At 32.8% G+C, this 144179-nt stretch overlaps 6 protein-coding genes and 2 long non-coding RNA genes across 12 annotated transcripts; 2 read left to right on the forward strand and 6 right to left on the reverse strand.

Moving 5' to 3' along the window:
* Positions 1-22349: 22349 nt before the first annotated feature.
* Positions 22350-24484, forward strand: LOC120087580. 2 transcript variants are annotated; one of them, XM_039044397.1, is made up of 3 exons: positions 22350-22539; positions 22975-23618; positions 23930-24069. In XM_039044397.1, exons 2-3 carry the CDS (start codon positions 23009-23011, stop codon positions 23998-24000), a joined length of 681 nt encoding a protein of 226 aa, XP_038900325.1. In that variant the 5' UTR covers positions 22350-22539; positions 22975-23008; the 3' UTR covers positions 24001-24069. The 2 variants fall into 2 exon arrangements, with proteins under 2 accessions (XP_038900325.1, XP_038900324.1); XM_039044396.1 differs by having other exon boundaries at positions 22352-22539; positions 23902-24484.
* Positions 24485-29191: 4707 nt separating this feature from the next.
* On the reverse strand, positions 29192-33093 carry LOC120087585 (hydroxyproline O-arabinosyltransferase PLENTY-like). 2 transcript variants are annotated; one of them, XM_039044401.1, is made up of 9 exons: positions 32865-33093; positions 31847-32297; positions 31549-31616; positions 31255-31456; positions 30951-31048; positions 30774-30843; positions 30609-30680; positions 30270-30383; positions 29192-29494 (listed from the first exon to the last, which is right to left on the reverse strand). In XM_039044401.1, exons 2-9 carry the CDS (start codon positions 32246-32248, stop codon positions 29432-29434), a joined length of 1089 nt encoding a protein of 362 aa, XP_038900329.1. In that variant the 5' UTR covers positions 32249-32297; positions 32865-33093; the 3' UTR covers positions 29192-29431. The 2 variants fall into 2 exon arrangements, with proteins under 2 accessions (XP_038900329.1, XP_038900330.1); XM_039044402.1 differs by lacking the exon at positions 32865-33093 and adding an exon at positions 32698-32848.
* A 6676-nt stretch (positions 33094-39769) lies between these two features.
* Positions 39770-43023, reverse strand: LOC120088111 (ABC transporter G family member 23). Its single transcript, XM_039045183.1, has one exon. It carries the CDS (start codon positions 41770-41772, stop codon positions 39820-39822), a length of 1953 nt encoding a protein of 650 aa, XP_038901111.1. The 5' UTR covers positions 41773-43023; the 3' UTR covers positions 39770-39819.
* A 1987-nt stretch (positions 43024-45010) lies between these two features.
* Positions 45011-47294, reverse strand: LOC120088114. Its single transcript, XR_005484822.1, has 2 exons — positions 47044-47294; positions 45011-46109 (listed from the first exon to the last, which is right to left on the reverse strand). It is a non-coding gene; the product is annotated as an uncharacterized LOC120088114 (long non-coding RNA).
* Positions 47295-50955: 3661 nt separating this feature from the next.
* LOC120088112 (E3 ubiquitin-protein ligase RNF13) lies at positions 50956-54380 on the reverse strand. Of its 2 annotated transcripts, none has more exons than XM_039045184.1 (5): positions 54126-54380; positions 53366-53440; positions 52800-52930; positions 52081-52185; positions 50956-51969 (listed from the first exon to the last, which is right to left on the reverse strand). In XM_039045184.1, exons 1-5 carry the CDS (start codon positions 54198-54200, stop codon positions 51564-51566), a joined length of 792 nt encoding a protein of 263 aa, XP_038901112.1. In that variant the 5' UTR covers positions 54201-54380; the 3' UTR covers positions 50956-51563. The 2 variants fall into 2 exon arrangements, with proteins under 2 accessions (XP_038901112.1, XP_038901113.1); XM_039045185.1 differs by having other exon boundaries at positions 51254-51969; positions 53366-53529.
* A 4818-nt stretch (positions 54381-59198) lies between these two features.
* Positions 59199-61694, forward strand: LOC120087669 (ankyrin repeat-containing protein P16F5.05c). Of its 2 annotated transcripts, none has more exons than XM_039044520.1 (6): positions 59199-59532; positions 60037-60124; positions 60307-60371; positions 60887-60955; positions 61261-61310; positions 61415-61694. In XM_039044520.1, exons 1-6 carry the CDS (start codon positions 59467-59469, stop codon positions 61542-61544), a joined length of 468 nt encoding a protein of 155 aa, XP_038900448.1. In that variant the 5' UTR covers positions 59199-59466; the 3' UTR covers positions 61545-61694. The 2 variants fall into 2 exon arrangements, with proteins under 2 accessions (XP_038900448.1, XP_038900447.1); XM_039044519.1 differs by having other exon boundaries at positions 59201-59489.
* A 17656-nt stretch (positions 61695-79350) lies between these two features.
* Positions 79351-81710, reverse strand: LOC120088838 (protein LATERAL ROOT PRIMORDIUM 1-like). The gene is made up of 2 exons (XM_039046282.1): positions 80014-81710; positions 79351-79927 (listed from the first exon to the last, which is right to left on the reverse strand). The coding sequence occupies exons 1-2, from the start codon at positions 80771-80773 to the stop codon at positions 79569-79571; spliced, it is 1119 nt and encodes a 372-aa protein (XP_038902210.1). The 5' UTR covers positions 80774-81710; the 3' UTR covers positions 79351-79568.
* Positions 81711-117418: 35708 nt separating this feature from the next.
* Positions 117419-119591, reverse strand: LOC120088761. Its single transcript, XR_005485029.1, has 3 exons — positions 119164-119591; positions 118988-119056; positions 117419-118529 (listed from the first exon to the last, which is right to left on the reverse strand). It is a non-coding gene; the product is annotated as an uncharacterized LOC120088761 (long non-coding RNA).
* Between the last annotated feature and the right edge of the window lie 24588 nt (positions 119592-144179).

Consider the following 144179-nt stretch of genomic DNA (forward strand, 5'->3'; position numbering starts at 1 on the left):
GACAACTTACAGAAGGCTAAGCGACCTTTAAGGTAGGGACCAAGGAGGTTGTTTCAGCTAAAGCAGTATGAGATATGAAGGTATTTATAAGAGATAAGTACATTTTACTTGAAAATGTTTATTACATTCCTTCTATAAAAAGGAATTCAATATCCATCTCATGTTTGCTAGAACGAAATTACAAAGTTTCTTTTAAAAATAATGAAGTGTTCATTACTTTGAAAGATATTAATATTTGTTCCACAAAATTAGAAAATAACTTGTACATGCTAAAACTGGCTGAGGTAAAAGCCGTTTTGAACATAGAGATGTTTAAAACAATTGAGACACAAAATAATAAAAGGAAAGTTTCTCCAAATGCCTATCTTTGGCACTTGAGACTTGGTCACATAAATCTCAACAAGGTTGAGTGATTGGTTAAGAACAGTCATCTAAATCAGACCTCTGTGGTCCGATGAATGTTAAAGCTAAAGAAGGGTATGAATATTTCATCACGTTGATTATTATTCTAGATATGGGCATATTTACCTAATGCATCTTAAGTCAGAAACACTTGAAAAGTTCAAAGAATATAAGGCTGAGGTTGAGAACCAATTAGGTAAAAAGCTTAAAACACTTCGATCAGATCGATGTGGTGAGTATATGGACTTAAAATTCCAGGACTATTTGATAGAACATAGAATTCAGTCTCAACTCACAGCACCTGGCACACCTCAACAAAATGGTGTGGCAGAAATGAGACACAAAACCTTGTTAGACATGGTTCGTTCCATGATTAGTTATGCTTAATTACCAAATTCCTTTTGGGGTTATGTAGTTCAGACTGTAGTATATATTTTGAACATGGTTCCCTCGAAAAGTGTTTCTGAAACACCTTACGAGCTCTGGAGAGGATGTAAAGGTAGTTTACATCACTTCAGGATCTGGGGATGCCCAACACACGTGTTGGTGTAAAATCCTAAGAAACAGGAACGTCGTTCAAAAGTGTGCCTATTTATAGGCTACCCTAAAGAGACAAAAGTTGGTTATTTTATGATCCTCAGGAAAATAAAGTATTTGTATAAAAAAATGTGACTTTCCCGGGGAAGACCACAATTAAAATCATCAACATCATAGTAGGCTAGTAGTAGATGAAATGACGAGAGAAACCAAAGATGCATCCACAAGATTTGTTGATCGAGCAAGTTCATCAACAAGAGTTATTTATGAAACTGGTACTCCACATCCTTCTCAAGAGTTGAGAGTGCCTTAACGTAATGGGATGGTTGTGCATCAGCTTGGCCGGTACATGGGTTTAACTGAATCTCAAGTCATCAAACCCTTAAATGGCTTAGTGATCCATTAATTTTCAAACAAGTGATGGAAGATGTGGATAAAGAACAATGGGTTAAAGTCATGGATCTTGAATGGAGTCAATGTACTTCAATTCAGTTTGGGATCTTGTAGATCAACCAGAAGGGGTAAAACCCATCGGTTGTAAGTGGATTTACAAAAGAAAATGAGACCAAGCTAGAAAGGTACAGACCTACAAAGCTAAGCTTGTGGCAAAAGGGTTTACCCAAAGCAGGGGGTGGACTATGAAGAAATCTTCTCTCCGGTAGCCTTAAAGTCTATTAGAATACTCTTGTCAATTTTATGGGACTATGCGGGTCGGTTCGATTCAAACGAAAAATTTCCCTCTGGACTCGTGAACTGACCCGACCTACTCGGCACTGGGAGGCAGAGTATGTAGCGGCTTATGAAGTTGTTAAGGAAGTTCTATGACTTAGGAAGTTCGTTATCGATCTGGAAGTTGTTCCAGGCATGTCAAAGCCCATCATTCTTCATTCTAATCATAGTGATACTGTAGCGAATTCCAGGGAGCCTAGAAGCCACAAATGTGTGAAGATATAGAGCGCAAATATCATCTTATCTAGAATATTGTGCATTGAGAGCACGTAAACGTCATGAAGATCGCTTTGGAGCACATTATTGCTGATCCATTTATAAAGGCTCTCACCGCTAAAGTTTTTTAGGTTTACCTGAAAAGTATAGGTCTACGAGACAAGCTTCATTTAGTCTAGGGCAAGTGGGAGATTTCACTGCACGCATAGTGTATGCCCTAGTTTATTGTTTTGTGTATTGTACTTAGCTTATGTACTTTGTATTTGTACGCTCCACTAGCTTTAGGACAAGTGAGAGATTGTTAGGGTTGATGCCCTAAATCTCGTGGCCTTGTATTTTGTAAACTTTATTTGTACAAATCGATTATTTATTTAATAAAAGAATTATTATTTTATTTGAAATTTAGTTGCATTAACCCAAAACCAATAAACTAAAATCGAAGATTATTCAATGTAGCTTAAACATGTATGTAGTGACATAGAATTGGATCTTGTTTAAGTATTAATTTGAACGGTCTGTAGTAGGTGGATAAAGTTGGGTACCTTAACCTGGTGACACTATGGATATAACCCACTTTATAATTATTTTTATAGTTGAAAAGTGTTACAAATGATCTAATCTTGATCATTCATGTGGAGACATATGAGCGGGGGTAGTCCTATACAAAGAGTTTGTATAAGACCAGACCACGAAATGAATAGTCTCTCTTTATAACACCGTTACTAAAAGAGATTTATATTTCACTAGGATGACCGAAGGTGACTTGACCTTAATCCTGGGTGAGTTGTTAACTCCTACCGATGAGAGTGGTTCTTTGATTTACATCGGTGAGAGTGGCCAGATTCACCAACTCAATATGCCTATCATTTTGGGGATTCAATTTATAGGTCCATAAGATCCCCTTGTTAGCTCAGTAAGGATTAATGAGAATCAAATTAATTTTGGATTAATTTGAATTTTTCAAACTATTTATAGGGAATTAAATGTATAAGATAAAACTAATATAATGTATGATGATACATTATAATATATGTTGGTGTTGAAAATCAACAAGCAGAAGCAATTAGGATCATAAGCACTCTAATTCCATTAATTTTAGCAATCAAGCAAGCATGTTCATATTTAAAAAATAAGGTTCCAGAAATGTACCTTTGAATATCTCTTTAAATTTCTTCAATTCCAGCTTGAATTCCTCTCCAATGGCTTCAAGATTACCACTTAATCTTCTCTACTATTCTCTAGGACCTTAGATTGGATTTTGGGATCCAAAATGAGATTGAATTTAGGAAATTTTGAAGAGTTTTTCTAGTTTGAAGTCCAAGAGTTGAAGAACTTTCCTTCACTTAAACAAACTCAGAATTTCAAATTGTATCTCCTTTTCTTTCTCAGCAAAGTAACTTCTTTTGTTTTAACCACAGCATGCAACTCAATTTCACAAGAAATTGACACCAAGACCTTAACTTTTTAAGGTGATTGGAATTGGAATGGTGAAATGGAGGAAGTGGGTTAACCCACTTTAAGTTATGAATATGATGTAATCATATTCAGTCTATTAATTGGATGGTTAAATGGGTAATAGGACGGCGTTTCTTGTATTTTCATAACGAATGAGTAAGTTAAAAGATCACTTTGAGACGCTTAAATAGCTCACGGTGTGTTAGCTGACTAAAATCTTTAGCCACGATATCCACTATCCGTTAACTGCCAGGCATTCCACTAAAGACCGACAGTTGAACTCTTCTTACCATAGATATATTTCTATGTCCATTGGATATAACCAATCATCAGTACGATGACCCTTCACAGATGCCCATAATTACAACAGGCCAATTTGTCGTTTTTCCCCTGTAGTTACATCTTACTCCTAAAGTACCACTAACCCTTCTAATGAACAATACAACATAGTCCTACTATATGTGAACACCTCTTGGGCCATGAGAAGGTGTGTGGCGCCACATTGTTCAACCCTGGGATCAGCCCTTAAGAGAGCAATCTATATACTTGCCCCTACTTCAAGGAAGGAGAGAACTCCATCTTGTGAAGTTGAGTTCCCAGCTCCCAAATCAGACGAATCCCCAAAGCGTTAGGTTTGAGTCGGCTCTTTGGCCACTCGCACCCATGACAATCAAAAGATCGCTCTCAACGATAGGAGTTTCGAACTCACTCAGGATTACGGCCATGTTACCTATGGTCATCCTAGTGAAGTGAAGTCTTAGTCATGAACGGAGTTATATGACGAGACGTTAACATTTTGAGGTCAGGTCTTATACAAACTCTTTTTATAGGACACCCCCGCTCGCATGTCCTCTACACGAATGATCAGGATCATACCATCTGTGACAAGTCACAACACTTGTAACAATTCCACAAAGCGAGCCGCGTCCGTAATGTTATTAGGATAAGGTTTCCCTCCTATATCCATATACTACAGACCATTTTGGTTATCACTTAAGACATGATCCACTTGTATGTTACTACATACATGCTTAAGTTACATAAAGACAACCAGGGATATTAAGTTTATTGGTTTGTGGTAAAATAAAAAACATTTAAATGTGCAAAGTCAATAAGTGAAGTAAATTATATATATATATTATATATCACAAGCGTTCTTACAAAGTGCTTTACAAACTATAGGACACGAGACTTTAGGGCACAAACCCCAACAATCTACCACTAGTTCTAAAGCGAAGTGGGGAGTACAAACAAACAGGTACAAAACAATAAACTAGGGCATAAAAACCCAGTGCAATAAAATCTCCCACTTGCCTTAGTCCAGCCCCGGGCAGTCCCGTAGACCCATGCTCTGAAGGTGACCCTCAAACACTGTAGTCATGAGAGCCTTCTGAACGGATCAGCAACATTTTTCTTCGAGGCGATCTTCTGATGATCACGTCTCCTTGATGCACTATCTCATTGATCAGATGATACTTCCGCTCTATGTGTTTGTCGCGTCTATGACTCCTAGGCTCCTTAGAGTTCGCCACAGCACTACTATTGTCACAATAGAAGGTGATGGGCCTAGACATATCTGGGAAAACTTCTAGCTCTGTCAAGAACTTTCTGAGCCAGACGACCTCTTTAGCAGCTTCACAAGCCGCTACGTACTCGACCTCCATCGTGGAGTCGGCGATGCACCCCTACTTAATGCTCCGCCACACTACAGCTCCTCTGTTAAGAGTAAATACTGACCCTGAAGTGGACTTCTAAGAGTCTTTATCAATCTAAAAGTCAGAATCCGTGTATCCAGAAAGGATCAAATCCCTAGACCCATACACAAGCATGTAGTTCCTCATTCTCCAAAGATACTTGAGGATATTCTTAACTGTGGTCCAGTGACCCTGGCCTGGGTTAGACTGATACCTACTGATTATTCCCACAACATAGCAGATGTCTGACTTAGTGCAGAGCATCGCATACATTAAACTGTCAACGACAGATGCATATGGGACTCGTCTCATTTCCTCAACCTCTTGAGGCATCTTAGAACACATGTCCTTAGACAAAGTGACTCCATGCCTGAATGGTAGTAGGCCTCTTTTAGAGTTCTGCATCGAGTACTTGAGCAAGATTTTGTCAATATACGATGTCTGAGACAGCGCTAGCACTTTGTTCTTACGATCCCGAAAGATCTATATACCTAAAACAAACTGAGCCTCTCCCAAATCTTTCATTTGAAATTGGGTCGCTAGCCAGTTCTTAACTGTAGTCAGTAGACCTACATCATTCCCAATGAGTAGTATATCGTCTACATACAATACTAAGAAAGCTACTAAACTGTTGACTATCTTCTTGTAAACACAAGGCTCATCAACGTTTTGGTCAAAGCCATTCTATTTGATCGCAGCATCAAACCAAATATTCCAAGATCGAGACGCCTGCTTCAGCCCATAAATGGACTGATTCAGTTTGCAAACTTTTTGCTCTTGACTTTGGGCAATGAATCCTTTGGGTTGCACCATGTAAACGGACTCCTTAAGTTTGCCATTCAGAAAAGTTGTCTTGACGTCCATTTGCCAGATCTCATAATTATAATAAGCGGCAATGGATAGGAGGATGCGAATTGACTTTAACATGGTAACAGGTGAGAAATTCCCCTCATAATCAACTCCCTCCACCTGGGTCCTTTGCCATAAGTCGAGTCTTGAAGGTTTGCACCTTCCCATCAGCACCCCATTTGCACTTATAGATCCATTTACAACCTATAGGTCTTACCCCATAAGGCTGATCTATAAGATCCCATACCAAGTTGAAGTACATCGACTTCATCTCAAGTTTCTTTGGAAATCTCACTTAAGGCTAAAGGTCTTAACACATACAAGTTATTTTCCAGTTTTACAAATTTTAACACCATCCTTATGAATAAATGCTTTATTCAATTTAAAAGAAATAGTGTAATTGCATTGTAACAGACACTTTACAGAAATAAGGTTCCTTTATAGTACAGGAACTACAAAGACAGCTGAGACGATATGCTCGGTGCCTACTCGCAACGTCATCTCATCAGTCTTCAACTGTCGCTAGGATCTAATCCCCTGAAAAGAAGAACAAACATGATTAATGGCGCTCGAATCAATTATCCAAGTTAAATCAACATTCTCCACTAAATAAGTTTCTAACACAAGTAAATCACATTTACCTTTGTCCACCTTGGCTGCCTTCTTTTCCTTCAGATAATGAGGACAATTCCTCTTCCAGTGTTTTTCCTGGTTACAGTGAAAACATTTTCCTTTTTCAACCGATGGTGGATGCTTCTTCTGGGCGAAAGGTGGCGGGTTAGCAGGCACATTCCCTTTCCCTTTACCACTGTTCTTCTTCTTCCCCTTTCTAGAGTTAGAAGTGGAAGGTGCAGACTTTGTTCCTAAGGTCGAACCTCGATGGAACCTTTTAGAAGACGAGACAACATTTGCCTCACCTCCCTTTTTCTCCTTACTTTTCAACAAGGATTGGTAAGTCTGCAACTCATTGAGGAGACTAGTAAGGGTATAGTCCACTTTGTTAAGAATCGTATAGCTAACAAAGTGGAGGAAACTCTCTGGCAATGAATCCAGGATAATGCTAACCTAACTGCCCTCATCGATTTTAGACTCATTCATCTCTGCCACGTTAAAGTGGACCATCATATTCAGCACGTGTTCACAAACAGAGGTGTCTTCCTCCATTTTGGAGCTAAATATGTGTTTTAGAACCTCATGCTTGAGCTATCCAGACGGCTGTCCAAATGTTCCCTACAAGGACTCCATGATCTCACGTGCTGAGAAGATGGACTCATGGTTCTTGGCCAACATGTCACTAAAACTGGCCAAGATATAAGCTCGGGCCTTCTCTTTTGCCCGTGTCCAACGCATGTACTTCGTCTGAGAATTTCGAGTAGCGTTCTAAGGTGGAATAGGACGACATTCCCCCATAAGAACAAACTTCAGATCCTCGATGATGAGTATTGTCGTGAGCATATGTTTCCAACTCAAATAGTTTTGGCCATTCAGTTTTTTGGCATTAAGTAAACTAATAGTGGTTGTAGCCATTTAAAACCGTTGCTGAAAAACGAATAAACTTTTATAACACTTTGCAAAAACCACGTTTTTAACCAATTAGTTTTAGCAAAACAGATTCCAAGTACCCTAAGTTATAAGACTTCTATTTTGCAATGATGCCCTAGCGAGGTAGGACAAACGTCACCGGTAAGGTGATCAGATGTCCCTTCACTGAGATGAGACATTCTCAACTATTAGGCAGAACCAACTCTTAGAACTGAACCTAACAGCCACCATTTATTTGGTCCAGAACTGTTAACCTTTAACAATTTCGCGTAAGTGTAACCCCTCATTTTCGGTCCCAAAATCCTGCCCTAATGTGCTCACCATAGGGAAAGCAGATTAGGACAAGAGACTAAGTAGCCTTATTCTCTTACAGGAGATCAAATAAAGAAATACGCAAAACAACCATCCTATAGGGGGACACACCTAGGGTGCCTCGAGGCAATGCACAGAAACTTTATTTAATCCAATGAGAGTGACTGTGGGATATGCTGTCGCACTTCCCGCTCCCACTTACTATGAACATTCTCTCCATCCACCTTGATATTGATCTATCCAAACACCATCCTTTAGGGGGAAACTCCCAGGGTGTCACGAGGCCGAGGATAGATCTCACGGTGTGGACTATGAGGGAGAAATACGAGAGGTATAAATAAAGCATCAATTGTTCCAAGTACCTCCCACTAAATGTTCTACCTAGGGGTTTATTAACCTAGACAATCTGGCTACTGATAATAATCTAAGTCATTTATTAAGTTTGCTCAAAAAAAACTTTTTTCTTTGAAATAAAATAAGTCCAAGTAGTCACATCAAACTCTTTAATGGATGGTTCTTAACTTGCAAGTATGCATCAAATTTATCTAATTCACCTTTCCAGGTAGGTTCCCAGGTAGGGGTGTTCCATTGTCGTCACCTTAAATACCCCAGACTTGACAGAACCCACCTTAAACAAAAGATCCCTTATAGATAGATTTGATACATTTTAACCTTTTACTAATTATTTTCATTCTAATTTCATTTTACAACCATTTATAAAATAAAAAACTAAAACACACATGCCACATAACGAAGTATTTGTAATGTTTATAAATATTACGATAAATATATAGTGCATACATAAATATAGCCCTTATATTATATGATGCATGAGCATGCACTTATGTAAATTAAATCATGCTTCACTAAATCATAACACTTATAATAAAGAGAATATGCATGACCAATGCATAACCTAAGGTGGAATTTATCTATATGTGCATACCATATGACATAAAGAAAACATACATCACATGTATAAAAACCATGGATTAATGGACCGGGATGAACCAATACAAAACCGGAATGAGAAAACTATCTATTACATTATTCTGCCGAGCAAACCGGTTTACAAGCGAACCGAGACTTGAACCGTCGGGCGAAGCTCCCATCGTTTAGTAAATGCCTCTTAAACGATCGTGTAGCGCACATTAGATGATAACACAAAAGTTAAACGATCGCATAGACAACAATGAGGCCGCGAAGCCTGATTGTTTATACGATCGCTTAGCATGCGAAAGGTAAACGATTTACCATGTTATTACACCGCAATCATATAGTCAGTAATTAAGCAATGAGGCTTGCTGAGCTATACGATCGTCTAGTGTGCGCGCGCGTTAAACGACAGCCAAGCATTCGATACTTAGCGATCGTCTACCTCATTGTCTACACGACACGACCAATGCTTGATCGTCTTCTCCTTCGAAGAACAGCAACCCTTGTTTCGAACTTCATCTTGAATGACTCAAGAATAAAACTAACTTTGAAATTAAACACTCGATAGCAATTGATTGTGCCAAAAAACGCAGGGGCCTTTACAATTAATTTGAGAATTCAACAAACTGAGGTTACATCCCAAAAAACTCTATTAATCCACACATCCACAAATGAATTAACAATTAAAACAGAGAGTAGACATGTTGCATCCACCAAGAATGTAAATGCAATTCTTTTGCAACAATGAATTGGAATATCATAAACCGAATGCTCTAATACCAATTCAAGAGGGATACTATGAAACTTCCAGGGTCGCACATTTTCGATGGAATTATGGTTTTTGAACTTTGCGTTAATCCCACCGTTACAAACTTACCTGTGTTCCTTTTCTTCGTCACCATGTCCTTCAGAAACTTAGCATATTTTGGCACCTATTCAATTGCTTTAGTGAAAGAAATGTTGATATGTAACTGTTTCAGCATGTCCATGAAGCGATGGTACTGCACCTCATCATTTTTCTTCTTCTTAAGTCTCTAAGGAAATGGTGGCAGCTGTATTTTCATGGTTCCCTAGTCCATAGGCTTAGAAGTGGTCGCAACTTCTGGTTCCATCGTCTCCTGTTCTTCTGGTTCTTCTTGAGTCAACGGGGTCTGGGATTCCATCGCAACTGGAGCAGTCCTACTCGGCTCCTTCTTCTCTTCCGTCACTTGTCTTTCCGCTTCGCAAATTCATAACTTGACATTTCTCCTTTCTCGTATTCCCTAGGTTGCGCGGGAGCTCAGTTGAACATGGCAATGCCCCTTGCGGTCTATTTTTTAGTTCGCCCGCAATCTGTCTTATCTGAATTTCGAGATTGCGGATTGACGTCACTTGATTCTGGAGTACTGTTTCATTCTTATCAATTTACTGCTTTAGTAAGCTCTCCATAGATGAAGATTGCGGCACCTGCGAACTGCTAGCTTGATTTTGTGATTGACCGTTTGTTCGCGAGAAAACTCTTGGCGGCCCTTCTTTTTACGCCATCGGTTGAAAATTTTGTTGTTGATTTTTTCACGCAAAATTGGGGTGGTTTCTCCACCCAAGGTGGTAAGTATTGGAGAAAGGATTATTCTTTACGAAGTAAACTGATTGTGGATTCCTCGGACACTCTTCCATCGGATGGCCTTCTCCGCAAGTGGCACAACTTGCACTCGTTTGATCGATTGCGTTGACCTGCCCCCTATGCGTTCCTAGGCTTCTAATTGTGATTCCCTGTATCAGGTTCATCATCACATTCATTTGATTTTGTAGGGATATGATGGCCCCATTACTTGTGTCACCTTCTTTAATTCTCAGTCGTTGATCGCTTTCTCTCTAGTCTTCGTGATTCTTCGAAATGCGATCAAGTATGTTTTTCGCCTCGTCGTATGTTTTATCAAGAAGACCTTCAGTTACTNATTCTTCGAAATGCGATCAAGTATGTTTTTCGCCTCGTCGTATGTTTTATCAAGAAGACCTTCAGTTACTGTCGCATTGGCAGCCGTCTGCGATGAAGGGTTCAAACCGTGGTAGAAAATTTCTATTTGGAGATAATTAGGTAAGCCATTGTGCGGACAATCTCGCACCAATATTTTAAACCTTGCATAGGCGTCACTGAGCGATTCGTCAATATCCTATTCAAAATTAGTAATCAACTTCCTTCTTCTTGCGTTCTCTATCGGGGGGAAGTACTTCTTCATGAGCTTCTCAACTACTTGTTCCCAAGACGTGATCTCCCCTGGTTCGAGAGAATAGGCTCATTACCTTGCTTGGTCGCACAATGAAAATGGGAATAGTGTTAGTCGAACCTCCTCAGCTGAGATGTTTGGGAACACAAAAGTATTGCAGATTTCAATAAAACTTTGGAAATAGGCATGCAAATCCTCGCCACGCCTACTGCCAAACTGTCCGGCAGTCTGAATCATCTGCAACATAAACGGTTTCATCTCGAACCTCGATCCGTCCAGGGCTGGCCTCATGATTCCTGGTGAGAAATCGTAGAGGTTCACCATGATATTATTTGTGTTTGGTGCTCTGTCTTCCGGTTGCTCCGCCATGTTGGAATTTCTCTCTTGTTGTTGTCGGCGGCTATTTCTTCTTCTTCTTCGAAAAGTTCTTTCAATCTCTGGGTCATAGCTGGGCTCAAGAGCTTGTCCTTCGCTCATACGATGCCACTTCTTCCCTTACCAAAAGAGAGAAAGTGCACAGAGATGGAAAGCAGCAAAGAAAATCAAAATGTTATCATTAGCGCAATATGTACTACCGTAGTCCCCGGCAACGACGCCAAAAACTTGATGCATTGTGAATGTGATGAAATAATGGTGTATATTGCGATGGTGAATTATGCGTTGCACATGCAAATTTTTCTAATAAAATCCAAGTATAAATCCTATTAGGTTGCCTGGTAAGTCCAGGGTCGAACACAGGGACTACTGAGACAATATGGGATGGTAAGTTTTGATTCCTTTGCGGTGACAAAAACAATAAGTTAGTTGGTATGTTTGTTTAGAGTATAAATCCTATGCGGCGGAGTTGAGTAAAGAGTTAATGACAGCAAAAGTTACAATAAGTATATGGGAAACGGGTTAAGAAGGGTTTTAGCTAACAACTTCCTAAGATTGCGTTCAAGTTATGCGATCATGCTACACACATACAACAGCATGTCATCTCTCAATGCAAATGCCATAGTTTCTATTCCTAGGACGGATGCGATGTATACGATAATGTCTATAGGACTTATGTCTAAGCCTCTATTCTTGTCTATGCGATGATGATAGCAAATAGAAGGCGACCGCTTACTATCATATCCTATTTCTAGGGTACATGCGATGCATGATAGCAAACAGAACTTATTTCTAAGTCTCTATCTCTTGCTTATGCGTTTCTAATCTGGCTCTCTCAAGCCTAGGTTCTAACCTGGCTCTCTCAAGTCTAGGTTCTTTCTTTAGACTACTCTCTCAAGTATCTCTAAAGGGTAATGGATGCATACATAAGACAAGATGATCGCATAAAGTGAAGATCTTAGGTCATGCTAGTTAAATACTTGTCAGCCCATTCAGAAATTTAGTTACTCATGCGCAATGTGAAGAGATTGAACAGAAGTAGAGATGCAAATTCCATTTTATAGATAAGTTAGAATACAAAACAACAATGGAAGATAGGGATAAGAAGCTCGGTAGCATTGTCTTGCTTCCCGAGGCTTTTACACTACGTTTTACTCTACTCTGCCCAAAAGAGTGTTCTTGCTTTCGCAAGAGTCGGCCCTCTCTCCATTTGTAATGCTTCCCAATGGTCTCTCGAGCTAACCAGTAATGATCCTTCGGTGTCTTCTCTCTTCACTCGCCTTCACCTTCTAAGTATAGGAATTACAGACTACAACTATCTATGATCTATCGTCTATGTATATGGCGAACGGGAACTCCAAAATTCTGAACTTCCTTAACGAAGGTGGCCTTCGGTATTTATAGAGCTTCAGGGTGAAGGGCTTTTCTCTCAAATGATTGCAATGATGGGAAGTCATTAAATCTATGTCTGATGCGCCGATTAATGGTCATCAAAAAGTTGAATGTACTTGCTACAGTGTGTTGTTAACGGATTGTCAACTAAATTCGGATTCGACCATCATCAGCTTTCTATCCCATCAGGATTTATTAAGCTTTCACCTTGATACGCCGTCCTTATGCGGCCACCTTCTTGAGCAGATTTTCGCGGGAGCGTACGATCGCATAGCTTTGCGGTTGCAATCTTCTAATGTGCTCGAGCGCCAAATTCTTTGGATCGCAATTTGCTTTGTGCCAACACATTTTCCTGCACAAAATAAGAAAATTAGCTGCTTTAATGCGATGGGCGCATGCGATTGCAATATTCTCAATTTAATGCTTTTGGACACGATTTTGCATATTTCTATTGTCGCATTCTCACATTGTTTTATATTTTTGCGTTGTAATAACGTGCATTTCTACCCGTTATCAACACACCGTGAGCTATTTAAGCGTCTCAAAGTGATCTTTCAACTTACTCATCTGTTATGAAAACAGAAGAGACACTATCCTATTGCCCATTTAACTGTCCAATTAATAGACAATGAATATGATCATATCATATTCATAACATATGAATTAATATCATATATTAATAGAGTATTTTTCCTCCACTAGATATAAATCATATTTATATCCAATTTCCTCCAAATTAATGTATCACCTACATAAAGTTAATTATATCATATATAATTAACTAGTTCAATTATATCATATATAATCGAACTCCCTCTTGTCAATTTGAACATTTCAAACTGACTCTCAACTTGTATCCAAGTTACTAAGGGGACCTTATGGATCTATGGCTCGAAGCTCAAATGGTACGTGAATAGCTGACTAAACTCTTTAGCCACGATATCTACCATCCGTTAATTGCCAGGAATTGCACTAAAGACCGACAGTTGAACTCTTCTTACCATAGATATATTTCTATGTCTATTGGATATAACCAATCATCAGTACGATGACCCTTCACAGATGCTCGTAATTACAGTAGGCCAATTTACTGTTTTTCGCCTATAGTTACATCTCTCTCTTTAAGTACCACCGATCCCTCTAATGAACAATACAACATAGTCCTATTATGTGTGAACACCTCTCAGGCCGTCTCTTATACACATCTAGATGTGTATAAGAGACAGAATCAAAGGACCACCCTCAATGGCAAGAGTTCCCAACTCACTTAGGATTGAGGTTATGTTACCTATGGTCATCCTAGTGAAGTGAAGTCTCAGTCATGAACGGAGTTATATGACGAGACGTTAACACTTCGAGGTCAAGTCTTATACAAACTCTTTGTATAAGACACTCCCACTCGCATGTTCTCTACACAAATGATCAGGATCAGACCATATGTGACAAGTCACAACACTTGTAACAATTTCACATAGCGGGCTGCGTCCGTAGTATTACCAGAATAAAGTTTCCCTCCTATATCCATATGCTAGAGACCATTTTAGTTGTCACTTAAGACATGATTCACTTGTATGTCACTACATACATGCTTAAGTTACATAAAGAAAACCAGGGATATTAAGTTTATTGGTTTGTGGTAAAATAAAAAACATCTAAATGTACAAAGTCAAGAAGTGAAGTAAATATCATATATATTATACATCACAAGCATTCTTACAAAGTTGTTTACAAACTACAGGACACGAGACTTTAGGACACAAACGTCAACAGTTCATATCAAATTTCTTAAATTCCAGCTTGAATTCCTCTCCAATGGCTTCAAGACTACCACTTAATCTTCTCTACTATTCTCTAGGACCTTAGATTAGATTTTGGGATCTAAAATGTGATTGAATTTAGGGAATTTTGAAGAGTTTTTCTGGTTTGAAGTCCAAGAGTTGAAGAACTTTCCTTCACTTAAAAAAACTCAGAATTTCAAATTGCATCTCCTCTTCTTTCTCAGCAAAGTAACTTCTTTTGTTTTAACCACATCATACAGCTCAATTTCACAAGAAATTGACATCAAGACCTTAACTTCTTAAGGTAATTGGAATTGGAATGGTGAAGTGGAGGAAGTGGGTTAACCCACTTTCTTCCTTTTTTTAATTTATTTGAATTTTTCAAATAAAAATTCAAATTTCAATCTTATAAATATTAATTCAACAATTAATATTAAATATAATTCAAAAATCAATTTTAATTCTTAATAATTAATTAAATTAATTTAATATCAGATATTAAATTAATATAACACACCAATTCCAAAACATGAATCCCTATTCATGTATTAATATTTAATTCATATTTAAATATTATCCAATTCTTCAATTTCGTTTAATTCGATAAGTAAACATTTAATTATATCATATATAATTAATAATTTCCTTAATTAAGATTTGAATATTTCAAATTTACTCATCACGCTATTCTAAGGTTTAATCCATTTGTGAGTTAGTAGGAGAACCTAATGAACCTACAGATTATGAGCTCCAACGATCCGAGATTAATTGGCTTTAAGCCGAATTAATCAACATTCGTTAACTACCAGGTCACTCCATTAAAGCTAGTAGCTACACTCTCCTCATTGTAGATATATTTCTATCTACTTGATTTAACCATGATCAGTAAGTCCATTCTTCACAGGTCATTTGTATTAACAGCTAGGTTAAAATTATTGTTTTACCCCTGGAATACATCTTGCTTCTTAAGTCTCCACTGATCCTTTAATGAACAACTGGCTTATGTTCCTACCAATAAATCGAGTCCCTCTCAGCCATAGAGAGGGTGGGGCCCTTATTCAAAACCAGGAGTCAGTACTTAAGGAACAGCCTATCTGCTAACCCTAAAATGGGTAGAGTGAATTTCTTCTTGCAGGACTATATCTCTAACTATCTACCCAGTCTTACCCCTAAAATGAGAGGTTTATTGAGCGGCATTGTTGAGCCACTCTCACCCATGCAGGTTAAAGGATAATCCCAAATAAATAGGAGTTCATAATTACCTCAGGATTGAGATCGAGTTACCTTAGGTCATCAGATTGGAATAGTTAGTTTTAACTGTAAAAGGCTTTATAAGGAAAAAGTAGCTATTTCTTGGTCCGGTCTTATGCAAACATATTTTGCATAGGATGCCCCCACTCGCATATCTCCACATGAACGATTTCAGGATCACACCATTTGTATCAAATACATAGAGAGCCGCATCCATAGTGTCTCTAGGATAAGGTACCCAACCCTATCCTAATAATTATAGACTTTTTTTTGCTATATACCCAAAACCCGATCCTCTTTTATGTCTCCACATAAGGTTCAAGTATTCATGTTATGACCGGTCCGTTAGTTTATTGGATTTAATTTTTACAAGTGCAATTTACAATTTAATAACAGTTTTATTGAATAAACCTCAATAACATCTTTATTATAAATAAAATATGTTTAATTTTACAAACTGCAAGTTTTAAGACATATAATGTTGAAGACGAAATTATGAAACCCTATTCATTTTTTAAGTTTGTGGTTCTGAATCCCATGTTACGACCCTCCGAGGGGATAGCTGTTGAAGAGAAACTAGCTTACGTCGCCTAAAAACAAGTAGGCACATCATAGGAATATTACGGTGCAACCCAATGAAAGAGACCACAGGATAGTTGTCACACATCCTTCACTCACTTATTATGAATTATTTCCCCTATTCATCTTACTATTGACCCATGCAAACACTTTTCGAATAGAGCAGTCGCGATAAAAGATACACGAAGCCGAACATGGATCTCACAGTATGAACTCTTAGGGACGTAAGAGCTAAGAATAATATATCGTATATATTATTAATCTCCCACTGAAGTGTTCTATTTGTTTTGGATAAATATTTACTTAGGTATATTCTGGCTAATAAACAACCTGAGTCTAGGTGTTTATCCAAATATAACATTTATATTTGGATTTAACCTACGATGTCTAAGTGATAAACCATTTTATTACCTCACATCACTCACGCATGCTCATAAAATCAGGTTAACAAGCTCAAGAACCGGCTAAAATCCTCAGGTAATAAGTGTTCCTTGAACAGTCAACTTAAGTACCTCCAACCTTAGATAGGATTATAGTTCGGGTGACTTTGTAACCATAGTTTTACAAGATAACGACCTATTTTAACTACTTAAAATAAGTTGTTATTTGTTAACCCTAGGTGAGCATGCATCTTATCTTTGTTATGGATTATAAATGTCTACTTCATTTTATACACTTTATAAAATATAGACATGCTTTCAATACATAACATTCATCAAGCATTTCACAATTTAATATAACATTTTATATTAAAGCATAAAACCCTAACACATGCATACTATATATTATGACCATTTATGCTTCCGATGGTGGGATTTTAAATCTACATGGCATAGAAAATGTACATACAATATGTATTTAATTATAACATATATTCATAATGCATAAATAATTAGACAAACACTGATATGGACCAATTTTGGCATCCTAAGCAAGCAAACAATCAAATTACAATAATAATTAAAAAGTCTTGAACCACCACTGGACACTTCAAACTTACTCGAACCACTTGAAAACCCCTTGAATCGGCTCCAAAAACTCCAAAAATCGGTCAAAATCAATCAAAACTAGTCAGACCAATCGAACCGAACCGTTCCAAACCATCTGAACCGACTAACAACTTCAGCGAGTGGGCAATCGGAACGGGAGCAGCTGGCCGCACGCAAACTGATGGGTCATGAGAAAGTCGGAGCTTCACGAGATGGCTGAAGTGCAACTTCACAAGACAACTAGAACTTCACGAGATGGTTGGAGCTTCACGAGACGGTTGAAGCTTCACGGGATGGTTGAAGCGCAACTTCACGAAATGGCTGGAACTTCATGAGACAGTTGAAGCTTCACGAGACAACTGAAGCTTCATGGGACAGTTGAAGCGCAACTTCACGAAATGGTTGGAGCTCATGGGATGGCTAGAGCTTCACGGGACGACTAGAGCTTCACGAGATGATTGTCTAATGAACAACGTTGCAATGCTCCATGCTGGGAGACAAAAGCTTAAGATCTGCAATTCTGCTGTTGAACTTGCTTCCTTCAATTATAACCTAATTGCAACTCTATTGACTTCAACAAATTTATAGACTCTTAATCACATATTAAGGCTCATAAATAAAGAGCCAATTACAACAATTATCATAGAATTGAAGAGAAATCTAATGTCAAAACTGAAATTATCCATATCATCACCCACTTTCATACAACTTATGGAAAACACCTACCAAGCTAAAAGTAACATGAATTGTGTGCTTAAATCATGCTCTGATACCATTTGTTGGTGTTGAAAATCAACAAGCGGAAGCAATTAAGATCTGAAGCACTTTAATTTCATTAATTTTAGCAATCAAGCAAGCATGTTCGTATTAAAGAAATAAGGTTTTAGAAATGTACCTTTGAAGATCTCTTCAAATTTCTTCAATTCCAACCTGAATTCCTCTCCAATGGCTTCCAGACTACCACTTGATCTTCTCTATTATTCTCTAGGACCTTAGATTGATTTTGGGATCCAAAATGAGACTGAATTTTGGGAATTTTGAAGAGTTTTTCAGGTTTGAAGTCCAAGAGTTAAAGAACTTTTCTTTACTCAAAAAAAGGCAAAATTTCAAATCGCATCTCCTCTTCTTTCTGAGCAAAGTAACCTCTTTTATTTTAACCACAGCATGCAGCTCAATTTCACAAGAAATTGACACAAGACCTTAACTTCTTAAGGTAATTGGAAATGGAATGGTGAAGTAGACGAAGTGGGTTAACCCACTTCCTTCCATTTTTAATTTATTTGAACTTTTCAAATAAAAATTCAAATTTTAATCTTTTAAATCTTAATTCAACAATTAATATGAAATAAAATTCAAAAATAAATTTTAATTATTAATAATTAATTAATTTAATTTAATATCAAATATTAAATTAATATAACATACTTGTTCCAAAACATGGATCCTTATTTATATAAATTATATTTAAATATTATCCAATTCTTCAATTTCATTTAATTCGATAATTAAACATTTAATTATATCACATATAATTAATAATTCCCTTAATTCGAATTTGAACGTTTCAAATTTATCCATCACGTTATTCTAAGGTTTAATCCATTTGTGAGCTAGTAGGGGGGCCTAATGGACTTACAGATCATGAGCTCCAACGATCCGAGATCAATTGGCTAAACCCTTTAAACTGAATTAATCAACATTCATTAACTATCGGGTCACTCCACTAAAGCCCGTAGCTACACTTTCCTCACTGTAGTATATTTTTTGTCCACTCGATTTAACCATGATCAGTAAATCAATCCTTCACAGGTCGTTCGTATTAATAGTTGGGTTAAAATTATCGTTTTACCCCTGTAATACATCTTGCTACTTAAGTCTCCACTGATCCTCTAATGAACAATTGGTTTATGGTCCTACCAATAAACTGAGTCTCTCTCAGCCATAGAGAGGGCGAGGCCCTTTATTCAAGACCAGGAGTTAGTACTTAAAGGGAACAACCTATCTGCTAACCCTAAAATGGGTAGGAGGAAATTTCGTCTTGCAAGACTATGTCCCCAGCTATCTACCCGGTCTTACCCCTAAAATGGGAGGTTTATTGAGCGGCGCTGTTGAATCACTCTTACCCATGCAGATTAAAGGATAATCCCGAATAAACAGAAGTTGTCATATTGAAATAGTCAGTTTTAATAGTAAACGACATTATAAATAAAAAGTGACTATTTAATGTTCTGGTCTTATGCAAACATCTTTTGCATAGGATGCCTCCACTCCCATGTCTAACGATTTTGGGATCACATCGTTTGTATCAAATACAAAGCGAGTTGCATCCATAATGTTCCCAGGATAAGGTATCCAATCCTATCCTTATATATCCAAACTTATCCTCTTTTATGTCTCCACATAAAATTCAAGTATTTATGCTATAGCCAGGGGTTCGTTAGTTTATTGGATTTAATTTTTACAAGTGCAATTTACATATTCAATAACAGTTTTATTGAATAAATCTCAATAATATCTTTATTGTAAATAGAATATGTTTAATTTTACGAACTGCAAGTTTTAGGACATGCATCCCAATAATATAAAGTTTAATGAGAAAAATATATATTTGAATATGACTCAAATATTATTTATATGAATATGATTTATATAAAAACTATAGGTTAAAATTAATATGAATTTGATTCATATTAAAGCTATAGGTTATATGAGAGAATTTAATTTATAGGTTATATTATATGTGATATGATAAATTATAGATTATATATTATATGAGATATAATATATGGTTTAATTATATTAATTGGTTAATATAATTAAATTAAATTTGAATTTTGAAACTCAAATTAATAACTTTAAGGAGTTATTTTTTTACTAGGTGGAGAGTTATACCCTCATTTTTTTCTCATTTTTTTTTCATACATGATTTTACAAAGAAGTATTCTCTCCAAAAATAATCTTGATCTTTTTCCTCTATGTTTATTCCCTCTGCAAAAAAAAACTCTCTCAATCACCCATCTCTCTTCACCAAAATTAAAACCAGAAGCCCACAACTCCTTGTGATTCTCACCTTGAGAATAACACGATTTCCATTGTGATGGTGACCAAGAGGAGGCTGTTGTGTTTGTGGTTGTTCTGTTCGTGAGGAGATTTTGTGTTGTTGTGAATAGGAGAGATTCATGATCTTGTTGCGAAGTGGAAACGTGAAGAATTAGTTCTTCAAGGGTTAGTTTCCATTTCCCTTTTTCTTTTATGTACATTTAGTAAAAAAAAACATGCTTGATAGTTGTTAGTTTATCCCTGTTTCCGTCCTCTGTTTTCTTAAGTTTTGTAAAACGAAAAACTAAGACATGAGTGTGTTCATATGCTTCTGCTCTATAAATTCCAATCAATTCAGAGGAAACTTGAATCACATACCCCTTAGTTGCTAATACATACTATAAATATTTTTATGTTCTTTTTTCGGTATAATTATAATTGTGTATATCGTGTCATTATAATACACCATGTAACAAAAGGTTAAAAAAAAAAAACTACATAACACATATTTTGACTTTAAAAATTAATTGAGTTTATAATATTATATGTTTTATTCATTAATATTTCTATTTTTTTAATATAATTTTACATCTTAAAATTTTAAATTCAAAATCTAGAATCATCCAAATATTATTTTTAGAATTTTTACAATTTGAATCATAAAATTTAAAAACAACTTTAAAAGACATTAGTTAGACTTCATACGAAACACATTAACTAAATTCAATTTGATTAAATTACAAAATTGATTCTTAGTTTCTATAATTTTAAAGTTAAAAAGGGGAAAAATTTCAATTAACACCCGTAAGCAATGGGTCCTAACTATATAATTAATATCCTCTTTTAGACTAGTTAAAAAAAAATATAGTGGAATACATATAATTGTTTCAAATTAAACAAAGATACAAGCAATTAACAACTACTCAAGAAAGTTAGACAACCACAAATAAATTGTTTTATCTGATCCATGACAAGTCAAGCAAAATTAAACCTACGATAAATATAGGCAAAAGAGACATGTTGAAACCTTGTGCAAAAGGCATTGATATCGAATGACCAAGTAAAATGTCGTTCATTCATTCCATTCTTATATATGTATAGACTTCTTCAAATGTTGGAGACAATTAGAATTGATGCATGGAAATTTTTTGAAGAAAATCTTAATTGAGAGCCTCATTGATTCACTTATGAAAGCTTAAATAGGCATTTGGGACAATGAGTTTGTTATTACAGTCCACGTTTATTATAGTTAGGTTACAATAGTTTGTGTTTGGGGTGTAGATTATTTTAGTTTGGATTATAATAGTATGTGTTTGAGGTGTAAATTATTTTGATTTGAGAATGAAATAGTAAACAATATAGTAAAGATTAAAAAAATATTACTGTAAAATAGTATAAAATGTAGCAAATAGTAAATACCGTAACAAATTAGGATTTTGAAATAGTATTTAATGTAGCTAATTTAGGGTTTTAAAATAGTATATACTATGACAAGAAGTGATTATTATAATCTTATGATAGTTCTTGCCTCAAACTTCTCTTAAGTGTTTAATTAATAAAATTATAAGTCTCACATAATGCTTATCCACACAAAGCATAATTAAATTAATACACTCCTAAAAATTTAGGGTTTAAAATGATACAAATCAAATTTAATTTAACTATTCTATCTAATGAATGTGTTTCACATATCTCCATTTATTGTATTAAAAAATTACAAAAACCAACCCTAAAATTTGGTAATAGTGACAATTGCACCTTTAAAGTTTCAACGGTATAAATTGACAATGTTAAATTGGACTTTCAAACTTATTATAATTGTGAAAAATGGATCAATAAATGGTAAAAATTGAACCATCAAACTTATAGATGTTACAATTTATATAATCATATAAGTTTGAAGATCAAATTTGACACAACTTTAGCATTTATATAAATTCAAGGGTTTTAAGATCGAAAGTAAAAGGGTAAAAAGAAAAAGGAAAAATAAACCGACAGCAGCTGCTTATGGGGTCCACCAGATGCATCCCAGTGACTTCGAGCTCTGGATTAATGCATGTGGTCGGTAGGGCTTGCGGATTGGGATAATCTGTGAAGGAACCACTAATTTTCAATCTACATGGATCCGAATTTTCTCGGGAAAATTTTCTTCCCAGAATTTTCTCTCCGTTATCCTCTGCCTTCTAATTGGAAGCAAATATTTTATATCTACTTTCCCAGTTGACGGATTCCCTCAAGTATCTTCCCCGGAATCTTTGTATGTAATTCTTCTTCTCTGTTCATTAATTTCGTTTTTCTTTTTTGTCAATAGGAATTTATCCGTTTGGATGTCGAGAAAAGCACAGGAAAGTGAATTGAAAGCAAGTTTTCTTGATACTTTTTGTCGCCCGAAACATACTGGACTGAATTTTCACCAATTTTACTTCAGAGCTACTACCTCATTTCTTAATTTCTTGATTTTGAGACATTACGATCATCATGAACACTTGTTCTGCCTTGCGATAGTTTGCTTCTTAAATGTTTACACTGTTGTTGTTTCTTGTGATGTCTGTTCGGCTTTTGAAGCTGGTGATGACGATATAGACTCAGATTTTGTTTTTAATGCAATAATATTAAAGGGTTTGCGTCTAAAAGGATAAAAACTTGTATGCTGATTATTTGAAGTTGGTAATGATGTTCAAATGCTTGCCAGGTTCATTTGGCCATGAGTTCTTGAGATTTTATCAATGAACTTGGAATTTCTTCGTAATATGTCCTGGTTTAGGGCCCAAAGAAGCAATGATTTGGGTCCAATTCTTAAACCTTCTAGCGCCGTTGTGGAGCAAGGCCATCAACATACTTGTTTCGATATCAGGATATGGGGATTTTCCCTACTTTCACTTCTTCCTTGGGAAACTAATGCCAATGCCAATGCTCGGGAGGATATCATTCTAACAAAAACAACTATTAATCGGAACTTGAAAAGGCAAGTGAAACGTGGGAGAGCAATTGAGAACCGTGGTGGAGAAACCCCTTTACGGTTCAAACCATATGTGTGTAAAGTTCCATGGCATACGGGTGTAAGAGCTTTTCTTTCTCAGCTGTTTCCACGTTATGGACATTACTGTGGTCCGAATTGGTCTAGCGGGAAAGACAATGGTTCTCTTGTTTGGGATAAACGACCAATCGATTGGTTGGATTTTTGTTGTTATTGCCACGATATTGGTTACGATACTCATAATCAAGCAGAGTTGTTAAAGGCTGATTTGGCATTTCTCGAGTGCTTAGAAAGGCCTAATATGGTCACTAAAGGAGATGCTCATGTTGCTACTGTTTATCGAACCATGTGTGTCACAGGTATGCCAGAACATCTGTTTGGTTTTGTCTTTTGAGACTGTCTACGTTCTTCTATTCCACATTTCCACACACTAGAAGGCTAAGGGATCAGGCTTAGAGCTTATTTGGAATGACTTTCTAAGTTCTTAGAAATGGTTTTAAGTGTGATAAAAGTGTTTTAAGCATGTAGAAGTTATACTTAAGTGTGTTTCCTTTGATTTTTTTTTTTTTTTTTTTGGGGGGGGGGGTGCTCTGGGCTATTTGCTCTTTGGAACAGTTCTTTATTATGTGATAAATGTGACAGGTCTGAAGAATTTGCTAATTCCTTACAGAAGGCAACTTATTCAGCTTCAGACTTTCCCTTACCAACCTGCAATTCAGTTTGGATGGCTTAGCAATGTGAAATGGTTTAGTTGGAACTGGCAAAGAGCTGAACAAAAGCATCCCAAAATGTGATGGGTACTCAGTAGGTACCGTACGACTATGAGCCATTTCTCTTCATCGCGGTGTTTTACCCAAGCATCCATCTCCTGTATATATATATATATATATATATATAATCCCATTGGCTTATTGTGTAGTACATACATGTACATTGGTGAGTTTCAAATTTCTGGTAACTGCTAGGGCTAACATGTATGCTACCATAGGAATCCTTGTGTATGGACTATTGGCAAAGGCTTCTGTGAATTCCTTGCTACCTAAGTAAGAATCTCTTAGTGAAATGAAAATTGAGAATCATGGTACTATCTTGTTTGAATATTATCACACCATGCTGCTCCATATGTGTGAATATGTTAATATTTGTCACTATCAACATTTTTTAAGGGATCCATGTGGTTTTTTTTACATATGTAACAGTAGTAAGTACTCTATTTGTTTCCCAACTATAATGTGAATTTTCTCCTTTTCATTGCTGCCTTCTCTCTTGTTGGTGGTAGAGATAGTTGATACGGAATGATTTTGAAATTGTTAAAATTACCTTTGTTATATCTAGAATCACTATGAAGCATACGTTTAATCACTCAAAATCAATTCAATGTTTAATTTTACACATTTAAACATTTTTTTATACAATTAAAATTGATTTTAAATGATTTAAAGCATTTTTGAATAATTTTAAAAAGGGCAAAAGTAATTTTAATCATTTTAGTATCACTCTTTAATTCATCATTAAGCCATTAGAATGTAAATATTTGGATATGTGCACATCTTTTTTTTAGAAGATCAAATGTCTACGTATGGACGTTACGATGAGTGATATTTTGTTTTCGAAAAAGTTATTTTTTTAATCTCCATAGGTTTGGTCTCTTAGTTTTTAAAATGTACCTTTTTTAGTTTTAAATTTTTAAATAATGACATGGCATTTTACTTTAGAAAAATAAGTTTAAAACATTATCTCTCTCCTTCCTCCACCACCACCCACCTCTTTCTCCCTCATTCCATCTTCTTCCTTAATACTTATTTTTTAATAAATGATAAAAAAAAAAATGTTAACGAGTTTTATATTTATATATTGACAAAAATGACCTATTTAGAGTATGATTTTGTATTTTTGACCTACTTTTGAAAAACAAGTTTTTTTGACCCCCTTGATGATGAAAATGATGTAAACATGGAAAAGATTTGTTGTACAATTATTCTTATACCCCTTACTAAATTCTCACTTTCAATTTCAACAACCAACCTACTAAATTAATTCAAAAAAAATTCTTCACCTCAAAGATTTATTCACAAAAAATTATTTTATCCAAAAATAATTGACAAAAAATTATTTTTCACATTTCACCCCTAAAAATTCCTCCACCAAATTTAATTTGTTTACAACCCCACAAAAAGTTATCTACACCAAATTATTTCCATAATGATATTTTATATAAAAAAAACATGAAAAATAGTTAGACGATCGTATAGCAATGTGAAGAAAAGTTAGACGAATATTCACCGAAGCTGAGCGATTATTGGGACTGGGTATGGAGAGGGCACCGGGTAGAGAGGGGCGTGCAGATAGGAGGCGGGTATTGGGACTAAACGATCGCTTAGTACCATCGCCTAGTACTAAACAATCGGCTTAGCTATAATCGATGGGAACGAGGAGGGCATCGGGTAGAGAGGGGGCGGGTATTAGACTAAACAATTCGCTTAGCTATGATCGATGGGAATGGGAGGGCACCGGATAGAGGGGGGCGAATATGGGAACTAAACGATCGCTTAGCTATGATCGATAGAAACGGGAGGGCACCCGATAGAGAGGGGGGCGGGTTATGGGACTAATGATCTCTTAGTAGTACTAAACGATCTCTTAGCTATGATCGATGGAACGGGAGGGTACTGGGTAGAGAGGGGGTGGGTATGGGACTAAAACAATCGCTTAGTAGTACTAAACGATCGCTTAGCTGTGATCGATGGGAACGGAGGGCACCGGGTAGAGAGGGGGCGCGCTGAGAGGGGGCGGATATGGGACTAAACGATCGCTTAGCTAATGATCGATGGGAACAGAAGGGCACCGGATAGAGAGGGGGCGCGAGAAAAGGGGCAGGTATGGGACTAACGATCGCTTAGTACCATCGCCTAGTAACTAAACGATCGCTTAGCCATGATCGATGGGAACTAAACGATACGTTGGATTTTCTAAACGATGGCACTACACGATCGCGCTAAGTGATACGATGAAGTGCTACGCGATAGAACTGAGCGATCGTTTAGATGTAACACCTAAGCGATCGTTAGCGTGGAACTAAATGATACGTTGGATTTTCTAAACGATGACACTACACGATCACTTAGCTACAACACGCACTAAGCGATGCGATGAAGTGCTACGCGATAGAACTGAGCGATCGTTTAGATGTAGACCTAAGCGATCGTGGCGTGGGAACTAAATAGTACATTGGATTTTCTAAACGATGGAGCTAACCGACCGGTTTTCTCAAGGTGCAATCCAGTTCAGTCCCTTATTAAATGCCCACTTTCAATTTCAACCACCCACTACTAAATGATCGTTTAGTCCCATACCCGCCCCCTCTCTGTGCGCCCTTTCTCTACTCGGTGCCCTTCCGTTCCCATCAATCATAGCTAAGCGATCGTTTTAGTACTACTAATCGATCGTTTAGTACTACTAAGCGAATCCCGTTTAGTACTACTAAGCGATCGTTTAGTACTACTAAGCGATCGTTTAGTCCCATACCCGCCCCTTCTCTATGCGCCCCCTCTCTAACCTGTGCCCTCCCGTTCCTATTGATCATAGCTAAGCGATCGTTTAGTCCCATACCCGCCCCCTCTCTACACGCCCACTCTCTACCCGGTGCCCTCCTCATACCCAGTCCAATACTCGGCTAGGCCGAGACCGAGCACCACCTACTCCTACCGGGTTTTTCCTCCTTCCCCCTCGTCCTTTCCTATCTTTCCTGCCCATACCCGGTCGAAATAACTTACAGCCTAGCCAGTCTACCACCGGGCACAATCCCTCTTCCCCAAATCTATCCTCAAACAACCTCAAACCCCGCCCAATCACATACCCGGTCACAATGTTATGAAGCCCGATCGGATAAGAACGATTTCCAGAAACGCATTTTAGGCTGAAACTTATTCAAAAAATGCCGAACATGATGTTTTTAGAAAAAAAAAATAGCATTCAACATAGATCTAACAAGATTTCAAATATTCACACAAGAACACCTAACATAAACTAACACATTGAGTGAAACAAAATGAAAATCCATACCTTAGTTGAAAAATCTAAATGATCTTTAATGAAAAGGAGAATGACAAGGAAATGTGGAATGGGAAGAGTGAAATGGAGTGAGATTGAGCTTTTGAAATGGAGAAGAGTGAAAATGGAAAAGAAAAGTGAGGGTTTGGAGGGTTTGAGTGAGTTTTGAAATGTAAAGGGTATTAGGGTAATTTTCATTATTTTCAAAATTGTGGGGGTCAAAAAAACTTATTTTTTAAAAAGGGTCCAAAAATCAAATGAAAACTTGAAAAATGTCATTTCTGTCAATTACCCTATATATATATACATCATTCAAAAAGTTTTATAGTACATTGGAATTCATGATGCATGGAAAATAAAAAAAGAATCGTGTTTGGTTGTGTATAGTTGTCTAATTTTAGTGAAAATAAATATTTTTTGTCTTTGGTTTTATATAAGAATGTTATCAATTTTTTTTCTAGAAATAAATTTGATGTGTTTGGTTCATAGGACTATTTTCAACAAATTTTGCAAATATAAAGTATTAAAATAAATCAAATTTAACTTTCAATAATTAATTTAGTAATTTTAAATATTAGTTGTTAATTAATTTATTATTATTAAGTGAATATTCTAGAATAATCTTAAACAAAATAATTCAATGTAATTTTCATTCATAGAAGAAAAGAAAGAACCAGAAGAAAAAAATGATAAAAATGGAAGGAAATAAGAAAATGGGGGAAAGAAATAAATATACGTTATGAAAAAAATAACAAGAAAAACATGTAAAAAAATATATCAATAGACAAACAAGAAAAATGATTAAAATTTTGAAAAAATAAATTTAAAAAAATAGAGGAAGAGAAAAATAATAATTAAAAAAGAGATAAAAAGAAGTCGAAGGAAAAAAAATGAAAAAATAATGAATAATAAATAAAGATAGAAGCAAAAGTGGGGGAGGGTTTAGTAAAAACTAAAACCCCACTCATTACGATGGATTAAAAGCTACCAACTGCCAGCATTGATGATGTATGGGAAAAACGTTTTCCCAACAAATATTTCAAAGGAAAAAACCTAGGTCCCATTTCCTGTACTTGAACGGTAATTCATCCATAGAATTGTAAAACGTGAATCCCAATTAATTATTTTTGTTGTTGTTTACTTGATTTTCATAATAAATGTGGGACCCATTTTGAAATTTATAATCAAATCGTGTAATCTAATTAAGAAATAAACGGTGTTCAATCTGATTGTGATTGAAATTACGTAGAACCCAATACCTTTACCGTTCATGTTAGTTACAGATGTTATTAAGTATGAAAATTATGAATTTGCCACATTTACTATTATCTTTCGTCGTTATCGTTAGAATCAAGCAGTAATGATAACAATAGCAGTAACAATAAAATGTAACAGATTTATAATTCTAGATAAACACGACCAAAAACAATCCAATTATGTTCACAATTCAGACCTATTACAATTCATCCATCAATAAAATCTCATTCTGATTACACCAATTTTCATTATAATTTGGTAAATATGACCTTAGTCTAGTCCGAACTGCATCCATTTATCCAAATAGCACTCGATCAATCTCAAATCACTTATCAAACATGGACTTTGTATGCCCCAGCATATTTCCTTCCTCTAAAAACTCCAATCAAACGAATTGAATTTTATTTATTTATTTTAGGTTTAACAGGTAAGAAAATAAGTATATGTCTTGATAAATTGAACTAAAACTAAAGCTTTGGCCAGAATTAAATAATTTTTAGCAAGATTACTCTCAACATTTTACCCCATATCACTCTCTCTCTCTAAATATTATTGCTTTGAAGAGTTGAATTGAAGATAAAAAGTGGCAAAAGTCTTTGAGCTACGTACAAATCACGAGAATATACTGTGCGCTAAAGAATTTAATGGTATATTATAAAGTTTATCTCAAAAGTTTCATTTAAAAAACTATACAATTATTTTCTCAGGTTACATTCCCCTCTTCATATTGTTCTCTCTTCTCAAGCTGATTGGTATTTTGGTGACTTTAAACATAAACCCCACCATAGTTTTTGCTGCTAACAGTAACAGTGTGTATTATATTTACCAAAACCAAGGTTTGATTGTTGTTACTTCCCTCACCAGTTTATGACTCCCCCCAACCAGGGATATTTGCAGTTGCCTCATTTACCATCTTTACAAGCCTTACCTGCAAAATCAAAAGCAGTGCAAGAGTTCATTCAATTTTCCTCAAGAGGGTTGACTTCTAAACACACGAAAACAACCGAGCAAATCTCGTCCTGACTCAGCACGAGATGTTTCTATAAACAGGGTTTTGATTCACCTCGCAGCGTTCTTGTCTAACAAAGCATATCTTAAAGGTAATCAACGATGACGTCAAAGAAGAAAAACGAAAGACTATGGAGTAGGTAGTAGTAATTATATTTGAGATTGATTCTAATTCTGGGCATTGCAAAACCATTCTAAAATATGCTTTAAATCATTCTCGATAAATTATGACTATATGAAAATTGCATTTAAAAGTGTAAAATTAAATATTTATAGTAAATTAATTTTTGAGTGATTAAAAGTGTGTATATTTTGAACATAAGTGATTTTAACAATTTCAAAATCACTCTCGAACATGCATTAAAGTTCAAACTTCAATCCAGTAGATAGAGTTATCGGTGAAAACATAATCCGAATGGGCTAAGTTGTTCTCCTTGTATGGGAAGAATACATAAATGGTTAAAAGCTATGGCCTATCATGGAAGGATTATGATTGTGTGATGGTGGTGATAGACTAGAACATAGATGAAATCTTCATATGATGGTGGTGATGGTTATAGGTTAGAAACAGGTTATTAATTCACAGTTTCTCAAAGAGATTTTACAGAAGATGAGATGAGATTTTTCTTTGTTTTTTTCTTTTTTTGGGATAAGAAACATCAAAAGAGGATACGATTCCATGAACAAATACTTACTACACTTTCGGGTACTCCAGGAGGAGGTAAGGAAAGATTTCTTGGTGGTGGACCATTGAGAAACGATCTCTTGTCGAAGCGCCACTCCCCGATCTTACCATATGTCAGTTCTCCCTGACCATCAAAAGATGAGTTAACATATAGACTGCTGAGAATTACTGATGAAACACTCAGATGTGACACTGATCAATATCGACAAATACAGCAAAAGAAAGAAAAGAGAAGAATGAGAAGTAAACAAACAAACACAAAATCAACAACTTTGTGGCTTTCACTTGATATGACTGTCAATTCCAGTTTTTTCTTACTCCAGCCCAGAGACTGGAGATGAATCTGTACCTTCATAGTGTAGTCACATCCATAGGTATAGTGGATGATAAATTTCCTACCAACTTCTAAATCCCAAGGAGGCTGAAACACTCAAGCACAGGAAGTCAATAATCTGTTAAGGGCTCCAAAACATAACCACTAATGGATGGATAGAACGATCAAAATAGGCGAAACCTGCAGCATAAAATCCTTGCGGAGCGTATGCCGCACACCGTGCAATGCAGAAGCTACAGCATAAGCATACCTACACACACACACACACACAAAAAAAAAAAAAAGCCAAAAGCTGTTACATTGATCCCAAGTCCACTACCAAGTGCCAATTTGACGAACAATCTCAGTAGAACTCACATCTCAAGCACCCAACCGAATGCTTTATCAGTAGCTGGGTCGTCTTTCATTCTCAAGGATATGTTCACCCAAGTTGGTGCAATCTCCTCCAGCAGCGTCTAATATAGAAAACTTAGTCAGTAGATTCAGTACTATCAATCATCCTAGAAATTGAAGAAGCAGGTCAATATAACAACCACTTAAGCTATACGATAGCAACTTCGACTCTAATATACATTTTCATGCAGAGGTAATTTGTTTGGCTGTTTTTGTAATTCTGCCTTCGCATCAATCACAAAAGTTCATAGGCAGTCAAAAAAGTTACCTTTTCAATGATGACAGGAGAATTTCCAATGGGGTCAATGTTGGTCACTGGACCATTCTCCTCAGGATAGAATTTCCTGATGATATTCTCATGTTCAGTTGGCTTTATGTAGAAGAACGGAAATCCAGCCGGATTCTTCCCGTGAGCTAAGTTTGGTAACGGTTTAACAAATATATGATCGGGTTCTGCCATTAGTATATATCTGCATCAGTCAAAAAGTCACTTGTCCTCAGATTTCATCAAATGGAAAAGGAAAAGAAAAGCTTCACCAGAAAAACTTGGAAACCATCTCACTCTTCTTCAATGTTTGCTTTCTCCAGCCATTGAACAAAAGCCCACGGTCGGTTTAACACAACATAACCCTGAATTTTTCATTAAAATTCAATGCATTAAGTTCAGCCATAGTTGAAGACAACCAAAACTGAACAGAATATAAGAACAACAAGCCAAAAACAAATGTCTAAATGAACTTAAAGAGTGAAAAAGGAACAAAGGAAACACTGCTGACATAAACTAACACAAACCAGTGAAGTTTCAAGCAGAGCAACTGGAAAAACTACTAAAAACAGAACAAGAAACATCAGAATCTCACCCGATCCAAGCCTTCTGGCAAAGGATCAACAATAAAAGTTGGAATCTCCTTCATTAAATTATCCGGAGTTCCTGAATGCAAAACTCTAGTGAAGCTTCCCATGTCAGAACCAGGCAGATCCTTCACTTTCTTATACCAATAATACATGATCCTGCACTGCCATTGACTGTAAGGAGCATCAGTTGCAGTGACAGCAACATGGTATTTTGAATTGGTTTTCCCTGCCCGTTCAGCTCGACCAGGCACTCGAATAACTGGATCAAACAAGTTAAACCCATCTGCCAACCAACTCCCTTTCGAAGCTTTGTAGTGTACAGACATGGTAAGCAAGTTATAAGAAGCAAAAAGAAACCCAAGAGCCAAAAGCACCAGAAAACCTGGTGAAGTCTTTCTCCCTATCATTGGTTTCAATTTCTCAACCTTTAGCAGCTTCTTGTCGTTTCACAGAATGCTACACCAGAAAATCAAACAAGTAAAATGTAAGGAGCACCACAACTAAACTAATGAAGCTACATCAATGGCAGCATAGCACAATAACTTCACAATCTACTAATCCCCAAACATTCAACTAAAATCAACACAACAAAAGGAATACCAGAGAACAACATAGCTATAAAAGAGGAAGGACATGTATATGCTGCATCAGAAAATCAACGGATAAAATGTAAGGAGCACCACAACTAAACTAATGAAGCTACATCAGTGGCAGCACAGCACAATAACTTCAAAATCTACTCATCCTCAAACATTCAACTAAATTCAACACAACAAAAGGAATATCAGAGAACAAAATGGCTAAAAAAGAGGAAGGGCATGCATATATAAACATATCAAAATGTGAAATGACAAACCCAGATCTGGAATTCAGAAATTCAGCTGAAGCCGTCAAAACTCAACAGAGTACAAACACAAAAACCAACCCAGATGAAAAAGGAAATGGGAAATGGAGATAATCAGTCAAATAAGAAGATGAAAGAAACGGAAACTACAGAGTAACTGAAACGACATTGATTCATACCATAAGAAATAAACGTACAAATAACGAAGGAACCCAGAAATCCAGAAGAAAGTTCAGAAAGAAAAAAGTCAATAGAATTTGGGTTCAAAAGGGTATTTCAACGCCAACCCTTTAGACCAAAGAAGAAAACAAAAACGAAGGGGAAAATGGGCGAAACGTGGGGGATTCGCAAAAACTTTCGAAGCCCATAAAAAATTAAAGAAAAATAAGGTTGTGGGTCAATTTTTTTTATGGAAATCTATGTGGTAACCAGCCGTGTTCCTTGTGATATATATACATGGGGCCATCTTTTTGGTGCGACATTTTGGATTACGACAAACTTTTATGGATCAATTTAAAAGCTTTTTCCTTTTTTCCTTTTTTGTTTTAAATTAAATTCCCATTTAGACAAAAAAGTTTAGTTTGAGTGGAATCAAAATCCACCCAGAGAGCAGAATAAAGATCCATTACTTTTGTTGTATATATCAACTTTGTTGTCCAATGGGTTTAAACTTTAAACTCATCTTCATTGGCTTTAATCATTCTTGCTCATATTATACCAAAAACAAATGCATAATTTTGATGTTCGTAAAGTAAATCTTTGAAGCCGCTTTTACTTTGAGAATATCCTTTTAGTACTGTTCAAAGTTTAGGCTTATTGTCATTTTGTTAGATCCAATCCTTTTTTCTTTGGTCTTTTTTATTATTATCATTACTATTTATTATTAAGAGAATAATTGCATAAGATGATCAATGTGTCTATCAAGATCATGTATGTGATAGACTAAGTATTCATGAACACATGTATACTAAGTCTAATTAGCGATATTGGTATGAATTCCGTTCTTAAAGGTTGGAGGTTCAATCCTCCACCCGATTGTTGTAAAAAAATAAAAATAATAGTAATAAAATAACTATGTCCTTTTTATTAACATAAGCCTAACTCAACTAATAAATAAGGATGACAAAGTTTCCTATGGGGTCAAAAAATTCAAGATTTGACTGAGTACAGGGGTTAAATGGATATTTAATTCGAGCCTCCTATCTCGTTCTTGAATCTGTATCGAACTACTTTTTGTTGTTTTTTAAACTATATAAATAAATAAAACTACGAGCTTATACAATTGCATTATATTTATCTATTTTTTAGATTTTAATAAATATATAATAAAATGGAAAACATATATTTTTTTCTCTGTGGGACTCAAACCTCAATAAGGGATTCCTTGATTAGTTTCCCCGAAACGGGAAAGGGTTGGGGCAGGTACAAGGATGAAAACTTCTCAAATGGACAGAGCTAGAGAGTGCATTCTCAGCTTGCTTCACCTCATTGTCATCCTCATTAGTATTGACATGTGTCTTCGACCAAGAGCTTAGAGGTTCAGACTTCCTATGATATATTGTTGAATAAAAAAAAACTTATGATATTTTTTAATAAATTAAATGTAAATTAATATACAACATACTCAATAAGATAGTTGGGAACGCTTGTACACCTATGAAAATGATTGGTAACGTTTTGTGGCATAGAGATACAAATAAGGACTATGATGGTTTCATCCTAATATAAAGTCAAATATTGATTGCTTGAGAGGATGTTATGCCTATTCAATCAATGATATGTTTTTAATACTAAGTATAGCTAACCACACAACGAATAGTAATGACAATCTAAGAAACACACATAATATAGATAACCACGAGCCTCTTCATTGCTAACACATCCATATATCAGTTGAGCTATGTTCGCATCGGTTATAGCCTGTTTAGATTGATTTTTAAACTGATAAAAATAATTTTAATTATTTAAAAGTTACTCTCAAATAAGCCCTAAGATCCCAATTGAGATTTTGAATTGTCGTTAGTACTTACTCCATTTGTCAACAACCATGATTTGACTTGGGTATTATTAAAAGATGTTTGGCAAGCATTAATTATATAATCTTCTCTTACACGTAATATTTAATCTTAACAAGCAATTCATTCCCTAATTAGGCGCAAAATTTATGAGGATTCCTTAAAAAAAAAAATTAAAATAAAATAAAAAGATATATATATATATATATATATGAGGTTTCTTAAAATAATAAAATACAAATTTACGAGTAAAACCTTTATATGGTGTATTTATGTATAAACTAATAAAATAAAATGAATTAGAAATTTCGTAAAAAAACATTCTATGAATTTGACTAACAAGGAAAAAAACTGAAGTTTTGGTTTGAGATTTTTTTTTTATGTGAAAAGAAAAATAAAAAAATAAAAAAAAATAACCAAATGACATGCTAATTTTAATTTGTTTCCCTTTTTCTATAAAATGAAATAAATATCGTACCCACATAATTTTGGAAACAATCAATTTCAGACTCTAGATTTATCAAATTAGATCATTAGTCACTCAATATCAATTTTAATCTTAAGTAGTGTAGCAACATTTTTTAAAAAGTATTGCAATTTAAATTTCTAATAAGTTCTCACCTCAAATTATTGATATATGATATTGATGAAAACTTATGGATTATTTGGTTGGAAGGGAAAGAGGGTGGAAATGGGGATGGACTTACAAAGTCCATGTTTGATTGGTGAGCTTTGTTTATTTATTTTGGAAAAGGCAATTCGCACAAGTAAATAAATTGCATACCCGTGGGTTTTCACTTCTTCTTCCCCTTCCAATCACCATTTTCCTTCAACAACTTAGTGTTGCCTTCCATTGTATAATTAAAATAAAACTACATAAATTAATTATTTAAAATCAATTAAGGCAAGTTTTTTTTTATTAATTATATACTTTATAATTACACAAAATTTTGAAAGTGATCACACAATTTAAACAAAAATAATATTTACTTGGGTGATCTAATAATATTTTCATGTAACACCAAACATATGTATTACTTATTTCCAGGAAAAGTTGAGAACATTTTCAACATAGTCATTCTTGATTCCCAGTAATTTTATTTCAGATATATAATTCTCAAGCATCCTTAATTCTTGGGCATTGAGAAAACTTTAATCCAAACGACCCGGAGAAAAATTATATTTTTTTTTTCCCCCAAATTTTGTGAAATTTGAAAAAGTTATTTAATGGTCAATATTTTTCTGCTCGTGCATTGGTCAATGTTGTTTTTTGCAAATTGTTTTTTTAATTAATGAATTCATGAAAAGTTGTACGCTGTTTTATGCTAAAATTAGTTTATGAATTAGTGGAAGTTTAATTGATGGTAAAATTTGAATTCATAATTTAAATTTAGGAATCTATTTGATAAAATTAAATTTATCAAATATTTAGGGTTCAAATTGAGACCGTGATAAATTTAGGGTTACTACGATTTTTTTTTTTCAGAGTTGTATCATCTAGCAACTTGAGTCTATAAACCATTTAGTTTTTTATTTTTGAAATTAAGTTTATTTTTCCACAAATTCTTTACAATTACTTATATTCCTTAAGATAACATTCGAATTATTATCTTAATTCAAATAAAAACAAGTTTTTAAAATCTATAAATATTTTTTAATTTACATAATTTGGCTTAAAAATCAATTTTCAATCGTAGATAACAAATCAAAGAAATTTATAGGTGAAAATAGTATATAGAAGTTTAGTTTTTGAAAAACAAAAGTAAAAAAATCAAATGATTATTCAATAAAATTTAAGTCCCATTTAATAATCATTTGATTTTTTTTTAATTTTGAAAAATAAATTTATAAATACTTCTTCTGTACGTATAAGTTATTTGGTTTTCGTTATCAATTTTCTGTCTTGTTTTTAAAAGAATTAAGCCAAATTTTGAAAGTTAAAAAAATGACTTTTAAAATTTTGTTTTCGTTTTTTAAATTTGACTGAAAATATAAATGTTCTTAAAAAGGGAGTGACAACTCTAATAAGAAATCGAGTGAAAACAAATCTAAATTTTTTGCTTGATTATTTTATTGAATTCTCTCTTCTGCTTCGAAACAAACCATAGTTTGACTTGGGCATTAAAAATGTTTGTTCTACAAAAATTGTACTATTGCTCAATCCTTTTTCTTACCTTACACCAAAAAAGAAGGGAAGAAAAGAAAATTCCAACTCTTAAACCTATTTAACACCAAACAATTGTCTGGTAAAAAATAACGTAATTCAACTGATATAAAATTTAGGCTATCAACTTTGAGATGAAAGATTCACAAAAAAAAAAAAAAAAAAAAATCTAAATAATATATTAAGGCCACGTTTACCAAAATATATGAAAATTGTTGTATAATCGTAATGAAATTTCAATGATGAATCAATTTGTAATAAACTTGAATCGCAAACATAATTGGATTGATTTTGATCACATTTACTTAAAATTGTGAATTTTGTCAAATTTACTGTTACCATTAATTCTACGTTTACCTCTAAGGGTCAAGCGATAACGGTAACGATAAAGGTAAAGATGTCAAAATTGATAATTTTTCAACTGTAACTGTAACAATAATGGTAGTCGGCAACTATAGTGGTAACGATAACGATACAACGTAATTCTCAGGTGCAATCGAGTTGAGTATTCTTTATTCATCAATCAGATTGCGTTATTTCATTACATATTTGAATGTAAAGTCCATGTATAAGTACAAATGCAAAACACAAGTAAACAACACAAAAATAGTCAAATGGAATCTATTTTTTTCATTCCTATTGATCTATTGCATTTTCAATGGGTTAAACGTGGTCTAAATTCTCCCCCAAAATTGTTTAGACATAAAATGTATGAGGTTTCCTAAAAAATTAAAATAAAATTTTATGTGGTATCCTAAAAATATAAATAAAATAAACGTCAAGTATTTATATAGCTTCCTAAAAGAAATTAAATAGGAAATTATAAGGATTACTAAAATAAAACAAACTAAAATTATAACAGAATCTGTATGAAATGAAGTAAGTTAATAAATTTTGATTTAATTTTTTTTTTTTTTTTGTGCAAAGATGAAATTTGATCGTTTCGTTAGTATTTTATGTGAAACTATCAAAGTCGGAGATTTAAATTTTGATACTACTTTAAGAAAAAAAATAAAATGCATAGAATAAATTTAAAATTGTTGTGTAACATATAGTAAGTATTTATTTACTTTTAAGGTATCATAGGACATAGAGTATTAAGGTATCATAGGACATAGAGTATTCTAGATGCATTAAACACACAAAATTAATAAGAATTAAATATGCTTTTAAAAAAAATAATTTATTAATTAATTTGCAAGAAATGTGACAAGTTGCTCTGATCAGTAGACAATAGCTAGTTGATCTTTTAAATATACCAAATCAGCGTCAACAAATAAAAGAAAGGGTCTCAATTGGTGATTGAGCCTTTTAATTAGTTTCTTTTATTGTCCATGTAAAGTTTTATAATATCATTTAGTTGCATTTTTTAAAATACAATCTTTTTTATGTTTAATATTAAATTCCTAACCTAACTATTTATACCAATGTTTGTTGTGAACGACCCATATTTATCAAGGTTCAAGCCCATAAGAGAGTCACATAATGAATTCAACTTTCTTTTGTCCGAGAGTTAAGAGTAACTAGAAGGTATAAATAGGAGAGCATCTCTAGTGACTTATAAAAGTGAGTATAGAGATAGTAGAGGATCTTCTCCTACACGTGTAAGCCTTCATTTGGATGAAGGGATAAACTTGGGCAATTGCACTTGAGAAAAAAAATATGGTTTATTTCTTTTTTGTTTCATTATTCTTTTTAAATCCTTAAAGCGTTTACACACTCTTCACCTCCTTTATCTCTTTTGATTCCAACCTTACAGTCAACAAGTGTACGTCTGAAGAGGGAGTTGTTTTAACTTAAACCGACAAAAACAGTCTGCACCACGATCGTACCGTATTTACCTTCAAGGTAGTAATTTCCACAGCACAACGAATAACCTCCGGGTCTAACGACGGATTATGATATTAATTTAAATTTAGTATAGTAAATAGCGCCTGTGTTATTTTCAAATTTCAATTTCCACCTTAATAATTGTTCAAATTAAAATAAGTCACATTATTAATTATAAATGAAGTGGACATATATCAAAAACTTTTATAATGAGTAATAATTTTATAGTGTGTTTAATTTAACTTCTCAAATGTTTAATTTTGAAAATAAGTCATTGTGAAAAAAAATTGAAAAATTTGAAAATTGTTCAAAGTAATATTTGAAACACTTTCAAGTGCATTTTAAATAATTTTTATCGAACTAGTTTGAACAAAAATGACCTTAAAAAATAATATTTCTTTAGTCAATCCTTTATCACGTAATATTATTGGTATATTATGGATAAACATATATCAAATAAATAATTAAGTAATGTTTTATTAAAATAAATAAATAAATAAAATTTTGTTAAAGTGAGCATAGTTGAGAACCATCCAATTTCAAACCAAGTTGTTAAGCTAATGGTAGACCCTAAGATTTTATCTTTTACCAAAGTTTCATTGACCTCTCAAGATACCTAAAATTGAGAGTTTTTTTTACGACATAGTTTCTTTCAACTCTTTCAATGAAACCATTGAGGTTCTTATGTTGATCCTCATGAAAATCTTAGGTTCTTTTATTGCATTTTTTTTCAACAATTATAAGTTATAATCTGATCGATTTTAATTAGAGAACTAATATAAATATAATACAAAGTTTAAGGATTTTAGTTGAAATTTTTAATGTCTCCAATCTAGATCTCGAAGAAACTAAATTTACGAGCATGGATGCTAACTCCAACTAAATTATTGTAGTGATTGATCAATAGAAAGTCAAGAACTAAACCTGACATGATTAATGATATAACGTTTAACCAATTGACATCTAATAGCCCGATTAGAATCAAAATCAAAAGTTCATAGAAACAATCCCATTGTGGGTTTTTTAGAAGAAAAAATTTATCAATTACTTTTTTGTAACATGAAGAAGAAAACCATTTTCTCGACCAAGTTCAACGTTATTTTATTTAATGCAAAAAAAATAAAATTATATACTTGTGGTGGAAGCTCTACGAGCAAGAACAATCCAACAGAGCAATCGATACAACACAAAAAAAGCAATCATAATCCCTACATTCATCCACCGGAGATCCCCCTCAAGCCCTCTGTTCTTCAGCACATCGGCACCGGTGAGAGCGCAGAACCGCCGCCGCCCTTGATCGATCCATGAAAAACACTCCGATTTCGCAGACCAATACTCATTCACCAGCATCGCATCTAAAGGGTACCGATACAGCGAGATATAGTACATGAACATCCAAAATTTCGGAATGTTCTGTTTCGGAATGAAGTAGCCGGAGAAGAGGAAAAACCCGCCAAGGACGGTGCAGATTAAGGAGTTTCCGGTTATGAAATCCGGCGAAATGGCGCTGAGGAAAAGCACCAACGAACTAGCCATCATCACGATGAGCCAAACGACGAAGGTGAAGAAGGCGAAGGCCTGGATTGAGGGATTTAGCCCTACGATCCAATAGACTGGGGCGGCGAAGAGAATCGCGACCGCGAGCAAAAATGGGAGGAAGATGATGGTGTTGGCTATTAGGTAAGAGGAAATTTTGTAGACTCCTCTTGAGGCTTCTTTCATTAGAACCCTTCTTTCTTGCAGGAAAATGGGGAGAGATTCTACTGTGGAAGAGAGAAGGAAACTGAGACTGAAAGCAAAGAGGCCCAATCTTTCTGTAACTCCTTCTTCATCTCTTTTCACTCTCAGGTAAACACTTCCTAACCCTATTCCTCCAACAATAGCTTGCAATGTTCTACCTAGAAATAGTTGCTTTGTTCTGTATAATAACTTCCAGAATCTTGAGCAAAGTAACATAATCTCTAGGAAATGTGATAAGGAAAAGATTGATATCTGTTTGCTGCTATTGTTGTGTTGTTGAACTCTTTCAATGGGTTCTTCTGGCCAAATTGGGGTGGAGAAAAGCTGGTTTTCTTCTTCTTCAATTTGGGAAGTTGGTGGGCTTGAATCTTCTTTCAGTTTATCTATGATTTCCATAGCAAATTCTAGTGCATTTAGTTGAATTGGGATTTGAATTCCCCTTTCAGCAATCCTCTTTTCCAGTGATTTGAGGCTTCCAAAATGAACTGTTAAACCTCGGGATAGAATCAAGAAGTTGGAAATGTATTGGAGGATTCTGTAGCCTGGTTGGTGGATTGAAAGAATCACAGTTCTTTGTTTACTTCTGGTCATTGAAGAGATTAGCTCAACAACTTGAAGAGCAGAAGTGCTGTCTAAGCCTGAAGTTGGCTCATCAAGCAGAAGAATTGGTGGATCATGAATCATTTCAACTCCAATTGAAACCCTTTTCCTCTCTCCTCCAGATATCCCTCTCTTCTCTTCATCTCCTACAAAACTATCTCCCACATGAAACAAACCAAGCTCCTGCATTAATCTCTCTACTCTTTCTTCTTTCTCTTCTGAAGCCAATTCTCTGAGCCTCAACTTGGCCATGAACATCAAGGTTTCTCTTACAGTCAAAAGAGGAAGCAAGTTGTCCTCTTGTGTCACAAACCCACACAACTTCCTAAGCTGCTCAGGACTTTTCACCCATTGATCATTAATGGAGATTGCTTTAGGGTCAAATTCCTTCTCTTTCACTCTTCCTGATAGAATCCTGAGCAGGGAAGATTTGCCAGTTCCACTTGGGCCAACAATGGCGAGCACTTGACAACTTCTTGCCACAAATGAGACAGACTTAAGAACATTAATGGGTTTTGGTCTTCGAATCAGCTCGGAAAAGGAAGTGGGTATGGACCTTTTTGGAAGAACAGAAAATGAGAGATTTCTGACAGAGAGTTTCCTAGTGGTGGTGAGTGGTGGGGAGTGGTGGTGAGAAGAAGAGGAAGAAATACTGGTGGTTTCCTCCGGCGAGTTGGATGTTGAGAAGAGGGTGGTTGTATCGTCTGCAATGCATCGTTTTCCCAAGCAAACCGCCATTGTTGGGTGAAGAAGTCAAGCTCAAGCTTTTGCAGAGATTTTCATGGTTACGACTACAAGCCTCATTGAGAGAGGAGGAGAAGAAGAAGAAGAAGGCTTGAGAATGCAGAAATTGAGTGCTTTGAGATTGTTAGTTGGACCAACCAAGATTGATTGCAAAAGAAGAATTTTCAGTTGATATTTAAACCGAAGAAGTTGGTCTCGTTGGTGAGCAGAAATATATTTGGACTATTCTCTCGGAAGGTAAGACTTATTTTGGGATTATTCTAAATTCCATGAAAATTGGCCTAAACTTTTTAACTTTGTCCGGATCCAGAAGGCTGCGGCCGAGCAAGGCCAAGCACAATTTTCGGAGTTGTTTGCACGGATGATCACGTTAAAAAGACAAAAGGGGGCGAATTGAAATATATATATATACACGCAATCATACCTTCAAATTTCTTAGTTAAAATTAGACTCTTAAACTTTCAATAGTTGTGAAAATTAGACCTTTAATTGATAAAAAGAATTGAACCCTCAAACTTATACAATTGTTACAATTTCTACAATTATGTAAGTTTGAGGGAACAATTTTAACACTTGTATGAGTTTGATGGCTCAAGAGTTAGGCACCCAATTTAAATGAATTAAAGTCAAGGACCATCCAGTTTCAAACTTAATTGTAGACCATCTTTAATTGCTAACACGTCTCTGTTTAAGTTTCATTGAAGCTCTCGAGATTCCTAAAATTGAGAGTTTCCCTTGACAACACATTTCTTTCCAATGTTTTTAATGAACTCGTTGAAATTCTTATTTTTATCCTCATGAAAACCTCTGTTCTTTCATTCTGAAAGCTTTCTAGCAATCTAAAACAAGTCATTAGATATGTAAGAGTATTGAACAACACTTTCAAGTTAGAGTTACAAGTCACGATCTCACCAATTTTAATAACAAGGACTCAGATAAATATAAATATAATACATAGTTTAAGTATCTTAGTTGAAACTTTTGGTAAATAACTCTTAAGTTCAAAGATAAGTGTTACGCTCTAAGTATACATATATAAACATGATATTTGTTGATGCAAAAACTTGGAGAGAGGAAAATACCTGATATTTACGTGATAACAATGATAAATTTGTAATTTGGAAAAGAAAGACCCTGCAAAACAAAGAAAAAAGAACTCCGATGCCAAAATTAGAATGAGAACTCTAGAAAGCATAAATACCAAAGTAAACATGTTATTTTTTCTTAACCACTCCATTGCTTAATATGTTATTGTTTATGTGTAGACAATTGTTATGTCAAGTCTCCTTTTGAGGGTGCTTATATAGGGATCATCAAATCGCTGAATCGACAATGACGATTCAATGGGTTATGTGAGGCCAGATCAAGAAGAAGCTTGACAAGTTCTTAGGCTAGAATTTTTTGGAGCTAGTTCATCAAGGGAACTTATAACGAAGCATGCTTCCGAAAATAAAAAAAAATCGATGTGCTAAAAGAACTTTGAAACGAGAAGTTGCTGATAGAGCAGCAACAGCTAAGCATCAAGAACAATTAGTTAGGTTTGACTTGAAATGATTTTATGTCCAAAGCTTCCATATAGAATATGCTCTACATTTCCCTTTTCACAATTATGAGATTCAATTTACTTTGTATAAACATTAGAACTCAACTTCAACCATAAAAGTATTGTTAGCAACTAGCACCTAGTTCTAGGTATTAAAACTTTTCAAAACAAGACTCAAAGTTAACTCCATTATAATCCATTAAACTAACTTGGCTGGTAAACATGTTTTATGTGTTGTTACTGTAGCAACCTTATCGAGGATCTAATAAAATTTTTCCTCGTGGGTGAACAAGGAGTGGATCGAGTTAAGGAGATTTTTTTGGACAAACTCGAAAATTTAGAGAAGTCAGATTTTTAACCCAATCACAACCCTATTCATGAGGGTCAATCGGGTTGGAACGGTTGATCGTGTTTGTTTTAATTTTATTTTAAAAATTCGGTAATATTAATAAAATTGTGAAATCAATAGAAGATGGCAAAAGTTGATAGTGAAAGAAGGGAACTGGAAATCGAAAGAGAGAAGAACGCTGCAACTGTAAGGGAGAAAGCCTTTTTGCCTTTTGTGTCAATGTGGGCTAGCTAAAAGTAAATCCTAAGTTCTAAAAGTAAAATTATGTATATATATTCAGGCAATTTTGTGTCAGGTAGATCAATCCGACCCAAAAAAAAAAAAAAAAAAAACACCTCGACCCGAGAACCAACTTGAACTTTCAACTTTTTTTCCTAATTTTTAACCCAACAAAAAAAAAAAAAAAAAAAAAAGACGACACATAGTTTAGGTAGTTCAAGTTCTCAATGTTATTTGAACACCCCAAATTGATATATTTTGTTTTTTTCTTATTAGTTAAACAATTTCGAAGATTAAGGAATCAAACAATGGGACAAGTAAACATAAATAACATTGAGTGTGGATGGTACAAGATTGTTGCATATTTACCTTAAGAATATATTTGTATAGTTATCATGGTACAAGGTGTTAATTATTTTAGTTTGAGTTATAATAATCTGGGTTGGAGTGCATACTATTTTAGTCCGGATGGAAATTAGGAAAAGATGATATACATACACAAGGTAGCAAAAAGGAAAAGAAGAGATAAGTAGAAAATAGTAAACATTGTTACAAAAACATATTTGAAATTTAGGGTCTAGGAAGACATAATCTCGATAAAGGGTTAAGAGGTCATGAATTCAATTCATGGTGATCATCTACTTAAAAGATTTAATATCCTATAGGTTTAAATATTATAGCCCATTACACTACTTGAAATTGGGGTCCAAAACACCACTCAAAAGGATATCTTTGATCTTATCTAAATTAACTACATCCATGATACTTATATTTGCGATTGAAGGTTTAATTCCTTACTCTTTGAGATTGTTTAACTAAAAAAAAACACACTATCAATTAAGTTATACTCACTTTGTCAATAAGAAAGAAATGCAATCCAAGCCAGAGGATTTCATTCACAATAATTAATGGTGGAGTAACCAGTTAAGTTTTGAAATTAAAATTACCTCCAGAGATAAAAAGTGAAAAACAGAGAGAAATAACATGATATAAAACGTAATCTCATAAAGGGTTAGAGATAAATATATATACACAACCCAACAATAAACTACAAAGACAGAGGAAAGAGACAGGCAAGACACAAAAGCAAAATTCATACATACAATACATAAAAGAGAAACTTTAGTGAAAAAAATTCAGGTGTTTTTTTGGTCGGATTGATTCTATCAGACCCAAAATTATATGTACGTACGTGTATAAGAATATATAAAACTTGGGATTTACTTTTTAGCCACCAACCCATATTGAATTTGATAGACATCAAAAGGCAAAGGACTTCCCTTACAGTTGCAGCAGTCGTCGCAGTTGGTCTTCTTTTCCTCGACTTCTTTCAGTTTCCATCTCCTATTGATTCCACAATTTTTTAATATTAGCAAAATTTCAAAATAAAATTAAAAACAAAAAAACAAACAAACACGACCACCCAATCCAATCCGATTCGGCTGGGCCTCATGAAATAGGATTGTGTGATAGGTTGGAAATTTGGTCGACCCAAATTTTCTAGTTGGTCCAAAAAAAATTTCCCAACTCAACCTAGTCCTCTTAGTTGATCGCCTTGAAAAAGACAAATTTTATTAGACGCTATATAAGTTGCTACAATGACAACAAACAAAAAAAAAAAAAAAATGTTCATCAGCTAAGTTAGTTTAGTGGATTATAGTAGAGCTAAGCTTAATACATAAAACTAGATGCTAGCTACTAACAATTTTTTCATGATTGTATTTGAAATCCAATTTTCATACAAAAGTAAATTGAATAGGGAAAAGCAAGAGCAGAATTTATTCTATACACGAGCTTTAAACATAAAATCAGAAACCTAGCTAGATGTCCTTGATACTTAGCTGCTGCTACTTTATCAGCAACTTCTCGTTTCAAATCCCTTTAACTCGTCAACTTGTTTTTATCTTTGCAAGCATGTTTAGTTATATAGGCTCCCTCAATGAATAAGATCCAGCAAACTCTGGCCTAACAACGGGTCGGGCTTCTTGTCGACCTGCCCTCACGAATCCATTGTCTCCCCACCTTCAATTTTCGATACGGAAACTTGGTGAGACACCCAGGTAAGCATCCTCAAACTCTTCATCGTCATCCTCGTAACGATATTACTTATCGTCCTCAGGATCATCATAGGTTTCCTTCTGTTCTTCGACAATCAATGGTTTACACCATGAAGCTCTCAGAAGCAGACACACACTCTCCTCAAACATACAGTCATGGATGCTAACAATGCACAAGAAATATATAATAAGAACAGTAATTTAAAAAGATAACAGTATTCAAAGTATAAAAGCATCACCTTATCCAATAGATGTAGATTACAAACACCTTATACAATAAGTCACTGAATTCCGAGAACAACAGAATTCTATCCGAGTCCCACCAAGCAAGCATTTTAAGTTCAATAATCAATCAATTAAATAAGACCATGGCTTATGCTAATTTATGTTATACGTTTCAAAGAATGGGAAATTATAGATTGACCATCATACTCCATATGTATGATGGTAGTTACAATTATGCTTTCGAACTTTCTATTGCAAAAATTGGACCCTCAAATTTGTACAAGTGTTAAAATGAGACTCTCAAACTTACAATAATCTAGAAATTGGACACCTAATTGATAAAAATTTAAACACCCAAACTTATATAACTGTATTGTGACAATTTCTACGATCATATAAGTTCGAGGCTAAGAGTTAGACTTGCAATTTATATGAATTAAAGCCAAGGACCACCAAATTTCAAACCCGTTTGTTAAGTTAGTTGTAGACCCTCTTTAATTGCTAACACTTTTCTTTGACCAAAGTTTCATTGACAAACACATTTTATTCCAACTTTTTCAATGAATTCATTGAAGTTCTTTGATTAATCCTCATGAAGACCTTTTGTTCTTTAATTCCAAAGTTTTTTGGCAATTTAAAACAACTTATCACATATTCAAAAAAAGATTGAGTCACTTACGAGTCCTGATTTCACCAATTTTAATATTGATAACTAAGATAAAATATAATACAAAGTTTAAGGACTTCAGTTGAAACTTTTGGTAAACAACTCTTAAGTTCAAAGTTAAATATTATAGTATAAGTATACATTAGATGAATTGTGAACATGATATTTATTGTTGATGCCAAAATCCAAACAGGAGAATACACACCTGAACTTTCATGTGACAGTAATAATAAATTTATAATTTGGAGAAGAGATGTCCTGCAAAACAAAGAAAAAAGGGCTCCGATGCCAAAGTCAGAATGAGCACTCCAAAATAGAGAAGAAGTTGGAAGTTCAAGTTCCATATTAAAATCTTAGATCTATATCCAATTAAAGTTACTTCTTCTAGTTAAAGCTACATGAAGTATTTTTTTTGTTTAATTAACCATTTCATTGCTTAATATGTTGTTACTATTTGTGCAGACAATTGTAGTGTCGAGACTCGTTTGAGAGTGCTTACATTGGGGCATCATCAAATTTCTGAATAAAAAATCGATGGTCGGTGATTCAATGGGTTACATGAGGCCAGATCGATAAGAAGTCCGACGAGTTCTTAAGCCAGAATTGGCTAGAGCTAGTTCATCAAGGGACTCTATAACAAAAACATGCTTCCAAAGATAAAACAGGCCGACAAGCTAAAAGGACCTTGAAACGAGAAGCTACAGATAAAGCAACAGCAACTAAGCATCAAGAACATCTAGCTAGGTTTAGCTGGAAATGATTTTATATTTAAAGCTCAAGTATAGATTAAGCTCTACTCATTTCTCTGTATACAGGTCTTTGATTCAATTTACTTTTCTACTTAATGTGCCTTATCAGATGCTGGTAGCTCCCAATTAAAACTAAGAATGAAGATCATAAATACTTAGAAGGTGTAAATGATGTCATCAAATTCTTTATATAAACAATTTGATCTTAGAATCAATCATAAAAGAATTGTTAGTAGTAAGCATCTAGTTTCATGTATTAAAAACTTTTCAAAAACTCTAGACCCAAACTTATCCCCACTACAACCCACTAAACTAGCTCGGCAGATGAATATATTTGTGTTGTTATTGTTAGAAACTTGTTGAGCATCTAATAAAATTTGTGTTTTTAAGGTGAGTAATTGAAGAGGTACCTGTGTACACGAATCAGATTGAGTTAGGGAGATCTTTCTGAATCAACTCAAAAATTTTCAATCCAATCACAATCGTATTCAAGACGATCAATCGGGTTGGATTGGGTGATTAAGTTTTTCTTTTTAAATTTTTTACTTTTTTTTATTTTATTTAAAATACTCACTAATATTTTTAAAAATAAAAAATTAAAAAAAAAAATGTGAAATCAATAGAAGATGAAAAAGTTATATCAAGAAAAAGGTTGTGGAAAATGAAAGTGGTAAAGGAGAAAGCCTTTTGCCTTTTGATGTCAATCAATATGAGTTGGTGGATAAAGGTAAATCCTAAAGTTCTAAAAGTAAAATTATATATTTGGTTTGGGTAGGATCAATCCGACCAAAATTTCAATTTTTCTATCTTTTAACCCAATCCACAAAAAAAATAAAAAAAAATAAAAATAACTAAAAAATAATAAAAATAACTAAAAAATAACTAAAATAACTAAAATAAAAATAAATAAATAAATAACATAATTCGGCCTTTATGGTTTAGGTAATTTGAGTTCTCGAGTCATTTGAACACCTTGATATAGTGTGCTCTTTTTTTTAGTCAAACCATTTTAAAAAGTAAGAAATTGAACTTTCAACCTCAAATATAAACGTAATAAAATAAGGTAGTAAGATTCGAATAAGGTCAAAGATGTCCTTTTAGAGTTGGACTGTATATAGATTTGGTTTGGTTCGGTTCAATTAGGGGAGGTTTTTTGGACCAACTTGAAAGTTTGGATTGGCTACTTGAAAATTCTACTATTGGTTGTGTTGGGTTTTCGGTTTAGGGTTCTTTTTCTTATTACTTTAAAATACTTAAAATTATCTACAAATTGATAAATAAAATCTCATAAAATTCTAATGTTAAATATCAAATATTCATGATTTCTATTGCAAACTTTAAACAAAGAAGAACATTGTAACAATCTTAAAAGAAAAACGTTGAAAATTTAACTTTTGGAGCATAAGCTAAATCCTAAATATTAAAACATATGTAACTCGGGTTGGATCAGGTCAGTCCCGAAAAAAAAACGAGAAAAAAAATAACTAAAGATTCAACTCAATCCAACAACAAACTAAACCCAATCCAAGCAGAACTAACCCAACTCAACCTTTATAGCTTGAGATGGATGGTATGGATTATCTGGATTGTCAGGTCGTTTAAAAATCCCTATTTTAAAGTTTGTCTTTTCATATGAAATCAACGTTTGAAAAAAAAAAAAAAAAAATGCCTCAACCATTTGCTTAAATTTTTCATCCTTTTATCAAAACTAGTTTGAGTTGCTTTTCATTCATCCAACATTTATCTAATGAATAGTTTGTGGATAATTTTAGCGGAGATATCAACTTCCATAAATTATTAGTAATTTTAACATAATGTTGACATGGCAGTAGAAATTCTATGGCGGTTTTTCAGTTTTCACTTCTCTAATCTTAGTTTGCTTTGAAGGTATTTAGATCAAGGAAGAGCTTCTAATCTATTCTCATCTTTACAAATTTGATTCAACCAACTCGTTCCTTTTCCGAACAAATGTTGAACAAATTTTAACAAAACATTAGAAGTGTAGTTGTCTCACATAAAACACTAGTTAGTAGGGAGCTTCTAATCTTAGTTTGCTTTGGTTTTCAGTCGTTCTAGTTTACTAACACCTTTTGTATTCTCTAGTTTAAATGCGGGATTAAAAGATGTAGTTTAAAATCTTTGAGAAAGTACTCTTATAATTGAGATTGAAAAAGAGAATTATACATAGGGAGGGAGGACTCTTGAATTGAGGTTGGGAGAATAAATTACTCTACGTGATTATAATAACTTTTTATATAGTGAAATTCTGATGGTTTGTTATTTTTTATTTAAGAGTTTTTTCATTCCTAGTTTTATTGTTCTTTCGTTTTAAATTTATCTTTTATTCTTCTACTTATTCCAAGAGTAGAGGGAACTTCTTCTGTTGGGAAAGAGGAAAAGGTTTTGACTAATTTCTCAAAACAGTCAACCTTGTAACTCAATTCCTTTGTTGATAATCAAAGATGCACTCTTAATTTCATTGCATAATTTTTCTAGAGAAAAATAAGAAGAATGAAAGAAAGGAATAAGGCAAAACGGTGGATTGGCAACAAAAGGAGGAAACCTTTGGTTGGAGAAGGTGGGAGGAAGGGAGAAAATAAAACTAAGATAAAGGTTTCAATAATTTTAAATTAATAAAACAAGAATGACACATCACTCCTGCTTCTTCATTCCGACTCTGTTTTAGAACTATTTGCTAAAATGTTAGGGACTAAAATTTCTCTTTTAGAACTTGAATGACTAAATAGACATTGAGATCAAACTTCAAAGATAAAAAATGTATTACGCACTAGGAATTAATAATTGAAGTTGATAACTTCCATGAAATTATCGAAAAACTTCCGGTAAATGAAAAGCAACTCAAATGACCTGATAAATAAAATAAAGAGAGACTTTAAAATAAATGATATTCAATTGACCCGACAACACAAACAATCAGACTATCAAATTCAAACTATAAGAATTGAGTTAGATTTTTTTCTATTTTTTATAGATTGGGTTGAATCTCTAGTTGAATAAATTTTTTTCAAGTTGACTCAACTCAACCCGAATTACATATATATTATATGAGTTTTAGTTTTTAGGATTTAGCTTATGATTAAATTTTCAACGATATTCTTTTAGGATTGTTTCAATATTTTTGTTTAAAATTATTAATAAAAATTGTAGATATTTGATATTTAACATTTGAGTTTTATGAAAGTTTAGTTATTAACCATGCATTATAGATAATTTTAAGCATTTCAAATTAATGGAAAAAGGAAAAATCAATACAACTTAACTCAATTCAACCCAACTCTTAGATCTTACTCAAGTCTTTCGAGTAGCAAACTCGACTAATCCGGATGGACATCAAAAGGCAAAAGACTCCTACTTACAGTTGCAATGCTGGCCCTTCAAGAGCAAGCACCCTCCTTTTTTCTTTTTTCTTTTTTCCCTATTTCCAGCTCCCTTCCCTTCTCTACATATCAACTTTTGCACTCTCCTATTGATTGCACAATTTTTAAACATTAGCATTAGCAAACTTTAAAATAAACTTAAAAGAAAAAAAAGAAAAGAAAAGAAAAAAGAGTTAGGTCCGAGCAAAATCCCTAACTTGACCAGGTGCCCACCTGAAAAGACAAATTTTATTAGATGTTCAACAGGTAGCTACAATAACACATAACATGTTCATCAGCTAGTTTAGTGAACTATTAATTGACTTTGAGTCTAGAGTTAAATTTTTTAATACATGAAACTAGGTACTAACGGCTAACAATACTTTTATGATTGATTCTAAGATCAAATTGTTTATACAATGAATTCGATGGCATCATTTACACCTTGTAAGTATTTATGATCCCCATTCTTAGTTAGTTTTAATTGGGAGCTACCAACCTCTAATAAGGCACATTAACTAGAAAAGTAAATTGAATCAAAGACCTGTACACAGAGAAATGAGTAGAGCTTATTCTATACAGAAGCTTTAAATATAAAATCACTTCCGGCCAAACCTAGCTAGATGTTCTTGATGCTTAGCTGCTGCTGCTTTATCTGCAGCTTCTCGTTTCAAGGCCCTTTTCGCTCGTCGGCCTGTTTTATCTTTGGAAGTGGGCTCCCTCGATGAACTAGGTTCAGCCAACTGTGGCCTAAGAACTGGTCGGGCTTCTTGTCTACCTGCTCTCACGTAACCATTGAATCCCCACCTTCGATTTCCGATTCGGAGATTTGGTGATACACCCAGGTAAGCATCCTCCAACTCTTCATCGTCATCCTCATAAGGATAGTACCGATCATCCTCAGGATCATCATAGGTTTCCTCCCGTTCTTCAACGATTTGAGGTTTATACCATGAAGCTCTCAAAAGCAAACATACACTCTCCTCAAACATGTAGTCGTGGATGCTAACAATGTGAAAGCAATATATGGTTAGAACAGTAATTTAATGGGATAACAGAATCCAAACCCTAAACTATAAACCATAAAAATATTCATGTAATGGTGAAGGAACAGACCTCCCATCAAGAGAACGATGAACAATCAGGAACTCAAATGGATGTTTACATTGTGGACAAGTTGGTTTTTGCGTGTATGAGGCCCATCGAAGGATGCAAGTCGCACTTCATGAAAGTGAAAGAAAAAATAAATAAAAGAAAAATAAAAGGTAATATAAAAGGTCACTCTCATTCCTCAAACAAACAGGCATACAGAATACGCTTAAACACTCAAGTTCAAATGCCTAAAAATCATTCCAATATGTGTTCTATTCGAGTCTTATTGTGCTTGTACCCATCAAACATTCAACACGGTGTTTGATATGTGTCCAATTTAACAAACATATCACTATAATTAATCAGTGAACAACAGAGTTCTGTCCACTTCCCACAAAGAAAGCATTTTAAGTTCAATGATCAATCAACTAAATAAGACAAGCCTTAACTATGACTTCTGCCAGTTACTCCAAGATGCTTTGATTATAAATCTAGAACAGCATACCTCTTCCAATTAAATTCGGGCAATCTAGAACAATTAGAAACATTGCACCAAAGGCAATGGTGGATACAGTGAATTTTCTCCTACAAAGTTTAGCGGACTCCCAGGAATACGTTCGCAACAACTTAAAACTCCATCTCCAATACAAGCATAGAGCCACAACGAAATGAAATATATATGGATAAGTCATGTTATAAAAAATATTAATAGGTATATGAAAGATGAATCAATTGGGACAAACCAATAGGCGTGCTCGCAGCCTCTCACTAAAGCAGTTTCTTGAAGTGCTATCTTATTTAAGCAAATTGCACAAGCCCCATCGTGACTCCCATGCCCCGTTACTTGAATCTCTACCTTCTTTCCCATTTCCAACTGAACATACAAATCCAGCAAGTTAGACATCCTCAATTTACATATATGCAAATATCCAATATTAGAAAACAGACACTTAAACAGAATCATAGATGAGCAATTCTAACTGAAAGAGAAGTTCGTATACAAGAATATCCAATATTTCAATATAGACACTAAACAAAATCATAGATATGCAACTCATTCAGAAAGAGAGGAAAGTCTTCCTTATAGAAGAAAGAAAAGCATGCAAAGGCAACCAACCAAATTCGCAAGAGAAAAACAACAGCAATCCAATGACTGGCAAACAGATGAACATAAACAATAGCTTCTGCTTCTTAAGATTACTCATACCATACAACCAAGCACAAAAGTCAATTCAATTCGATTCAACCATATTCTCCATAGATCAACTTCGAAAATGAATAGATAGAATAAAACCTGGTCGTAAATTACCTGTTCTTGAACGGCATCTGAAACGCTCTGGATAGAGATTCCGGAAGAAGTCATAACCCTCCGATCTATATGGCTCTAAATTACACAGAACCCAAACAGTTGTTCGGCACAAATCAAAACTTGAAAAGAAAGGAGATGCTGAAAAGAAAGATCTACATTTCCAACTGAACATACAAATCCAGCAAGTTAGAAATCCTCGAAGTATGTATACGTGAATATCCAACATTCAAAGAACAGACACTTGAACAGAACCATGGATATGCAACTCTAACTGAAAGAGAGGAAAATCTTCCTTATAGAATAAAGAAAAGCATGCACAGGCGACCGATCAAATTCGCAAGAGAAACAACAGCAATCCAATTACTGGCAAACCGGATGAACATAAACAACAGTTTCTGATTCTTATGATTCCTCGTAGCCATACAACCAAGCACAAAAGTCAATTCAATTTGATTAAACCATATTCTCCCTAGATTAAATCCCAAAAAGCAAGCCTCCCGATGTCCATAATCTTGATGATGAAAGAAAACAAGACTAAACCAAGGATCTCAGACTTCTTTAATTAGCCCCCAAGCAACGCAAATCTTAAAAACAAATGACAACAAGAGTAAACCAACGATTTCAGATTTGAGAACGCAATACTACCAATAAGAACTATCAAGCATCATTTCTTGCGCAGAGTTTTACGCCCCTGATTCTCTTGGATAAAGAAAGTGCGTGAAAGTAGATCAACTTCGAAAATTAAAAGATAGAAGAAAACCTGGTCGCAAAGAACTAGTTCTTGAACGGCATCTGACAATTCGGCGCTCTGGATAGAGATTCCGGAGGAAGACATAGCGAGTACACGAGGGTTTCTCCTCCGATCTTTCACAGAACCGAATCAGTTGCTCAGCACAAATCAAAACTTGAAAAGAAAGGAGATGCTGAAGAATTATTCTGAACCAGGAGAAAAAGGATGCTCAGAGAATATTCGATACTCGCGATCCAGAAGTTCTTGACGAGAAAATCAGAAGATGTGTATTATGAAGTCCTTTTATAGCAATCTAGGGTTTAATTCATTTGATTTCTCTTGACCCTAATTAATAATTAATTACTTTCCTTTTTCGTCTTCAACCTTGTTGTTGCGTAATTATCTTCAACCGACTCACCGGTTTTACTTTCCCTCCATTCGGTGATAAATTAATAGGTTAAAATGTTTGTTAATTTTGGTCCAACATAATTGCATTACAATAGCATTTTTAAAATTAATAGGTGTATAGCAAAATCAATGGTAAATTTAACAAAAATAATAATAATAATAATAGGGAAGTTTGTAAAGGGACTCATTCGAAATTTGGCCTCATTCTAGAAGAATTGGTCTTCTACTAGTAAAAGTACCCATTTGACCTCAAAACGCATGCGGGAGCCTGCTTCTAGCTCCTCCTCCCATTTCCTGCTCCTTCATTTTAATCCTCATAAGACACAATTGTAATTTTTTTCTTCAATTTTCTTCTCATTTGCTCATATTCTTCTTCTCATTTTCTCGCTCCCGCTCTTCTCCCCTTCATCTTGTTCTTCATCAGAAACACTTGCAACTTTTTTCTTCAAGAAAAAACTGCAAAACGAGGAATAAAGAGAGGAAAACGAGAAAAAAGCGACATAAACAGTGATCGTTGGAGAAGAAATAGGGAAGACCGTTCAGCGTAAATGAAAGAAATCACCAGAAACGAAAAAATGAGAAAAAAAAGAAGAAGAATGAGAAAAAAAAGAAAAACAAGAGAAAAAAAAGCTGCAAAAAAAGGAGGAAAGAGAGAAATAAGGGTTAAGAGGTAAATTCACAACATGATGGGATCAACAAAAGGCCAAATTTCGAGTGAGTCCTTAAATAAGGGTCATCTGTACAAATTATCCATAATAATAGACTTGATAGACTCTAATTAGAGTTAGACTCTTGTCACAAATTTTTATGAGTGTACACGAGTTTGAGTTGGGTTGAGAGTATTTTTTTTGTACCATTTGCAATCCAAAAGACCTAAATAAAGTTTTCAATCCGACCCTTAAAATTCGGATTGGGATGAGTTAAATTGTCAACTATAAATTATTGTTAGGTTGTATGTCATAAAACTCGCATTTTGTAATTTTAAATATATTTTATTTACAATAAAGATGTTATTGTCAGTTATTCAATAAAATTGTTGTTGAATATGTAAATTGCACTTGTATAAACTAAATCCAGTAAATTAAGATCTATGGATATTATGTGGAGACATAAGAGTGGATCAAGTTCGAGTAGATAGCCAAAAACAATTTATAGTATACAAATAAGGTTGGGTACCTTATTCTGATAACACTATTGGATGTGGCCCATTTTGTATAAGTTACAAATGTTGTAAAGTGCTACAAACGAAGTGGTCTTGATTTCATGTGGAGACATGGGAAGTGGGCGCATCCGGAGTTGAAGCTTCTAACTATGATGAATGCGCTAACTATGCCGGAAACAGACCGTTTTTAAATTTGCCTCGATTGTTTGTCTCTTGCCTTGAGCTTTCCTCAAGTTAGCTTTCGCTAATTCGAGAGTTTGTTGAGCTTATTGTGGATCAATATCACTAGTCTTCTCCGCATCATTTACTAATGTAAAGAGTTTGTATAAGATTGGACCAAGAAATAAGTTACCTTTACTTTATAACGTTGTTTACTGTTTAAGACTAACTATTTCAAAGCGATTACCTAGGTAACTTAACATTAATCCTGAGCTAATTATGAACTTCTGTTTATTTAGGATTATCCTTATATTTGCATGGGCGAGGGTTGGCTTAACAGCACCGACTCAATAAGCTTCCTTTTTCAGGGGTAAGACTGGTAGATAGTTGGGGACATAAGGTGCAAGATGAAACTCACTCCTACCCGCTTTTAAGGACAGTAGAGAGGTTGTTCCCTTTAGTGTTGACTTCAGGTCTTGAATAAGGGGCCCCACTCTCTAATGGCCCGAAAGAGACTAAGTTTGGTGATTGGATCACAAACCAAATGTTCATTAGAGGATCAATGGGACTTAAGAAACAAGAGGTAATCTCAAGGGAAAACAGTTATTGACCCAGTCGTTATTACGAACAACCTATGAAGGGTCAACTTACTAATTAAGGTTATATCAAGCGGGCACAATATATCTATAGTGAGGGGAGTGCAACTTATTGCTTTAATGGAATGACTCGGTAGCTATGAAGCACAGATACAGATACGAAAACGATCGGATACGTCGATTCGTCAATTCGTCAATTTCTAAAAAACTAAGATACAGATACGTCTAAGGATGCGTCATTTTTTCTATATATGTTTTTTAATATATATATTTCTAAAAAACGAAGATACTGATACGTTGAAGATACATTTTTTTCTTTAAAAAAAAAAACTAGGATATAGATAAATTTAGCATACAAGTTAATAACAATAGCACAAAATAGAATACAAATACGGAAATACAATACAAAAAAAGCAACATCTAAGATGTTGAAGTATAATAGTTAATAAAATGCAATAGAAAAGTGACTCATATTGCAAAGAAGAAGAAGAATATTAGAGATAAAAGTATGAAGATAAACGAAGAACTTATTGAAGATATCCAAATGGTTTATATTTTGGTGGACTTTGTGAGGATTCAAATGTGAAGATGGAGATTAGATGATTCTAGTCTAAGGTTTGGTCCGTTATTTTTTTTTTCCTTTTTAATTTTGAACTCGAGTAGTGAGCTTTTTAAATAAGTTGCCTAATTTTAGATTGGGAAAGATTATGTGAGTTACTTGTCTTTTTTCTTAAAAAAAAGTATCAGATACGTATTTGGGAAATATCTGGAAGTATCAGTATCCGATACGTGTCTGATACTGATTCTTTGCCTCACATGAAGTATCTGTGCTTCATAGCCCGGTAGTTAACGAGTGGTGATTAATTCGATTTAAAGAGTTTAACCAGTTAATTTCATATCGTTTAAGCCCATAATTTGTAGGTCAATCAGGTCCCCTTACTAGTTCACGAATAAAATAAACCTTATAATAGTGTGACGAGTAAATTTGAAATGTTCAAATTCGAATTAAAGGGAATTAGTAATTATAAGTGATATAATTACGCGTTTAACTACGAAATTAAACAAAATTGAACAATTGGTTAATATTTAAATATGATTTAAATATTAATTTAATGAGTATGGATTCATGATAATGAATTTGATATTCAATTAATTTAATATTTGATATTAAATTAATAGAATTAATTAAATTATTAAATTAATTATTAAATTTTATTTGAAAAATTGAATTATTGGATTAATTTTTGTAAAATCAATAAAATTTAAGTTGAACTAAAAGAATTAAAACTAAAATTTTATTTTAATTTTAAAATGACAAAATTAAAGAGAAGAATAGATTTGGGAGAAATCCACTCAGTGGGATTTTTCCACATATTGAATACATTGATCTTCCACTCAATCCCACTAGATTGAATAAGGGGGAGCTATCTTAAGGTTAGGCAATCTGAGTGCATGAATTTCTTGGATAAATCTCACAAGATTGAGCTGAGAAGACATCAATGCAAACTAGTTTTTGGTAAGAAAAGAGATCGAATAAGAGTTCTTCAGTTTTGGTAGAAAATAACTTATCCTCTCAAATTATTCCCTAAATTCAACTCATTTTGAGTTTCACAACTCAATTTAAGGTCCAGTCTACTACACATTTAGATTGAAAATTGGAATTGAATTTGTGGATCAAAGGAGTTATTCAAAAGGTATTTCTAAAACCTTCTTGATATTCTATGAACATGCTTGTTTTGATACTAAAATCAATGAATTAAAGTGCTTAATGATCCTGAATTCTTCCGCTGATTGCTTGCTTAAACCAACACTTATTTTTCCCTATTAATTTAAAATGTAAAGTTATCTACAACACATTGCTACTAATAACTAAAATCTTATAAAAATTGAAAGATAAGTATCAAATATCTATGATATTTGTTATAGACTCCAAACAAATATATGAACATCATAACAATTTTAAAAGAAAATTATTAAAAATTAACAAATTCATCAATCTAAAGTAGTCAAACTTTAAACAAAAAAAAATATAAATTATTTTTTAATTAATATATATGTAATTCGATTGAGTTGGGTCCATATTTATTTTTAACCATTATGTTAATATTTTGGTATTGATTATGTTAAATATCAAATATCTATGATATTTTGGTATTTTTAACCATTATGTTAATATTTTGGTATTGATTGCTATATTTGCAACTATCCCTTACTTTTAATTTTCTAATTTCAGCCACTATTTTTTTTTTATATAATTTTTAAATTTAGTCGCAAGGTTTTGTTATGTATTAATATTTTCACCATAACTCTTAAATACATATTTATATGTTCACTGTATAAAAATTATTATCATTATTTATCCAATTTTAAGACACATTTGAATTGATTAGATAAAAAATAATAATTTTCAAAAGGAGACATTTCTGTTTAAATTATGTGAATTAAAAGAAAAAATTATTTAAATTAGACTTAGAAAATGTTTTAAAGGTTTGTCGAACGTTTTAATTTTGAAAACTCAAGGATCAAATCCACATTTTCTTCTATATTTGAGAACTAAAAAGATAATTTTCTCAAAATTATTATTATTTTTTTCTGAAAAAAATATGACGTTTCCCAAACTTGGACGTCCTGGTTGAAGAACAAATACGGCCCAGGCCCATTAGATTACGGTCCACTAAAACAAGGCCCATGAAATAGACCACGTATTCGGGTCGGTTATCGGAGCAGGTGACCCGAAAAAACAATGGAGGTTGCAAGCGGCAATAGAGCGGAGTTGCGCCACAAGTCACCTTCGCCCTTACGCTGTAACCAGTCGTTTTTTCACTCTCTTCTCCAAGAATCGCCGATTTAGGGTTTCTGCGTGTTCTTTGGCTCACTCTCTATTTAGGGTTTCTGCGTGTTTTTTCACTCTCTATTTACGGAAATCTTCATCAAGAGCTACACTTCATATTTTGAAGGATTCTTCCCGTTGGAGACTTCGGCGGTTTTACGATGGTGATGGAAGCGAATCGATCAGAAGAGCAGAGCACCGTGGAAACGACGATGAATGACATCGAGGATCTTGTTGATGTACAATCTTCATTCTCTTGCTTTATTGAATCCTCTATTTCTGGTTTGTTCACTATTCCTTCCATTGCAGAACATCTTGATATTCTTATCAATCTTTCATAAAGTTTTCGGTGGTGCGGTTAAGCGAATTCGCGTTCAAGTTTAGTGAATCATGGATTTCTTATACCATACGTTTAAATGCAATAAAAGTTGCTTTGATTGTACTCGAACAATTCTCGAGAAACGCCTAAGTGAAATGATTCCTATGTGGTATTTTTTCGAATTTACACAATATCTGCGGTTCAATGAAAGTTGTGGTTTGAATTATAACGAGCAAATTTTAGAAGATTCAGGTGAATGGCGAAAGCATTCATTCTACAATTTAAAGTCATTATAATGTCGTATGACGAGATGGAGTGCACTTTCGTTCCTATTTTGACCATAGAAATGTATTGAGTAAATATGAAATAATCTTAGGCATAGCACATCATACTTGAGTAATTGATGATATTGGTGAGTTAAGTATGAGTCCAGTGATGAACTTAGATTTTGTGATGTCACTTGACAGGCTGCTAGATACAATGATTTCGATGATGTAATAAGTCTTGCTTCTGCTGGTGTTTGTCTTGATTCCAAGGATTCCAATGGCCGAACTGGTAACTTTCTTCCGTGTTTGATAACGATGCTTTGGCTTTTACGTGCATAAAAAATTACGATAAGTTGATATGGGAATTTTATTATTGGATGAGTTAGTTTCCAACTTATGTACTCCCAGATTTATTACATCTCAATGAAACCTTCTGTTCCTATTACTGTAATCTCTGTTAATTGATTGTAGCTCTACACATGGCCGCTGCCAATGGACATCTTTCGATAGTAGAGTTTCTCATAAGTAAAGGAGTGGTGAGATATCTACTTGTAATTTTACCTACTGCTTGGGTTATGTATTTTATCCACTGACTAATAATTGACTGAGGGATTAATCTTTCTTAAGAAACAGCTTCTTGCATCTGTCTTTCATGCATCTATGTTATCCATGATGATGACTTTAGTACCATACCATCATTCTTATCGTCAATCTGCTTCAACTATGAAGTGAATAAATTTGGAATGCTACAATTCCCTTTCTGATTGAATTCAACTTAATTAAGATCTCCAACGCAATCTAGTCCCGTTATATATATTGCGCCTGCTGTAGTTGTGTTTTACTTTGGATACAATACAATTCCGTTTGTTCACTTGAATGCTTATATCACCAACTTGCCTTGCTCGATCACTTTCCAATTTATTTTCAGATTCTGTTTGATGAAAGGCCAATTGGGATTTTTTATTTTAAAACCCTTGATGGGATTCATCAAATTTTACCCATCCAATCCTTACCCTCACAGTATATGTTTAACCTTTTTGAGTGTGAGCAGGATGTGAATGCTTTGAATGCGGAGAAGAATACACCATTGCATTGGGCATGTCTGAATGGGCATATTGAGGTAATTCTCTAATAACTTTATGGTTAAAGTATAGGTTTAGTTTACGAGCTTTCATGTTTATAAGGTCTCTGAATTGTGTCTAATAGGTTCATTTAACCATGTTAAATATGTCCATAAACTTTTAATTTTTTAATTGATCCTCTACATTTTCTAAACTTTTAATTTTATATCGGATAAGTTCATGAATAAAAAGTTTTGACTAATTCATGAAACTATTAGATTTCTTACACAAATCTTAAAGTTCATAGGCTAAACTTGTAGTTTAACCAAATTTTAATGACAAGAAGCTAGCTTCCATCCTTTAGGTGGTGAAAAGGTTGATCTTGGCAGGAGCCAATTTGAGCTTATTAAACAGGTATGTTATGTTGTTCTATAATTAATTGGAAGTTTTCATTCAAACATTGTAACAAGGATCTGTGTCGGGTGATAAAATTCTGAATGTTATATATGTTTGTATAGCCATGAGAGAACTCCCATGGATGAAGCTCTGACTCGGGGGAAAATGGATGTCATTGATGCGATCAACACTGCGGTGGCACAAGTCGAGCTCACTGGCATCAGCGTTTCAACTGTGGAACCGGAAATATAGCTGAGGGATATCAAAATTTTGATTTATTGGCTTAAATATGTAGGATAAATTATCAAAATTTTATCTTTTAAACTTGATTTGTTTATATGAAATGGTTGTTCAAGAAAGAACGATGAATTTATCTTTTATATGAAATGGTTGTTCAAGATAGAACAATGACTTTACATAAACTATGAGTTGGATAAGCAGTTTTATGTGTCAATTAGGGGTATATTTATGTTCTAAATATATTAAAGCTCATTTGCTGAAAGCGTGTACTATCAGTAGAAAAGAATACATCAAGGGATGTTTTTTAAAAAACACATCTTTATTCAAAACACTTTTGATCAAAATTAATTAAAGTTCCATTTGGATTCTCAAAAGATTCATTTTTATTTAAACATTTTGTTAAAAAAGGATTAAAATGGTCTGTTCATCTTTTTATTTTTTTTAAATTTTTTTTTATGGAACCATTTAGTGTTTGTAGTTTACAAAAATTTAATTTCTAAAATGTATATCAGTTTCTCTTAATATTAAATATGGATTTTTCCCCAAATATATTGAATTAAATATTGGCTATTTTCATAACATATTGTAAAAAAAAAAAAAATTGCATGAATAGTCGTTAGAAACAAAAACTCAGAGACAAAATAATTAAAGTTCGAAGGTTAAGTGATTTATTATTTTTTTGGATTAGAAGTATATTTATAATTTTTTCCCATAAAAAGTTAATATTGAATTCATATAAAATTGTCTAAGCTAATTAGAAGATTTACTTTTTGAAGTAACATCTAAGAAATCAAAGATAATGAAGTGTAAAAAATAAGGATGTGAAATACATGTGTAAGTGAGCAAATGACTATAGAAATTGAATGTTAAAAACATACATTTACATACATACATACACGGTCACCATTACAGAGCATAAAGTCAAATCTCAACCGTGAAAAGACTATCCATCTTTCTCAAACATCATTTTGATTGGGTCTTTTATTTTAATATTGTACTTTAGAAGAGTAATTAGAAAAATAGATTGGTTTTGAAAATATTTAGAATAATGTGGTAGTTTGACGGGACAGAAGGTCGAGATTTGAACACTCGATCAACATATATTAAAAATGTCCACATTAAATTGAGAGTTGGAGACTCGACCAAGAGAGGTTGACATTGAAGTCTCGACCATCTACACCCTCCACGTGTCCCGCCTGCCATCGACAAGATCAAGAGTTGAAGTCTTCACCTGTGCTGCCTGCACTTGCGCCACCTGCCATCTCGAGAGTTGAAGCCTCAACCTGCATGGCCAGTTGACCGTTAAACACGCTACACAAAGGCCTGTCACGCTGCTACCATCCCTTGTCTCGCCACATCAACATCTCAGTGGATGGAGTTTTCAACCTTCAACCTACCTCTTTTTAAACTTACTTCCTCTTCTCCGATTTCCACTTCTCACATTACTTCCGGTTTTTTCTTCCCTTCTAAACTCACAAATTACTCTTTCCCCACGAGTTCTCTTCTTCTTCCTAAAATTGTTACTAAATCCTCCTATTTTCTACATTCGTCCATCAAATTGTGAGATTTGTACATTTGCTCTACTAAATTCTTATTTTTTTTTTCTAAAATCATTATAAATTTTATTCCTATTCTCATACTATTATATTTATTTCATAGTTTTTATTGTTGTTTGGGAAATAAAGAACCAAAAAAGGTACACTTACACTCAACTAAATTCCTATTTTTTTTAATTAAAAAATAAGTTATTGATCCATATTCTCATACTATTCTACTTTTTTCATAGTTTTTGTTGTTTGGATAATATATAATAAAAAACGAAAGGACTATTGTCACTTTGAGAAAAAAAAATAGCATCGTTGAATTTGTGTGTTTACTTTTATTTTTTACTAGTTTTTTGTTTTTAATATTTCTTTTATATTTATATTATGCTAGTTATACCATTTTAATGTCCTTATTTATTTATTTATTTAATGGTCGTTGAATTCAAGAATATTTATACATTGATATTAGTAACTTTTTTTTTCTATAGTTTATTAATCTTGTTTATATTATCCTAGATCTACCAGGTTAATGTTTTCTTTTACATTGTAAATAATAATAGATTTTGCTAATATTAAAATTTTTAACGATAGGCTTTTTTTTTTTAAAAAAAAAAAAACTTTAGTATTAGTGCTATTTTTTTAGTGCAATATTAGTTATTTTGTTAGTATTAGGGTTAGGGTTCTTTTGGTTTAATATTAAAGTTTTAGGGATTAGATTTTGTTACTACTATATATATATAGTTTGAGTTTTCTCTATATTTTTTGTTCATAGTTTTTTATTATAAAAAGAAGTATCCTTGTTGTTTTTTTTTTTTTTTTTTTTTTATTTTTAATATTCACTTTTTTCAGTAATGTTTTTTTTAGTTTAAAAAGTTTAGTTCTTTTGTTTGTTTTTAATAAAAAATTGCTAATTTGAATTAATTTTTTGTATTTATTATACTATTTAAAATTTTAATTTAAGTTTGATGTTTATAGTTTAAAAAATTTAGTATTTTTGTTGGTTATTTAATATAAAATTATTAATTTGAGTGAATTTTTTTAATATGAGATTTTTTTTTAGTATTTAAGTTTGATGTTCAAAGTTTTTTTTTTATTACAAATGTTTAGTATTAGAGTTTTTTTTAGTACAATATATTTGTAATTTAAGTTTTATTTATTATTATTATTATTATTATTTTGCATTTTATGTTTATGGTTTTTAGTGAAAAAACTTTAGTATTCGTGTTTGTTTTTAATATAAAACTATTAAGTGAACTTTTTATATACTTTTTACTTTTTACTTTTTTTGTATTTAAGTTTGATAATACGTAAAATAATTGGTAATGTATTGTTTGTCCTTTTTTTTTCCCTCTCCTTTTAAGAAAATGATAGACAAATGTTTGAGATTTATGTTGATTACAAATTGTAATGTGATTGATGGTGTTAATGGAGTTGATTATGACCAACCACAATGTGGGAGTAGTGATGTTACTTGAGTAGATATGAGAGCAAACCAATTAAAAATAGTATATAGACATCTTAATCTAATACCATCAGGATCACTAAGGTCTATTCCTAACGAACAAGCAATGAAACTGATGTTTTCAATCGCGATGCTCCAGAATTTAATGCATTTATATGTTAATATGAGTAGGATGAGTTGGATATAAATTTCAAAGCACAACCCTTTAATCAGTTTGAATACCCGACTCAATGTATTGAACCTGCAGTTGCACCATTCAATGATGATGAAGATATGATGTGTAATAATCAATACATGGATTTTAGAACAAAAATATACGATGAATTTGAGGAGTTGGACTTTGATGGTTGTGAACTTTAGTTACCTTCAGATACATTCACTAATTTAGATATGAATGTAATAAATAGCATTCGAGAACACGATCCAATTGTAGGCCCTGTGGTTGTTGACAATACTCGATTGTATAAGGGGATGATTTGTCAAGACAGAAATTATACAACATGCAGTCAAGTGTTTTGCTATTAATTTTCACACACCATGTGAGGTCATGGAATCAACACTGACAACGTAGACAATTCAGTGTGAAAAGTGGGAAAAAGGATACAAATTGAGACTTCGTGTGATGAAGAAAAAATCGCATGGCTTATTTGAGATCACTAAGTATGTTGAGCAATATACATGTTTTTACTCAAAACTTAGTCAAAGTCATGTGCAGTTAGATTCTTCGATGATTGTAGTAGAGTTTTGTGATGTCGTAAGTGAAAAATCGTCTATCAGCATGGCAGATCTACAATCCGACATAAAAATAAAAGTTGGATAACATGGTCCTTACTATAGGGTGTGGGAAGGCAAAAGAAAAGTGATGGCTAAAGTGTTCCGTGACTGGGACGAGTCATACAAATTGTTGTTCAAGTGACTGTATATGGTCAAGCAGACCAATCTCGTAACGCGTGTGGAGTGGAGATTAAAGGAAACGCTTATGGAAGGACATGCCATCCTTCTTTATGTTAGCCATTTGGTCCTTATATGGCAAATATCAAGAAAAGTTATTAATTGTTATATCAGTAGATTCAAATGAGCATCTTCTTTCTCTTGCATTTACCGTTGTAGATGAGGAATCTTTGGACTCATAGGGTCGTTTTATTGTTACGCAGAAGAGTTTTGTTTAATTTTGGATCGACATGCTGACATTATCTTAGCAGTAAAGAATAAAAAAAAAAGGTTAGACGAGAAAAAAATTTCACCATCGATATTGCTTACAACATATTGTCAGCAACTTCAATAAAAAAATACAAATTCAATACATTAACGAATTATGTTTATCGTACCAGATGTCAATTCTAAATTCTCAACTTTAATAAAGTCATTGAGGACATGAAAAGAATAAATCGGAGTTGTATGAGTTTTTTTTTTTTTTTAAAATGGTATTGGGTAATGAACTCAAGCACGTGGTGGAGGGTTCAAGTATGGATGGATGATGACAAATCTATTAGAGTCCATCAATGGAGTTCTCAAAGGAGTTCAAATATTGCCGATAAATGCCCTTCTCAAAATTTTTTTTATAAACGTGTAAACAATTTTTTAAAAAAGAATAGAAGAAACAAGAGCTACTTTGGAGCACCAGGATAAACACACTCGGTAATTTTATTTTTTATTTATTATTATTTTTTTTTTTTGTAATCAACAATTCATTTAGATATATTTGTAATACCAAGTGAGTAAATATTCAGGTAGGCAAATGAAAAAATTTTGAAAAAGGCTGCAAGATCCAGTAAACATGAAGTACATTCATTTGATTCATATGAAGGTGTATTTCATGTGAAAATCGGACGTCATAGCCTCAATGCTAATGGAGGAAAGTTCAAATATTAAGGCTAAATGAGTCCGAACAGTACTGTTCATGTAACAAGTGGCAAGTGTTTGGCATCTCATGCTCATATTTTATGACGATTTGCTCACAATTTAACATGAACGACAAAGATGTCATTGATGACTACTATAAACTGTCAACGTACGTTGCATGCTACTCTCCTCAATTTCAACCTATATCGCACGAAGATTACTGGATCACACATCCTAATATGCTTGCTGATGCGTTCTTGTTATGCGATGAATTAATTACTATGTGATACCTTACAAATGCATTGTTTTACCTAGTTTGACCCAAGTACAAAACCAACTAGAATCATGATGAGTTCAAGATCGAAATCAGGGATTGTGTTTTGTTGATGTATTAACAATGATTGTTTCTATCGTCACGCGAGTTGTTTTGTTAAGTATGCAATGAGTTTGTTCCTAATCTATCGCTAAAATAAACAATGGTGGATGTGGTGGTAGTCATAATCATAAGCAAAGCAGCCTAGGCATAGAGATTTTGATTTCCAATGAATTAAAGAAGGGTTGAGAAAAACATTCACTAACAATTCCTAAATAATTGCACAGATCATGCATTCAAACAAATCAATCAAAAGTCAGAATCTAAACTTTTCAGTGCATATAGAAAATTTCTGCACTTCTTACCTAAAAGATTTTATATGAAGGTCACAGCTATTCAAGTGGCACATGATATTACCAACATGAAACTTGAGGAACTGTTTGGATCCCTTCGAACATTTGAAATGTCCCTTGAAGGTCAACCTGAGAAGAAGTCCAAGGGAATTTCTTTATGATCATCAGTGAACAATGAAAGTTTTATGATGAAAAGCTAGCTGAATCAATTTCCTTTATGGAAAAATGGTTTGGCAAATCTTTTAAGCGATGGGACAGACATTTAGTATCCCATAGAACTATGTGTCCTCCCAGGTTAAGGACATTAGTAACATTCGCAGTAACCTTGATCCAAAGATCTCAAAAGTTCTGGCAAAAAGGATGGAAATGACAATGGAATTAGCAATAGTCAAGGTATCAAAGGGAAAAAATTTAGATGTTGAGAATGTGATGGGTTCGAACAGTTTCAAAATGAATGTCCAAACTTTCTGAAAAGACAAAATAAAGAATGTTCTGCTACCCTATCAGATGATAAAATCGAGTCAAAAATTATCTCTGATGAAGAAATTTGAGCTCTTGTAGGAGGTCTTTCTCTTGAACGTTCTAATGTCATTGATCATTCTAATAAATGTATTTCTGTGGCAAGAAAGGAAACATAACAAAATGCAGTTAACTCTAAAAAATTATATTTTTAAGAAGTCTATCAACTTTAGATGGGGGACTCTAAAGTCTTGAAAATTCGAAAGAGAGAAAGGAAAAATTAATTAAAGATTATCATCATCTGTTAATCACTATCTATAAGCTAGAGAAAAAGTTGAAGGCATCAAAAGTTGAACTTGAATAGATATCAAAGTCTATTATCATAATAAACTCAAACACTGATGATTTTAACATGATTCTTCTCCTGGCATGCAGGTTTCTGATAAGTGTGGCATCGGATTCAAGCAGCAGGGTAAACAATTTTTTAAAAGTGAACCATCTTTGTTAAATCTTTTTGGTCCAGCCCAAGACTCTTCGATGTCAGTCCCTTTGTCGAAAACCAAAGATGTGTCAACATCCATTCTAATTGCAATGAGAAACAAAGATGTATTTGTCTATTACAGTGGAAAAGTAGGACACATTCGTCCTTACTGTTTTTGTTTGTTAAGGAAAATGAATCATTTGCCTTCTTGGAATTACTCTAGAAAGACCTAGATGGTTTCCAATCCTATCAAACCAGTACATAGAAACAAATTTGAATGGAAACTTAAGAAGTTTGGATCTTCTTATGAGTTTCGATGTCAAGTGGCGTTTACCTTTCTTCGTTCCTCAGCAAAAGAAGGTTGGTACTTTGATAACAGATGTCATCATCACATAACTGGCAGAAAATAATTTATGACCAATGTGCAACCATGTAGTTCTGGTCATGTTACTTTTTGAGATGGAGCAAAAGGGAAAGTACTAGGAAAAGGACATCTATTGTACCTTGGTCTTCCAACATTTGAAGATGTCATTTTTGTAAAAGGGTTAACAACAAACTTAATCAGCATAAGTCAGCTATGTGACCAGGGTCAGGGTCTGGCTGTAAGCTTCTCAAAAGATAAATGTTTGGTGACCAATAAAGACAATATGACTATCATGTCAGATACGTGCTCATCTGATAAATGTTACTTGTGAACTCCTAATGTTGTTAATCATGTTTTTAGTAGTCCTAAGCACAATGATGAAGTTTTGGTCTCTCCCTACAAAAGTGAAATAGTCAAATGCAAGACTAGTACTCTTAAAGAGACGACTCTTTATATGATGAAACGTACGAATTGTCATGTTCCGAATTGCCTTGCTCTTGAGTTAAGGAAGTCAGAAGGAAAGTTGATTGTTTTTCAAATTTTTTGTGATGACATAGCTTTCAGAAGGATGACTCAGAAGATGGTGGAGTATTTTCACAAGATGATGCAACTTCAGATTCTGCAGAATGAGCCTAAAATGAGTATGGCCAGAGAACTTACTTACTCTCTGGGATATATTAATAAACAGATGAAAGTTGTGGCAGTAGTTCAATTTGAATTCCTCAGGGCATTTTTAGATCTGTGTAAAATTTTCTTATAGCAACCAAAGATATTTGATCAAGGAAAATCAAAGTGGGTTGAGTTAACTTCTATAAGCAGGAAAATGTCAACTGTGATTACTGAAGAAACTAAGGTTGGGAATGGTGACCAAGATTTTGATAATGCCGATAGTGTTGTGATAAAGTCTATGAATTATATTGATCTTTTTGTGTCTATTAAGATTGTTGATGATGTTAACCATGTTGTTAATCATGCTGAGTTGTCTTATATTTTGATTGTTGCTTCTGCTAATAGTTGGATTGATCATACTATGGCTGTCGGTGTGATGACGTTATTAATATTGTTCTTGTTGAATCTTTGGGTAAAGTCTTTGTGTTTCCTGATATTGCTGTTGAATCTATTGTTCCAACTAGAAACGTTGAAAATACAAGTCATATGCATGCTATTTCATCTAAAAATATAGAGAATATTAAGTCTCTGATTGTTTATCAAGTTAAATTAAATGCTTCTGTTGATACTAAGTTTGTTTCCCAAGAAACTGTTGATTGAGTTGTTTCTAAGGTTTTTTATAATATTTCTATTGGCATCAATTGTGTATCTGAGGTTAACAAAGTTATTTATGTGAAAGTATTAAAGGATGACATTACTTCTACTGATGTATCTACTAGTGTTGCTACTGAAAATTGGTGTTCTATTTTTCGGGTGCCTGAGAATTTGATTGTTGGTAGTGGTCTAGTTGACAAAATGGTTGTGAATACTTGTAATTCAGATGCTAATAAAAATGTTATTGTTGATAATTTTGATATACTTGTCTCAAATATATGTCTGCATGATGTTATAAATAAGTTTGTTGTCAATGAAGAAGAAACTAGGGTTCTTGAAAGTAGTGTTCTTGTTGTTTTTGCTAATATGGCTTGTGATTCAGTTGAGATTAAGTGTGCTTATAATGTTTCTTCTTGTAAGAGTGATGATCTTTTAGAATATATTCCTTAAAATGTTGTTGCATCAATCTTAGTCTATGTTGACATTGAAAATTTGAACAATCCTGCTAAGTTAGAGTTATCTTAAAATGATGGTGTTGGTTATGACCTGGTTTGAGATTGCCTCATTTATCTGTTGTGATTCTTGAGAATCTTGTTACTCTTAATGTTATTGCATCTAACCCTAGCTCTGTTTGTGGTGTTTTTTAAGCTAGTTCTCCTATGTTCGATGTTATTGAGAAGAAACTTGAAATTTTTGAAAAAGAAAATGTTGCTGAAGTTGAGCGCGTGTTTGACGACATTAAAAAAAATTAGTTCTAATATTCTGGAGAGCACTGAGGAGAATATTTATAATGATGATATTTCTTTGATTGCCTTTAGTAAGAAGAAGATGATAAAAATTGAGGACATTGATGACTGAAGTCCTATGGATAGCTTTCATCATTCGTAGAAGAATAATTATGTACCTAAAGATGTTATCTCTGAGGAATATATTCTTTGTAATATTAATCCTATTATTCTCAATCCATTATTTTCTAATGGAAGGTGAATATGTATGAAGATATTTTAGAGTTGAATGTTTGTGACTATAATGAATCAATTGTAGAAAAGGTTGGTGTTGATTTTATTATCAATAAAATTGTTTCGATTTGGTCATTGGAAATTTAGGCTCTAAGGAGCTTAAAGAAGTTAGTGTATCTAATATTCCTACTACTGATCATGTTCATGCTGAAGATGTTGATTCTATTGCTATCGGTGTTGGACCTATCATTAGCGAGACATCCTCTGATGATGTGTTGTCATTTAAACCCCCTTCTATTGACTGATTTTCTTCATGAAAAAAGGGAAAGAACGGGTAGGTTGCGACCGTGAGATTTGAGATCGTGATATGTTTTTGTTTTGGTTTGTTTGGTATGAGTTACTGTGGTTTGATTGGCAGATAATATTTCGTTATTTATATTGTCGGATTTTTATTCTCCGGCTTAATGGGCGGATTTTTTTTCTAGTTTTTCTTTCCTTATTTTGTTATTTTGGCGGATTTCTTTCCTTATTTATCTTGTTCTTGTCGTATCTGATGTAAAACCTTCCTTTTGTGTGCTAAATTTAGAGGTGTCTTGCTTTTGGATTAAGGGTAGGCCACATACTTTTGTGCAACTTGTTTTACAAAAGTTTATGTGAAAGAGATAGACTCTCTAGGGGTTTTCGTAAGCATCGTCAATCTCAACGTTACTTATGTTGGTGTCAATCTGCTTCACGAGATCTTGTGCCTATCATCGTCCAGGGCATACCTCTACTAGTAGATGAGGATATTTTTCCTGTTGATGATATTATTATCTTGGATGGAGCTATCTCTATTTCTCTTTATGTTTGCTACTGTGCTAAGTAGGCTTAGTTGCTAAAGTTTGGTTTAACACCATTCTGATGGTTTGTGGCTATGTGTGTGTTGCTCTAGTCTGGTTGGTTTGCTTCGATTGTCGTGTGATTGGTTTGTTTTGCATTAAAAAATAGCCAAATTGGGAGATTGTTTCTGCATTGTGATTGGCTGATATTATCATAAGATTACAGTGTGCTTAGCTCATTTTATTACATACAAAAGTTCAGCAATATGTTGTGCAACATGTCAAAGATATTGTGATAAACATTGATACATGTATGGCAGTAAATTCTGCATAATATCTTTTCCATACCTGTCTGCGTGATCTGCAAATTTCTATATTTGCCTTCCTTATTTTCCTTGTAGAGAATATTTATTCACTTAAAAAATATATTTTTATAGCTAGCCTTATTTATATTATAATCTTATTCATTTTTAACATTAGCCGCCTAATTAGAAAAGTGTGTATTGAGAGGTTTAAGCTTAGGGTTTGTCTAAGCCTTAACTTCCATATATTGTTATTGAAAATAATTGTATTTGTTGGGTAGACCTTTTTGGTTCGACGATCATTGTAGTCAGGAGGAGTTTTATTTGATATTGTATTTAGGGGAAGCCTAAGTACGTTGGAGATGATGAAAACTCATATTTAGGGAGAGCCTAAATATAATCAATGTGAGAGAATCTCACTCTTAGAGGGAGTCTAAGTATGTTGTATTGAGGAAATCTCATACAAAGTTTGAAGAAGCATTATTGTGGAAGTGAGGTGAGCTCAAACTTAGGGGAAGCCTAAGTTGAAACTGAAGAGAAAGTTGTACATGAGCCACTAAAGAGGTAGTCTACAAATAAGTAATTTCATTGTAATTGTTAAACTCTTTATAGTGAAGTTTCGTTCCACCGGACATACTGCCTCCCCCCACATTTAGGTGTTTTTATGCCGAACTGTGTGACCAATCTTTGTGTTGTTATTTTTCTATTTGCTTTCATGTTGCCCACTTGTCATATATATTTTTCGAAACATCGTACTTGACATTGTATTCTATTTTAGATCCACCCTATTTTTTTTTTCCAATATTGGTGAGTGGCATCTTCCTGATAGGGTGATAAAATAATTTGGTTTCCAACAGAATGTCCTATCAGATTGCAATACGGAACCCTTAATGCATCACATCGACCTGAGAATTGCAAATTGGTCTGAAAAAAATTGCACATTTGCTATTGCGTTGACACTATCATAGGAAGTTAATTGCAATAAGGGTTTCAATTGGACAATTCGATAGGAATGCAACTCAAGATTACATCAATTGGTATAATAATATTTGAAGGCACTACATTATTCATCTAGGAGCAGTTGTGGGTAGCTGGGTACATAATTAAATATTGTCGAATGGTTTTTAATTTAAATTTATTTTAAATATTGTCTAATTATTTTATAATTCACAGAGATCGAGTAATAGTAGTCTTCGTGATGTTGCAAATGATCCAAACCAGGCCCTTACTATATGTAGTAATAATGAGAGCTACATGAAGAAGATATGTTATATGTTTGATATATCTATTGCATCTCCACTATTCCTAGGCGTAAGGAATGTACTCAAGTAGAAGAAGATGAATTCGTTGAGGCTGACGAGAATGTGGAAGAATTGTCTTCTATGACGCAAATACTGAGCTTGATTGGTTGAGCTAATCCAATGTTGATAATGTCATCATTTGGTTCAAAAGTCGGTCCATCGTCTTCATACATGCATGGACGTGGGCGCAACTATGTAGAACATAACGAATATTTATATTATGAAATGTCTGTAGGGGACCAAGAGGAACGAAAGAATCATGAGGAACCATTGAAACCTAGAGTTCAAAGTCGACAATGACAACCAGCTCGAAATTGACGATGTCTGCCTTATGGGACACATTGATTTTTTTATTAACCATTTTTTAATGAATGAAAAACATTAAATTATTGCATTGATATGGACATTTTATTTTACATTTAACTATTTTTTAATTATGAACAATAGTCGAAATCTAGAAGAAAAAAGTATTAAGAATTTTGTATTTTTTTTTATTATGTCTCTTAAAGCTAGAACCCTTAAAAGGATGAGACAACAAAATTTTCTTATTATTAAGAAATACAAGGACACGTTTCTATAAATTATGTTTTTCTTATTAGAAAAAGGAAATGAAAAGGGAAGAGTATAAAAATAAATTAAAAAATAGATATGTTTTCTCAATTAAAGACGAAAGGAAAAACATTATTAAAAAAACCATCGTTGAAAAAACAAAAGATAATAATATAACTTGATCAAGTGTTCAACACTCGATTAAGTTTTTTTAAAGAAAAAATAAAAATAAAAATAATTTGATCTAGTGTTCAATACTTGCTCATTAAAACTACTTACATCATCTCTAATCAAATCACCAAAATTACAATATTTCACTAATTATTTTAAAAACTTACTATACTTATTCAATTTTTTCCATTTCGATCACCAGTACATAAAATAAAACAAATAAGAGCAATATATATATATATATATATATATATAAAAGATTAAAATAAATATTTTGAAATTTTAAAACAATTAGTGTAGATAGGCCAAAGTAATATCTAAACTTTTTTCATATATTCAATTCATATTAATAAGATTTTGGGGTTGCTTTTGTTCTTTTTTTAAATTATTTTTCTAATAATATATGAACATTTGTATTATCAGACCTTTAATACCTTTGCCTCCAATAACTGCAATATTGATTGGCAGTCTTTAAAATAACATTATTTATTCATATAACTTTTTATGGATGCATCATGCATGTAGGGTAAAATTTGAATTTTCATAAATATAAATTGAAAATAGGAAGGGGGGAAAAAAAAAAAAAAAAAAAAAAAGTGGTGGTAGCGTGCAGGCGATGAATTAAAGTGAAGGAAGCAGTGAAGATTCTCTTGCTCAGAGCCAGATTTGATGACAATGCCATTCCAATAAACAAACAGACAGACAGACAAGTTTTAGGCTCTGAGTCTCAAACTCCTACTTTACTTCAACTCAAACCTAACTTTTCCTTTTCCAATTAAACTTCATTTTCACAATTTTTCCTTTCCCTAATTTTCTCGAATCAGTTCCAAAATAACTGCAAAAACGTCTCGAATCGATCGCTAAACGAAAGTACTTGTTGCTAAACTATACGAGAAAGCGTACCTGAAATCCTCGCCGGAGAGATCGAAAGCGGTAACTGTTCGCGATCGAAATGACAATCAGGCGGTGGTTCCGGAAAAATTGAAACCAAATGAACTGCAATCGGCTGTTCGACGGCGACGAGGACTGGATCTGAAGAGAAGATTATAGAATCGGGGAAATGTGGAAGATATAGAACCAACCTGTAGGGATTGATTAGAGAGAGAGATGGATCGGATCGGATCAAAAGAGAAGAACTGTAACCTAGGAAGTACAACCACCGTCTTTCATTTGGTAATTTAATCTGGATCGATTTGAAATTTTACATTTTATATGCAACTTCTTCTTCTAACTGAATAATACTCTATTTTATATATTTACTAAAAATAATTAAATTGTTTAATAGTTTTGGATGATTTCTCATGTATGTTGAAGTTAGAAGTGGCTGCTTCAACAATATGCATGATAATTTATTTGTTGTTTTCCCGAATTTTATGATCAAAATTTTATAAGTGAGGACAAGACAAATCTAATAATTTTTGGTTTAAGTTCCCCACACCTTTGTACTCGAAACAAACCACTATTTACATCCATAGTCTCATAACTATATGTCTGGTTTAATAACTATCGTTCTTTTATATATATATATAGAAAATTTAAGTTACCGTCATTGTTCCTATTTATTTTTTAACACTTTATCGCCACTGTTTTAAACAAAAACAAAATGAAATTTTGAAAACTAAAAAAAAAAATATTAGTAGAAATGAGAAAACAAACACAATTTTAAAAATACAAAATATTAATCAAGAGAGAACTTAGTTTATTCCATTTGCTTTTCGAAAATTGTGTTTCGGTTTTCATTTTCTTAACAATTTTCTTCTACAGAATGTAAACAGTTGAACTTCTATAACAAATTTACAATAACAAAAACAAATGTTTATAAACTTTCCAAAGTTTTGCTAAAATGTACATTGATTGTGAAAACATTCTTAAAAGACCAAAAAAAGAATGCAAGATTAGTATTTACAGGTTAAGCCTCAAAATATAAAAAAAGGAATACTAAAGTTGGCAACCATTTCATTTTTTTGTTTTTTGGGTTTAAAATATTAAGCATATTTTTTCCTCATTTCTATAATGATTTACATATTTCTTAAGTATAATGATTACATTATTCGCCAAAGTTCAAAATCAAAAATAAGTTTTGAAAGACTACTTTTTAGTTTTTAAAACATAACTTGTTTTTTAAACAATTGGTAAAAATTAAAAATGAACAAATGAACAAATTTAGAGATAGACATAACATCTATAGGTTTAAATTTCAAAAATCAAAAATCAAAAATCAAAGCTGCGTTTGATAACCATTTCGCTTTTTGTTTTTTTTATTTTTTATTAAATTAAGCATATTTCATACCCTGTTTCTTACAATGGCCTCATCTTTCAGAATTACAATTGATGAATTCTTAACCAAATTTCAAAAACAAAAACAGATTTTAAAAAACTATTTTTTTTTTTTTTTTCAAAATTTGACTTGACTTTTAAAACCATTGGTAGAAAATAGATAACTAAAAAAAGAAATTTAAAGATAAAAGTAGTGTTTATCGGTTTAGTTTCTAAAAATAAAAATAGAAGACCAAATAATTACCAAATGAAATCTGTATAATTACTATCATGGGAAACTATAGAAAGTTGGATTTAACAACAAACTAAAATAGTAACCTGTCTATTCAGCTACAGAAAAAGATTGGTATACTAATTTAAAAGTTAATACAAAGCTCACATGCAAACAAACTCCATTAGCATTTAGATGCAACATCAACCATTCAACGTGCAAACGAATCCTTAAAAACCATATTCTTAAAGGCAAATATAGATTTCAAGTCTTGATTAATTTAATAATTTGCCTTCCACTTCACAAATATAAGATTATTAGTTTATGTATGTCTAACACGATCGCTCATAAAACGACTCACTATTTTCACACCATCAAAACTGATTCGATTAACTCGACACAATTAAAACCCTAAAACCCTAGAAGTAGAAAGTGGGGTATAATAATACAAAAGAATCTTTGGCTTAATATGGAAACACAAGCCTAGCAATGCGTCGATTTTGCACTCAAAATAGAGGCAATCAGAAAAGTAAAATGGAAAAAGAACTGGGAACTGAAGATGGGTCCTTTTGTTTTCTTCTTTTTAAAGCCATTCACAAAGCTGATCTGAAGAGGAAAAGATTTTGTTGTTTCAATCAAAATTCAAGCAGTACTCACTCCTTCCACCCACTTGAAGGAAACACAAGTATAAACCTAATTCTTCCATTATAAACATGACAGAAGATCTCAGAACATACATAAAATCACAAAACACTGATAAAAGGAGCTCATTGAATTGGTAAAGAAGCATAAAAGTTTATATCGAATCCGAGAGAAACGGCATTCAACTTCGTCAGATCATAAAGAATATCGAATATCATACAAAACAAATCTCAAACACACCATCACAAAGACAAACAAACATGGAAAAGGTCATTTCCATCCTGTTTTTATATCAATCATCAAACAAATTGACAGATAATACTTGCAAAATAAAAATAACACAAATGATGGAAACACTTGATGTGCTGATGTTTACGATCAACAAGTATTGTACCGAGTAAGAGAGTGTATTCACTTCACTAGAGAATATACCTATTTCCTTTCAAATTATACATGAAAAGATGAGAAGTAAATTGATGTATAATATGAGCATGTTGTGAAACTGCTTGGCTCCCTAGATTCAAGTCAAGAGAATATATGAAAACACGGGAAAATGAGTGAAGAAAAGAACAAAAACAAGCACTTGTACACAAAAAGGCTTACTCTCCATTGAATGGGTGAAATATTCAGACAAGCTGAACTGGGAAACACCGAATACAATAAATGGAAGCAAGAAGGCAATAATTACACAATGAAATGAAAATAGAAAAGTAAAGGGAAGAGGCCAATAAATGAGTCGGTCAACAAAAAAAAATGAAGGAAGATTTTATAAGGTCTTATCGATATTAATTCTTCTATACTTCTAAAAGGATATTTGGTCGGCCCATGCCCATATCATATCCAATCAGGTACCACAGATAATCAAAGGTTGAAACCAGAAATTCAGGAAAATAATGCCACTATTTTATGCATAAACGAAAAAAATAGAAATCACAGTTGGAACCGATCATTAAAATATGCGATCAACTTTCAATAACTCCAAAATAAACAAAAACAAAAATAGAAAAAACATTAATTTAATAATTAATCCATATACTTATCTTTGCTTAAGGAGCATTGAAAATTAAGCTTCTTAAATCCCTTATAAGCTGGAAGTGGCATCTCTATGCTCAAATACAGACAGAACAATCTGAATGTGCAGATCTGGGAAATGTAAAGATTGTTCCAAAAGGTACCAACAATGAGAAAATACTTAAGAAATTCAAGGAGAAAATCTATCCACTCCTTTGCATTAATAACAAGCAAAATGCAAACATTCAATGTGAAGGCCACTTTTGAATAATAAATGAATTAGGTCAAGAATGACATACAACAATGGATATTTTTTAATATTTTATTTGAGAAACAAAAAAGGCTTACTCACCATTTCAAAGGACTGTTGCCCTATTAACAACAGACAAAATGGACGCCAAAATGTCAACAATAAAAACACAGCATGGTGTATTAAATATATACGTGAAATAATAAAGACAATAGTTTAAAATCTTAGGTTGATCTGCAATGAGGTAAAGGACCAATTCAAACAACACAGATAAAAACTTATTTAGACAATTGATCTAGTAAAAGTAAAAATTCGAAATTGTCTCATAATCAAGCAAGAAAAATGAACATCCATACTAAAAAAAAATGCCAAACTAAAATAGTCTACAACACAAACATAAACTATTATAACTCAAACTAAAATAACTTACACTCTAAACAGAGACTATCGTAACCTACAAACTATTATAACCCACATATTATAATCACAAACTCGATGCCCGATACGAAGAAAGATTAACAGCTAGACCATAAAGATTTTCATTGGATATATAAAAATTGGACACAACAAAATAGAACATAAGCAAGAATGAACATGACATGTTAGTGGACTAAAAGAAGTGGAACAGTGAAGGGGGAAAAGACATCATTTTCAATGTTCTCATTTTCTCAAACAGATTATGATTGTGACACCTCAGCAGCCTTTCAAAACAAAAGACTAAATCCATCACCTAACAATGGAATTCAGCATTTGCAGATCTCATGAACTCTAGCACACAATCCTAAAGAACCAAACTATATACCAAACCGACCAAATAGAAAAATGCCAACCGGTTAGGAATATGTTTCCATACCAATCAAAAAACACACACATATGATTAAACTATTACTAGTAAAAGAAAAGAAAATGAGGCAGATATTTTAAATTAGGATTGCTTTGAAAAACAAGAAATTGTTAGACACATGAGTGAACAGTGAGCGCACACAAGACAAATATGGATACAAGTGATAAGATGGCTCACATCCCTATGATTATCAGCTGATTTTTCTAATAAAATAATCCACAAATATTGTAGATTTAGCCTAGAGAAGAAGATTTATAAATCAAGAAAAGAATAAGAGGCAAAATATAAAAACCAAGGAGCATGCAGGTAATACTAATCAAATCATCATTAAATTTTCTTTTATCCCATCTGGAATTAGTGAAATTAAAATCAAAATTATGGGTTAATCAAGTGAAAAATGGATAGTTTAGCAAGAGAAAGTGGATTAAATATCTCAATCAATGATGAAAGTTGCAAGATCAGAGCGGAAAGGAATTAGATATACACAATAAGATGAGATGATACATAAATAAAATGGATTTTTAAGAAAAGATTGGTTAGTCATTACACAGTTGCAGATCTTTTGGTTCCATTGATTTGGGGTAGAACCTTGAAACCGTCGAAAATCAGAATAAAATATATCAGCTAATTTGATTACCATAATTTGGACCACCGAGAAAACCCGGAACGCCACCGCCGCCAGAGGCGGCCGCATTGTAAACATCCGATGGATCGACAAGCGGAGAAGAAGACGAACCATTCCGATTATTTCTGCCTCCACTACCGCCGTCGCCCAAATGTAATTCCGATACATTAGGAAACGCATCTCCGGCTTCAACGCCTTGATCGTACAATAATCCTTTGAAAACATGACCCCCAATTTTAACCACTGCTTGATACGCGTACTCATCGTCGCCGTCTTCCACCGCCGTCACTCTCACGCACTTGAAAACCGCCGGTGCACGTACTTGCCCCGGTAGCGTCTCTTTAAATCCAGCATCTGAATTTGAAATTTTAAATAATTAAATTAAAAAAACCACTGAAAATGAAGAAAGAAACCCTAAATTCCGGAGAAAAATTTCTTACCTTGATGACTGGAGCTCGTATCGAGGCTTCTCGGAGGAGTGGTGTTGGAAGTGGAAGTATGAGAAGTCGTTTGTGAGGCTATAAGCCTCGGTTTCTTAGCGCCGGAGGTAGAACCGGAGGAGCCAGCGGCGAAGGTAGCAGTAACAGTCATAAGTTGCCGCTCTCTCCGTCGCGCAGCAGGAACCCACGTGCTCTTCACGTGAGTAGCGCAATCGAACCCTCGGCTTCGACAGCAAGTTCTGCAGCGTCTATGGCTACAATCTTTCTTCGCTTGATTCCCACAGTCCTGGCACGTGGTTGTCGCCGAAGACGAAGAAGCCAAACCGCCGGAAACGCCAATTCCACCACCGATTAAGTCATTATTAGCACCGGAGGCATTATGAAGGTGATGATCGAGAGAAGCCGACGGGGTTTTCTTCAAATAATGTTGCGTCGATTGTTGATTTTGCTGCCATAACTGAATCCCTCCACCTCTGCTACTACTCCGATTACTCAAGAGATTCTCCTCCTCAACTCCAAGGCAGGGACCGGCGGTAAGTAGCGGAATAACCCCGACGCCTACACCAACGCCGAGAGCGGTGGCGGGGTTGGAAACAGCGAGCGAATGAGGATCGGACATGAGATTAGCATCGTGTTGGTGAGGATTCGGGTTAAAAGAGGAAGCTGGAGCAACGACGTATACATCTCGGAGGCCGACCATTCCCATCTCCGATCCAAGGCCGTAATTGAGAGACCTCTGAGCGGCGGCGGCGGACCACATGGAGACGGGAGGTCCGGGAGGGGGTGCGGCGGAGGGACCAGCATTGAAGCCGAGAGAGAGATCATCAGGTGCAGCACGGGCGGCGGAGGAAGAAGGAGCCGCCCAGTCTGCGAATGCGCCGGAATCAGAAGGTAACCTCCTTGTAGTAGCCACAACTGAAGGCGGGTGGGGTTAAAATATGGAAAAACAAAAAATTATATAAAAATTATATAAAAAAAACATATATTAATAAAAAAGATTAGAGAAAATGGGAAAATGAGGGGATTGAAGAGAAAAAGATTTTGGATCGTGGAACTCAATCTATGTAGGCGTTATATGGGAAGTGGGGTCTCTCTGAATTTCTAGCAGAGAGATTTTGTAGACAGAAAAAGGGAGGGAAGAAGAGGGAAGATTTCTTTTCTTTTCTTTTCTTTTCTTTTCTTTTTTTTGAAAATAAAAATTTAAAAAAAAAATAAAGGGAAAATTAGAAGAAATTTGGGGTTTGGTCTTTGGTTGTTGTTGTTGTTGTTGTTCTTGTTGTTCTTGGTGGGGGGTTTTTATAATCTTGGTTCTGTTTCGTAATAAAGTGCAGAAGAAATGATACTGCTTCTGCTTCTGCTTCTGCTTCTGCTGCTGTTGTTGCTGCTGCTACTGCTTCTGCTTCTGCTTCTTCGGCTTCAGCTTCTGTTGGTGACTGATTACTGTCACAAACTTTGGCTTTTTGGTGGAAGCAGAGGAAAGAAGAAAAGAAAGTGGAGTTTTATGGAGAGAGAATTTTACAGAAAGGAGAGTTTGTTTGTTTCTCTCTCATTTTTCATTTTATCATCTTCCTTTCTTCTCCACCTTCCATTTCTTCTCTTCTTCTTTCACTTCTTTTTTTATTATTATTTTTTTAAAGAAAAAAAAAAATCTTCTCTCTCTCACTAGCAACCCTTTTTTTCACTCTCCTTAATATGTTTCCTAGACAGAGAAACTGAGGGTGGGGTTTCTATTTGCCCTCTCTCTCTCTCTCTCTCCAATAATAACACTCACAATTGTAGAGGGAGAACGATTTAAACACTTGCCCATAAATTTTTCGAAGAAAAATGTCAAACTATTTACGTGTTAATAAAAAAAAATTATTGATAAACTTCTATCATCGTCTTTCTATAAGAGAAGTATATCGATATCTAGTAGTGATAAAAATTAATGAAGTTTAAAATGATTAAATTTTATTATTTTATGTAAATAGTTTCCTTTATTTATCTATTTTTTAAAATCTCTTATTATAATTTAGTAAAATTTAAAATTTATTATTATTATCTTAAAAGTCCGAATTTAATTTTTATAGTTAGATAAAAATTTCATGAATGGTTATTATAGATTTTATTGTAAAAATTTATTTATGAGAATTTTATCGACGCTAAATTCTAATTATAAATTATAATAACTAAATTTGAAATTTTTTTTAATTATGAAAGCTAAATTTATCTAACCTAAAATATATTTTTTGATTTAGAGGTGGGAAGTTTAAATTATTGTTGTATTGAACATGAGGTATTTTTACTATTTCTTTTTCATATGTTCAAAACAATCAACTCAGTTGAAGTGGCTTATTCAAATTATTTATTTTGTTCTCTAATTATTGTCAATGACATGTTTATAATGGTTCTCTAAGATGTACAATCAACATTTAAAATTTAAAACAAAAAAAAAACAATTGAGGTTTTATTTTATAATTATTTTCATTATTTTCATTTCTGTTTTTTTAAATTATGTAGGCTCCTTCACCACTTTTTCGTAGACATATTTAAATCCCAAGTCAAATTCCAAAATTAAATCCATGTTTTTTTTCCTTAGGATTGAAAATCATTTTTATCATTTTTCAAAATATACATGAAAATACATATATATTGAATTAACTTTAATAATTAAATACGTATTTTAAAGTGATTTTAACCATTTCTAACATTCACTTAAAATCTACTCCTTTTTTCACTCTCAAAGTTTAACTCGATTTTTTAAAATAATTCAATAAATATATTAGAAATACTTTTTTAAATTTTTTTGCAAAATAGAGGTTATATGTTTAATTTTAAACTCACATGCAGTGTATTGTAGAAAATTTTTACATATAGAAAAAAATATAAAATTATTTATAAAAATAGCAAAAAAGTATTGATAGATTTTCAAATATCAAAGATAGAGTTATATGAATTTCTATGATTGATGAAATAAAATTAAATTTTGATAATTGAGTGTAAAAAGTTTCTCATTTTTTATATATTTGAAAATCCGAAATCGCGTGGTTGTCACGCTCCTTCTTCTCCGGTTGTGGTAATGGAACACAGAGAGATGAAGAATTAAAGAGAGATAAAGAAAAGGAAGTGTGAGTATGAGTAGTCAGAAGAGCGGCTAAAGTCATCCCAAATCCTTCTGCTTTGTCCATTGATTGGATTGTATTATTTGTCGGAAACCCTTCAATATTTTTTTCTATTATCTCTACCTTCTTTTTTTATTATTATTTTTATTTTATTTTATATTATTTTTAACTAATCCACCTCTCTCTCTCTTTTTAATCTTTTGAAATAAGATTTGAAGCAACGTATAGAGATCACCCTTTCTTCTTCGAGTCCTTTTTCACACTACTTGCACTTTTTTTTTTTTTCGAAAATAATAATTAGATCCATTTAAATCTTAAATTAATAATTTTATTTATTTAGAACATAAATATATCAATTTAAATCACATATTAAGAATTGTATCAATTTCAACTCTTAATTTACATAAGTGTGTCAATTTAAAAACTTCTATAAATGTATCGATTTAAACTTTTCATTATGTTTTGTTGTTTGGATACACTTATGAAAGTTAATGGTGTTAAATTAATATACTTGTGAAAGTTTAAGGTTTAAATTGATGCAATGTTTAGTTTTGGGTTTAAACTGATACAACTACAAAGTACATTGTTTAAATTTATACAATTATTAGTTTATAATTTAAATTGATACAACTTCAAAGTTCAAAATTATAAATTGATATTTGTCCTTTTTTTTCTAGAAAATATACAGGATAGAATGTCGAACATCTAATTTTTTTTTCACATTACAGATTTTATATCAATTGAATTGTGTTCATCTTTATTTTATGGTGAGAAATAAAAATTGAATTGGAAATTATTCTACTATTAGAAAAGAAAAAAAATCGAGTTGAAACGATGTTATGAGTATTTTAAAAAATATATTTTTTAAATCCATCAAAAATTATTTCAAGCAAGTTTTAAAATACAATATTTAATTCGTTCGACTAAGAAAATGGTTTAGATTATGAGTTTTGTTTATAAAGTGTAGAGATGTGATATCTGGTGGTAAGTTTTTATTTCTATAACTTTTTTTTTAGTTCAAGATTTTGATTGTATTCTATCAAGTGCTTGAATGTTAATGTAATTTGTCTATTAAATTGTTGTAATATCGTGTCGACTCAATCTAAACTTATTTAATAAGGCTACATCACATTAATATTTTTATGTCTCGTGCTATGTTACTTTCGTAGACTTTGATTTTTTTGGTTCTATTAAATGTTGTTTTAATTTAGTTTGTCTTAAGGGTTTGGGATTGTTTTGGTATTGGTTTGTTTTGACTTTATTTTCACTACTTTATTAATTTCGTGTGGCAATATCGTTTTAAGTAATTTAACATTTTGTACTAAAATTGAAGAATGTTCGTAGAGTAATTATTTTAAATGATAAAATTACTAGAGTTATTTTCAAATATGTCATGTTACTGCCTATTAATGGCAGAGAGTGATAAATACGGATAAACATATGTAAGTGAGAGTGATTGATAATTATCATTAATAAATTAGAAAATGTTGTTATATTTAAAAAATACTTTAAAGCAATTTTCTATATATAAAAAACAACTCATATTTATATGACTAGAAATTCAAGAATATATCCAATTTAAAGTAATGCGATGATTTATATATCGTATCCATTAGAGATGTTCACGGGACGGGGCGGGATCGAGGATGTCATTCCACATCCCCGTCCCCGCTCCCTATTTCATTACCAATCCCCGTGAAATTCTCCACGGGGATCGGGGTGGGGACTCCCACGGGAATTCACGGGGATCGAGTTCCCTGGGGGAAATTTTTCCCCGTTACTTTTTTTTTAATTATTTTTTTTTAGTATAAATAAATAAATACAAATCAAATTATTCACGTATATAATCTAAATATAACACATTCAATTTAAACGTATTCATTATCTTTCTCAATAAATAATCAATTTGAAATTTAAATGTAATATTTATATAATAATAATAACAACATAATATTAGATAATTATACTAAATAAATATGTAAAAGCTAATTGGGCCAGGGACGGGGAATGTATTTCCCGTCCCAGTCCCCGTCTCCGTTTAGCTCAGAGATAATTTTTTTCTCCCATTCCCCGCCTAATCAGGGAATCCCTGCCCCGTTCGGGAGGAAAATTGGACATCTCTAGTATCCACGTCACGTGTGCAACTAAATGGATAGTATTCCGTTTGCAATTATCTAAATTTGTGAGAAAAATACTCATTTATACCCGTTGTGTTAGTTTAAACCTTAAAATTTTGAAATTTTACCAATTTACACCTTCATCCGGATCTAATTCGAAAAATATAATGCAAACATATAATTGTTTCAATTAAATTTTTAAAATTTTATAAGTTGATCACTTTAGATTGTTTCTTAAAATTACATTTGAAAGTCATCGATGCATTCAAAACTCTCACATGTGTGTGAATTCTCCAAATGTCGGAATAATAAAATTGATGACTATAATTGATGCATAGATACTATTCAAATAAAATTTTAATCGAAAGTCTAAAACAAATAAAGAAATAGGAGTTTAATTAAAAGTTTCATATGATGTTTATCAAAACGTAATACAACAGATATCGTATGGATACATTTACGAACTAATATAGTTCCTTATTTTATAATTATTAATATTAAAAGTGATGTCACCTTCAAAATTTAGGAGGTGTTTTTAATTAATCACTTTTTTTTTTTCAAAATATATTAAATTAAAAAATACGATTATTATATTGTTCTTTTGAAGTATGATCGAGGATAGGAAAATTCGAAGCACAAACTTTGTAATTATCAACAAATTCAAATGATAATTGAGCTATACGATTATTGCGTTGATCTATGGTGCTCATCTCCCTCCATAATTGTTTGTTCCATCTCAAAATATTGTTTGAACTATTTAAAAAAAAAACCATTAAATAAGCAATTTTATAAGCACGTACATCATATCACTTCTTCAAAAACCACTTTCTAATCTGGTTCCAACTTATTCAACTATTTATGTACTGTAGCATATTAAAGAATAAATTAATGCATATGGATGAGATTTTTAAAAACACATCGGAAAAATCTTTGTTATAAAGTAAAAAATAATGTTAAATTGTACCTAATAACTTTGAACTCTAAAGTAAGTTTGAATTGTGTGTTAGGCCTAAATATGTTTAATTTTCAATATTTGACACTGAAATTTATATTAAATTTTTTTTCTTAAAATAAAATGGAAATTGACTCGATGACTGATGTATGCAAATTAAAAAGTATATATGACATATAAGTATTTTGTATACTTTAATCATAAATAGACCAACAACTATGGAAGGAATTATCTCATCGATTGGATGTATCTTTAAAAAAAAAAAAATGTTATCAATAACAATTTTATAAACTATTTCAAGAAAAACTAGAAAAAAAAAAAGCCGTTGTAAAATTATATATACATTAGAAATATTAGTCCTTGAGGGAAATTAACAAATTGCCAAAAATGTTAATTAAGGGGAATCACTTAATGCACTAGTTGAAATCAACATTAAAAATATCTATATTTTTACTCTTAAAAAGTGCACTCTCAATTTATTAAAGTTACCTTTGTCTATACAATGGATGTAGCCTATGGGGAAGAAATGATTTCCCTCTCTTCTTGCCAAAGTGGGGTCATATAAAATGATAAAAATATTTATTTAATTATTATAATCCATCTACAAATTCACACACATTTTACAATTTTCACTAATCCAAATAAGTTGTTTAAAATTCAAAAGTATTCCCTATATTATATTATGAATTTTCGTGTTAGACTTTTTAACACAGATCTATAATACTTAATAAATGCACGTTAACGATTTTTTATTTTTATTTTAAATTTGTGAAAAAAAATTGCAATGCATTTTATATAATACTTATGACATGAAAAATCTTACGTAGAAATAAAGAAACAAAATTCAAATATATATTATTTTAAGATTCAAAACATAGTTTCTTTTTTCAAATTTAATTTTATTCAAAAGTCTATTTTTTTTATTCATTTTATATGAAAATAATACTATAGAGTAGATCCATCTAGTTTCCAATTCAACAAGCTCTATAGAAAATCATTTCATTGTCATTAATTTATTTTGATATAAAAATGGTATGGCTAGATTTATTGTAGTCTTAGATTTATGATCTAACTTCATTTTTCCATATTAAATTATAAAACAATATTCTTTTAAAGAAAGACATTGTATTGCTACCACAAGAAGATAACAAGAACATCTTTAATGATTGAACGTGATATTCCTACCAATTAAGAGAATGAAATAAACTAATTTTCTCACCTCAATTTCAAAAACTATCTTAGAGTACGTCTTACTTGTCAATAAAATTGACCTTACCATTTTGGGAGGATTAAATATTTACATTTTTAAGTACAATTAGAGTAAGGAGATTAGAACCATATATTCGTAAGCATTATTACACTTATATGTCAGTTAAACTATGTTCGTTTTGATAGTCAAACATGGGCTATAAAGTAAAATATTAATTAAAGTTGATATTAGAAAAAAATAGTTGTTTTCAAATACAGGAAAGTCAATTATCTTATTTATAAACATAGCAAAATGTCATTATCTATTAGTAATAGACACTGATAAACATCTTACTAATATCGATAGACAACGACATCTTGTTTCAAACATTTAAAACGGTTACCCTATATATAAAAATATATAAAGTAAAACAAGAAATAAAATTGAGATGAGAGTAAATAGGGATTGTTGGAGGACGTGAAAGGGAAAGCTGAAAAGCTCCAATGGCCTTAGCCGCACCTTTTGGCCCTTTGGATTGGCTTTGGGGCCACGAATCTTCCTCTTCACTAAGTACTTCTTCCCTTTATTCTCACTTCTCATCCTCGTTTAATTACCCTTCTCTTCCACTTGTTAAAAAAGTTGGGGGAAAAAACTATTCTTATGTTCAATTTTCTTTTGTTATATTGTATATTAAAGATTTAAATCTTATTTTCAACTTTCATTCTTCATTTTAATTCAATGCTTTTAAAATGTCGATTTCAGTCAACGTATTTTCATTTACGATTTGTTTTAATCAATATACTTTCGGTATATTTTCTTTAGTTTTAATATTTTAAAAAAATGATTATTTTGGAATCTTCATCGTTTTCGTGTCTATCTCATTTGTTTCAATCAAAATTTTTGACATGCCGCTTCATCCACTTAATTTCTTAAAATATAGTCGTAAATTTGTCTCGAGAGTTTCCTTTGTGGATAAATTATTTTAAAATTTCACAATTAAGGATCAAAACAATCACAAGATGACACATACGGAAATTAAATGTCATGTATAGAAATTAAAATGAACCATGATAAGAAAGTATATGTATAGTGTTTAAACCTATATTTGACTATACCGATTATTTGTGTCTATTTGTTTAGTCTATGAACTATAAATAAAAAATAGTAGGATTATGTAGATCATTAAACTATTGGTGGATGAAAAACTAGGGGTATTCAAAAAACCCGATGATCCAAAAAAACGATCAACCCAACCCAACCCGTGCAATTTGGGTTGGGTTGGGTTCAAATAAATGAAAATTTTATGGGTTGATTGGTTCATGGGTTCCCCTAATATAACTCGAACCAACCCGAATTTATTATTAACCTTAAATATTTTTTTTGTTACTTATATAATTATTTATATATATATATATATATATATTGATTTTAATTTTATTTAATTCTAATATTTTTTAAACAATTTATTTTTCAACAAAAGTAGTTTTTTTACACTTTAGAAATAAACTTTTCACTATATAAATTGAAATTGAGGTGTTAATCTTAATTTAATATGTGAAAATAATTAAATTAGATTTTTACATATTTACGATTTATTTCTTTTTTATAACAAAATTTTAAATAAATGACCCGATTAACCTTTATCAAACCCAAATATTTCATGGTTGGGTTAGGTTGGGTTCATTTTTTAATAAGGGTTATTTGCATCGAAGAAATTTACAATCCAAACAATTGGGTTGGGTCTAAAAAGTATTTCAACCCAACCCATGAACACTCCTATGAAAAACATTACTAGTGAGTTGAATACACTACAAATAAATATTTAAATACACAATTATAACTAATTGGAGTTCTTTCGGATTGGCATTCTAAGTAATTATAAACATGTGTTTATATTTAAAAATATTTTTAATATTTAAAAAGTCAATTCAAATGAATTTTTAGATGAAAAAAATCCGCTCATATTTAAGTGAGACCAAAAAAAAAAAAAAAAAAAAGCTTAAAAGTGAAATTATATGTAATGATACATTAAAAAGTGAAATGACTATTTTCATTTATATTTTTCAATATTGAATGTATAAAAGAAATTCCCTCCCATCACTTTCAAACATATATATAGAGCATCTTCAACTTTTTGAGGGATATGGTTGGATTCGTAATTTCTCTCGAGAATAATTTCGCATTATTTGAGAAAACCAAAGCTTTTCTTTTTCTTTTATTTTTCTTCCATTTTATTCCAAGATCTTTTTCTTTATCTAAATTCTACATCCAAAATCTTATTTTTCATATGTTTGAATAAAGCCTTCCAAATTTATAAGCTACGTTTGTTATAAATTTGAAGTTTAGCTTTGAACTTTAAATTGTAAATACAACAAACACTTAAAATTAATCACTTTACTAAATCCAAATTTGATGTGTTGTTATTGTTCCCTTCGAAAAGAGTGGAAAACCAACATAAATTTAAATATAAATAATTTTTGAAAATTTTATTTTTTTCGGTCTCCAATTTTAGAGAATATGTGTGTTTGGTCTCTTAAATTTCAAAATATACCTTTTTAGTAGTCGATTGTTTTAGAATATATGTATTTAGTCCTTAAATTTTTAAAATATATATGTTTAGCCTCCAAGATTTTGAAACCATGTTTCAAAGGACATGTAATAATTTTATTATTATTATTATTAAATTTTAAGAAAAAATACTTTTCTGATTCAAAGTGTCGTATAATTATATAAAATTAGGGAAAAAAAATATTTCAATGACCTTTTAAATCTTGAAAACTCGATATTAAATGGTACATTTATTGAAAACTCAACAATGATCAAATGCACCTAATTTTGGAAACTCGGAAACTAAAAGAAATATGTTTTGAAAGCTCAACCAAATACACATATTCTTCCAAATTTAAGGGATAAAAATATAATTTCTCCAAAATTATTTTTAAGACCATTTATCAATAATTCGTTCTCTCATATCTATTTTTAACTCAAAATTTAAGTCATATTTGATTAAACTTGAGTAAAAAACAACATAAATAATTTTTTTAAAGAATGTTACGTGGTGCAACTCATATTACATTAAGCTCCATGCATTTTTTTTTCTTGTAATAGAAGAGAAAATACTTTTAAAAATCTACTTTTTATTAAAAAAAATTATCATGTGATAATTCGTGATTAAACACGAAAATTGACAGTACAAACGTAGATATAACAACTACCTCATATTCACTTTAAGTATTTTTCAACTGGAAAATTGATGTATGACCATTTAAACTATATCGGAATGTTGACACAAAATTGATGTACTTGGAATCCTGCCTTTTTATACACTCGTATATGAATTGAAATGCGTGTGGAATTTTGAATGTGGTCGTTTTCCAAAGATTCCCAACACAACCAATGCCAAATCTCCAACAAGGTATAAATTTAAATTGATTTATTTATTTATATATATACTAAAAAACTAAAAGACCTTTGTGCAAATTTGACATCTTTTTGGTGCAATTTTGGGAAGATGGGTCCATTTTAGGGGGGGATTTTTGAGAATTAGAAACAAGTGTAAAGAAAAATGGACCACTTTTTTTTTTTTTTCTTTTTCTTTTCTTTTTATTTTTTTTTCTTTTTATAGTTGTATAAATATATAAATATATATATTTTTTAAGCAATGGTGGTGCTTATGGGTATTGGTTCTCTATCATGCCAATTTTTGCATTCATCCAACCACTTGGCTACTCTCATGGTGTATATTGTAACTTCCAAATCCACCCCCATTATTTCTCTTTTTTTCTATCATTCCATTTCTTCTAAAAGTCAACTTTGCTTTAATAATGCTCCTTCCTCTACTTCTAAATTTTCAATTTTAACACAATTGCTTTGTTTCTTTGCATTTCACTTTTTATCAAAGTTACTTCTTATACTAATTGTGGTTAATCCCTCCTCCCCCTATTGAAATTGTATTTAAGAAAAAAAAAAGTTTGAAGTTGATTGATGTATTTTTCTAAGTTTTGTATGCATATCAAAAATTATAATTCAAACTCGTTTAGATGGATAAAGTTTTGTAAACTCGAAAAAATCTTACCAGTTATTTAGTAGCATAGACAAAACTAGTTTAAATACTATTTCTTATACTTTATGTTGGAATGTCTTGAATTTGTTTACTGCCGCTTCAAACCAACCAAGTATGGGGTCTTATTTACCGCAAAGACGTCGTTTGTGTATTCATAAAACATCCTCTCTAATAATATCGTCCTCTCTCTACCTCGTGAACGTAGTTAACATACCATTAGTGAACCATTATACCTGTGTGTTTGTTCTTTTTACATTTTTATATTATTTAATGGTCGATTTCATAACACATCAGGTCCTGGTTCATTTTGGCCCCCAAGTGCTCATTTTGGTCCCTATACTTTTAACTTTAGTTCATTTTTATCCATATACTATCAAAATATTTATTTTGATCATTTACTTTGAAAAAATAACTATTTTAGTTTCTACATTTTTATTTTCAATTCACTTTTTAAGGATTAAAATGATTTCTTTTTTAAAGTTTAAAGACTAAAATGAACAGAAATTAATAGTTAACATTTCTCCAACTCATCAATGAAATGAAGAGAAGGGCTTTCCTCTTCGATTCCACGATGACCAAAATGAACAATTTGAAAATATAGAGACCAAAACGAACCAAAGTTAAACATATATAGATCAAAATATAGTGACTAAAATGAACTAAAACTCAAAATATATGATCAAAATAATATTTATTAAATAACATTTTCATAAGTGTTTGATGGATTGTAACTTCGAAGATATTTAATATTTTAGAGAGTGAGAATATTAATGAAAGATTTTTGTTGAGTGATTTTCTTGGAAATATGTGAGGTAGGGAATGGGCCTTTTAACTACAAGATTAATAATAAATGCACATGTCTATTGAGTGATATTTGATTATATATATATATAAATAGCATAAAATCATATTTAAATGTGAAAAATATTTTAGATATAATAATATTAAAGTGAATTAAAAATAAAATTAGGAGAAAAAAAAACTAGGGGAAAAGTGCCGTTTATGTGTGAGCTCGAGACGGTGTGCATTTCCAATGCGTGTCCGTACAAAGAAGGAAAAAGTGTCCCATTTATGTTATTTATAATAAAAGAAAAAGGAACTGTAAAGTATATAACAATATTTAAAAAAAAATAAATAGAATATAAAACGACATGATTCTGTTTAATATTTTAAGCAAATCTACTTTTATGATCAATTAATTAAAAACAGATAAATTATTACTTTAATAAATCTTCATCCATTCACTTTAATTATTATTAATCAAAATAATTCCATAATTATTTATGATATGATATTAATGTTGATTATAATTTAATCTGAACTAGTAATCATAGCGGTTCATTTAGAATCCTATTATAATGTCCATCTTCATATCCAATATATAATACTTGACAATTATATTGTTAACAAAATTAATTATAAAAAATATATTTTAACATCTACATATTAACCCAAAATAATTATCATCAATAATTACATCGATATGTTTTTTTTTTCTTAAATGATCGCATTATTGTAAAATAAATATGGTTTTTTTCAAACTCCTTCTCCTTTTATTGCGAAAACTTAAGAGAACTTCTTATAAGTAGGAGAATCTAAAAAAATATTTATACTAAAAAATTCTAAAATTTTAAATTTTAGTATAATTGCAATTGGATCACCTTTAGAACTAATAATATGCAACATTTTTAAAGAATTGTAAATATAGCAAAATCTATCAGNTTATTTTAATATTTTTTTTTATATTTAAAAAGGCTCCAAAATTTCAAATTTTAATTTAAACTTTTGAAATAAAATTAAAAATAAATAAAAGCCCAGTTATAATTTAAGAGTGAACAACGTTAGTTTAGATCATCATCGGTAATAAAAGAATTATTTTTTCCCTTTAAATGTTTTTAAATTTCACTTAGACAATATTTACTTTTAAGCATTTCAAATGTCGTTTTAAAAAAGTTTTTATATAATTTGATAAGTTTGAATCACGTGGTTAAATATATGGACTATATATGTAAATAATTAGATCAATTAATAGGTAAAATTAGTTTGTTTATATTGTGGTGATTAATAAATTTGTCGTTACATGAGAATTATAAGTGGATAATTAATTACATATATAGACACATACTTCTGGTGAAGCTAACTTGCATTTTTTTTTTTAATGTCTAGAATGTCTAATAAAATAATGATTTGGAATGAAGGAATAGTTGACACGTACACCTATAATATATTTAAATATTCTCATTAATATAAACCAATTCCAAAAGTTATTGATGATCAAAGTTTAAGGTTTTAAAAAAAAGTGAAAGAAAAAAGAAGATGAATATGGTTTTAAAATAGGGTTGGAAGTGAACATGAGAGCTAAACTAGAAAGAAATAGGTATGAAAATTATAATCAGGTGTCATTATCTAATCCATCTTTTCCTAAGTTTCACTTTAATGACAAATTAAACATACTTAAGGAAAAAAAAAACCTAAATGAAAGCCTATAATAAATCAAATAATTATTCAACCCTACAAATCTTTTTTGCTCCAACTCCTAGCTAAAAAGACTCTCATAGCTTGAAGAAAGTGACATCTCTCTCTCAAATTGCCACAAATAAATGAGAAACACATGACATATATATATGTATATTGAGACAACAAATTCATAAACAAATCATATACCTTTCCATTGAAAATGGAAACTTTCACAAAGTTTTGTATTTCAAGTATTGATCGAGTGTTCATCCATCACCATGTTTCATATAATTAAGAGTTCATTTGAAGTTATATTTATTTTAGTATATCTGTAATAGACAGAACAATAAGAGAGAAAAAAAATTATAGGATTCTCTCTAAAATATTTGTAAATATAGAAGTGTTGATCAATCAATTTTTGAATTTTTTCTAATTTCCAATTTTACCCTTTTTTTTAATTTTCTTTCATTTTTTCGATTTTTTAATTTTTAATTTTCTTTCCTTTCTCCAATTTTTGCTTCCATCTCCCCAATCTCCTTATATCTCCCAACAAAATGCCTAACTTATGAGTGACTTAACACCAATAAGCCAAATATCAAGTTTGATTATCATAATGGAACATTAAATGTAAATAGCAAATGAAGATGGATTTGAAATAAACTACTTTTTCTAGCCCTCGAGTTTGTACCGTTTTTAGAAACATTTATTAAAAGTTTGAAATGAGAAATGATAATAGTTATTAAACAAGTTTATTTCTAAAAAAACAAATGAGAAATGAGAACATTATCAAACATGCCAATAGTTTTTTTTTTTTAAAATATAGGATTTTAAGAGTATGACATCTATTAGTAGTCAAAAGACCCGTGTTATTTACAAACATGTATAACATGATGTCAAATTCAAACAACAAAGAACATCAAAACATTACATAAATATAAACATATTAGCAACAACCATTATTTGGCTATCATTGATAGAAACATATAAGTGATAACAATTGATAGTCTATTTCTCAAATTGAAAGCTATAACTAATAACAACCTCCTTAATAACAACTATCAATAATAGCAATTGATACATAGCATATTTCTCGAATTGAAAGCTACCACTGATAGCAGCTATTAGTGATATTCATCGATACCAGCATCATTGACAGCAAATGATAGCAGTTACTAGTCATAGAAACTGATAGTACATTTTTTAAATTAAAAGTTCTCACTAATGGCAGTAACACTGATTGCAACTATCGACGATAACAACTAATAGCACACTTTTCAAATTGAAAGCTAACATTGATAGCATATTTCTCTAATCGAAAAGCTACCGCTAATAAGCAACTGATAGTACATTTAAACTGAAAATTATCACTGATAACAGTAACGCTTATTATAATTATCAGTGAAAAAACTAATAGCACACTTCTCAAATTGAAAGTTAGCACTAATAGCAACTATCAATGATATTCACTGATAACAACTATCAATGATATTCACCGATAGCAGCTATCAATGATATTCACTCATAGCAGCTATCAATGATATTCACTAATAGTTGCTATCAATGATAGCAATTGATAACACACTTTTCAAATCGAAAAGCTAACACTAATAGTAGTTATCAGTGATAGCTACTAATAGCAACTATTGGGGATAACCATTGGCAACACACTTCTCAAATTGAAAGCTACCATTGATAACAGTTGTCAACGATTGCTTCTAATTTGAGAAAATTGGGAAACAACGTGCAAAATGGTGGATGAGTGATTTTTTTTGTCTTTTACCTTTTTTTTTTTTTTCCTACATATGCAATTATTTTATCTTGTACTACATATTCTATTGTTTATTGCTTGATTTTTATTTATGCAACTAGTCCTTTTATTTTATTTTTTTATAAATTAATTTAAATGTTTTACCTTAAGAAAGGATGACACATCGTTAAAATAATTGCAAGAGAAAAAAAAATATAAGTTTTAACTTCATGGTTTTACTTTAAAATCATTAAATCGTATAAGCAATAAAAATCAAAATCTTCCAACTAAATAATTTTCACAATGGCACGAGTTAAATTAACTCGTAATGATCTAGTAAGGATCGTGTTTCCCTCCTTCGACATTCATTTAGAATTTGAACAGACTTATTGATTAGGATAAACTAACTACTAAACGAGTCAGCGAAATGACAAATCCTTAAAGCTTTATCTTCATACATGGACACCTCCCATCCTAATTTTTAATTAGGAAGTTGTTTTATACTTAATTGATCCACTAAAATAATAGGCCTAAAAGGTTAAATAATAATAATAACAATAAAAGTAAATAATGTAGATGAGTTGCATCAATGATAATATTAAATTTAAATTAAACCTAAAAAACACATAATTTTAAAAACTAAAAATTAAGACGCCGTTCGGGAAAAAGACTATCCCAAAACTATACTAACAACTTATTATTACAACAAATACTATTTTGTAATAATAAATTAACTACCATCAATACTGTTTCAAAATGCATATTTGTTTCAATATTTACTATTTGTTACCATTTTTATTAATTCACATTTTTTTAATTATTATTATTATTTGCTATAGTATCTAGTACTTAATTCTCAAACTAAAATTATTTACATCTCAAATACATACTATTATAATCAAAACTAAAATAATTTATGCCACATACACAAATTATTATTATATAATTATAATAACCAACTTTTTAACTCAAATGTCCAAAAAAAAATAGTTATTCACTAAAACTTAAATAATCCGAGGTATCTAATATTTCACATTGATTTTTTTTTATTATTATTATTAATTGTAGAGATGAATTTCATACAACCTCCGTTTATTATTTATCATAACAACACATGCTTAGAATCTACCAGTATCGAAAACCCATTTCGACAAAATGATTGTTTTGTGAATTTAATTGTTTGGGAAAATAATGATATTAATTATTTAGTCATTTGGGGAAAACGAAATTGAAAATTTTGAAAAAAAATATATATATATTTATCGAGTGAAATGAGAGATATATGTCGAGCGTCACATCAACGGTCAGATCAAAGACGTGACAAATATTTCTATCACCGCCCAACCTAACCTCACCGTTGACCAATCAACAGTCCCTAACACACAAAAGTTTTTTTTTTATTAATAAATATTTGAAATTTAAATATCTGAATTTTAAATATTTAAAATAAATTTAGAAATTATATTTAAATATATATAAAAATATGAAAGATAATTAATGTCTAAAAGTTAAATATATATAATATATATATATATATATTATATAATTGATAAATTAAATAATTGATTTGTAAGAGACTCATGAATGTATTCATTAATCAAATTTAATATTATTTATTTATTGTTACATTAATTAATTATTTAATCAAATAAAATTAAAAACAAATACTTTTATATTAAACATAATTAAATTACTTTAATTAGTTGTTAAAATAAACTAGTATAGATTAATTATAATATTAATAATTAATAATAGTAATTTATATTAAATAATTAAGATTATATCATAAAATATTAATTATGAAGGTAATTGAAATATATCAAGTCCAGATAATGTATTTATGTTTGATAATTGATTGAAATTAATAGTAACGAATAATTAATATTAATTTATTAATTAATTAGTTTATATTTTTATTGTCCATCTCCCATACATAAAGATCCCATCTAATCAGTAAGAATGGTTCAATAAGAGGTAGACTCGTTCTTTATTATGAAATTCTGAAACTTGCCATACTTATTCATGTCAACACATGCATTGAAATGAAATGATTACTATAATAGTAGAGATAAATGTTGAAACTAAATCGCTAGCATCCATAATCATCTATATTAAAAGTTTTGTTATTATTATTATTTAAATCTCATAGTATTGTCTATATCTATCTACTTACTGATTAGGTAGAATTGCAATATAAACTACGGCTTTAAATTGATTAGATTGTAAACATTTTAATTTTTAACGATGAAACTTGCAAAATAATTTTTCCATAAAGTTCTTAAAATTTCAAAACAATACTTACATAGTCGTAAATTAAAATCGCCCAAAATCTAAGTTTACATATTAAAACATTATATATATACATATATATAACTATAAAAGTAATATTTTTTTAAAAAATGTAGATTATTGCTATTATTTTAAAATGGTGTCTGACAGCTGTAGTGAAATGAATCTAGTTGTGGATGAAGAAAAATTAGTCATAAAGCACATTCAATTAATTTTTTTGGATCCGACAATAATTTTAACTTACAAAGCCACGGTTTATTTGTTTATTTTAAATGATCATTTCCTGGATCCCACAGACTAAATTCCAAAATATTTTCCCAATCGTGCATCATAATTTGTTAACAATATTTAATTGCTTTCTCATTATTAATATGTAGTTAAAAATTCGTGTATTTTGCACAAAAATAAAAACTAGAAAGGAAGAAGGTCTCCTTGTTAATATAGAATTGGTTTGCCTTGTTAACCACTGCAAATTCTTATTTTGGTTTCTAATTTTTTTTTTTAAAAAAACCTATTTTAGTTTTTGAACTTTTAAAAAGTATTTATTTTGATATGAATTATTAAAATTTTGTTAATTATTTGATGAAATTGTATCTAGCATGGTTGAGCAAAATGAAGGTGAAATGAAATGTTAATAATCAATGTACCAAAGTACTAAACGATCAAAATCTTGATCGCAAAATGATTTTTGACTTCGATGGAAATTTGTTTTATTGTTCAATTTAAAATTGAAACTCTACATTTCTTAATGTGACTAGCTTATTTGACATTTTAATATTTAAAAATACAAGTAATCTTCTCATTTTATTTAAAAGTAAACAAAATTTAATAACGAAGACCGAAATATGTACTTTATATAATTAAGGGACCAAAATAGAGGTTTTTTTTTTTTTTTTTTTTTTTAAAAAAAAAAAGAGGCTATAAAGAGAATAAATTAAAAAATTTATGGACCAAAATAAAATTTAAATTTATAAAAAATGGTAAGACACATGAATAAAGTTTTCAAAATTCAAATAGTAATTAAACGAAGTACAACGAAGAATTAAATAATTTAAAATAGTGTTTGAACCGTGATTTTTTTAAAAGAAAAATTAGATTTGTTTTCCCACATTTTTTTTTTACTATATTTTTCATTAACCTTCGTATACATCAATATCGTAAGTCGATTTCTTTGTTAACTATTTTCAAATTTTAGTTTGGTGTTTCTAAAACGTAATAACAATAAAATAAAATAAAACTAATATTTGTAAACTGAATTTTGAAAATCAAAATGGTTAATAAAGGAAGTCAACTAATTCACATACATTACATTTGAGTGAGGGGAAATAATATTTAGTTCGTGTTTGATAGGAGCAATAAAGAGTAAAGACAGATGGCAAGCAACGGCGGAGATGGAGTTGCGCCAGAGACGGGAGACCGCCGCCGTGGATTAAGGTTGAGTTTTGTAGTTTAATCTCTAAACAAGTCTTGTGTGTCTCTATAAACTTTCAAACTATTTAATCGGTATTTAAATTTTTAATTTTATATCTTAACCTTTTAAATGTGTATTTAACCTATTTAAATTTTATATCGAAATTTTAAGAAAGATATTAATTCTTAATTCTAAATTTTACAAGTGGTATCAATTTAGATCTTGAACTTTTTTAAGTATATCAACTTACACCATATTCGTGTGAAACTTATAATTGTATCAATTAGACATTCAAATTTTTATGAATGAATCAATTTAGATTTTTAGTTATAATTTTCTCGTAAAATTATTCATATACATCTTCTAATCGTTCATTTTGCAAATAAATATTTGAAGAAGTCCATGCATGTTTTAGAATGAGTATATGATTTATTTTTCAACTTAAAACCCTCAATTATGTTTTATTTATACACCTATGAATGTTTAAGGTTTAAATTGATATATTTATGAAAATTCCGAATTTAAATTGATATACGTATGAAAGTTTGAGATTTAAATTGATACAAATTTCAAAATGTATTTAAATTTAAATGGATATAATTTTTAAATTTTAAAAGTATAAATTGATATTTATCCAAAATTTTTTAATGACTTTTTTTTTATTCAAGTAGTGTTTGAGACTTGTTGGGTGTTTTGTTTCCTAGATTAGTTGTCCTATATTCTCCGAGAAAGATTGTGTCGGTGCTGAGTTGTTTTTTCTTCTGAAGCTTATCGTAAACAAAAAAATAAAATAAAATACTACATTTACGATTTTAAAAAATTAAGAATTAAATATATATAAATTAGTTTATGGTTAAAAATGGACAGGAATTATTTAAAAAATAATATTTTAAAAAAATCACCATCCTCTATAATTGCATTGTTTCGCTTGAGCTCCGTGTTGCTTGTGTCCTTCGCTGCGCATTTCTTGGGATGGCCCCTACCCTTTTTCCCCTCTCTCTATAATTTTTTTTAAAATTAAAATGCATTTGTTTTTTTCAAAATCTAATAATAGTAATTAGGAATAAATTGTGAAACTGCTGTTATCGATTCACTCGATTTTATTTCTTTTAATGGTTTGTGCTTTATGAGCTGTAGATATTTATATTGGTTTTTTCTTTTTTCTTTTTAATCGTTATGTCGATAGATAATTCACCTCTCGATCTTTTTTTTTTTGCTTGAATTTGAGTTTTTAATATGTTTTTTTTTTATTGAATCAATCATAAATGTAGTAGAAAAATATTAAACGATATATTAATACGATAATAATCATTTAAAAAATTATAAGTTTGAAGTTCAAACTACTTTATTTATTGTTTTTTCTTTTACTACCAATAAGGTAAAGTCGTCCTCTATTCTTTTATATGACAATCAAATAAATGGTATCAATTCTTTTATATGGTCATTGTCCTCTATTTTCTTCTATTTATTTCGAAATAAATATACTATAAATAATTTAAGAGAAAAATAATCAATTCAATAAATAAGGAAAAAAGAAAATGGACCGAGACAAAAAAAAATCACGATGGGCCAAGAAAGGAGAGTTGGACCGTCGATCTCCTTAAGGCGGACCACCTCCTCACCATTGACCTCTAAGGCCAAGAAACCCAATCACCCATGGAGAACATGATTTATGGACTTTGGACCAACCCATTCCTCGATTCGTTCTCATTCTCTGTGGTCCAATCACTATACAGGACATGTTCAGTACATCGCCCAATCCAGTAAAATCGTAGATTATGAGATAATCAAGTTTCAAAAGAGAACACGAGAAAACCTAAGTTAACTTTCTCTATGAATACATTATCATAGTTTCATATGAGATAATTTGAAAGATACTCTAAAACTCTCTGGTTTCCCCAATCTTTTATTTTACGACTGAATCATTGAAGTGTGTGTGGAAGTTTCTCTTTTATGAATAGTGTTCTTATCATTTTCAAATAAATTCATTGTTGATATCACGTGAAATTCATATATTTTTCTCATGAATCTGGATTTGACATAAACAAATTACATGACAATCTCTCTTGATATTTTGATTGACTTTAGAAAAATAATAATTTTATTTAGACGATTTTAAACTTATTTAAAATGAGATCTAGTGAAAATATCTACAAATTACTAACAAATGATATAAATTGATACAATTGTTAGGGGTAATGAATCCAAATATTTACAAATATAACAAAATATCATTGTTTATCAAGTGATAAACACTAATACTGCTATCATCTTTACTAATAGATATCGTTTATCAAAGTATCATTAATAAATTGTGACATTTAGCTATATTAAAAAAAAAATATTTTTTTTTTGGATGTTTTATAATTTAAAATAATTTCACAGATTTATAAATAATTTTTTTAAATAGAAAAAAGAAAAAAAAAACGTTTGAATGGATTTAATTAATGTAAACAAATAAAAATGGAATTATCCCAATCTTGAATCTCCCATAAACAAAACGAAGCGAAAGAATGCCTCCAATAATTGGCTCACATCTCTCGCTTATAAATAATTTATTTATAAAATATATATATAATAAAAAAACAAAAATAAAAGGGAATTTAAAAAAGAAAGAAGAAGAAAAAGGAAAGCGGCGGTCTCAGAATCATCAGTGATCAGAGCACCATAAATCCTCCCAATCCAGTACACTCCATTCCCATAGAACGTGAAAACACGCGCTTATCAAACGAAAGAACGTGTAGCATACGCGCAAGTGAAGCGAATGATGAGGGAAAAGGGCGAGAAAAAGATAGTGTGCGGGAGAGTGTAGAATAAGTGAGAGTGTGGGACACGGAGTCAGCCTCGAGCCCTGCAAACCGACCTTTGCAGTTTGCCCCCCCGCGAGGCGAGATCTTCATCTCAATTCCCGTACTTTTTGTTTTTTATGCCCCCTTAATTTCTCTCTCTTTTCTTTATTTTTCCCCCACGCGCTTTTGATGAACGTGGGTCCCACTTATTATACTATTATTTTTGTTTTGGTGTAAATATGAGTTCTTGACCTACAATATTTTTACTTTAATTCATTTTTGAAAATTTATGACGTTATACGTTCAAAATATTTATTTTCGTCATCATATTTTTAATTTGGATTTACTTTAGTCATTAAACATCCATAAAGCCACTATTTAGATATTTCAAAAATGAAATAAAATCAAAGTTAAAATTTATTATCTGTCCCTAAATTTTTATAAAAGTAATTATTTGGTCCCAAAATTTGGTTAGTAACGATTTAGTCCCTATATTTTAGTTTTGTAACAATTTAGTTATCGTATTTTCAAATTTGAAATAATTTAGTCCTAACATAAGAAAATTTATCAAAATTAGATGTTAATTTTTATTATTTTATGATGTAAACATTGTATTTTATAAAAATATTGAGTCTCTAATTAGTTTATCGGTTTGGTCAATCTCATTAAATTTTAACATAGATTTCTACAATAAGAACTAAATTATTACAAATTTGAAAGTATAGGAACTAAGGTGTTACTTGGTAAAGTTCATGGATTAAATTGTTGCAAAATCGAAAGTAAATATTTACAAACGAATGTTCGAAAACTAAATTATTACTTTTATGAAAGTGTAAGGATTAAAAGTGTTTTTTGACCTAAAAATAAAAAAGATAGAACTAAGCTCTCAATTGGTAACCATTTGAATTTGTATTTTTGAAAATGAAATCTATTTCTCTCATCATCTTACCATTATTTACATATTTCTTAAGTAAAATAGTTGAACCTTAGCCAAATTCAGAAAAAAAAAACAAAAACAAAATTTAAAAAACTACATTTTCTAATTTTCAAGACTTACCATGATGTTTAAAAATATAGGTAAAGAAATAGTTAATAAACAAAATAGAAGTAGTTTATAGTCAAAAGAGTGAAACTCGAAAATCAAATAGTTACCGAAAAATGTCTAAAATGGACACGAGCATAAATAAGGACCAAATTACTATTTAAATATTAAATATTAAATATTAAATTTGGTTGCATGAAACAAAACAATGACTGGCAGGCATAAAGTGAAGGGTAGGCTAAACTAGGAAAACCCTATTTTCTATATCGCCATTCCCCTATACTCTACTCTTCTTCTTCTTCCCCAATTTTCTTCTATCCTTCTGTTTTTATGTTTCCTTCTTTCCCTCTTTTCAATTTCTCTCTAATTTTTTTTTCACTTTTTATATATGTTTTTAGATTTTAAAATATTATATTTTATTTCAAAGTTTTGATCTTAATTTCTATTCCGCTTTTAAATGCCAGAATTTCATGTTCTTATCGTCAAGTTTTGAATCTATTTTTATTAGTTGTCTTATATTTTAAGATTTACACTTTTAACTTTGATTTTAAAATTTAATTCACTGTTTATGTTAAAGAAAAAAAATATTAATTTATACCTATAGATTTTGGGATTGTATCAATTTAAAACTTAAATTTTTTGAGCGTTTCAATTTACACCATCCATCGGATTTTGTTTGACCAATATAATGTAAAATTTATAATATGATTCAATCACATCTAAATTTTCACAAACCAATCCATTCATGTTACTCAATGTGATTACAGTTGAAATGTTTAGTGCATTAATTCCCAATGAGTTTATACTTTTTCAAATGTTAATTTTACAAAAAAGACGATTTGAGTAAATATATTGATTATTCTCTAAGGAAATTATGAATAAGAGTTTAAATTGATTCATAAGTTAGGAGTCTAATTAATACACTTTTATGAGTTTCACACTATGTTTTCCCAAACAGAATGTAACTAAGGGTACATATAATTATTAGTTTGTGATTTAAATCGATACAATTTCTAAATTTTAAGGGTATAGATTATTTTATTTATTTTAAATCAATTAACTAAGGGTTAATGCCAAATATCAAAATTACAGTGACAAAATTTTGGGAGCAAAAATGTAAAATTGAAATATGGTAACAAATGAAAATTAAACCCCCTAGTGAAAATGTAACGTTTTGGAACTTGATGACCAAGTAAAAATTAACATATATTTTGAAGTTGATGAATGAATCCAAACTAAACTCAAAACGTAAGAATCAAAAAGATATTTGTTGTAAAAATATTTTTAAAAAATTATAATATTACTCTTAATCTTTCGTAAATGTTTCAATACAACTAGTAAGTTACGAACCCTTTAAAATGCCACATAAAAAGTTGAAAACTTTGAATGTTCTAGTAGTGTCATATAGCATAAATTTTAAATTATCGTACGGTCTTAAGTCATTTTCGCATTATACCAAATTCAGATTTATGTCTAGAGTTTTAAAAGTTCAATATTCATGTGATAATTTAAAAACATCTGCAAAAAGTTATGAGTGGTATCGTAACTTTTTTATAAAATACTTCATTCATATGAATTTGCATTGCCCGCAGTAGTGTATTTGATATAAGTTTTGTTTTTGTTATATCACTTATAAATTTCGTTATATTTATAATTATTTAAAAACGTTTCTATAAATTTAATGATTAGATTCAAAAGTGATACCATTATAATTATTCCTATTATTATTATTATTAAAAGAACAATTACCCCTATTATTTATTTTATAAGGTGACACCTCAATTATGCATTTGGTTTTGTTGCAATAATTTAAACCTATAATTGTAACAACTCTACATTTTAGTGTCAAAGCCTTGGGATTTTTAGATTAAAAAAAAATAGAGATGTTTTTTCCCCTTATTTATTTGTTTGTTTTATTACGTGCGTGTATTGAACGTATTTTAAATTATTCATAAAAAGTTAAAAGTAGTTTTTTTTTCTTTCAATAATTTAGAAATAATGAAAATGTTTTTGAGGATTTAAAATTTAGACGTGCTCAAAGTGATTTTCGAGAAGAAAAATATATATTTTTGAAGAAAACTATATAAAAAGTGTCTTCACTTAAAAATGATATTTAATAAAGACATGCCAACAAGCACTAATGCGAGATATATTCCAATTATATTACTATACTTTCACAATTTTGTATGAGTAAATAATTTAAATGGTTATTTTTTTTCCAGTTTTTTTTCCAATAAAAACAATATCACTCCTTATGCTATCGTTTGCTTTACGTGTGACAGTTTAATATATATATATAAATGAAATGCTGTTTTAGAAAAAAGAAAAAACTTGGATATTTCTTTTTCCTTTAGGAAAAAAAAAAAAAGAAAAGAAAAGAAAAGAAAAAACCCTGTAATTACAGTAGGTAGTAGGTTTAGTAAAAAGGAAACCCTAGAGTGCAGAATAGAGGCAATAGGGTTTTGAATGAAGTATACACGTGGCATAATTTGCGTGGTGGTTCAGAATCTAGAATGGTCACGGACGGTAGCTCTAGATCTGAGGAAAGTCTTTTTTTTTAAAAAAAAAATAAAAATAAAAAATAATAATAAATCTAAGAGACGAAGCTCACGTTCTCCTATACTTAAAACCAGCCTACATTCTCCTCAAAGTCCTCGTCTCGTCTCTTTTCTATATTTCTTTATTATTATTATTATTATTTTATTTATTTTAGTTGAAAGCATCAATTACTACTCATTTCCATAAATATTTTATGGGCCCAGGCCCATCAGTCCTTCCACTTGCTATAAAAGCCCGGTGAAATGCACGTATACTAATAAGATGGAGTTTTGTATGGGCTGTGTCTCCTCTGCTGTTCTTACCGATAAAATGGGCTCATTTACTGATACAAAAGCCCAATGATAGGCCCGTTTAGTGAGAAAATCTTGAATTTCCTAAAAAATTGTTACAAAATAGAAAGGGCTGACAAGATAAATATCAAAATAAAACTTCATTTTCAAAAATAATAATAATAAATTGAAAAAATGACAAAATGAATTTTAGAATTAACAATTGACCAACAGATCTCTAATTCAAAATATCTAAACTTCAAATTATAACGACCCATATTTCATTATCTATTAAAAAATTGAATATTTAAAAATAGTAATCAAAGAAAATCTAAAATTCAAATCCTAATAATCAAGTTTCTATTAAAGACAATCCTGAAAAATTCTATATAAATAAATATTTAACTATCGGAAAACATTATATTTTCAGACACCAATTACTTAAAAAACCCCAACAAAACACAATTTTAACTGAGTCCACATAAGACCACAAATACACTATAGTAAAAAGAAATAAAAAGTGTATATCGTTAAATAATAATCAATGAAAACCAGCAACTAATTAGCATGATCAACGAAGACATAACTCCCTTGTATTTGCAAAATCAAGATATATATATACATCGAATTCACAATTTCCTGAGACCAAACCAAATATAATATACTATTTTGAAAATATAGTGTATTTGAAAGAAAAAAGTTAAAAAATACCTTGTAATTGCAACATCAACATATATATTATATTTACAATTTCCTTGAGACTAGAACTCCACAGATATAGCATAATAATTCAAAAGAAAAAAGTTTAAATATAGTGTGTCCGAAAGAAATTTTTTAATAAAAGTAAAGAATAAACTCAGTATATGAGTGAAAAGTACTTTAACTATTCATTTTTTGGTACATTATCACTCTTAGAATTGATAGAGCAGGGAAGAAATTAACCAGCGAATGAACATGCTTATTAAACGATTTACAAAATTAAGAGAAAAGTTCAAAAAGTAGGATAAAACCTTCTTAAAACCTTAAATCAAAAGCCATTGACAAACGAATTCAAACCGTAAAGAGCTTGGATGATTAAGGTAGACCGAAATTCCACTTCTAAATCGGAGACTCGAAAATCAAGAACAAGTGAACTTCCTTAAAAAATGGCAACAAACTTAGCATAGAAAGTAGGTTATCAAAAAAATCCGAGGACCCACCCCGTTCGGCCCAAGGATTCCCCGGTTTGACCAGGGATGAGGTCAAACCGGGAAAATTTATTCGGGGCCCCATCCGGAGACGAGGCGGGATGGGGACAGTATCCCTGCCCCGACCCCGACCCTGAATATATATATATATATATATATATATATATATATATATTTATATATATATTTATCCCCTCACAGTCCCCTCCGCTCTCTGCAATCTGCAACAAAACATCCCTCCCTTCTCACATCTCCCTCTCGCTCTCGCTCTCGCTTCTCGCTCATCCCTCCCCTCCATTGAAATCTGCCACAAATGGGGCCTTGCGGGGACCCCGTTTCCCCGACGGGGAATCCCCGTCTCCGTCCCCCGCCGTTACGAGAGCGAGGATGGGGGACAATTTTTCCTACGGAGCCGGAGACGGGGGACGCCCCATGCCCCACCCCAACCCCGTTGCTAGCCCTAGTTTAAATCCTTTTAAAAGCCGTTAAAAGGTCCTATGGACAATGATTGGTGGGGCTCGCTTTATAAGTATGGGCCGTTGTCCTGAAATATGGACATTATTATCCGGCCCAATAAAGACCCAAATTGGAAAAGGAATCAATTTGCAAAGAGAGTCTAGTACAAAAATAGTTAGTTTTAGATGTTTGCATTTTTAAAATACTTAAAATAAAGATTTATTGTAAAAATGCCTAAACCTTTATTTTAGGAAAATTAGTTAATTTTCACAAGACAAATTTACCCCTTCCTCAAGATTTTGATTTCTAAATAACATTCAACCAACTAAATCAATCCCTAAATCAAGGATGCATACTAAATAAACTATAACCAAATATAAAATAATCACACACACACATATATATATTTTATAACTTTCACAATGTATCCACAGTATTATGGTAATGTATATATATAAAGATACATGTAAAAATACCTACTAGTGTGATAAATATGAAGAAAACAGGATCATTAAGCATTCTAATTTCTTAATTTTGACATTAAAATAAGCATGTTCAAAAGGTAATAAGATGGTTTCAAGAAACACATACATTTGAAGAATTCCTCTCTGGTCCAAGCCGCTCCTCATGAATTCTCAGCTCCAAATCTTTAGTGAACCACCCAGAGATCTTCTCTACTATTCTCAGCCTTGAGTTTGAGTGGTGGAACTCAAAATTGAATTTGTGAAGGGAAAGGGATGAGTTTTCAGAACTCAACATAAACTTTTTCCTCTAGTTCTTCAATACTACTCTTCGCGAATTCTCACAAATTGGAGTGATTTTATTCTTCAACTACATGAGGCGTAAATTTAGTCAAAGACACCTCAAACTTGAAAATTGAGTGGGATAGATGTGTGAATTGTAGAGTTCCACCTACTAGTTGGTGAAACATTGGATTTTTCCACTAAGTGAAAAATTCCAAATTTCAAATACAATTTGAATTTGAATTTAAATTAATTCAAAATTAATTTAAATCAAAATTTCAGCAATTTCTCATATTGAATTAAATTTGAAAATTAATTTGATTTTACTTAATTAAACATTAAAATTTAATATCAAATATTAAATTAATCACACACATAATTTTAAACATGAATCCTATTCATGTAATTGATATTTAAATATTATAAACTCTCCAATTTGGTTTAATATCGAAAAATTAAACGTTAATTAATTATATAATTATATAAACCTTAATTTGAATTTGAATTATTCAAATTGAAACCCTTCAATTTGATATCATTCCAAATTCATTCAATTTACTAATTTAAGATGTTCATGTTTTACAAGCTAGTAGAGGGACCTTATGGACCTACAGATCATAAGCTCCAACGATTTGAGATTAATTAGCTAAAACTCTTTCGATCGAATTAATCAATATTTTTGTTAACTATCGAGTCACACCACTATAACTCGATAGTTGCACTCTCCTCACTGCAAATATATTTGTATCTACTTGATTTAACCATAATTAGTAAGTCGACCCTTCACAGGTTGTTTGTAATAACGGCTGGGTCAAATGTTGTTTTACCACCGAAATTACGTCTCGCTCTTTAAGTTACACTAATCCTCTAATGAAAAATTGGTTTGTGATCTAATCACTAAACCGGATCTCTCTAGGGCCAATGAGAGGGTGGGGACCCTTGTTCAAGACCTGGATTCAGTACTCAAAAGAACTATTTTCGTCCTATCCCTAAATTGGGTAGACGTGAATTCTGTCTTGCACCCTATGTCCCCAGCTATCTACCCGATCTTATTCTTGAAATGGGAGACTTATTGAGCCAATGCTGTTGAGCCAACCCTCACCTATGAAAATCTAAAGATAATCCTAAATAAACAGGAGTTTATAGTTAGCTCATGATTAAGATCGAGTTACCTAGGTCATCTAAGCGAAATAGTCAGTCTTAAATAGTAAACAACGTTATAAAGTAAGAGTGACTTATTTCTTGGTTCGATTTTATGCAAACTCATTGTATAAGATGCCTCAATTCCTCATGTCAATACATGAACTGTTGGGGATGATGTCCTAAACTCTAGTGTCCTGTAGTTTGTAAACACAGTTTTGAACAAGCGTTTGTGATGTATAATATATGATATTTTTTTCACTTATTGTCTATGAACATTAGATGTTTTATTTGTTTTACCATAAACCAATAAACTAATATTCTTGATTGTCATTTATAACTTAAGCATGTATGTGGAGATATACAAATGGATCATGTCTTAAGTGATAACAAAAATGGTATGTAGTATATGGATATAGGAGAGAAACCTTATCTTGGTAACGCTGTAGATGCGACCCGATTTGTAGAATAGTTACAAGTGTTATGACTTGCTACAGATGGTCTGATCTTGATCATTCATATGAGGACATGTGAGCGGGAGCATCCTGTACAAAGAGTTTGTATAAGACCGGACCACGAAGTGTTAACATCTCATTATATAATGCCGTTCATGACAGATACTTCACTTCACTAAGATGACCATAGGTAACATGACCTCAATCCTGAGTGAGTTGTGAACTTCTACCTTTGAGGGCGGTCCTTTGATTTGAATGAGTGCGAGTGGCTAGATCGCCGACTCAAACCTACCACTTTGGGGTTTCGTCTGATTTGGGAACTGGGAACTCAGCTATACAAGATGGAATTCACTCATTCCCCGAAGTAAGGGTAAGTAGATAGATTGCTCCCTTAAGGGTTGATTCCGGGGCTTGAAGGATGTGGTGCCACACACCTTCTCATGGCCCGAGAGGTGTTCACACATAGTAGGACTATGTTATATTATTCATTAGAGGGATCAGTGGTATTTAAGGAGTTAGATGTAACTACAGGGGAAAAACGGTAAATTGGCCAAACTATGCTTACGAGCATTTGTGAAGGGTTATCGAACTATTGATTGGTTATATCCGATGGACATAAAAATATATCTGTGGTGAGAAGAGTTCAGCCGTCGGTCTTTAGTGGAATGCATGGTAGTTAACGAGTGGTGGATCTCGTGGCTAAAGAGTTTAGTCAGCTATTCACGTACCGATGGAGCTTTGAGCCATAGGTTCATAAAAACCTCTTGGTAGCTCAATGGATTCATGTTGAGAATCAGTTTTTGGGTCAGTTTGAAGTATTCAAATTGACAAGAGGGAGTTCGACTATATATGATATGATTGAACGGGTCAATTATATATGATATGATTGACATTATGTATGAGATACATTATTTGGAGGAAAATGATATAAATATGATTTATATCTAGTGGAAGAGAAAAGATTACGGTTAATGTATTGCATGTGATGTGATATTAAACCATAAGTTAATGAATATAATATGATTATATTTATTAATTGGACAATTATAGGATAATTGTGTCGGCGTTTTCTCCGTAACCGTGTGTTAGTGGGAGGTTTCATTCAGCTTTCAAAACTGAAGAATAAAATGAAAATAGTTTTCATTTTTGCAAGAGATTAGAGAATTCGATCACGAGTTGTATACTGCTTATCGCATAGCAAACCGAGAGCTTACACGATAGCTCAACGTTTCTACACGATCGTATACATACACGTTTCTTTCTAAACGATCGCATATGATTTGCTAAATGATCGTCTAGCTTTTTCCTAAACGATTGCGCGCCTGAGCGTTTACTAAACGATCGTCTATGCGGTCGCGGCCTATTTACTAAACGATCGTGTACTGTTTTCTAAACGATAAAGCATCGTCTATGCGATAGACATCAACCTTCTCCCACTTGCTTGTATTGGGATTGGTGTCCTAATTCTCCCAGAGTCTCATTGTTTGTAATTATACACATTGTTTATGAATAAAATAATAGGTGAGATGTAAGTCTCAGGTTATCATTCTGGAATTTATTTATATCCAATAAACAAAGCTTCATGGTTATCTTATGTAAACTTAAGCACGTATATGAGATATACAAGTGGATTATGCCTTAAGTGATAACCTAAATAGGTCTATAGTATAAGGATTAAGGAAAGATTCCTGATCCTGGTGACACTATGGGTATGGCTTGCTTTGTAAGGGTTTGCAAGTGTTGTAAACTACTACAGATGGTAGATACTGACTATTCATGTAGAGACATGTGAGCGGCGGTGTCCTATACAAAGAGTTTGTATAAGATCGAACCACGAGATGACTAGACTCTACATATAATGTTGTTGATACTTAAGACTTACATCTCACCTAAATGACCATAGGTGACACGACTTCAATCCTGAGTGTTTTGAGAACTCCTGTCTTTGAGGGCAGTCCTTTGATTAGTATGGGTGAGAGTGGTCAGATTGCCAACTCAACATGCTTACCTTTTTGGAGACTTGTCTGATTTGGGAGCTGGAAACTCAATACACAAGATGAAATTCACTCATTCCCCGAAGCAGGGGTAAGTAGATAGATTGCTCCCTTAAGGGCTGATTTCGGGGCTTGAACATAGTGTCCACAACTTCTCTTTGGAAGAGATAACTTAGTCATAGTAGGACTATGACTTATGTTCATTAGAGGGATCAATGTTACTTAAGGAGTTAGATGTAACTATAGGGGCATAACCGTTATTGGCCGAACTGTACTTACGAGCGATCTGTGAAGGGTTGTCACACTGTTGATTGGTTAAGATGGACACATAATATATCTGTAGTAAGGAGAGTTCAGTGTTGGTCTTTAGTGGAGTGCCTGACAGTTAACAGATGGTGGATCCCATGACTAAAGAGTTTAGTTAGTTATTCACATACCATTGGAGCTTCGAGCTACTGGTCCAAAAGGTCCTCTTGGTAGCTCAATGGATTCAAGCTGAAGATTAGTTCTTGGTGTGGATTTGAATTGTTCAAATTAACAAGAGGTAATTCGATTATATATGATATGATCGGTGTGGTGTATAAGATACATCTAATGGAGAATTAATATAAATGAGATTTACATTAAGAGCCATGGAATAGAAAAAGAGCTATAGTTTGTATGTTTCATGCGATGAAATATTAAAACTATAAGTTATAAATATAGTATAATAAGTTGGTTATCATTTATATTTATAATAATATTATAATATTATTGGTGGTTTCATGGTAACCGTGAGATAAAAGAAAAAATGTTTTCCTAATTTTTAGTAAGATTTGCAAAATTGTTAATTTGAGATTTTCAATCTCGGAAATTACTCACGGATAGTTGTCAAGTAAATCATATTTATTAAGCGACAACTTAGAGTTAGCTAAATGATCGTGGAGTGTTCTTAAACGATAGACACTTAGCTAAATGATGAGCTAAATGATCGCATAGCTTTTTCTAGATGATCACATAGCTTTTACTAAACGATTGGGCATCGACCTATACGATAGGTTGTTTCATTTCCCACTTGCTTAATTGTTTACACGATTTTTCTTCCTCCGATTTTCTGCCTCTAACCAAGTCCACACGGAGCCCACCCTCTGGATTCTCACACCGAGAATACCAACTCAACACAGTCTAGGTTCTGTAGAGGCCATTTGCGGTGTTCGTGACCTTGGCAATCGCTTAGTTCGAGTTCGCTGTGATCGTGCAGTGTAGCGGTCGTGTTGGACGATTGTTTGTGTGTTGCTGTGTTGTTGTGATCGAGTGTTCGTGATCAAGGAACTTGAAGATGAGTCTTCAAAGGTTTGTTAATTCCTTCCCTTGATCATGTAGTAAAGCATGCTGTAATTTATGTTTTATGCATAACCGTATGTTTCAGTTTTTGTTTGTAAATGTAATGTTCATATACAATTGAATTTGGAAAGATCCTTCCGCTGCTCATGGAAATCCTTGTGTCCGATTTCCTTTAATTGGTATAAGAGTCAGGTTGTTTTGATATTCCAAATTTCAATTTTGTTTTGAATTTCTTTTACAATCTTCGTGGGTTTTCTGCATTTGTGTTTAATTGTTAAGTGCATTTGTGGATGGCGTTGATGGATGTTTACGAGTTTAATTGCCTTTGTTTAAAGCTTTCTTTTAATTACAATGTGTTAATTTGTAAGGGCCCTTGTGTTTTTGGACGTAATTAATATGCAATCGAGTCTGTAATTCAAAGAGTTTGAGTTAGTCGAGTCATTCGTGATGAAGTTTCGAAGCATGGAGATTAGTTCTCAATGAAGAATAAGACTAAGAGTTGGTTGTATCGTGTAGCATCAGGTAAACGATCGTTGGGATTTATCTAAACGATCGTGTGGATTTTTCTATACGATCATGTAGTATTTACTAAACGGTCATTTAGAAAATGCTAAACGATGGGGTAAATCATTTACTCTGTCGCGTAGCATTGGTTACCCGATCACTTAGAAGCTGGTGGTAGACGATCATAGTGGGAGCATATGATGCTCATGATTTAGTTGAATGTGCGCGTTAAACGATCGTGTAGTTAGCATGCCTCATCGCTTAGTTACTATCTACATGATCACACGATATACGATACGAAAGCGCTCGTTTAGACGATGGTGTTTCGCCGCATCATAGTCGTTTAGACGATCGTGTAAGGCTTGCATTGTGTTGAGTGCGCTAAACGATCGCGTACCTCGTGCTTCATTGCTTAGTAAAAGGTACATGATCGTTGCTAAACGATCGCTTAGCTCTGGGAGTGTTGGTAAACGATAGAGTAAAGCCTGTCTCTTATACACATCTAGATGTGTATAAGAGACAGGTTGTTGTTTAGACAATCGTTTAGAAATTGCATTATGCGCGGCGTGTTGCACAATCGCGTACCTCGTGCTTCATTGCTTAGTAAAAGGTACATGATCGTTGCTAAACGATCGCTTAGCTCTGGGAGTGTTGGTAAACGATAGAGTAAAGCATTTGTTCTTTCGTGTAGACGATCGCGAGGAGTTTGGTGCACGATGGTTGGAGACGCGCTGCTTCGCCCAGACAATTCAAGATCCGGTTCGCCTGTTTGAACCGGAGACTCCTTGTTTTTTAATAGTTAGCTTTAGTTTTGTGAATTTGAGGCAATTTTACCTGATTCATCAACATAATTTTATTATACATGTGATGTATGGTGTTTATATGGCAAAGTGTTTGACATATAGTTCCAAATCCCACCTTAGGTTGTGCAATTATTCATGTATCATGTATTATAAGTGTTATAATCTAGCATGAAAAAATTACTTAGAAAGCATGCACATGCATCATGAAATATAAGAGTTATATTTTGCATGCAGTGAGCATATTCATACACCATCCTTTTATTATAAGTATTATAGTTTAAGGGTGAATGAAAGTATGTTGTGCTTGTTTCGTTGCTGTTTTGTATAAGTGTTATATCAAAGAAGTAGCAATGAATGAACAATGCATTGAGCATGACACTTATGTTATTTATAATCGTTATGAATGCCTTGCATGTGTTTAGCTTTGCGTTGTGGTTTTGGTTATTTCCGTTTGTAAGCGTTATAAAGGAAATTAGAATTAAAATTGATAAGAAAGAGTTGCGTGCAGACTTAGGGTGAACTCAAGTTTTTTAAAAGGGTTTTAAAATTTGAATTGAGATAGACCTAAGTTCAAATAGTTCTAAAGAGTTTAGTAACCTAGATTAATCTTTTTTAAATCGATTTAATAGGATTAAATTGATTGACATAAAAGATTAAATTTGTTTTAAATCTATCTATAAGGGACATTTTATCTAAGGCGGGTTCTGTCTAGGCTGAGGTTCTTAAGCTGATGGAAACGGAACACCCCTACCTGGGAACCTACCTGGAAAGGTGAATTAGATAGATTTTCTACAAGCATGCGACAATTGTTCAAAGACTCCGTTAAAGAGTTTAATAGATGATGATCAAAAGTTGTTTAACTATCTAAGGTCAACGTTACTCTTGGGCAAACCTAAAAGTCACTTAGTTAAAATCCTTAGCTATGTTTTTTCTAAGCAAACTAAATCCTAGGTTATAAAATACTCAGTGGGAGGAAGAGATGTATCTGATATGTCTATGATTCCACTCATGTTTCTCCCTAGATGTTCACACCGTGAGATTCATGCTTGACCTTATAGTGCCCTGGGAGCATCTCTTTCGGATAGTGTTTGCAGGAGTCAATATCAAGGTGGACAGAGAGAGTGTTTATAGTAAGTAGGTGAAGAATGCATCATACATGTGAGGAAGTATTGATAACTTTAAATAACGATAAGTTGAATGAAAGTTTGATGTAACTACCTTGTATAGCTTCATAAAACACAAAATCTTTAACTGTTATTTATTCAAAAGAAACCTATATTACATATAAATCTCTTGTGCAACGTAAATCTCAAGAGAATTTTTTTTGTAAATATAATTATGTACGTGGTATAAAAGCAATCAAAAAACAAAAGCTAAATAAATATACTCGGTTTTTTTTTTTTACGAAATAGGCGATAAAAGTAGAAATAAATGCACAAGGTTGTTTAAGTGGGCTCTTTATAACTATTTACATCACTAAAGATACAATATAACGTTAGTTTCTAAGCATGTGCAATGGAAGAAAACATGATCATAAAGCATTTTAATTCATAGATTTTAGCTTTAAAGACAACATGCTCATTAATGATAAAAAGGTTTCAAACATACATTTGGAAATCTTCTTCAAACTTGAAATTCAGCTGTAACCTTCTTCAATTCTTGCTATGGACCATCACTAGAACTTTTCTACTATCCTCTAGAAGCCTTAGATTGAGATATGGGACTTAAAACAAGCAAGAATTTAGGGAATTTGAGGGGAAAAGATCACTGGTATCACTGCTACTGAAGAACTCTTATTCAACAATCTTTTCTTGGGAAAAATCAACTATCTTGCATCCGCTTTCAAGTTGATTTTTTGTGTCTTTTATGCAGGATAAACATGCAATCAGATTGCTTTACAAAGATCCAACTCCTACTTCAATTTTTGTATGGAATTTGAAGTGGAAGATGAATAAGTAGTTAGCTTTTGAAAGTGAGAAAATCCCACTTTTGGGATTTTTCCAACTTCCAATTTATTTTTCTATTTTGATATTTTTCAAAATTAAAACAATTTTTCTCAATTTTAATTCTTTAATTAAAACTAAAATTTTATTAATGTTACAAAAATTAATTTTATAATAAAATTATTAATTATTAATTAATTATTAATTATATTAACTTAATATCGAATATTAAATTAATCCGTCACCAATCCACCACCATGAATCTTTATTCAAGAAATTAATATTTAAACATATTTAAATAATAATCGATTCTCCAATATCGTTTAATTCCAAGATTAAGCGTGTAATTATATTACATATAATTACTAATTCCCTTAATTTGAATATGAATGTTTCAAATCAACTTATCACACTATTCTAAAGGTTATTCCGTTTGTGAGCTAGTAGGGGACCTACAGATCATGGGCTATTAGTTAACTACCAGATCACTCCATTAAAAGCCCAGTAATTACACTCCTCGTAGATATATTATGTCCACTCGATATAACCATGATTAGTAAGTTAACCCTTCATAGTTATTGTCTCAGTATTAGGTTGTTCAATGTCTCCTAACGAAAATTGTACAAAATATATACAAAAAAAAGTTATAGAAAATAATCTAGCTAAACTTTCACCTCTCCAATTCTTAAGTTTGGGAAACAAAACAAAATCAATTTGAAGTCCAAAATATGCACCTACTATATATCACAAGTAACCAAGATAACTCTCTTAGACTTTCACCCTATCATCCCCAACACATGCTTGAAAGTAAAACACAACTCATCGAGTCACTTTCAATCAATTTGAAATTCAAGATATGCACCTAAGTAACTAAGGTAATTTTCCAAACTTTTTTACCCCTAACACACATTCAAAACAAAACACAACTCATAAAGCCACGTTCGACGAATATGAAATCCAAGGTATGTACCTACTATATATCACAAGAAGTAACTAAGATAACTCTCGTAGACTTTCACCCTCTCATCCCCAACACGCTTGATGGAACAAAAACTGAAGGTCTTGAGGAAGGAAAAATTTGAACAATGTCATCCTACACAATGAAGGTTGGATGGATTAAAAAAAATTCATGAACTGACTGCATATTGGGAAACAGAGGAATTAAAAATCAAAATGCACAATATTTATTATTATTTTTTTTAAAAAAAAACATACTAAGAAGGGAGCTTGCGAGGAAACCATTGGAGACAATAGTTTTAGATTATGAGTTTCTCATTGTCTTTTTGAAGAACCCTCAAATTTTCAACAATTTTAAGTTTATTATCGACTCTCCCTAGGGTGTATGGGTAGGAACAGTTCAGCCACCGTACATAAATGTTAAGGACTTTGTTATGCGCATCATCAAAAAGGCCACTCTAAATAATCCTAACGGTGAAAAAAAAAACATCAACAATAATGCCACAAATGTAGAAAGAATGAGATGAAAATTGAAATTTTATAATCATACCTTTAGAACTGATATCGCGGACATGAGGTTTGGAATAAACTTTAGAGGTAAGGATATTTTATGTAACGACCCTAGTTTCTAATATATTTCTAGGACGCTACTCTATACATGCATATGCTTGACAATACATTTCTCGAACGATGTTTAGGTGAAAGAGATAAAGGAAAAATAAATAAATAAAGTTATTACATTAAATAAAACTCAACGGAATAAGGAAGAGAACTTACAAAAGAAAAACAGAGAATTTACAAAACAAAACGGTTTATTGTTCAAGATACCCCTGACCTAACTTGAAAATAAATAGCAAATAAATAAATAAATGAAATTATGGAGTAACCATAGGTTTCTAATACGCCTAGCCCCTAGACTAGACACTAGCAAAATGAAACCTAAGCAAGGAAGCAATGACTCGTTCAAATGACTAGGTCACGGATCTCTCTTGTCATGCACCGATCTATCTCTACCTTTACCTTTACCTGAAAAACACGAGAGAAAAAAGGGTGAGTATATAAGTATACTACTGGGCCTACTCAATGATATGTTAGCCTTCCCATCGGGACACAGGCACACAAGATGTGCATAGCCTAATGAAAATGCTAACAGTCATGACACACCACTAGAACATATAATAGCAATATTCCATGACATAAGTGTAAACTTCCAGAAATTTCAACTAACCAACAGGCATAACAAGATATTTCATTCCAATTTAGGACTAATGGTAACACATGCTTGGACTCGAGGGCAAACTAGTAGTAAATCACTTATCTAAATTTGACACAACGAGAAATTTCAATGCAAGCACGAAAGCAAGGAAATCCACACACTCGAACGAACTGGCAACACTTCAAATGAGCAGTCTAACTTGGCCACACAATACAAATCACAGTAGCATAACCCATCCTACAAATGCATTGAAATTGCATCCACTTACCTAAGGGCACCAAACTGCCCCAAACGAACTTTCACTTTGTTTGGCAACTTCCTTCACCACCACTAGATTCTGAAATCAACCCAAAAAAAAAAAAAAAAAAAAAAAATCAGGGGTAAGGATAGCCTTGGCCCAATACAACCAATGGCAATGAGTTACTAAAAGAACCCGAAACTTACCCCCAAACGGAAAGATCAGACGGAACCAACCAAGATCCGACGACAACCGGAATTGTCCGCGTTAGGACTGGCAGACGGCGCTTGGGTTAGGCTTGCGGCTGGCAAACTCGGCAAGACGCGGCTGGTGGAGGCAGAAGTTGAGCGACAAACGGCACTGACCTGTGTGGACAAGCGGCTAGGCGTGCGGCTGGGACCTGGGGTGGAACGCACAAAACTGAGGGGAGGGAGAGACCTGACGTGCGGTGGACGTCGAATGAGATGGAGGCGCGGCTACGAGTCGCCGGTGGCCGAACTTCACAATGGTGCGAACAAAAATGGGAAAGAAAAAGAAGTGACGGCGTCGAACGGCTGGACCAGGGGAGGGTTTCTTCTCTCTTTTCGTTTCCTTTGGCACGTTTTCCAATAACCTTTAAGTAATTATAAATAATACATATATAAACAAATACCATTTATTTCTTTTAACCCTAACCCTAACCCTTCAACTTTATCAGGTCCAAAAAGAAAGAAAAAAATCCCAATAGATTATGTTGGGTGAAAATTTTAGTTTTAAAATTAAGAGGAAACCAACATTTGGTTGGAAAATCCCACATTGGAAAAGTTTGCTTTGGAAGTCTCCCTTATGTACTCCAACCTTGAGCTTCCAGTCAGGCAAGGCGAGTGTGTGATTATTATTTTTTATTTTATTTTTAAATCGAAAAAAGAAAAGTGCTCCTTACAGCGAGTCATCCGCGTGAGTCCAAGTCGTTTGTGCGAGTTCGAGTCTTGCACGTTCTGAGGCTCTCCGCCTCTTTCTCACTCTACCGTTCCACGATGAAGGCCTATAAAAGGCGTGGCCTTCACCAGTTCATTCACACAATTTTTTCACTCTCATTCGAGTGTTCTCCTTTCCTCTCCTACTCTTCCATTGTCCGTTCTTCGAGTAGTAGGTTAGAAAGAGTGTGTGTTCCGATTGGTAATGGTGCATTTTCGATCGGGTTTCTTTGGCTGTTTTATCCTGGGGATGACATGGCGATATTCCAGACCTGCATGAACACTTAGGAAGAGCCGCGAAACGTCTTAAAGAGAGCGAACTCCACGAATTAGCCTATAACGAGTTTCTGTTATGCAGATTTTATTCTTTTCTTGATCGTCATGTCTCGACTGTTTGTTGTTTGTCGTTTTGAGGGTCTTACCGTTTTCAATAATTTAAGACGTCTGTACCGGCACATCACTAATGGCCCTCACTAGCAACAACGACGTTATGATATCTAATCTCAACCATCCATTCCGCTTCGAAGGAGCGAACTTCAAACGATGGAAGCAAAAGATGTTGTTCTTTCTCACTGTCAAGAAAGTTGCCGAAACTTGTACCAGAGGTAAGCCGATCATCCCTTTAGAAGAACCAACTGAACAACAAAAAAAAAAGAAGTTGTTGACTGGGAAGACAAAGACTTTCTTTGTAAGAACTTTATTTAAATGGTTTGACTGATGATCTGTATGACTATTACAATACAATGAAGACAACGAAAGAGGTCTGGGATGCCTTGCAAAAGAAGTACGACTCCGAGGAGGTCGGGTCAAAGAAATATGTTGTTAATCGTTATCTCAAGTTCCAGATGATGGATGAAAAATCCGTGGAGGCCCAGACCCTTGAATTTCAGAAGATAGCCCATGAGATAATTACTGAAGGTATGCCTCTAGACGAACAATTCCAAGTTGTTGTTATTGATGAACTACCCCCCTTTGTGGAAGGACTTTAAGAACACTTTGAGGTATAAGACCAAGGAGTTCTCCTTGGAGAGTCTTATCACCCGACTAAGGATCGAGGAGGAAGCTCAGAAGGAGGACCAGAGGGAGGAGGTGAACGCAGTACCTGAGAAACCCGCCTTTGTTGTGGTAAAATGAACATTGAGCCAAATGATCCAGTAAACCAATAGTAAAGCCTATAGGTTCTATGACTTAATGAACCAAGTGATCATTGAGTCAAATGATGCCGACTTCTTTGAAGATAAATTTCCTTTTAAATCAAGGAATAGTGGGGGCTCGGGATCAAATGGTCTAACCCTAGTTTGAAATCCTAATCCTAGGGAGGAAACCGACCCAGAACTAGAAGAAGCAAAAGGGCTAGAACCGCCAAAGATTTCGGAAATGACTTTCTGACCTATAATGTAGAAGAAGATCCTCAAGATCTGAAAGCTGACCTGTCCTCAGTAGATGCCAACCTATGACAAGAAGCCATAAATGATGAGATGGACTCACTTGAGTCAAATAGTACTTTGCACTTAGTAGATCTACCCCCAGGCTGCAAGGCAATATGATGCAAATGGATCTTAAGGAGAAAACTTAGACTTGATGGAACTGTTGATAAATTTAAAGCTAGGTTAGTACGAAAGGGCTTTAGACAAAGAGAAAACGTAGATTTCTTTGATACTTTCTCATTTGTCACTATAATTACCTCAATCTGTGTACTATTCTCTCTCGCTACCCTTTATAACCTCGTAGTACATCAGATGGATGTAAAGATCGCTTTCCTAAACGATGAACTTGAAGAAGAGATTTACATGGAATAACCTGAGGTTTTGTAGTCCATGGTTAAGAAAATAAGGTGTGTAAATTAGACAAATCTCTCTATGTACTAAAACAAGCTCCTAAGCAATGACATGAAAAATTTGACGACCTTATCCTATCTAAAGATTTCAAGGTTAATGAAAGTGACAAATGCATCTACTATAAGTTTTAAAATAATCTCTGTAATATTTTGTGTCTATATGTAGATGATTTATTGATCTTTGGGTCGAACTTGCACATCATAAATGATGTGAAATCAATATTAAGTGCAAACTTTGACATGAAAGACTTAAGAGAAACTAGTGTAATCTTAGGCATAAAAGTGAATAGGTCTGAAAAGAGAATTTCTTTGGATCAATCTCACTATATAGAAAATATTCTAAAGAAATATAATTACTTTAATTGTAAACCAGCCTGTACTCCTTATGACCCTAGTGTCAAGTTGTTCAAGAACACTGGTGACAGTGTTAATCAATCTGAGTATGCGAGCATCATTGGCAGTCTTAGATACCCTGCTGACTGCACTAGGCCTGACATAGCTTATGCTGTAGGATTACTCTGTAGGTTTACAAGCAGACCTAGTAAAGAGCATTGGAATGCTATAGAAAGATTCATGAGATACTTGAAGAAAACCTAAAACCTAGAATTGCATTATCAAAAGTTTTTCGCTATCTTGGAAGGGTCCAACGATGCTGTCTGAAACTTTTTTTCGGATGATTCAAAGGCTACAAGTGGCTATATCTTTAATATAGCATGCAAAACTGTCTCTTAGAAGTCCAAGAAACAGTCTATTTTAGCCCAATCTATGATGGAGTCAGAAATGATAGCACTAGCGACAGCTAGTGAAAAAGCAGGTTGGCTTAGAAGTCTGCTATCAGAGATTCCTGTACGGGAAAAGTCGATACTAGCCATATTGATCCATTGCGATAATACTGTAGCAATCGCAAAAGTTCAAAACCGTTACTACAACAGAAATAGACGATAAATACTTCGTAAGCACAGTACCATTAGAAAGTTTCTCACTACTGGTGCAGTTAGAGTGGATCATATACGAACTGATGAAAATCTGGCAGATCCTTTGATGAAAGAATTGACCAGAGAAAAGGTGTTCAGAACATCAGAAAGGATGAGACTCATGCCTATAGAAAGATGAATCACGGTGAGGAAAACCCAACCAGTAGACTAGAGATCCCAAGAAACATGTTCAACGGGTAATAACTAATCACGAATGATATATATAGTGAATCATGCTAAACCAAACACATAGTTCCATTCCTATGACTTATAGTCTGAGCATGATATCTTGAAGCATAAGAAAGGTTGAACTCAGTTCTTAATGAGATCTATACTTGATGACAAATGGGGTACCTAGCTATAAGAGTACTCTTGATAGACTCACCTTGTGAATGTGGAAGTGAGGGCCGCTTCCTATGGAGTTTTAGGCAAACTCTCTAGAGCGTTCACTAAACCGGGATACACGTGCTAGGCTTTAAAGCACTGGCTTTCGTACTACACCTTAATGACACTCTGTGTGAGATGCTGTTAGAGATAGAGTTCAAAACCAAGTATTACTCTAGTATATTCTGAATCATCTATACTACGTAAAGGTTCAAATCGTAAGACACATTTTCTTATGCACAGTGTTGTATAAACTAAAATTGCTCGATGAAAAAATTTCTTTCTTTTTTGTTTAAATTTTCAAGTGGGGGATTGTTGGGTAAAAATTTTAGTTTTAGAATTGAGATGGAACCAAACTTTGGTTATAGAACCCCATATTGGAAAACTTTGCTTTGGAAGCCTCCCTTATGTACTCCAACCTTGAGCTTTGGGTTTTGGTCCCAAGGGGTACCCATATTTTGGAGGGAGTGAGGAGATAGACCAATGTGGGTTTGGTGGACGTCCCACACGCGCGCCGCCCCTGCCATCCATCTGTCCGGTCGGGTAAGGCAAGGCGCGACTGTGTGATTATTATTCTTCTCTTTAATAAAAATATTATTTTTCTAATTTTATTTTAAAATCGAAAAAAAAGTCCTCCCTTGCAGCAAATCATCCGCGCGATTCCGAGTCATCCTCGCGAGTCTTGCACGTTCTGAGGTTCTTCGCCTCTTTCTCACTCTACCGCTCCATGCTGAAGGCCTATAAAAGGTGTGAGCTTCAGTAGTTCATTCACACAATTTTTTCACTTCCATTCGAATGTTCTCCTTTCCTCTCCTACTCTTCCATTTTTCGTTCTCCGAGCAGTGGGTTAGAAAGGGTGTGTGTTTCGATCGGTAATGGTGTATTTTCAATCGGGTTTTTTTGGCTGTTTTATCCTAGGGATGACGTGGCAATATTCCACACTTGGGAAGAGCCGCGAAACGTCTTAACAAGAGCGAGCTCCGTGACTCACCCTATAACGAGTTTCTGTTTTGCAGGTTTTGTTCTTTGCTTGACCGTCGTGCGTTTGCTATTCTTCATTCTGAGGGTCTTGCCGTTTCCAACAATTTTAAGACGTTTGTACCACCACATCACTAATGGCTCACACTAGCAACAATGATGTTATGATATCTGACCTTAATCATCCATTCCGGTTCGAAGGAGTGAACTTCAAATAGTGGAAGTAAAAGATGTTGTTCTTTCTCACCATCAAGAAAGTTGTTGAAACCTGTACCAGAGATAAGCCAATCGTCCCTTTAGAAGAACCAACTGAACAAAAAAAAAAAGAAGAAGTTTTTGACTGGGAAGACAAAGATTTTCTTTGTAAGAACTTTATTTTAAATGGTTTGATTGATAATTTGTATGACTACTACAATACAATGAAGACAACGAATGAGGTCTGAGATGCCCTGCAAAAGAAGTACGCCGAGGAGGCCGGGTCAAAGAAATATGTTGTTAGCCGTTATCTCAAGTTCTAGATGATGGATGGCAATCCATAGAGGCTCAGTCCCATGAACTCCAGAAGATAGCCCACGAGATAATTACTGAAGGTATGCATCTAGACGAACAATTTCAAGTTGCTGTTATTATTGATAAACTGCCTTCTTTTGTGGAAGGACTTCAAGAGCACTTTGAGGCATAAGACCAAGAAGTTCTCCTTGGAGAGTCTTATCACCAGACTAAGGATCAGTAAGTAACCGAGGGTTAAGTTCCCATACTTAAACATTTTTCTCCTTTCAACTTATCCTTTACCTCAAACGCACAAATCCAATCTAACTTAAACATTTAACCCAATATTTTGCTTACTTAAACCATAGACATCATGAAAAAGGGGAAAGTGAGGTGCGGGTCTTACAAATATATATTAAATTATTTATTTAATTAAATCAAATTAATTAATGGGAGGGAATTGCAACTCCCTCCCCCTATTTTCTCTCCACTTTCATGTAACTGGAAAACAAGTTTTCCAATTTTGATCGTTTTCTTCTTGCAAAACAATTTTGGAAGATACAAAGGTGTTGTGTGAATTTTTTGCTTTCCTTTCTTCCTCTTAAAATTTCCCTCCTTCCTTCGAACCTCCAAAATCACCAGAGCTCTCACTCCTCCTAGACTCTCACCAGAGAATACGGAGATCGCTCTCGTGGTGGTGTTTGAAGTAATCATTGAAGATAGTCTTCAAAGGTAAAAGCTTTTGAAACCCTAATTTATTATTTTGAATTTTTTTAGCATGTTGTATGTTTTATAATTAAATGCATGATCGTTCTTTTTTCCTCTGTAAAATTTTCAATTCTAAAAAGTTGGGATTTGGGAGATCCGGTTCTGCTCAAGGGTCCCTTCAATGTGGATCCTTAAATTGGTATCAGAGTCAAGTTGTTTTGATCCCAAATTCCATTTTTTTAATTAATTTTATAGTTTTGTGGGTCTTTAATTGCTGCATTCTATTTTGATTGATGTGATGAATGTTTGTTTGATGAATGTGGTTATTATTAATGGATGTTTCAGGATAGGACATATAGATTTATGGCTTTATTTCTTTGCAAATATGTTTGTAAGGGCCCATGTTTTGGGGCATAATATTGCTATAGAGTATGTATTCATTTTGTTGAGTCGTTCGTGGGTTCCCTATTCGTTTCTTTGGAGTATTCGAGGTGGAGTTTGACATTTTTTTGAAGCAGTTCGAAGCAGCATTGTAGGCGACTGTGTTGCAGCATTGCAATGCTATTGCTTAGTGTTGTGAAGCTACGATGTGGCAGGTGAAAAGAAATTTCCGTAGCATGGCAACGCAGGGCATAATGTTGCGACGCTCTGGGGCGAAAATTTCAAGTGGTCTGGCTTCGGTTCGCGAGCGGTTCGTGGTCTGCTGGTCTAGTTTGGTCCGTGGGTTCTCTAATTTGGCGGTTTCTGGTTCTTTTAGACCAATTCCTAGGCTGGTTCGAGCAGTTCAAGGCCCAGTTCACTTGTTTTGAATTGATGGCTATTATTATTAATAGTTAGTTTTTTAAATTCCTTTTATGTGTCTTATCTCAGTCCATTAACTGTTATTATTAATATATATGTGATGTATGTTTTATGCTTAAATATATGTCATATTGTATGTCATATAAAATTAAATCCAACCATAGGTTATGCATTTAATTTCATGCATCATTTATATTATAAGTGTTATAATATATATATATATATATACATGATTTTAATTAATATAGCATGCTCATGCATCATATAGTATAAATGTTATAATATATGCATGCATGCATTAATAACATATACATACATCATTTATATTATAAAAGTTATAATATATAGTATGAATGTATGTTTATAGTATGTTATTAATAATTTCATTACCTTAGTGTATGTAATTGTTATGTATGTTAGTAATGAAATTGAAATTTCATGAAACATGATAATACCTTAGATTAATTTATAATTGTTATAATTAACTAAAGTATGTCAAGCATGCAATGTATGATTTTTAATTATTTCATTTCTTTATAATTGTTATAACTAAATGAAATTAGAATTAAAATCAATAATTAAGAGTTGCTTGTAAACCTTAGGTTATAATCATCTTTTAAAATTGTTTTAAAATATGATTCACATAGACCTAAGATCATGTTTCTAATGAGATTAGAAATCTAAGTTTAATTTTTTAATTAGTTTAAATTGATTCTTAATAAAAGATTAACAATGTAACAAATATATCTATAAGGGACCTTTTGTCTAAGGTGGGATATTTAAGTTGACGGAAACGTAACACCCCTACCTGGGTACTTACCTGGAAAGATGAAGTAGATAGATTTTTTACATGCATGCAAGTTTGATTAAGGACTATTAGAGTTTACTAAAGAGTTTAATAGACCTTAATCAAAATTGTTTAACTATTCAAAGGCAAGTGTTGTTTTTTGGACAAATTTAAACAATCACTTAGACAAAATCAGTAGTCGGATATTCCTAAATTAATTAACCCTAGGTAAAACACTCAGTGGGAGGAAAACGGGGTATGTGATATTTCATTTTATCCTCTTCACGTTTCTCCTTAAAGTTCACACCGTGAGGTCTATACTTGGCCTCGAGGCACCATGGGTGTCCCCCTATGGGTGGCATTTGTATAGATCAATATCAAGGTGAATGGAGAGAGTGTTTATAGTAAGTGGGAGCGGGATGTGTGACGATACATCCCTCGGTCTCTCTCATTAGATTGAAGTAAAGTGTCATGCATGGCCTCGTGGCACCATGGGTGTCTCCCTGAAGGATGGCATTTTTGCATGACGCTTTATTCAATCTCCATAATTGGATAGCGTTGCTTTAGTTTCATGTCCAAATTGGTTTTTCTCTACGATTTACTCATTGGGGCGGAACTCTAGAACATAAAATGAGGGGTCACATTTACAAGATTTGTTAAGCAAGTTAATAAATTCTGGACCGAACAGTGGTGATTGTTAGTTATAGTGACAAAGTGTTGTTTCTGTATAATGGTTGAGAATGTCTCATTTCAGTAAAAGGGCACTTGATCACCCTAAGGTGACTTTTGTCCTACCTCACTGAGACATCAATGCAAAATAGATGTCACTTAAGGTACATTAGACTAGTTTGCTAAACATGATTGGTTGTCTTGTTGGTTTAATACAAATAAACTAATTACAAATAATTTGTATGTTTTAGCAAGTTTATTTCAATGGCTACTGCTATTTTAAATTTGCTTGCCACTGATGAGTTAATGGGCGAAAACTACATTTCATGGAAAAACATGATCAACACAATTTTAATCATCGATGACCTTCGTTTCGTGATGAAGGACTGTCATCCCACTCCAACTCCAAATGCTGCTCGAAATGTTCGAGAAGGAGACGAGCGTTGGACACGGGTAGACGAAAAGGCCCGAGCATATATCTTGGCTAGTCTTTCTAAAATCTTGGCCAAGAAGCATGAGCCAATGCTCATAGCCCGTGAGATCATGGAGTCCATAAAGAGAATGTTCAAACAACCGTTCATACAACTCAGGCATGACGCTCTCAAACACATCTTCAATGCTCGTATACAAGAAGGGGCATTTATTCGAGAACATGTTTTCAACATGATGGTCCACTTCAATTTATGGAGATGAATGGGTCTGTCATCAATAAAGCTAGCCAGGTTAGCTTCATTTTGAAATCTTTACCTGAAAGTTTCCTTCATTTCCGTAGCAATCCAATTTTGAACAGGATTGACTACAATCTAACCACCCTCCTCAACGAGTTAGAGACCTTCCAGTTCTTGATGAAAAACAAGGGACAGAAGGGTGAAGCAAATGTTGCTTCATCCTTTAAAAAGTTCCAGAGAGGTTCGACCTCTAGGACAATGTATGTACCTTCTTCCTTTGGCAATAAAAAGTGGAAGAAGAAGAAAGGTGGAAAGGGAAAAGCTAACCCATTGGCTGCTGCTCAAAAGAAAGCCAAGGCTATAAAGGGAATCGTTTTCCATTACAACCAAGATGGGCATTGGAAGAGAAACTACCTCAAATACTTGGCAGAAAAGAAGAAGTCCAAGCAAGGTAAATTTGATTTGCTTATATTGGAAACATGTTTAGTGGACAATGATGATTCTGCTTGGATTATAGATTTTGGCGCCACTAACCACGTTTGTTCTTCATTTCAGGGAATTAGTTCCTGGCGACAACTTGATGCCGGTGAGATGATGATGCGGGTTGGAATTGGGCACATCGTCTTGGTTTTGGCAGTAGGAGGTCTCCAGTTGTCTTTACAAAATAAATTCATTTTATTATAAAATGTATATGTAGTTCCTGGTTTAAAAAGGAACTTAATTTCTGTAAAGTGTTTACTTGAACAATCATATTGCATTAATTTTCTTGTAAATAAAGTGTTTATTTCTAGTAATGGTGTCAATATTTGTTCAGATGAACTGGAAAATAATTTATATGTGCTAAGGCTGATAGCTACTAAAGCCTTACATAACACCGAGATATTCAAAACTGCAGTAACTCAACATACAAGACTTAAAATTTCTCCTAAAGAAAATGCTCAACTTTGGTACCTAAGACTATGACACATTAATCTCAATAGGATTGAGAGATTGGTGAAGAATGAATTTCTGAGTGAGTTAGAAGAAAATTATTTACCTGTGTGTGAGTCATGCCTTTAAGGCAAAATGATTAAAAGACCTTTTACTGGAAAAGGTCATAGGGCCAAAAAACCTCTAAAGCTAATATATTTAGACCTTTGTGGTCCAATGAATGTAAAAGCTGAAGGAGGTTATGAATATTTCATCGCTTTTACTGATGATTATTCAAAATATAGGTACATTTATTTAATACAACATAAGTCTGAATCTTTTGAAAAGTTCAAAGAATTCAAGGCCGAAGTTGAAAATGTATTAAGTAAAACAATAAAAACATTTCGATCTGACCAAGGTGGAGAGTTTATGGATCTAACGTTTCAAAACTATTAAATAGAACATGGAATTGTATTACCTTTTTTTCTCTATTTTTTAGACTTGTGGTGGTGGTTATGGGAGATGAGATCTTCTTCTTCTTCATCTTCACAGAGAAGGTTAGTGTGTGTGTTCTTATAGATCTCCCTGTAAAAGAAAAACTCCTCTCCAAAATTTTTTCCCCTCTTGCTAAAATATCAAGAGCCCATACCTCATGTGATTCTCAACCCCTACAGAGAATATGGAGATCTCACTTGTGGTGGTGCCCTTCTTGAATTGTTGTAAGTTTTTGGAAGATTGGTTGTTCGCGGTTGTTCATGACTGAAGAGGAGGAAATTCGTGAAGGTATCAGTTTTTCAAGGGTAAGTCTTTCTTTAAACCCTAATTCTTTTTCTCCTTCTTCTTTGCATACTATAAATTTTTTGTTTTTTTCCATAATCTTTAGTTCTGTAAATTTTATTTTACGTAAAATTAAAAATGGGGAATAATCCCCGCTTCCACAATGGAACTTCAACGTTTCTTATATAACCTATAGTTTTTATATTGTATCAAATACAATATAACCTATAATTTGAATTCTTTCAATAATGCGTGGATTTAATATAAATCAAATTTATATTAAATTTAGTTATATGAATCTAATTCACATAATTAATATTTGAATTATATTCAAATATTTAATTCCTCTCAAAATAAACTTTATATTATAATATATCAAATATATTATATTAATTATATCACAAATAATTAATTTAAATTAATTATATCATATATAATTAATTCCCTCAATTAATTTGAACAATTCAAATTAATCCAAAATTAATTTTCAATCATCCTTTTTGAGCTAGAGAGGGGACCTTATGGACATGTAGATTGAAGCTATAATTGGTACTTGGATAATTAATTAAACTTCTTTAATTAAATTATTCAACATCCATTAACTGCCGCTCACTCCACTGAAGACCGACAGTTGCGCTCCTCGCACTACATATATATTTTTGTGTCCATTGGATATAACTAGTCAACAGTGCGATGACCCTTCACAAATTGCTTGAAAGTACAGTTGGGCCAAAATTACTATTTTGCCCTTATAGTTGCATCTAACTCCTTAAGACCAAACCCTCTCGAGCCATGAGAGAGTGTGGTGCCACATTGTTCAAGCCTCAGAATCAGTCCTTAAGGGAGCAATCTATCTACTTACCACGTCATTAGGGAATGAGCAAATTCCATCTAGTGTAGGTGTGTTCCCGGCTCCCTAATTAGACGAATCCCCAAAATGATAGGTTTATTGAATCGGCGATCTAGCCAATCTCACCCAAACAAATCAAAGGATCACTTTCATAGGCAAGAGTTCACAACTCACTTAGGATTCAAGTCATGTCACCTATGGTCATCCTGGTGAAATGTATTATAAACAGTGTTATATAATGAGACTATTCATTTCGTGGTCCAGTCTTATAAAAACCCCTTTGTATAGAACATCCCTGCTCAAATGTCTCTACATGAATGATCAGGATCAGATTAATTGTAGCGCTTTACAACAATTGTAACATCTACAAACGCGTCATATTTGTAATGTCACCAGTGTTGAGATTGGTGCCCTAAATCTCGTAGTGTCCTATAGTGTGTAAACATTGTATGAACAAACTCTTATGTGATTAATAATATACGATATTTTTTATTCACTTTGTCCATAAGATATGTGATATTTTAGTTGCATTAACCACAAACCAATAAATTAACATCCAAGGTTATCATTGTAACTTAAATATGCATGTGGAGACATATAGGTGGATCATGTTTTAGTGATAATCTAAATGGTCTGTAGTAGATGGATAAGACTGGGTACCTTATCCTGGTGATACTACGAGTATGACCCACTTTGTAGGGGTTACAAGTGTTGTAAAGTGCTACAAATGATATGATCCTAATTATTCATGTATTAGACATGCGAGCGAGGATATTCTATACAAAGTTTAGTCTCATTATATAACACCATTCATAATGGAGACTTTTATTTCACCAAGAGAACCATAGGTAACTAACCTTAATCTTGAGTGAGTTGTGAACTCCTGCCTATGAGAGTGGTCATTTGATTTGTATGGGTGAGAGTAGCCAGACCGTCGACTCAACAAGCCTACCATTTTGGGGATTTTTCTGATTGGGGAGCTGGGAACACAACTACACAAGATGAAATTCACTCTTTTCTCGAATCAGGGATAAGTAGATAAATTACTCCCTTAAGAGTTGATATCGAGTCTTGAACAATATGACGCCACACCCTTTCCTGGTCCGAGAGAGGTTTAGTAATAGTGGGACTATGATCTATTGTTCATTAGAGGGATCAGTGGTACTTAAGAAGTTAGATGTAACTACATGGGCAAAACAATAATTTGGCCAGTTGTACTTATGACTAATTTGTAAAGGGTCATCGTACTGTTGATTGATTATACCCAATAGACACAGAAATATATCTGTAGTGCAAAGAGTGCAACTCTTGATCTTTAGTAGAGTGTCCAACAGTAACGGATTATGGATAATGTAATTAAAGAGTTTAATTAATTATTCATGTACTGTCGGAGCTTCAAGCTACAAGTCCATAAGGTCCCCTTGGTAGCTCAAAAGGATTTCGTTGAGAATCAATTTTTGAGTTAATTTTAATTGTTCAAATTAATAAGAGAGAATTTAATAATATATGATATAATAAAATTGATTCAATTATATATAATATAAATGTTATAATGTATTTGATATATTATAATTTATTTGGAGGAAATAAATATTTGAATGAGATTCAAATAGTTATTAAATTTAATACAAAAACGATTTATATTAAATGTCATAAAATAGCGAAAAAAGAACTATAGTTTATATTGTATATAATACAATATTAAACTTATAAATTATGTGTTATATTTAATATAACATACAGTTTAATATAAATAAGATATGATAAGTTAGTTATCATATTTATTTATATTAATTTTATTATTTTTTCCTATTTCTCTCCAACCACCTTAGTGGGTGGTTAATTAGTTTTTGTGGCAATTGGAATAAATGAAAAATAGTTTTCTTTTCTTCCATACGGTCCAGAAACACTACACGATTGAAGGCCATTTACTATACGATAGAGAAAAGAACATAATCGTTATGTGTCTTCTCCAATCTTCTTCCTCCTTCAAACTTAAACTCACCCTCCTAACCAAAATAGTCAGAGCCTACAACTCCTGGACTCTCACCCTGAGTATACCGAAAGCTCCTCATGGTTGTGTCTTTTGTTTTGGTTTGAGATTTCTTGAAAAGGATCTTCAAGCTTGTTGCTATTTTTTTAGTTCATGACAGTTCGAGGTTTTACACGAAAAAACGTTCTTCAAAGATATAATCTCTTGAACTCTTTTTCTTTATAAAAAGCATATTGTGATTTATTTAAGAATGCATATCTTGTATGTTTACTGTAAATTTGTTTTTTGATCAAAATAGAATTTGGATGATCTGCTTCTGCTCAAGGATCTCTTTAAAATAAGTTCCTTCAATTGGCATCAGAGCCAAATTAACATTATGATTCCAAATTCCATTTAAATTTGTATTGAAATCGTTTACAGTAGTGGTGGGTTTTAAGTTATGCATTGCGTTTAAATGTTAAATGTATGTGGATGGTTGTTGATGGATGTTTTGGGGTAGTAATCTTTGTTTATGGCTTTCTATTTAAATTACAAAGTCAATTTGTAAGGGCCCCTGCGTTTTTTTGGCATTAAACTTGCAATCGAGTTTGTATTAATTTAGTTTTGAGTCGTTCGTGAAGCTTTAGAAGAAAGCTTGCAGTGCGTTTCGATGGAGAAGACGAAACGGTGGCCACATCGTGTAGCTAGAGCTAAACGATCGTTTAGATTTTGTTATGCATTCGTGTAGAGTTTTCTACACGATCATGTAGCATCTGCTAAATAATTGCATAGCAAATGCTCGTGATCCTATAGAGTTTGCTACACGATTGGTTGCATTGGCTACATGATCGCATAGGTGCTCAATGGGTAGACGATCGCACAGTATATGGTACTTGACGCAAGGCTTGCATGCTAAACGATCGTGTAGGCTAACATGTTCATTGCATAGTCATTAGCTACACGATCGCAAATATACGATACTCAATGCTCACTACACGATTGTGTTTTGTTAGCTACACGATCACATGGTATGCGATACTCAATGCATGTTGCACGATCGTATAGACTTTCATGTTCATCGCATAGTTAAAAGCTACACGATCGAATATATACGATAGTTTATACTCGACGCCTCGTTACTTGATGATCAAGATTTTGCTATACGATCAAGCTGCAAGGGTTCTTGGTGGAGCAGTTCGTGGCGAGCGGTTCAAGACCCGTTATCGAAACTAAACGAAATTTGAGAAATAATTAGTGTTTAAATATGATTTAAATATTAATTAAATTAATTTCATTTTAATGGAATTTGTTTTATTAATTTAATATTAGATATTAAATTATTTTTTTAGTTTTATTTAAAAATTAATTAATTGAATTAATTTTATAAAACTAATAAATAAAATTAAATAAGTTTAGTTTACAAAATATGATTTTGGAAATCATTTTTGGAAAACTTTTTGAAAATTGTTTTTCAAAGTGGAGATTTCCAAAATGTTGGAAATCTCCACTATGTATTCAACTTCTTTATTCACTTCTCCATTTTCTCCATTGAGTAGGAGTTGCCCTCTATGCCAACCATGAATTTACAAGGTGAAAGCTCTATAAATTGAAGTGCTGAAATGAATTATGATTCATGCTTACAAGAACTTCAAAAAGAAACTTCGAGAAATCACCAAACCCCCTTTATATTTTATATACTTCCAGCTCAATTTAGTGTTTCCACTAGACAATCCTTGCAAGTGAATAGTAAAGAAGATCTTGGTGGTTGTCTATGTACTTGAAGATTGAAGCTCTTTCATGTGAGACTTAAAGAAGATATTTCAAAGGTATTGTGTTCAGCAAACCTTCTTCTGTAAAAGTTACTTTGAAGCATGCTATAAACTCAAATTAAGAAGTTAATTCTGTTTTTTCCTCCACTGCACGTTAATATACTCTAACAATATGGCCAAAGAATCCTTAGAGTTAATACATTCGGATCTCTATGGTTCAATGAATGAAAAAGTTCAAGGAGGATATGAATATTTCATCTCTTTTATAGATGATTCTTCAAGGTATGGTTACTTATCTAATGGGGCATAAGTCTGAAGTTATTGAAAAATTCAAGGAGTTTAAGGTTGAGGTTGAAAACCTATTAGGTAAAACTACAAAAACACTTCAATCTAATCGAAGTGGAAAGCATATGGATAAAAAATTCCAGAATTATATGATAGAACATGGAATTCAGTCCCAACTCTCAATTCCTGGTACACCTCAGCAAAAAGGTGTATGAGAAAGGAGAAATATAACCTCTTTAAACATGTTTCGTTCAATGATGAGCTATACTTAGTTGCCTAGCTCGTTTTGGGGTATACAGTAGAGACTACAACTTACATCCTGAACAATGTTCTCTCAAAGAGTGTTTCTAAAGAACCTTTCGAGTTATGGAGGGGGCGTAAACCTTGTTTGTGCTACTTCAGGTATTGGGGTCGTCGAGCACACGTGCTTGTAATAAATCCTAAGAAACTGGAACCTTGTTCAAGGTTGTGCCAATTTGTTGGTTACCTAAAAGAAAAAAGAGGTGGTCTTTTTATGTCCCACAAGGAAATAAGGTATTTATATTGAAAAATGCTATTTTCTTAGAGAAACACCACATGAGGGATCACAAACCACGAAGTAAGTTAATATTAGGAGAAGCTACTAAAGAGTCAACAAGAGTTGTTGATGAAGCTGGTCCTTCAACAAGAGTTGATGAAGGAGATAGTTCTTCATTGTTGAGAATGCCTCGACACAGTGGAAGGATTGTATCACGACCTAACCGCCATTTGGGTTTAATTGAAACTCAGATCATTAGGTCTTGTTGACAGTATCAAGAAACAAGAACTTGTGGAAATAAAATGCATTCCCTATATTGTTTAAATAGAAGTCCACTGTATACAAATATGTTTACAGCGATCTTTTCAGCTAAAGTGTTTGAGGATCACCTAGTGAGACTAGGACTACGGGTTGTATAACTTAGGGCAAGTGGGAGAAAAACCATGGGTATGTGATACCTAAAAGCAAACCGTGGGTATGTGATTCCTTAATTTATTGTATTTTTCTCTATAAAACTCAAAAACTCAATGTATTCATATATATGTTACCACTGGAGTTTTAGTCCAAGTGGGAGTGTTGGGTTTTATGTCTTAAAACTTATGGTTTGTAAACAATAAACTTATTCTGTAAATCAATAAAGTTGTTATTGAAGTTTTGATTCAATAAATTTGTTATTGAATATATGAATTATTTATTTCATTTTAGAAATAAACCCAATAAACTAAAAGATCCATGACTATTACACAAGTACTTGAACTTTATGTGGAGACATAAGAGTGGATCAGGGGTAAATAGTCAAAATGATCTATAGTATACGAATAAGGTTGGGTACTTTATTCTGATAACACTATTGGATGTGGCCCACTTTGTAGTTGTTACAATGAATTGTAAAGTGTTACAACGAAGTGATCTTGATTCATTCATGTGATGACATGAGGAGTAGGGGCGTTCTGTGCAATGAGTTTGCGTAAGATCGGACCAAGAAATAAGTCACTCTTACTTTATAACGTTGTTTATTGTTTAAGACTGATTGTTTCATAGCAATGACCTAGGTAACTTGTCCTTAATCCTAAGCTATCTATGAATTCCTATTTATTTGGAATTATCCTTAGATTTGCATAGGTGGGGGTTGACTTAATAGCACTAGCTAAATAAGGCTCCCATTTCAGGAGTAAGACCGGGTAGATAGCTGGGGACATAGAGTGCAAGATGGAATTCACTCATACCCGCTTTTAGGGATAGTGAAGGAACTCTTATACAAGAGTACATATGAGCAGAAGTGGATCTTTCCAATTCATTGTGAAAAAAGTTCCACATATACATTCAATCATACAGATGTGCATTCATAATGCTAAATTACTGGTATGCTTTAAGGATCAATAAATAAAAGACCGAGAGATCATACCAGTTGAATACTTTTCTTCACACTTTTGCTGGAACGGTAAGCTATCATTGAACAACTCACAATCATCTACCTCGAACAGTCTCCACAAGAACAGAAGGAAACGGGGACGACACCACCACTCGGAACCCTTAGTATTCTCGGAGTGAGAATCCAAATGATGGGCTTTGTTCGGATTTGGTAGAGGGGAGGAGGAAGGGAGATCATATACAATGATCAAGCAAGTGGGAGAAAGGCTCGTCTATTGTATAGACAAAATGCTTGATCGATTAGGTTAAGTATACGATCGTGTAGGAAAAGGTAAGCGGTCGTCTATACGATCATGTAGGAAAAAACTAAGCGATCGTTTATACGATCATTTAGAAAAACTCATGCGCTAAACGATTGTTTAGTAAAAGGTAAACGATCGTTTAGTAAATAGCGCGCGCGGGTGTAAGCATTAAGCGATCATTAAACACTATCATATAGGTAAGCGATCGTTCAGCACTATTGTATAGGCTTTGATTTTACTAAGTGATGACACACTTTGACACTATCTGCCCAATAATGCTTAACACATTGTGAGCTATTTAAGTATCTCAAAGCCATTCTTTATCTTACTCATCCGTTATGAAAACAGAAGAGACGTCGGTCAATTATCCTATAACTGTCCAATTAATGATAATAAATATAATCACATTATATTCATAACCTATGGTTATGAATATAATGTGATTATATTTATATCCAATTTCCTCTAAATAATGTATCTCATACATAAAGTTAATTATATCATATATAATTACTAGTTCAATTATATCATATTTAATCGAACTCCCTCTTGTCAATTTGAACCTTTCAAACTGACCCAAAAACTGATTCTTAACTAGCATCCAAGCTACCAAGAGGACCTTATGGGCCTATGGCTCAAAGCTCCAACGGTACGTGAATAACTGACTAGACTCTTCAGCCACAATATCCACCATTTGTTAACTGCTAAGTATTCCACTAAAGATCGACAGCTGAACTCTTCTTACCATAGATATGTTTCTATGTCCATTGGATATAACCAATTATCAGTATGATGACCCTTCACAGATGCTCGTAAGTACAACTGGATCAATTTACCATTTTGCCCCTTGTTGTTACATCTTACTTCTTAAGTACCACTGATCCCTTTAATGAACAATACAACATAGTCCTACTTTAGAGAACGAGTGAACTCCATCTTGTGATGTTGAGTTCCCAGCTCCCAAATCAGACGAGTCCTCAAAGTGGTAGGTTTGAGTCGGCGCTCTGGCCACTCGGACCTATGCAAATCAAACGACCTCCTTCAATGGCAGGAGTTCCCAACTCACTCAGGATTGAGGTCATGTTACCTTTGGTCATCCTAGTGAAGTGAAGTCTCTGTCATGAATAGAGTTATATGACAAGATGTTAACACTTCATGGTCAGGTCTTATACAATCTTTTTGTATAGGACGCCTCCGTTCGCATGTCCCCTACATGAATGATCAAGATCAGACCATCTATGACAAGTCATAACACTTGTAACTATTCCACAAAACGGGCCGCATCCGTAGCGTTACCAAGATAAGGTTTTCCTCCTATATCCATATACTACAGACCATTTTGGTTGTCACTTAAGACATGATCCACTTGTATGTCACCACATACATGCTTAAGTTACATAAAGACAACCAGGGATTTTAAGTTTATTGGTTTGTCATAAAGCAAATAAAACATCTAAATGTGCAAAGTTAAGAAGTGAAGTAAATATCATATATTATACATCACAAGCATTTATACAAAATGGATTTACAAACTACAGGACACGAGACTTTAGGCCATCAACCCCAACAGATAGTACAGAGATTATTCCCTTAAGTGCTGACTCCGGGTCTTGAATAAGGGGCCCCACCCTCTATTGGCCCGAGAGGGATATAGTTTGTTGATTGGATCACAAACAAATTGTTCATTAGAGGATCAGTGGAATTTAAGGAACAAGAGGTAATCTCGAGGGTAAAACTGTTGTTGACCCAATTGTTATTACGAACAACCTGTGAAGGGTTAACTTACTAATCATGGTTATATCAAGTGGACTCAATATATCAATAGTAAGGGGAGTGCAACTAGTGGGCTTTAATGGAGAGACCAGATAGTTAATAAATGGGGTTAATCCGGTGTAAAGAGTTTAGCCAATTAATCTCGGATTATTGGAGCCCATGATCTATAAGTCCATTAGGTCCCCCTACTAACTCACAAATGGAACAAGCCTTAAAATAGCGTGATAAGTTAATTTGAATTGTTCAAATTTCAATAAAGGGAATTAGTGATTATATTTGATATAATTACACGTTCAATTATGGAATTAAACAAAATTGGAGAATTGATTAATATTTAAATATGATTTAAATATTCAATTCATGAATAGGGATTCATAGTAGTGGAATTGGTGATAAATTAATTTAACAGAATTAATTAATTTTTTAATTAATTATTAATTATTAATTTTATTAGAGAAATTAATTATTGAATTATTTTTTGTAAAATTAATAAAATTTCCGTTTTAATTAAACAATTAAAATTTAAAATAGTTTTTATTTTGAAAATTAGTTTCAAAATGAAAAAGAAAATTGGACAATTGGAAAATCTCAAATGTGGGATTTTCCCACTATTCAAGCACATATCTTAGTCACCCTTCCACTCCCAATTGACAGCTCAAATTCAAGTAGGAGCTAGTTTTTCTTCAGGCTTTCATATTGCATAAAGCTCCTACATAAAAACACTTAGTTTTAAGTGGAATTATGCATGCAGAAGATTGGATTTTGCTGAAGTTTGAGTGTTGAAGAAGGATTCTTCATTTTTCAGAAAACCAGTTTTCTTCCTCCTCTCAATTCTCTAAATGCTTGCTTGTTTTGAGTCCCACAACTCAATCTAAAGCTCCTAGAGGATAGTAGGGAAGCTTTAGTAGTAGTCCACAACCAGAATTCGAGAGGATAGCAGTTGATTATCAAGTTTGTAGAATATATTCAAAGGTATGTTTGAAACCCTTTTATCATTTGATGAGCATGCTTACTTTAGAGCTAAAATTGATGAATTAGAGTCCTTAATGATTATGTTTTCTATCGCTGCACATTTATAAAAACTAACACTCAAGAAGTTGAGGATATGAGACCTATTCTCTACGATTTAGTTGTGGACAACTTAATGTATGCTATGCTCTGCACTAGGTCTGACATATGTTATAGAGTGGGAGTATATTGCATGTGAAGCAGCTAAGGAAGCAGTTTGGCTTAGGAAGTTCCTAACAGATTTGGAAGTTGTTCCAAATATGGACTTGCCCGCTACATTATGTTGTGACAACAGTAGGGTAATAGCCAACTCAAAAGAACCTCACAACCATGAACGAGGGAAGTACATGGAGAGGAAGTATCACCTGATATGGGAGATCGTGCAACAAAAAGATGTGATCGCCACCAAGATCGCTTCGAAGCACAACATCACCAATCAATTTATGAAGACCTTCTCGACTAAAGTGTTCGAGAGTCATCTAGAGAGTCTAGGTCTGCAAGACATGTATATAGTATAATCTAGGGCAAGAGGGAGATGTGTAATGGGTATAAGGATGCTCTAGTTTATTATATATGTATATTTATTTTTCATGTAATGTACATTATACATTTGACATTTCCAGCTTTGGATTATTTATTGTATATGCATCCCACTGACTAAAGTTTTAGTTCAGAGGTATAAAAAGGAAATACTTGGAGAAGATTGTAATGACCAAAATTTCCTATTGAGCTATAGAACGCTACTTTGTGCATACATAGGTTTGACAACAAACTTCTTAAGGAAAAATTTCCTATTAAATCTTTTATTTCATTTAAAAAAGGCTCAATAACGAAATCCTGAAAACATCATTCGCGATACCCCTAGCCCAAATTTAAAATAAATATCAATTAAACAAGTTATTAAATGAAATAAAGAAAGATTCATAAATTTTAAAATGCAAGATTCCTAAATATGACCTTATCAAAAGAAACCTAAGTGCGGACGCGATAACATGTCCAAATGGCTGGGTCACAGATCCCTCTTGTCATTCGTTGGTCTATCTTTTAATGAACTCTTAACAAAGAGAACCAATGAGCGGAAGCAAATAGTTCCAAATCCTATTGTGAAAGAACGTGAACATTTACATTCTAAAAACACAGTTATGCATCAAATCTAAATTACAGCATGTTTCAACAAGAAAATACAAGAGATCGAGGGAACATACCCATGAAGAACCTTTTCTTCTCGTACTTCCTCGATCCAACAGCACGAACGTAGCACGAGCAAATCCAACGAACAACACAAACTGGTGAATACTCGATCACAATTAAGTTAAACTCGATACTCAACCCTCGAATGCAAACTCGACACTACCACGAGATTTCCTTGGTATTCTCGGTGTGAGAATCCAGGAGGTGTGGGCTCTGTATGGATTTGGTAGAGAGAATGAGGAACTATACGATCGAGTAAGTGGGAGAATCAAGAAGCTTATCGCCTAAACTTGGATACTCGATCGTTGAGTAACGAGAAACTATCGTCTACCAAACACTCAATGCTTGATCGTTTATCTCTCAAGGCTATCGAATAGCTATCTGCCTTATGCGCGATCGATTATGAAAAAATGAAAATCATTTTCATTTTATCCATCAGTTATGAAAAATTGAATACAACTTCCCCCTAAGTCGGTTATTAGGAGAAAAAACTGAAATCCAATTATCTTATAATTGATTTAATTATAAATAAATATAATAACTAATTTATCATATTATATTTATAACCTATAGTTTTAATATCACATCATATGTAATATATAAACTATAGCTCTTTTTTCTTTTTTGGCATTTAATATAAACCATATTTATATTAATTCCTCCAATTAATGTATCTAATACATCAAATCAATTATACCATATATAATTGGATTAATTTAATTATATCATATATAATCAAATTTTCTCTTGTTAATTTGAACACTTCAAACTAACCCAAAAACTGATTCTCAATAAGAATCCATTGAGTTACCAAGGGAACTTATGGAACTGTACCTTGAAGCTCCAACGGTACTTGAATAACTGACTAAACTCTTTAATCACGATATCCACCATCCGTAAACTGCCAGACATTCTACTAAAGACCGACAGTTGCTCTCTTTGCACTACAGATATATTTCTATGTCTATTGGATATAACCAATCAACAGTACGATGACCCTTCATAAATCGCTCGTAAGTACATCTGGCCAATTTACCGTTTTGCCCTTGTAGTTACATCTAACTCCTTAAGTACTACTGATTCCTCTAATGAACAATACATCATAGTCTCATTATGAGTAAACCCTTCTTGAGCCAAGAAAAGATGTGGGCCACATTGTTCAAGTCCCAGAATCAGCCCTTAAGGGAACAATTTATCTACTTACCCCTACTTTCGGGAAGGAGTTGAAGGATCTCTTACCAAAGAGTTCCATGAGCGCGTTCGGACCGCTCCAATTTCATAGTGATCGAAATATATGAAATACGTTAAAATGCACAGTCAATTACAGGCATGCTTTGAACAAGAAAAAGTACAAGGGAGAGAGTTACCATACCAGTTGAAAACAGTCTTCAAACTTCGAAACTCAATACAACGAAAACCTCTACCCGATCAACCAACGGCCAACAGAAGTGTCGACTGCAGCAGCACGAACAACCGCAAATTTACGAACGCACAGGGGACGACACCACCAGAAAAGAGCCTTAGGTATTCTTGGAGTGAGAACCCAAAGCGTGGTCTTTGTTGAATTTGGTAGAGGACAGAGGAAGAACAAATCATGTAGGCGATAAGCAAGTGGGAGGGAAAAGACGCTATCGTATAACAAGATGCTTATCGTTTAGAAGAAACTACACGATCGTGTAGATTTTACTGAAGTTTAGGAAAAAGTATATGATCGTTTAACAAACTCGGCGTACTATACGATTGTTTAGGAAAACTATCCGATAGTGTAGGAAGTAGCGTGCGATCGTTTAGACGATAGGTGAACGATCGTTTAGGCGCAGAGCGACTATCGTATAGGCTCTTGATTTTAAGCGATCGATTACTTTTCTCCAATGCGCTTCTTTCTATCTCTTTTGGGACGACGATTCAAAATGAAAACAATTTTCATTTTAATTCATCGGTTACAATAACCGACGCTGCCCTACTAACGCACGTTTGAACGTGAAAATTAGCTTAATTATCATATAATTAACCAATTAATTAATAATAAATATAATCATATTATATTTTTAACCTATAGTTTGATATCACATATCTACTATAGTATTTTCTCATATACTTAATAGAAATCATATTTATATATAATTTCCTTCAAAATAATGTATCTCATACATTTAGCCGATTATATCATATATAATTAACGAGTCCAATTATATCATATATAATTGAACTTCCTCTTGTCAATTTGAACATTTCAAATTAACCCAAACACTGATTATCGACTTTATCCAAGCTACCAAGAGGACCTAATGGACATGTGGCTCGAAGCTCCAACGGCCCATGAATAGTTGACTAAACTCTTTAGTCACGAGATCCACCATCCTTTAACTGTCAGGCATTCTACTAAAGACCAACAACTAAACTTCTCTTACCACAGATATATTTCTGTGTCCATCGGATATAACCAATCATGAGTACGATGACACTTCACAGATGCTCGTAAGTACAGCTGGGCCAAATTACTGTTTTTCTTCTATAGTTACATCTCACTCATTAAGTACCACTGATTCCTCTAATGAACAATACAACATAGTCCAACTATGTATGAACACCTCTCGGGCCAAGAGAAGGTATGTGGTGCCACATCGTTCAAGCCCTGAAATCAGCCCTTAGGGAGCTATATATCTACTTACCTCTACCTCGGGGAAGGAGTGCATTCCATCTTGTGTAATTGAGTTCCCAACTCCCAAATCAGACGAATCCTCAAAATGGTAGGTTTGAATAGGCGACTTAGCCACTCACACCCATACAAATCAAGGGACCGCCCTCAATGGCAGGAGTTCCCAACTCACTCAGGATTTAGGTCATGTTACCTATGGTCATCTTAGTGAAGTGAAGTCTCGGTCATGAACTGTGTTATATAACGAGAAGTTAACACTTCGCGGTCAGGTCTTATACAAACTCTTTGTATAGGATGCCCTCGCTCGCATGTCCCCAACACGAATGATTAGGATCAAACCATCTGTGCCAAGTCACAACACTTATGACCATTCCACAAAGTGGGCCGCATCCCTAACATTACCAGGATAAGGTTTCCCTCCTATATCCATATACTTTGGTTATCACTCAAGACATGATCCACTTGTATGTCACCACATTCATGCTTGAGTCACATACAGATAACTACAGATTTTATGTTTATTGGTTTGTGGTAAAGCAAATAAGACAAGCAACTGAGCAAAATACAAGATGTGAAGTAAATATCATA

Source organism: Benincasa hispida, chromosome 10 (assembly GCF_009727055.1).
Source record: "Benincasa hispida cultivar B227 chromosome 10, ASM972705v1, whole genome shotgun sequence".
NCBI classification, from domain to species: Eukaryota; Viridiplantae; Streptophyta; class Magnoliopsida; order Cucurbitales; family Cucurbitaceae; genus Benincasa; species Benincasa hispida.

Bases quoted from the DNA above. Each gene is read 5' to 3' on its own strand.
- LOC120087580 (XM_039044396.1), top strand. From the start codon at position 23,009: ATGAACTTGGAATTTCTTCGTAATATGTCCTGGTTTAGGGCCCAAAGA. The intron at 23,619-23,901 runs GTATGCCAGAAC...TAAATGTGACAG, and splicing joins TCGAACCATGTGTGTCACAG to GTCTGAAGAATTTGCTAATT.
- LOC120088111 (XM_039045183.1), bottom strand. From the start codon at position 41,772: ATGGCGGTTTGCTTGGGAAAACGATGCATTGCAGACGATACAACCACC.
- LOC120088112 (XM_039045184.1), bottom strand. From the start codon at position 54,200: ATGTCTTCCTCCGGAATCTCTATCCAGAGCGCCGAATTGTCAGATGCC. The intron at 52,931-53,365 runs GTAATTTACGAC...TTGTATGTTCAG, and splicing joins CAGATGCCGTTCAAGAACAG to TTGGAAATGGGAAAGAAGGT. The intron at 52,186-52,799 runs GTTTGTCCCAAT...ACTTTCATGAAG, and splicing joins GGCTGCGAGCACGCCTATTG to TGCGACTTGCATCCTTCGAT.
- LOC120087669 (XM_039044519.1), top strand. From the start codon at position 59,412: ATGGTGATGGAAGCGAATCGATCAGAAGAGCAGAGCACCGTGGAAACG. The intron at 60,372-60,886 runs GTGAGATATCTA...GAGTGTGAGCAG, and splicing joins TTCTCATAAGTAAAGGAGTG to GATGTGAATGCTTTGAATGC. The intron at 61,311-61,414 runs GTATGTTATGTT...ATGTTTGTATAG, and splicing joins AATTTGAGCTTATTAAACAG to CCATGAGAGAACTCCCATGG.
- LOC120087585 (XM_039044401.1), bottom strand. From the start codon at position 32,248: ATGATAGGGAGAAAGACTTCACCAGGTTTTCTGGTGCTTTTGGCTCTT. The intron at 31,617-31,846 runs GTGAGATTCTGA...TGAAAAATTCAG, and splicing joins TGCCAGAAGGCTTGGATCGG to GGTTATGTTGTGTTAAACCG. The intron at 30,681-30,773 runs GTTTCGCCTATT...TGAGTGTTTCAG, and splicing joins GCAAGGATTTTATGCTGCAG to CCTCCTTGGGATTTAGAAGT.
- LOC120088838 (XM_039046282.1), bottom strand. From the start codon at position 80,773: ATGTGGTCCGCCGCCGCCGCTCAGAGGTCTCTCAATTACGGCCTTGGA. The intron at 79,928-80,013 runs GTAAGAAATTTT...TTTCAAATTCAG, and splicing joins TACGAGCTCCAGTCATCAAG to ATGCTGGATTTAAAGAGACG.